The following is a 144,179-nucleotide window of genomic DNA, read 5'->3' on the forward strand; positions in this document are numbered from 1 at the left end:
AGTACTTAGGCCACCTGATGCAAAGAGCCGACTCATTGGAAAAGACCCTGATGCTGGGAAAGACGGAGGGCAAAAGAAGAAGAGGGAGGCAGAGGATGAGATGGTTGGATAGCCTCACTGACTCAGTGGACATCAACTTGGGCAAACTCTGGGAGACCGTGAGGGACAGGGAAGCCTAGTGTGCTGCAGTCCATGGGGTCACAGACAGTCGGACACAACTTAGCAACTGAACAACAATGCGACCTACTGATTCCTCACTTCTAGAAGCAAGTCCATACATTTCAATATATTCAACAAGGAGAACCTTCTATGGCCCTAGTCACACCCGCTAGTGGCAGAGACAGGGCTACTTTCCATATCTCTTGGTTTCAATTCCAGAAAACTCTCACCATCAGTGCAGAAAGCTCACACTTGCCTTCTGATACCTGGAGACCTTGTTGAACATACCAGCAGCTACTCACTCCAGTGAAATTCTCATTAATCAGTCTGGAGTGGACCCTACCAGTCTGTATTTCTTAGCTGGGGGCCCAAGACATTTAAATCCTCAAACAATTTAAGAAACAGGACATTATATCCTACTAAACTCCAAGCAAACTCAATTTTCTTTATTTTTATTCTCTTTCTATCTGTTAAATTAGGGGAAATATTTGAAAGATGTTTTTGATGGATATAATGTTCCCCACCCAAACTATCAATACATTTAAGAATATTAACATTAATTTCAACTAGAACCAGTAAATATTATTTCCTTTACAATTCTCTAAACATTGCAGACTAATCTATTTTCTAAACATAAGTCTATTTGTATTGTGCTGTGTGTCCCTGAAAAAATGAAATAAAGCCCATCTCAATTCATCCAGTTAATGAGAATCAAACACCAAAATAGCATATCGTCACCCCCACTAGATCATATTCTCCTTAAACACAAGGCTTTATCTTTCATATCTGGTCATATCTTAGAGCAGTACTTAAAAAGATGGCTAGGTATGGATGCTGGATGAATGACGGAAGGGAGGGGGGTGGGTGGGTGGACGGATACATAGATTTTTTAAATGAGCAAATATATGAATTAGTGAATTCTGCCCCCTGATAACTACAGGAAATTGTTGCCAGAGTTAGAAACATATTCACAAGGGTTCAGCAAAACTTGCCTGATTTAAATTGTTTAATAAACTAAAAAAGTGAAAAGAAGTTGACATCACTACACAGGAACCTTTTCATTTCTCTCCCACTTCCTCGCTCTCCAAAAGCCCTCCAACTCGTTGACTTATAAGGACTACCCACGTGCGGTAGAAAGATCTGTGCCACCAACACATCACTCACCCCTCTCCACCATCAGGGTGACACATGTGGTCCCCTAAATGTTCCACCTGGAGGTATTTTGAGGGCAGCTAACTAAAAGGGGGCTTCCAGAGCCAATGGAGGAGGCGTGACATGAGGTCACAGAGCCACTGCCTCCCCCTCTCAAGAGAAACCACTCTGCTCTATTTATTTCAGAATCCAGAGGAAGTCGACAAGGGTGGCAACAGCCGAGCACAGCATGTGGTGGAGAGTCTGCAGCTTGCTGGCGTGGTTCCCCTTACAAGGTAAGGACTCAGCTCGTGCTTTTTTTGATGCTCAGTTGACCTAATGTTTGGGCACATCTATCAGTCAGTCCACTGTTCTCATAGAGGACTGACTGCAGAAGCAACTCAGGTAAATCTCTCACTTTCCACGTAAATCTCTCAGATTCCACTACGATTACACATTGGAGGGATGTTACAGGATTAATTGAATCTCATGTTCAATTGTTAAAGGGTCTATAGAAAGGGTCATTGTAGTGTGTGTCTCTGTGGAATCTGTGTTATGGCAAAGTGTAACTAACAAGTGTACTGTCTTTTAAGGGTATACCAGTTGAAAGAGCATCAGTTTGGCATTTTAAAACCTTTTTGTTCTTTGGTCTTACTGTACAGCACAGGGAACGCTGCTCAAACTTATGTGGCAGCCTGGATGGGAGAGGGGTTTGGGGGGAATGGATACATGTATATGCATGGCTGAGTCCCTTTGCTGTCCACGTGAAACTATCACAACATTGCTAATTGGCTATACTCCAATACAAAATAAAAGCTTAAAAAAGCAACAACAACAACAAAAACCCTCCTTGTTTAAGCATGAACCAAATAATTTCTCTGAAACAGTTTCTATACGTTGAAATTAAAATGATAACGATGTTTGATCTACCAAACCCTGTTGTTATAAGGATCAAATTTCAATTGTAAAAGTACTTTGAAAATGGCAAAATGCTGGACAACCCTTAATTAGTTCAGAAATCACGATTCCCGTCAAAACCTTGTGCTTATTTTTTGAGTCACTTTACATTTCCTTATTATTTGCAAATGTGATTTTGGATGCTTAATTCTAATGTTGCACTATGAACATTAAAGAAAGACACATAGTTCTTAGCACAGGTTAAGTCATTCCTACCCCAAAGTGGGAGCAGGATGTATTGTCCCTGAATCTCTGATTGCAACTTGTATCATTTTCTTGCAAAGAAAATCACACATATACAGGGTTGCTTGCTTGCTGGGTGCTTGTTTCCAAATACCGAATCTATAGCTATCTTCCAAGTGAAGCATCTCTCCTTCTAAATCTTCCTTCACCATAGAACTGCATCTGGAGAACGTATCTTTTAAAACTAAATTTCCTTATGGCTACCGAAGGGGAAAGGGAGGGGGATGAATGAATTAGGAGTTTGGGATTAACATATTCACACTACTTTATGTAAAACAGAGTATCAACAAGGACCTACTGTAGAACACAGAGAACTACTCAATATTCTGTAATAACCTATGGGGGAAAGAATTTGATAAATATGTATAACTGAATCATTCTGCTATACACCTGAAACCAACATAACATTGTAAATCAACTATACTCTAATACAAAATAAAAATTAAATTAAAAAAAACCTAGATTTCCTATTTTACATAGTATTCCAATTTCCTACTTTATACACTTCAATATGTGCTCTCTTTTTTGGTCCCTGTACCCTGAGGCACTTAATAAAGATTCAATTTTGGTAATAAATAAGTTTCTTCAATAAGTGGCTTGAAGAAGAGCTAATGCATTCATAAAAAGTACATGTAAATGGCTAAAATTAGAATGCTTTCTATTATTCCAAAATTTAAAGCCTTTAACTGACCTTCACTTTTTCAGTAGTCATTTCCTTTCAAAAACACCTCACAAAAATAATGTTTTAATAAAAACTACAATAATCTTGCCCAAAAGTAAACCTAAGATAAGTCTTTTAGAATATAAATTACTCAAGTACTGTTTATAAAGAAAGGGGAGAAATGTATTTATTGCATCATGCACAGTGCTGTGTACTTTATGTTAATTTCATTTATCCTAGCCAAAAAAAAAAATGAGAGAGGTATTCATATCCCTAATTTATATATGATAAAATTGAGGTTACAAGAAGTTAGAAAACCTGCTAGTAACTAACAATGTAAATATCAGCAAAGCACATAGTAAAAGTACTATCTCAAGAAAGTTTTCAGGGAGAGTGTATGAATTGGATTGTGATAGAAAATATGCTTCTTGATATGGTTCAAAAGTTTGAAAGCCAGTGATTTGCACGATATGGAAGATTCCTTATTGAAAAATCCTCAACTGAAAACTCATCCAAAGGGGGCCATGCAGAGGGCATCTAGGGTCAATGGTATCTGAGAACCAACTGCCCACTGGGTGTGTGCTGTGTGTTCAGTCCCTTCAGTCGTGTCTGACTCTTTACAACCCTGTGGACTGTAGCCCACCAGGCTCCTGTGTCTGTGGGATTCTCCAGGCTAGAATACTGAAGTGGGTTGCCATGCTCTCCTCCAGGGGATCTTCCCAAGCTGGGGATCGAACCTGAGTCTGCCTGTGTCTCCTGCATTGCAGGTGGGTTCTTTACCCCCTGAGCCACCTGGGAAGCCCACTCTAACCTAATCTTACTCATGCCCATCAGGGTCCCAAACAGGATAGGAGCTGACCATGCTGCTTTCTTATCAGCAAAAAGGCAGGAAATCATCAGTTTGGGCAACATAAATTGCCAGCTGTTTTTAGCTAATTGAATTATGGGAAAATCATGACACCTTCTTTTACTGCACAACTTCTATGGGTGCCAAAAACTTATAGACCAAAAAAAAAAAGGACCTATAATCTTGGAATCTACCCTCTTTTCAGGATTCCTACTAGCAGCCCCTGCTGCTGCTGCTGCTGCTAAGTCACGTCAGTCGTGTCCGACTCTGTGCGACCCCATAGACGGCAGTCCACCAGGCTCCTCCATCCCTGGGATTCTCCAGGCAAGAGTACTGGAGTGGGTTGCCATTGCCTTCTCCACTGGCAGCCCATAGGATGGGTCAAACACAGGATCAATGGTGAATTTTTCAAAATTCACCCCATTTTCCTATACTGTGGATGATGAAAACCCACCAATTTGCACCCTTTATTCTGGTTGTTTCATGGAGAGTGGGATGCATGAAGCACTCCAGCTGCAGATGGAGTAAGGTCCTCTCAATACTTCCTTTGACCAGGAAAGAGTCATCCATTTACCGACATGTTGAGACAGATTCTTTAAAGCTATACTGGAAATCATTCAATTTTGACAAAATTTGATTCATTTTCACACATAATCTTCTCTATTGAGTCTATCTAAAGAATAACAATGATGCCTTTTTGTAATGATCTGAATCCAAGCATGTTTTGCCTGCTAACCTCAAAAGAGGAACACAAATAAGGCTCTGATCTGAGACTTAACTCATCGTGTGTCTCTGATTCTAACTTAGCTCCAGGCTTTATTATTTAATGTAAAGTGAGCATCCTATTAATATATTTATTAGTGAATATACATTTACTCATATTTAGCCATTGATTGAAAAAATACTTAAAATCTGAGATTGTGCTCAGCCCTGGGAATACAAAATTTGTATGAGGAGTTTGTAATCTATCTACAAGAGACATACTCGTAACTGAAAAAGTGATGTGTGAAGTGCTGTAAGAGAAGTCTATCTGAAGCCTTCGGGGATCTGGAGGAGAGAGGAGGTCACCAAAGGGGAGAGAGAGGCGAAGGGCCAGTTGAGTTGGGCAGGTTCGACAAAAGTGGTGCAATTTGACTTAAGTCTTGAAGGAGCTAAGAAAGGCATTCGAGGCTGAGAACAACGTGGACAAAGGCAAAGGATCTTCTTGAATCCAAAATTTCTGGAGTTTGCAGGTGGCCATTTACATAGGGCACCTGAAAGGGAGTATCAGCAAATAAAACTGGAGAAGATAGAGGGTCCAAGTACCTGAAGTACTGGCCTGATTCATACAAGCAGTGGGAGCCACAGCAAATATTCTAATGAAGGGATCAATTGAATTTGTATATTTTATATATGTAATTTTTTTTAAGAATCTGAGTTTTAATTTTATTTTTAATTTTTGGCTGAACTGCAAAATCCCATGGCTTGTGGGATGTGGAATCTTAGTTCCCTGACCAGAGATTGAGCTTGGGCCCTTGGTAGTGAGTGTGCAGAGTCCTAACCACTGGACCACCAGGGAATTTCCTTGCATCGTAATGCTGAAGCAGATGCAAATGTTTAAGTGAGAGGAAGCAGAGGCTAGAAGGAGGTTACTGCAATGGTCCAAGAGCAAAACAATGGAGACAGTGATAGTAGTGAAAAAGAAAAAAAGGAATGAATTGATTCAAGAGATGTTTTGGAGAGGGAAGAGGCTGGGGTGCCTCTCAGATACCTGGCCTACAGTGGCTTGTGATGACAGTGATGACTACAAAGAAATGCTGGAATGGAGCAGGTGGTGTGTGTTGCAATTCAATAATTGGGCTACTAAGAAAAAGAATCTTTTCCTTTCTTCAGCCTGCCATGACGACCTATAGTAGGGTGGATACACTGCAACTCCCCAAACCTTGGGAAAAACCAAGGACTCTTAGGAACTGTGCAAATTTTATCTACAGGTGCTCTGGTAGGTGGTTATGACTGCTGCTTGCCCTTCAGCTTCAGAGTCAGTCACGTGTGCTTTGGTGTGAAGCTATTCCACTCCCAGGACAATTGGCTCACGGGATGGGGGGTGGAGATGATGGTGAAGGTCATACGTTCCCTTTCTACATATAAACCAACCACACAGACACAATCTATAGCCTTTGACTTAACTAGTGACCTCATGACACATGGCGGTACATGGATGGATGAACCCAGTCACGGAGATAATGACCAAGCCCAGAAGTCAATAATCCACTCAATAAGCACGACCTACCAGTAGTAAGTGGTGACCTCCTAGGAGAGACACCACAGGGATAGACCAGCATTTGGTAGTCACATCAGGGAACTCTGAAGACTGACAGAGAGAACCAGCAAGTAGGCACAGGGCACTTGCTGTCTATGCTAGAAATGCTAAGGTGAATACGAATATAATATAAACGTTTTTAGAGCCTGTAGGGGAGGAAGTGGTGAGCTAAGAAGATACCCCACACCCAATCCCTCTGACAAAGAAGGTGAAAGTTTGACTCTAAACTTGGGTGAAAAAAAGATTTTAAAGACAAATTCCACTGTAGTTTTCAATAGCAGCAAGAGCATCATGGGGAGCTTTTTTCTTAGAATATGTGGCATCAAAACCTAGGTACCACTGTCCTTCTCTTCTAATCTTTGACATGACTTACACACATTAGCCAATATTTTTAAGTACTGCAGCTGAAGCGGTGTGGTGCAGTGGCTTCTCACTGAGCTAGTCTTCCTTTCTACAATGACTTCCTGTCTCTGAATCAAACATGGAGTCTACATGACAACATTGCAAGACAAAAAGGATTAGGAAGCCAAATGCAAGGCTAGGAGCCAAGAGCAGAGGAAATGACTGGTGTTCTAAGCCTCAGATGCAGTCCTTTCCATCTGGAACTCAGTACCTCTATCTGTGGTCAGCAGCCTGACCCTGACATCGCAACAGCAAGAGCAAACACTCATCTTGGGAGATAGAATTCTTTGCCATATGCTAAAACACCATATTACATTTTCATACAATTTTTAAGACACTGTAAGGATTAAATGACATGATTTAATTCATAAGCATGCATTCCCAAGAAAAAGACAATGATATATACACCCTTTAAATGGGAGACATTTATCCATAAACAGAGTGCACATAAATCTCGCCTCTCCCTTCTCCCCCAGTGTGGGCTTCCTGTCTAAGACAATCATTTTATCAAAGGTAAGAACATTGGCAAAGCCTCTGAGTGTTAACTTCTTGCCTGAAGGATGAAATCAGGGGATGTTGCTTAACACTAGTTTTATCCTATCATATATTTATGTAGTAACTTTCCTCCTCTCTGTCAATATTCTTATGAACAACAGGAGAGCAAAGATAGCTATCCATTGCCTGTATTACAGTGTCATCATGAAAGCTGGCATTAAACCATTACTTTCCAAGCTTACACTGTGATAGTTTCTGTTAAGAAAGAATTGCAGATAAATATAAAGCACAGTCACTGCCCTCTTGCAGCTTCAATCTGTGGGAAGCAAGATCATGCACAAGGGCTAGAGATAAAGCAAGAATCATTAATGGAATGATACAGTACAAGTTGGTCTCGATTCAGATTCTTGGCTCAAGAGTTGCTTACCCTTAGAAGAAATTCCACTGTCATTTCAATGCATCTCTACTAATATTATCCTTATTACCCAATCATGGGTTGATTTTATAGATGAGAATATTTCCAAACGCCCTGCCTAAGCAGAATTCTGGCCTATGCCTCAGTGGTTTTTTTGAAAACAATCTCTTTTTATTGAATCCTTGTTGTTCATTACAGTATTGGCTGATGATATGAGTATTTTTCCATCAGGACTCAAGCTAACTCTTTTCCCATGAAAGTCAATATATGAATACAATAATTTTGGGTGATTATTGCTGGAGGCTAGGTTGAAATTAATGACTTCAAAATGGAACAAACTAAAAAGTCTGTAACAATTAATTCCCAGACCTCTTCAATGTGCTTTTCCTAATACTTGAAATTTATCACAAGGAAATAAAGTCATTTCTTTTTCCTTTTTTTTTAAACAGCTAAGATGATAGTGAAATTCATTGCATTTGCTATTCATATTTTATAACCCCATGGTATTCTTCTGTTCATAGACATGTTTTGTACTTGTCTATGATATTTTTTCATCCTCAGGAAAAAGAATTAAAGTTGAAAAAATAACAAATGGCAATAAATGTGCCAAATCAGCAGCAAAGCCAATTTATTCTTCTATCAATTTCTTTTTTGGGAGGATAACTTTGCAGCTGCTTAGAACTATTGTTTCTCATTCTCTGGGGGTTATGATTTGGGGAAATTACAGACTCTTACATGTGCCCAGGGAAAGTGCTGCCGTGGAATATTAAATCAGAAGAGATCCAAGAACATCCACCCTCTGGTGGAGAAGCTCTCCCACCCCAGGGGCTTACCTACTCCCCAGGAAGAGCAGCTCTGTAATTCACAAGAGCCCCAGAGGATCTAACATTCTTTCTTAGAATCTGAGACCCACCCCCCACCAATGGTACTCGAAGACACGAGTCAGCCTTTTTGTAAACAGAGGCCAGAAAAGCTGAATTTTCTGGGGTCTCACCACTTAGGTAGTCCAACCCAGTTATACAAGCATGGGCTTAGAAGCCCACAGACCTGGGCACCTATGCCGTCTTGAGGACCTCTGTGACCTTGAACCTCTACTCCCTCATCATCAAGTGAGCAAAACCACTCTTCCTTTACAGCAGGGCCACCCAACCTCTGGGATCTAATGCCTGACGATCTGGGGTGGAGCTGATGTAATCATAATAGAGTGCACAATATTGTAATGCACTTGAATCATCCCAAACCATTGCCCCCTCCTCCATGGAAAAATTATCTTCCACAAAACCAGTCCCTGGTGCCAAAAAGGTTGAGAACTGCTGCTTTAGAGCGTTAGTTTGAAAGTTGAGTTCAATATCAGTAACATGGAAGATACAATTTCCAGCATATGGCAAGGCAAGTGCCTCATAGATGCTGTTCAGCTTTCCTTTCATCAAAACCCACCCCTTCATCCATGCTCCTTCAAGGGACATCTTGATTGCTCTAGCACGCTGCTTCCCTCCTCTCCTTGCGGTTTTTGGTGTTGACTTTGGGTTCTGTTTCTCTAAAAGTATGCTGCTGCTGCTGCTGCTAAGTCACTTCAGTTGTGTCCGACTCTGTGTGACCCCATAAATGGCAGCCCACCAGGCTCTGCCGTCCCTGGGATTCTCCAGGCAAGGACACTGGAGTGGGTTGCCATTTCCTTCTCCAAACGTATACAAATGATCAAATGATGAACGAGGTTGCCTCGAGTCTAAGCCCTTGCCTCAATTCAGGTGTAATGTGGCCCATGCCAGTCTGACGGTCCACAATTCTCTTCCTCCACAGAGGCCTTTCGGACCAATCACATGGAAACTGTCCCCATAGAGGAAGGCCAGACACTCACTCTAAACTGTACCGTTTCTCAGGAGACCACCTCTCTGCAGTGGCTGGCCCCCTCGGGCTTCACCATTTTCTTCAATGAACAACCTGGTAAGTGAAGAAGAGAGAAACCACCACCAGACCTCAACCTGACGGATTTTCCAGACAGACAGGCTGGTGGGCCAGAAAGTCAGCATGAGTCACCCCAGTGGTGGGCTTGGCCCCACCTACTGTGACACGTAAATCACACCCAGAAGCCTGTGTTTTACACACAGCTGCTTTTTTTCTGGCAGGAAGTCTGAAATGGAAACCCCACCAGTATGGTTGGTAAAGGGGGCTCAAATGACAAAGCCCGTTTCCACCATCCCACCTCACCCCCAGGTCACTTTTTGACTCTCAGTGACCATGAAACCACTGACAGCACGATGATAGATGGCCGCAGACAGACAGGTGGGGGGCCCGTGGTCCTCGGGCAGCCAACACGTCACCCCTCTTCTACAGCCAGGAGCTCTGTTTTCCACCTGAGCAACCCAGAGTCACACATCAAAGCCCACCCCAAAATGGCTCCCTTTCTCCCAATGGTCTTAACAAAAACTCAGGATCGCTGAGCAATAGGAATTGGTGGCATGTTTTACTCTGAAAAGGACAGTAGCCTTCCTCTCTCACAAACACACATTGAGTCCTAGATGCCTAAGATGGGAGGGAACTCTTTTTTCATTGTATTCAATGTATTAAACATTGTATTGGTTTAACGTGTACCATATAATGTTTTGATATATGTATATATTGGAAAATAATACCACAATAAGTTTAGTTAATATCTGTCACCTCACGTGGTCCCAGCCCTTTTTTTTTTTTTTCCTTGTGAGAAGGGATTTTTTTAACTCTATTTAGTTCATCTCTTTGGGAAGTATTTTATGAAACCCTTCCTTTATAATGAGACTATTTTTTTAAACTCTGGATTTTTTTTTAAGTTTTTTTTTTTTTAATGTGGACCATTTTTAAAGTCTTTATTGAATTTGTTACAATATTGCTTCTGTTTTTATGGTTTGGATTTTTGACCCCAAGGCATATGGGATTTTAGCTCCCTGACCAAGGATCAGATATTGTATCTGCTGCATTGGAGGGCAAAATCTTAACCATTGGACCACCAAGGATGTCCTGATAATGAGACCATTTTATATCTCCATTTAATACTCCTAGTTACCAAATGCTTGGAAAAGTATCCAACACAGCAAATTTCATTCTGCTTTGTAAAAGCAGACCCTCTAGAAAAACTTGATGTGCTTTAGAAAATATGATAAAAATTGATAGGTTCACTGTAAAATAACTAAATATATTATTTTAAGCTGAACCAACTAGATTCCAATAGAATAAGTACATATTAATTGATAAAAGTTCTGAGAGGAAGCCTTTAAGGAGAGAGAATTCTGTTAAATAATGCTTTCTGTTGCTTTGTTTTGGTTAAACTGGGCTTCCCTGGTGGCTCAGCAGTAAAGGATCCATCTGCCATGCAGCAGAGGCAGGTTCAGTCCCTGGGTTGGGAAGATCCCGTGCAGAAAGCTATAGCAACCCGCTCCAGTCTTCTTGCCTGGGAAATTCTACAGACAGAGGAGCCTGGCGGGCTATAGCCCATGCAGTCACAAAGAGTCAGACACAACCGAGCAACTAAACAGCAACAGTAACACTGGGAGAAGATGGACATTCTCAAATGCCCTGATCTAGCATGATGGTTCTCCCTCAAGGGTATTTTTTTTGCCCTCCACGGGATATTTGGCAATGTGATAGTTTTGGGGCACAGCAGATCTGGACTCTAGTGAGAGAGGCCAGTGAAGTGAAAGTGGAGTCGCTCACTCGTGTCCGACTCTGCAGCCCCGTGGACTGTAGCCCACCAGGCTCTTCCGTCCATGGGATTCTCCAGGCAAGAATACTGGAGTGGGTTGCCAGCCAGAGATGCTGCTCAACATGCATAATGCAGAGTGTAGCCCCCCGTACTCTCACCCAAGAGAGAATCATGGACTCAAATGTCAATAGTGCTGAGGCTGAGAACACCTGGATTCCAGCTCAGGTAAGCTCAGTGTCCCAGGACACCATAACCATTATTTCAGATGAGAAACAACCTTCCTTGGTCAGCCAATTGAGGTTTAACTACTTTAGGCTTGTTCACATTATAAATCTTAACATTAGAAAAAAAGAAACAAAGAAAACCACTCATTTCAGGAGCCTCTGATTCGCTAAGGGACCTTTGACTTGAGATGGAAATCCCAGATCAAGACAGAATCAAAAGGAATACCTACTGTTGGCGAGAACTTTCTGGAACTGTGGGAGATTTTATGTTCTTGTGGCTTTTTTGTTTTGTTTTATTGTTGCTTTTGTTTATTTTTGCCATTCCCTAAACATTTGAAAGTACTACATACTCTTTGGGAAATTTCAAATAATAATGAACTTTTCTTCTAAACATATCTTGGTTGTTCATTGTCATATGAAATTGTAAGAACAGTAGATTTTACAGCTTTGTCATCAAATCAATTTGACAACTATTTTTGTTCCAATCTTATTCATATGACTATAAAATTTAAATAGTGATAATTATGGATAGCTTTCCAATAGTTTTTTAAAATTTAATTGCATCACAATGCTGTGTATGACAAGACAGAGAATTGGATTTCTAAGACAAATTACATAATGTAAAAAAAAAAATTATTTAAGATCCTCCTGCCACCTAAACCCTTTGCCAGCCCAGGGTTCATAATTTCCTACCAGTGTAAATAAAACAAACTGCTTATTTCACAGATCTTAGTATTAAAATACTTTATTTCCTAAACTAACTTCGAACTATTGAGAGGTCTCCAGTTGGTAACACTAGAATTTGGAAGGCAGCTCAGTTAAAGATGAGACATCCATTCCCTTAAAGTGTGATAATCAAAAGCTATTCCTATGAAAAATCCATCCACTGAGAGTCTGCATTCATCTGATACTTCTCCTTATAACAGCTCTTGTCCTCTCTTGTACAGCTTTAAAAAGTTCCAAATACCAGCTTCTTCATCACTCCTCCAATCAGCTCTCCATCAGCGTGCTGAATGTAACACAGCATGATGAAGGCGTGTACAAGTGTCTGCACTACGGCAAGTCCGTGAGAACAAAGGAAGTGAAAGTGATCGTGTTAGGTAGGTGCCTGAAAGCCAGTAAACCCAGCCTGGGAGCGATACACTTAGGAACGGGATATATCATTTTTAAACTCAATATTATAATTAAAAAATGTTGCCTGCAGCAAGGCATTTCCTGGCAACTCTGCCATCTTCGTTGAGACAAAACAGAAAGGAGCAATTTGAGTGGCAAGTCCCAGAGTAAATGTGAGTTTGTGAAAATCGTCTTTGGCATCAACTAAATTTTCTCTGCAGGGAACTAAAAGGAAAGAGAATTCATATTGGCTGAACTGTGATTCTGTGCCAGGCACTGTACTGGGCTGCAAGGAATCAAAGATGAATTAGGCACAATCTCTGCCCACAAGGAGTTTGCACAGTTGTTCAGGAAGGCAAAACACATACATACATCTAGCGGAAACTTCTGACAGCATATCCTAAGATCCAATATATTCAGATGTAACTCTGCTGGACAATCGGCTCACACCCTCTGCAAAACAAGTTCCTCTCTTCTTTTGGGGGATGGGGTTGGGAGGCTTGGCTAGGAAGTGACAGCTGGAACTTGCTCAGTTCTGCAGATGGTCTTTTGTGTTCAGTGTTAAGTCTTACTATCTTGACTTTTTTGCTTTTTGTAGCAGAACAGATCAATTTTAAACACTGCCTTTTATTGATCTCTAAATACCATAATTCTACATATCACACGAGGAATTCCGAAGACTCCTCTTATTCATTAGTTGAGTGTGGTACCTGCCATAAAGTAAAGGCACAGTGACAAAGTCTCTGGGAAGGAGTGGCTCCCTAGGGGTTCTGAGAAGCAATGAGACTCAGCTTTGGGGTCACCTTTCCCTCACGTTGCTGGTCACCCGCAACATCACTCTGGATCAGGCCAAGTCTGTGCTCTACTGGGGCTCTCATGAAACCTCTCACAACACCCCATGCCTACCTCTGTCATTGCACCTGCACGTGATCTTTCAGTGAGCAGTTTAGGGGGCTGCTTCTATCACCATGCTGCTCTTTGAGGGGCCTCATCTTTCCCACATTTGTATTCCCAGCATCTGGTACATACTTGGAACTGACTTCATTATGTCTTAATGGCAGATGGATGAGTAAATGGATGCTAAAAGGTCCCATTCTGTACCCCACAGTGTGAGGTAGAACAGAGAAGAAGATATAAGCCTATCTGAAAAAACTTTCCTGCTGCTGCTAAGTCGCTTCAGTTGTGTCCAACTCTGTGCGACCCCATAGACGGCAGCCCATGAGGCTCCCCCATCCCTCGGATTCTCCAGGCAAGAACACTGGAGTGGGTTGCCATTTCCTTCTCCAATGCATGAAAGTGAAAAGTGAAAGTGAAGTCACTCAGTCGTGTCCAACTCTTAGCAACCCCATGGACTGTAGCCTACCAGGCTCCTCTGTCCATGGGATTTTCCAGGCAAACTTTCCTAGACAGAAGTAAAAAGAAATCGGGCTGATGGGCCCTTTAGAGAAATGCCTCTTTGATGGGAGGAGGGGACAGAAGTAACTTATACTGAGGTGAGACCTAGACTTATGAAAGTTTAGAGCTCAAACAGCCAACCCATAAACCAACTCCTTCACGACTCAGACAACGAAACTGATACACCAAGAGGTTGTGGGACTTACCCAAGTTCTTACAAATAGTTGGTGACAGAGATGGGACCAGAATTCCAGCTTCTATTCCTCACCTCGTGTTCTACCACTCAAATACACTCATCTATAAAATTTAAGAATTACTGTTGTAATATAGTCTACTTGGGAATTTCCAGAGACTAATCACACACCGGGTGACAAATATTCTGATGACACCCAGAGTAGCTTTACAAGTACATAAAAGCCCCTTAACTATATTCTGAGAAAGGTCAAATGAAAAATATGCCATTATTTAGACCACCCCCTAAAATGACCCCTACAGATTATTAGGCTCTGTGCTTTGCTGAGATATGTAGACCAGCTAATTAAGCAGAGAAAAATCAATTTTCTTCTAGCAACTCCTGTCACGCCAACCCTGCAAGTTTCAGTTATCAAGACGCACAACGGAGAAGAACACGTCATACTGAAATGCTCCACCGTGAGAAACAAGCCCCCTCCACGGATAACCTGGCTCTTAGGGAATGGCATGGAGCTCTATGGTAAATGAAGAAACCATTCTCTTTTCTCCTTTGTTTTCTTTCCTATTTATATTTTTAAGGAATTTTTAAATGTTCTGGCACCCTCTGGTGGCAGAAAGTGCCAGAAAACCCCATTCAATATTTCATCCATCGTTTTCCAGACAAATTATCCTTATAAACCAATCAATACTATGCCTTATTCTTGAAAGCCTCAACACAAATAACATGGTTACATGCTTTTGTTTAAAACAAGGTAGAAACCTAAAATGGTACATGTATTAAATATTATGTTTTCATAGACTCAGTGGACATGAGTTTGAGCAAACTCCAAGAGATAGTGAAGGACAGGGAAGCCTGGCATGCTGCAGTCCATGGGGTCACAGAGTCAGACACAACTGAGTGACTGAACAATGTCACTGCATACAATTTCATTTTATGAAGGGTGGGAGAGGATAAGATGGTTGGATAGCATCCCTAATTCAATGGACATGAGCAAACTCTGGAAGATAGTGAGAGACAGGGAGGACTGGCATGCTGCAGTCCACAGGGTTGCAAAGAGTCAGACACGACTCAGTGACTCAACAACAACAAAATTTCATAAAAGACATAATATAGCTATTACCTGTACCTCTGAGCATGAACTTTGTATCAGACACAGAATTGAAAATATGTTTAGGACTTCCCTGGTGGTTCAGTGGCTAAGACTCCATGCTCCCAGTGCAGGAGGTCCAGGGTTCAATCCCTAATCAGAGAAGTAAATCCCACACACTGCAACTACATTCTGCATAACTCAACTAAAGATCTCACATACCAGAACCAAGACCTGGCACAGCCAAATAAATAAATACATTTCTAAAAATATACATTTAACATAATACATGCAATGGGAACAGATAAGATCTTGCTTGAACAATGGAGTATCATGTCATACTCCCTATGGCAGATAAAACTATTTTGATAACAACAACAACAACAAAACCCTAAGCTTTGAGCCTTTTAACTGAAGCAGGATAACCAACTGTCATGCTTGGGAACTGATTCCAATTTTTTTACATTTCAACATACATTTCATTCAATTTATGTAACTATAGGTTCAGTCCATTGCCAATTCTAGACCTTTCTTTAATCTGCTTATTCATTCAACCTGAGTACGGTCTTGGGTCTTTGTGTTCCACCACATTAGGCTGTCTTTCTTGTGTAACCATGATAAGCTTTGGATTTTTTTTTTTTCCAGTAGTGCAGGGTTTATAGGAAATTACCCACCCTTGTTCATCTGCTTCTCTTTGGGAATAGGGCCAAGCACATCCCAGGTGGCTGAGGGAAATTAGAGTGAGGTTAGAAGACTAACAGGTTTGCCAAGATGTCAAGAGCATTGGTTTCTCAGAGAACCATGCCACCCAATAGCATTAAACTGTCACGACCTCACACACCACTTTAAATTGCTTCACAGGTGAAACCCACCATGAATATGAAACGGATGGGAAGAAGTGTAATAGCACCAGCACACTGACAGTCCACTCGTATGGCAAAAACTCAACAGCAAGTTGCATTATTCGACACAAAGGCCTGCAAGGAAGAAAACTGGTAGCACCTTTCCGGTTTGAAGATCTGGGTAAGAACCACCAATGGCTGTCTTTGATTATCTTAAATTTACCTTATATCACACTATCAAACAAGATGAAATAGAGTAGGAAACGTCCTTCAGAGTGAGCTCACTGTCAACAAAGCTTTTTTAAATAACAAATTTCTTTCATGATTGAAATTTCTCCAGCTGGGCAACAGAGTTACTGTTCCAGCACAGAAGAATCCCAGTTGTGTAGAAAGCCTAACAGAGTGCCATATCCAAGCAGTGTCATGCTTCTTTTTGATCATGACAGCTGGCATAACTTGACCTAAAATAGTTTCATTGCAGTCATGTTTTTGGAGAGACCATGTGAAGCTTACTACATCCCTGTACTTAATCCCCAAGGGGATAAAACTGACTGAAATAAATCTAAACTTGTCAATATCATTGTATGTTAACAATCATGTACCCACATTAAGTCATGACTATGCTTTAGATTTACTTTGTTATAACTGTTTTAGAGAACATAGTCTACCCATGTTAATACTCTGAACAGGGGCTTCCCTGGTGGCCCATTGGTTAAGAGTTCAGCTTCCGATGCAGGGTGTGCCGGTTCAATCCCTGGTCAGGGAGATAAGATCCCATATGCCTCACAGTCAGGAAATGAAAACATAAAACAAGCAGTATTGTAACAAATTCAATAAAGACTTTAGAAAATGATCCACATTAAAAAAAAAAATCTTTAAAAAATATTTTGAGCAGAACACCAAAAATTAAGAACAATAAAAATGAAAAGAAATCAAACATTAAATGTGAAGAAGAGTTGCCTCCATTTTCAGAATCTCTGTTCCCTGATCTCATCACCAAAGGTTTAAGAATTAACTTAAAAACTATATAAAACGTTTTGAGCCAAGAAGCAGCCTCTGAGAAGTAGCAGGCAGCACACATCTATCATTCATAGGACCCCAACCTTCATTACTTTATAAGGTACTTCTCAGTGTGACACTGGAAAAAGGCATGGCAACCCACTCCAGTGCTCTTGTCTGAAGAACCCCGTGGACAGGGGAGCCTGGCGGGCTAGTCCGTGGGGTCCCAAAGAGTTGGACACGAGTGAGCACTCTCGGTGTGCAGAGAGACTCCTGAAGGATAAGCATTCCCTCACCCTAGTGAAAGAAGAGGCTGCTGGATGACCATGAGTGTGTTGAAAAAGCTCTGTATCGAATGAAATAACTGACGAGGAAAGGTGCTTGTGAACAGGAACCTCACTGTGAGAAAACTGTCCTGCTGCTCCGCGGGGGCTGGCGCTGTGGTTAGCAACTCCCCACTCACTACCCTGTGTTCTCTGCCGGTCACTTTCTCATCAAACCAAAAGTAGGTCTTGAGGAAGCTGGGTTTAGAAGAATCACGGCCCCCAGATTGGGCGGAGCTGTAATGTGACGTAAATATTCTTTCCTCTCTGTCATTCATCCCCTCCCTCACTCTCCACCCCCAGCCATGGAAGGGAGCCTAGGGCTCATGGAGAGGTGGGAGGGTTGCCAAAGAGAAAATGAGGCTATTTTTTTTTTTACCTAAATGGCTCTGAAAGATGTTCAGATTTTAACTAAAAGAACTAACAATATCAGTAAATATATATTTTAATTTTCAGCAATTGTTCAAACAGTCTACCAAAATCACTGCTGAAGGAGAAATCGCAGTTTCTCCTCCTGGATGGCCATAGTTCTATACATACACAGTGTGTGTGTGTGTGTATATATATATATATATATATATATGTATGTATGTATATATATACACATCACAGACTATTGACTATATATGTGACAATTGTATATACACACTATGGCATATACACACAATATATACAATGTGTATAGAATATAGTATATGTATAATATATATATAACCTATTTGGTACATAATTATGTAATTATATGAACTCATATAGTATACATTATTCTAGATCTTAATCATTACCGATAAATTTTATTCTCTGTGTCCCCAGTAGTTGCCACATTATCCTTATCTTGTAATCTGCTTCCAGCTCTTCTATTTGACTTGTCTTCAAGCTTTTCACTGCAGGCAACTTCTCCTCTCTTCAATTTTCTCTGGCCTCTTTGTGGCCACAGAGCTCACTTTAGCCTTAAGATCTGTTTTACTGTTTCTCCAGTGTCTCCCTAGTGGTTCTTCTTTTCTCAGAGCCGTTGGCATGTGATTCAAGCATTTTTATAGTTTTAAATTTTTAGTGTTTGATTAAGAAAATAATTTAAAAGCCACAGAAAAATCCTTTGATTAAATGGAAGACTGAAAAGCACTCACAGATTCCATGAAGATATTACAGATCAGTATCAATATTTGTAAATTAGCAGGCATTGTTTTTATAAGCTCTCTGGTTGCAGGCCTGTTCGTTGACTGATCACACCTATGCTAAGCTGAACCTCTAGATACATTCCTAACCATTGATTTTATAGTCTACAAGAGCATTTAGTAAGCATCTTAATGAACAGTCAGGTTTAGGGCTACACATGTCATACAAATGAAATCATTTATTCTCACCAAAAAACTCCAAGAGGTGAATGTATTAGTATCTCCATTTTACAGGTAAGGGAAAGAGATTAGGGACCTGGTCCAAACTTAATCATTGGCAGGCAAGGATCAGCATTGGAATTCAGCCCACTCTGACACTGACTCCAAAGCCACCTAATAAATAGGCAGGTAGATATGCGATTAAGTAGATAGACAGATTAATAAGTATTAATAGGGAGATACAGATAGAGATGAACAGTCTGCCCACCACTGCCCAATGCACCGCTCCATGGAGGTCCAGCCTGCTACGCTTCTAAGCCAGGCAGTTTAGCAGATGGACAATCAGCGGGATGTAGATTCAAACACCAGCACAAGGGCTGCAGAACACCTAATTCTGCAGTTTCTGCGGAACCTCCACAAGCAGGTAGCAGCCAAGCATATTCTCCAATCTGCTGTACTGAGCACAATGTGGGTAAAATTGCTCTCTGTAGTTGCGGAATTCTGTTTTTCCCCTTTTCTAGTTACTGACCAAGAGACAACGTCAGCTGCCCTGGAGACAAGCTCTCTATCCTCTCAAGACCCTCAGCAGCCCAATAGCACTGGTAAGTATCAAAAATATTCAAACTTAAAAAAAATAATCATGAGTCTCTGGGAAGGTCACTTTTCCCATTCTAAGTTTCAAGAACGTTTTTTCCTTTTAATTTGTAATAAGACCATAGAAGGCTCCTCCCAACTGGCTCCAGCTTTATGGTGACCAGGAGAAGCACCGTATTCAGAGAGTTCAGTTAATGGGAAGGGCTTCAGAGTAACTAACACCTTGTAAGTTCTCTTTCTCTCTCTCACACACACCCATGCATGCATATACAGTTGTGACATCTGAATCCCTCCGTGGTAAAAGGCAAGGTTGAATTCACTTATAGGAGGCTCATTTCTTTGTTCTTCCATCTAGAACAGACCAAACACAAAATAAAGACTTGATAACAGCAAAGTGCAAAACGCAGGATCAGGAGTTTTGCTGTTGTCACTGAATACCAAAATCACCCTTGAAGGCTCATCAGTTACTTGGTTGTCAAGAACTCAGATAGTTTTGTTTTGCTTTTACAATTTTACTTATTTGATTTGGCTGTGCTGGGTCTTAGTTGCTGCACACAGGCTTTCTCTAGTTGCCGTTAGTGGGGGCAACTCTCTAGCAGCAGTGCTCGGGCTTCTCACTGTGGTGGCTTCTCTTGCTGCAGAGCACTGGCTCTGGGGCACTTGAGTTTCAGTAGTTGGGGCATGTGGGCTCAGCAGGTGCAGTTCCCGGGCTCTAGAGCCTGGACTCAGTAGCTGTGGTGCACAGACAGTTGCTCCATGGCATGCGGGATCTTCCTGGATCAGAGATCGAACCCGTGTCCCCTGCACTGACAAGTGGATTCTTAACCACTGAGCCACCAGGGAAGCTCCTGTTTTGTTTCTTCAATTTACCATATGCATTTTATTTTTTTAGTTTCCTTTTCTTTCATTAGTGAGGTTTAAAACACACACACACACAGAAGCAAAAATGTGTATTTTTCAACCTTACTGTACACACCTCCAAAGTATAGAAATGTAACATTCTGAGTTCTAAAATATATTTAAGAACTCAGTGTTTGATGACAGGATTGAACTATAAATGAAGGAGAATTTAGAAAACCTGGATTATAATCCCAGCTTGGTTAGACAGTGAACCACGAGACGATTAACTGGGCAATGATCACATATTTAACTTACCTTTGTATGTTACCTAGCTTGATACCTGCCGATAGCAGGTGCTCACAAAATGCAGTATGCGTGATGGATGAATGAATGTGTGCATGCAACTGTCACGGTGCTTTGAACAAGACCATAAGCTTCATTCAGAAAGCATAAATCCCCACATATCCTCTTTCTATTTCGATAGAGTCTCTCGAAAATTGTGTGGTGGGAGAAGTGCTTTCATATCACTATCACGTCCACAGTTCTGAGTATCAGATCACATTTTTAAAATGTTTATCTTCACTAATACTTAAAAGTAAATGTTTAGGTTCTTTAAGCACTGATAAATATATATGTACCATACATACATATATACTTTTTCTGCAGGGCGATGGAAATTGAAAATATTATGAAGTGGAACAGCCACATCCCTTGGTTAAATAATCCAATATTTTTAAACGTGTTTAGAATCTATTTGTCTTTAAATCGGCTTACACCACTACTGAATAACTCAATTTTCTCCTCTGCTTTTTCATATAGAACAGAAGATTTAAGAAATATGGTTTCTAAAATTCCTTTCAGCTTTCAATTTCTACGATTTTATTACTGTTAATAATACCCATTTTCAATAGAAGGGGTGGTTTCATTCCTCTTAGGGCCCACATGGTGGCGCTAAGCAATGGGCTACAAACCAAGAGTGCAGAGGAGGGGAAAAAAAACAGGGAAAAGAAACAACAAAATCGGAAAAAAGGATCTCTTATTTTTATAATTTCTCTTACCTCACAAAATCATCATAGTACACCCTATTTCTAAGGAGGAAGCAAGCATTGGGCTGAATGGCAACGGAGCCAATTTTCAACATAAAAATCACTGCTTTGTGCATTTCAGGTTGTAGGATTTCTATTCACCAGGCTTAAGGTACCATTCTTCAATATTCAGTCCTGAAGCATCCTAAAAGTGTTTCAACTAATAGACCTGGTTCAGGGAGGAAATATAATGTTTTAAATTTGGGATTCTGAGTTTTGATGTTGGCTCTGCCACTTATCTGCTATAGAACTGAGACAATTAACTTCTTGAAACCTGTTTGCTCAGACCTATAGTGAGAAGAAATATATACCAAATGGTCAGTTTAAGGTCTGGCACAGAGAAAGTGTTCATTAAACATTCACCTTGAAAAAAGAAGGGCTTCCCTCGTGGCTCAGATGGTAAAGAATCTGCCTGCAATGCAGGAGACCCGGGTTCCATCCCTGGGCTGGGAAAATCCCCTGGAGAAGGAAATGGCTATCCATTCCAGCATTCTTACCTGGGAAATCTCATGGACAGAGGAGCCTGGCAGGCTACAGTCCATGGGGTTGCAAAGAATGGGATACAACTGAGTGACTCTTAAAAAAAAAAAAAAAAGTGAAACAGACCATTTGCAACAATTTTTGGAAGAAGTCAGTAGTTCAAAAGTGATATTGTTTTGAATGAGGATCTTTCAGTTTGGTTTCCAAAGGTGCTTTGGGATGAATATGTGCATATATACCACATAGCACATACACTGTCATACGAATATCTCATGTCTCACCTTCATCTTGGTTGCAGTAATGGAAGATTCTAGTACGTCAGAGATTGGCAAGGAAGAGGAAGAACAAACCACTCAAGTCTCTCATTTGGCCACTGGTAAGTGTCCCCAACACTTATTTACTTAGAACTGACACTTGATATTTTAACCTCTTAATCAATACATTCAGTAGACTTTTTCAGTCCTCATTATTTTTTACCTTTTTATTGGTTAATCATTCCCTTATCCCTTGACCTGTTCCTTGACCTAGTCATCTCCCTGGCTTCCCTGACTTACTCTGTCTGGTCCTGTTACTTTGCTCACCACTCCTCCTCATGTCCATTAGCTCACGTCCCCTCCTCCTCTGACTTCTTCTATGTAGATTTGATTCTACTTCTCCATCCCTGGTTATTGCCTTAATCCTTAAAGAGTTTCCCCCTTCCCAAGAGTATTTCTGTTGCCGTCAAACACAAGAGTTACATACCTGCATTTCCAGAACATTCTCCCAAGCAAGAATCCCTGTTTCATTCCATTTCCCACATATCTCTGGCTGAGTTTTCTGCCAGTTCCTCAAACTCAACATGGCTAAAAACTAAACAGCACCTTTTCCCACAAAATCGACTTCCCAAAGCATCACACAGGCCCAAAACACACACATATACGTGTGTGTATATAGACACACACACACGCACACTTATAAAATCAATAGGTTCCCAAAGAGTTTTGAATCTTCTCTTTTGTCCACAAGCACAGCCACCTCCTTGATGCAGGCCCCCATCATGTCCTGCATAAAGTATTGTAACTTCAACTTCTCTTGCTGTGATTTTTCAGCATCCTACTATCAAAACACCCCTTTGCACCCTCTACCCCAGTGATCAGAAAACCGCTATGGCTCACCATTCACAGTGCAGAGCCTGAGCCTTCAGGCCTCCAGAGGTGCTCTCTACCACCTCCCTCTGCAGCCCTGTCTCTGTGAAGTCCTGACCAGAATACATGTTTTTCTCAGATAACTTTCCATCTCATTTTGATGGCCCTGCCCTAACTGCCCCAATGAAAAGAAATCCACATCACCTTCTCCTTACCCCTCCTTCAAGATCAGCATCCTCACCGAACACTTTCTTAACCAGCTCAGGGACGCTGCCAGCCTCGGAACCCCTGAACACATTATTATACATAACATATGTGGGTCTAGAATCTGGCACAGTTATCTTACTGCTGTTTGTTTGTTTTTTTAATTGAAGGATAATTGCTTTACAATATTGTGTTGGTTTCTGCCATACATCAACATGAATCAGCCATATATATACAAAAGTCCCCTCCCTCTTGAACCTCCCTCCCACCTCCCACCACATCCCATACCTCTAGGTTGTCACACAGCCCCAGTTTGAGTTCCCTGAGTCATATTTTACATATGGTAATGTATATGTTTCCACTCTACTCTTTCCATTCGTCCCACCCTCTCCATGCCCCCCTCACTGTGTCCATAGGTCTATTCTCTATGTCTGCATCTCCAGTGCTGCCCTGCAAACAGGATCATCAGTACCATCCTTCTAGATTCCATATATATGCGTGAATGTAAGACATTTGTTTTTCTCTTTCTGACTTGCTTCACTCAGAGTAATAGGCTCTAGGTTTATCCACCTCACTAGCACTGACGCAAATGTGTTCCTTTTTATGGCTGAGTAATATTCCGCTATATATATATGTATCACAATTTCTTTATCCATTCATCTCTCGATGGACATCTAGGTTGCTTCCATGTCCTAGCTATTGGAAATAATGCTGCAGTGAACACAGTGTCTTTTTCTATAATGGTTTTCTCAGGACTGCTGTTTGTTTTTATTAACTTGTTTGTTTATATATAGAGAGAACTACTCCCTAAATCATAGGATTGTGCCTCAGCAGCTCCAAGCACAGTTTTCTCTGAGTAGTTGCACTCCTTGTTGAGATGTTGGTTGAGATGAAGAGGACCATGAATGACATTCTGCAAATGTAGAGCCCCAAAAATAAGAGTACTAGAAAGATCTTTAAGAGCTCACCTGATTTATCTCCAGATGCCTTCATGGAGGACCACATTTAACCTAGCCAAGATTAATGAAATTTCATTTTATTTGCAGAGTTTTTCAAACTCCTTAGTAACTTTTCTTGCTACTTAACTATACTTTGCTAAAAACTCCATTCCTTACAGCTGATTTGGAACTCTCTGACTATACTTCAATATCCTCACATTTTCCTAGAAATGAAAAATAACTAGCCCAATATCTATGTAACTTAAAAATCTTTTTCAAATCATCCCATGAAATTGCTTTGTTTATATTCCTGTTTGCTTATTTTCAGAGAACGAATAACGTGACTCTCTTTACCTTCAGGGTAAAGCTCTCCCTCATCTTTTCCTCTCAGCTATTATCCTTCATTATATTTTGCAAATACTGTATATATTCCTCAGTGATCAAAAAAAACCCCTCTGCCTGTTTAAAGCCCTTGCATTTTCCCTGCAGAAGCAAATCGGCAGTATGGGGGACTGACGAAGAAGAAGAGCGGTGTCCTGCTGCTGACCCTCGTGTCCTTCCTCATTTTCATACTGTTCATCATTGTCCAGCTCTTCATCATGAAACTCCGGAAAGCACATGTGATATGGAAGAAAGGTGAGTGGGCAGAGAGCCTGACGGAGGCTCCAAGGTGCTGAAGCCACTGGCCAGCCCAGAGGGAAATTCTGTCAATTAAAGCTCTTCCATTCAACGCGGTACCATCTGAGCAGTGCACCATTCAATGCTATACCATCTGTCTGAGCAGGATGTGAATTTCCAGGGATTACATCAAAGAATGCATGACCGAGAGAAATTAGAGTAGCTCTAGGAAATGGCATTAAATTGTGGAGGCTTCTATTCACAAAAAGGTACCAAAGAGAGAGCATATTCATCTATTCATTCAATAAGCATTTACTGAACACCCACGTGTGCCAGGCACTCTTCCAGGCACTGAGAACACATCTGCCAACAAGACAGACCAAATCCCTGTCCTCAAGGAGTCCCTATTCTAGGACTGATTGACCAGTCAAGGGTTGAATATAATAGACTGTGTGTGGGCCCATTCTTACTCTATAAGAATGCACTCAGCTTCCGTCAACCATATGTTCATAATTTTTCCTAAGCATTCTGATTTAAAAGTTATCATTGGAAACAAAAACAAAATTATTTAGCTAGCATAGAACATACCTATTAAAATATATAGACTCAACATCAGAGACAGAAGGGACTGTAGAAGTTATCCAGAATAACCATCTGCTCTGTTCGTTCCATAAATGCGTGCCAAGATTAAATCCCTTCTTTAATTCTGAGCGGTTATTTAGACCTGAACTGTTCAATACAGTAGCCATAATACGGCTAGTCAGCACATGAACTGTGGCTAGGCACCCTTGAGAGGTGCTGTAAGGATTTGTATTTGACTTTAATATGCTGGACACATACAGTTTTGAAGACTCAGTTCACACACATACACACACACACAAGAATATGTCTAATAACAATACATTGAATCTACTAGTTAAATAAAAACATATCAATTTCACCTGCTTCCTTTTACTTTTTGAAATGGCAACTAGAAAATTGTAAATTATGCATGTGCCTTGTATGATGGTGCTCTTGAACACTGCTGATTTAGCCATATATGTCTCATACACCTCCAATGACAGAGAACGCATTATGTTCTATGGCAAAATACTATTAACACATCTTTGACTGGCTCTGACCCTTTTACAAGTGTTGCTTCTCATGTGGTACATTTATATGATGGAATATTACTCAGCCATTAAAAACAATGAAATAATGCCATTCGCAGCAACACAGATGGACCTAGAGATTGGGTACTGAGTGAAGTCAGTCAGACAGAGGAGGAGGAGGAGTCAGTGCACATTTTACAGTGAAGGACTTAATATGACATCCCTTATATGTGGAATCTAAAAATAAATAAAAGGAACTTACTTACAAAACAGCAAGAGACTCATAGACTTAGAGAATGAACTCATGATTGCCAGAGGTTAGGATGTGAGGAAGGGATAGTCACGGGGTTTTGGATGGACATGTACATACTGCTATGTTTAAAATGGATCACCAGCAAGGACCCCCTGTCTAGCACAGGGAACTCTGCTCAATGTTATATGGCAGCCTGGATGGGCGGGGAGTTTGGGGGCGAATAGATACATGTATATGTATGGCTGAGTGAGTCCCTTCACTGTTCACTTGAAACTATCACAATATTGTTAATCAGCTATATCCCAATACAAAATAAAAAGTTAAAAAAAATAAGTAATGCTTTTCCTAGTTTAATATCTATCTTTTGAGATATTCAGATGGACTAACATTTTTATCATAAACAGACCTACATATAGGGTCTGGCTTTCCAGTTGTACCCACACAACAGGCAAACGCCACAGTATTGTTTCAAAACCTCCCACTGATACCTCCCCCACCATACTTCTTTAAGCTCTACTAGAATTGTTTCTTCCCAAAAAGACAGTATTGGACTCTAATATGCTGTCATCTGACTTCTGCAACTTTTATACTGCATGCATGGCACAGTGCCTGTAGGAATCACAGTAAAACTAAAAAATAATTTACTGAACTAATGAGTACATGAGGTACGGGGAAGGAAGTGGTAAGTCTACTACCACATAAAAACAGGTATGATCTTACTCAAATGTACATTTCTAAATACAGATGATGTCTGTGGCACCGGAAATCAGTAACAATTTTTTCTTCTTGCAGAAAGTGAGATTTCAGAGTACACTCTAGAAAGTTACAGATCGAGGTCAAATAATGAAGAAACATCATCCCAAGAGAAAAATGGCCAAAGTAAGTCAACTATGGGACCTGAGACATGAAAAATGAGGTTCATTAACTTGTTGCCTTTCATGAGGAGAGGAAAAATCAAAGTTTGATTTTTAGCTCAAGAAAAAGCAAATCACCTAAATCATTTCACAGAACTTAAGGAAATACACCTAAAAAACCCCCAAAAAGTAGCAGTTAAGTTTGCATAGCTGAACATAAGCCCCTTTGAGGAGCCATCCCTGAGTCCTTGCTATCAGGCACAGGTACATCTTGGACTGTATGCCCTTCCTGTGCACCACAGCATCCTATATACAGCTTTACCAATGAAGAACTTCCCACACCAGGCTGTCATTTTTGGTGTGTTAATCTAGCTACCACAATACATCTCCAGCTGGTGAGCAGTTGGGTCTACTCTATGTGTATCCTCAGATCCTAGCATAGGGCTTGCCACATCAGAAGTGGAGAGTCTGGTAAATTTGTATTGAATAAATGAATATAGGGCTTTTGAGGTGGTGCTAGTGGTAAAAACAAACAAAAAAACCTGCCTGCTGATACAGGAGAGATGCAGGTTTAACCCCTGGATGGAGAAGATCCTCTGGACAAAGGCATGGCAACCCACTCCAGTATTCTTGCCTGGGAAATCCCATGGACAGAAAAGCCTGGCAAGCTACAGTCCAAGGGGTTTCAGAGAGTCAGACACGACTGACGCAACTTAGCTCTCATGCAAATGAATATAAGGCTTAACAAATTTAAGCAGAAATATTTCACGTCTTTTGGATTACTTTATTGCAGTTCTTCAAGCAAAATATGAAAAGAACAAATAGTCTAATAGTCTAATAGTCAGTGTGTCAGCGTGTGTGTGCATGTGTGTGTACTCTTGACAAAGATAAAGTAGACAGAAGCTAGGAATATAGCACAGCAAGAATCTTATACCTTCCAACCACTGTTTCTTCCATGCAAATTAATTTATTCCACCTGCCCAAAGTTGCAAGACAATGCAGTGAGCTTTGTCACTAGTTGCTATTGGTTTTCTTGAGGCTTTATAAGAAGCATTTCTTTCATAACACCTCTGGCTTTTTTTTTTGGTTTTGACCTAGCAAGGTGTGAAATGGAAGAAAGACTAGCTGTAGTACTAGGAAGAGGGGCATGAGTGAGCGGGGTACGTGAGACCCAGGGTGGGAGCGGGAAATGTGGGTCGGCTGCCTACAGGCTGTTACGCTGCAACACATGTTTCAATGACGTCAGTATAATGTGTAATCAGGGTTGCTTCCTACACCCATTCCTCCAGGCAAGGGGAACAGAGCCGTGGGTGTAGCTTCGCTGTGCACCTGAAACTATCACAACGTTGAGAATTGGGTATACCCCAATGTAAGGGCTCAGTTGCTCAGTTGTGTCAACTCTTTGTGACCCCATGGACTGTAGCCCACCAGGCTCCGCTGTCCATGGAATTTTCCAGGCAAGAATACTGGAGTGGGTTGCCATTTCCAGGGGATCTTTCCCACCCAGGGATGAAACCCGTGTCTCCTATGTCTCCTGCACTCGCTGGCAGGTTCTTTACCACTATATATCAATACAAGATAAAAACTTCACAAAAAAAGAAGCAACAACAATAGTGGGAGTAGAACTGTAACCTTTAGCAGGAAAAGAAAAGCCTTCAGTTCAGCTGCTGAGCAAGCAGAAGCCCTTTTAATTCACCTTTAAGAAAATTTAAAATGAGCACCTACATAGAAGAAATTAACACATTATAAATCGACTATTAATATATTTCAATAAACTTTTTTTTCTAATAGAATAAGCCTGTGCACTCAGGACTCCCTACCCAGAAAGGTCTGTCCCCCACCCCAATACATATTCCCTGGGGTGGGAGGATTGCCATAGCTGTGGGAGGTTGCACTGTCTCCTGGGATCTGATGCCCCACTTTCATCCTCCTTCCCTCAGCGCCCTCAAATCCAGCATTTCAACTCTATCATTTCTGCTCATTGTCTTCTGGAGACACTTCTAGACTCCATGTACAGAGATGCATGAGCTTTCATTGGGCTGCCCCAAACCTCTTATTCCCATAAGCCCTTTTACTTTCAGTATGAAATCATGTTAAAGGCAATGTATTTTTTTTCCAGCAACACATCCGTTATTTGATAGCAGAGATGCCTATATATCTTATTTCAGGTTTATGAGCATAATGTTTACATAAGAAAACTTTTTGATAATTAGGCTGTAACAGGGCATTCAAGACCATATGTACACAGCAGTGAATTTCAGATCTGAGTTTTTTAACATTAGCATTCAGACCTACAAACACCACAAGGCGATCCGCCTGTTTTAAATAAATGGGTGCAACATTGTTCAAACTAAATGTTTGGGTTTGCCATGTTTTTCTTTCAGCTTCCCGCTCTAGGGGCTGCATAAACTACATCACACAGCTGTACTCGGAGGCAAAATCAAAGACGAAGGAAAAGGCACAACCTTCAAAATTAAAAGGAGAGCTGACTTATATACCAGAAAGCATTGTGTAGGGAGCCTTGCAACAGAAGATAGGATTTCAAGGCAGCCTCATCATCACCTCGGTGGAGCAGCCTGTGGGAAGGCGCTTAATTACCGTCATATGAAAAACGTCCTTTGAGTGCAATGCAAGATGGCGTCCTCCAATAGTAAAGCACCCCGGGACTCAGAGCAATAAGTGAGGACTAACCCATGGACATAAAGCTTTGTAGTTTAAAAGAAATGAACTTATTATTCCTGACACTACTTCAGAGCGGAAGAATTCTACTAAGCTTTGAGATCAGGGTCAATGTGATCAGCTAACATTCTTAGTGTAAAGGAAACAGGAGATTTTAAGATGCTGGGCTGTAGTAGAACTACTTAAAATTTTTTTAAATTGTTTTTAATCTTTCTTTCTGGTTTCCAAATAAAGATCTTTGGGATGAAAAGGACCCAAAGAAGGTCTCTAGTCCTAGAAGCTGACTTTCAAGACGAACTTTAAGCAGCTGTAACCAGTCCATGCCTTGTCAGGGAGAAGTCATGAATGAGTCAGATGAACCTGAAGGTCCCAAAGTTCATGCCCTAAGACCTAAGGGTAGTTCAAGGCAGACCCAAAGATTCCGTGTTCTTAGAATTGTTTTGCTAAATCACAATAGTTGACCTGGTAGACCATGTTTTTACCAGGACACTTCTTTCCAAATACATGTACAAAAGAAAATAATGAGTTGAATTTCCTGATGACTGATCTAATAGATGCTTTTCAAAAATTATTTAATAAAGAGCTGACTATGTATTTGTGTTTCTAGTGGTTGTTCCAAGGTGTACTCCCTCCCTTTGCTTTTACACATGAAAATGTGTGAAAACATTTAGGACATGTCTCATTCTTTGGGTCTGAATAAACTATTTCTAAAATAATACCACCTGCTGTCCCCACCTCTCCCTGCACTGCTCTACCACACATAAAATTTTGAGTTTGTATTTGTTACAGAGGCCAGATCCAGCTGTGATTTTTTTTTCTTGTGATAATTTTTTTAAAAATCACAAAATTACTGAAAGGCATAAGGACAGAATGAAGTGCTTTTCCCTCTAATCCAGGGGTCCCCAACCTCTGGGATCTAAAGCCTGGTGATCTGAGCTGATGTAATAATAACAGAAACAAAGTGCCCGATAAATGTAATGAGCATGAATCATCTCAAAACCATCCCCATCTCCCTGGTCTGTGGAAAGTCTTCCATGAAACCAGTCCCTGGTGCCAAAAAAAGTGGGGGACCACTGCTCTAAACCATTGTAAGTTGATATGATGACTCTTTAGGCTGGAGTAGGATCCTATCTCATTCCTTACATATAACTTAAGGTTGTGTTTCATGTTTCCTCGTTTCTGCTCGTTGGAAAATAGAGCTAAAGAATAACTAAGAAATCTCTATCCTTCTTAGTTTTATCTTTCGGGGATTAAGTCAAAAAGATGCTTATTTTACTTCTTCTCCAATGACTCAAGAAAAACCAAACCAAAATTCTCTGACTGCAAGCCTCTCTCATTAGGTAAAAATAACAGAGAGAAAAATCCTACTCAATCCAACAGAGTGAGCACACACCAAATAGGGAGGCTCCACTCAGGGGAAGAGGACAGTTTGAACTGCTAGTCATTCACAAGGCCACTAATTTAACCCAATAACATAATTTCCTGTTACCTCCCCCAAGTGAAGTCATGGTACTTTGCTATATTTATAATAACGTTTTGATCTAGCTGAAATGCAATTCTATTTTTACAGTGTTGCACCTACTAAGAGAGAAGCCCTTTTCCTTCCTGTAATGCCTTCATGAGCAAATTCGTCATCACTGACCATTACTCTAGACCTGTTCAAATATGATAATTTTTCCCCACCTTTTCTGCTCTACATCTCATTTTCATATAGAAGCAAACCAAAACTAAGGCAACAACAGCTTCTTATATTCTCCCCAAATGCCTGTTTATTTTTTTAAGAAGATATCTTGCCTAACTGTAGAGAGACAGCTTTGTGGAAGCAGATCTTTTGCAATCCCCTGAAAGAATGAGTCACAATTTTTAATTAAGATAGGATACCTCTTTTGAGCCAGGCCCTGATTTGTGAAATAAAAATTGTGTCCCATTAGAAAAATACTAGACTCTGTGACTTTCAGTGTGGTTTGAAGGAGACTAAGCCTCAGAGATCCAGATGAAATTTTCAAATGAAGCTACCCCCTTTACTAGAGGTAAACATCAAATCAATAACTAATATTACACTTTATTATTTTTGGGGGGCCATGCTGCAGCTTGTGGAATCTTAGTTCTGACCAGGTACTGAACCCAGGCCCTCAACATTGAGACTGGACTGCCAGGGAATTCCCTAAATATTATTCTTTAAAATGGGGGTGCGCTCTCTTTCTTTTGCTTTTCCCTAATTCTTTATTCCCAAGTTGTGGTTAGTTTTGGTCACAGAATAACTTCCTGTATCTTAAGCTTCCTCATCTGTAAAATGGGAATAAAAATTCCCACCACACAGGATTAGTGTGAAGACTAAATGAGATAAGAATACTAGTTTCTCCCTGTACTAGTTTAAGACAATGGCACAGAGACCACTAAATCCTGGGTCTACTTACTGAGAACATCCTGATAACTGGATATACAGAATTTTAACTTTAAAGCTAAGAATGCACAATAGGCACTGCTATTGAAGAAAACCACATAGAAAAGCTTTTAATGAACCCTGTCACCTCATCTCATAATAAAATAAGCAGCAATTAGAAGAACAGGTATTAATACTGATGCTGTAAAATAAAAATTTTATATGCGATAAAGGTGGTATCTCAAATGATTTTCAAAAGAAAAGATCAACATTTTACTAACTGGGCAGCCATATAGAAAAAGGCAAAACTTGATAAAGATATCATAAACCAAAAATAAAATCCAAATAGATGGAATATTTAAAAATACAAATGAAACCATAGAAATACCAGAAAAAAATAGTAATTAACCTTTAGACAAATTAGGTCTATAACCTGGGAGTGGGACAAACTTCTCATCATGACTCAAAATTCAAAAATATGAAGGAAGAAGAGTGATAGCTTTGACTATATAAAAATAAATGCCTCGTGGTAATAAATAAATAAATAGCAAGTGAAAGGCTGGGGGGTGGAGAAAGTGGTAAAATCCTTAAAGACCTTCTAAAAATAAGAAAAACAATCAACACCACACCAGAAAAAGAACAAGGAGAAAAGGCAAATTGTTCTTAATATAAAAAAGTATATAACAAGTATAATGTATAAAAAGTATAAAAAAATAAAAAGTATATGACAAGGAAATTCAAATGGTTAATTGCAGGTTGGGGCAAGAAATGCATAACTAGAGCCTAGAACATTCTATACTGGAAAGTAAGAAAGTAATCAGAGACAAATCACTTTTAGAGATTGCTCAGATAAAAACTCTTTAATCTGACATTTAAAATACATTTGCGATAATTTGGAAGGTCACTGTGTAATAAAAACAACCGTAAGTCCATGAAAAGATGCTCAGTATCATTAGTCATTGTTGCAGTTGCTTAGTCACTAAGTCCTTTTGTGATCCCGTGGACTGCAGCCCATCAGGCTGCTCTGTCCATGGAGCTTTTCCCAGCAAGCATACTGGAGTGGGTTGCCATTTCCTTCTGCAAGGAATCTTCCCAACCCCGGGGTCAAACCCATGTCTCCTGCATTGGCAGGCTAATTCTTTACCAGTGAACCTCCAGAGAAGCCCCGCCATTAGTCATTAGGTATATGCAAGTCAAACCTGCAATAAGACAGAACCAATCACAAGGATGGTTATCATAAAAAGAGCCAGACAATAGCAAATATTGGAAAGGACATAGAAAAATGGGAACCCCCAGAGATTACTGACAGGAATATAAGTATTTCAACCACTTTGGAACGCATTCTCGAAGTTTTCCAAAAGTTCAGCAGAGAGTTTCCATATGCTCCCACAGCTCCATTCTGAGGTATATATGGCCACAGTGATAACCAGGCTTACCATGGGAGTCGCTTTGAAATGTGTATGGAGATACCAAATCACTATGTTGTGTACTAGGAACTAACATAGTGTTGTAGGTCAGTTACACTTTAAAAACAAATAAACCCATAGAAAAAGAGACCAGATTTGTGGTTACCAGAGACAGGGAACGGAGGAAGAGGGTAATGGATGAAGGTAATCTAAAGGTACAAACTTTCAGTCATAAGATAAGTAAGCACCATAGCGATGTAATGTACAACTTGATAAATATAACTAACACTGCTGTATGAAAAACTCTAAATCCTAAGAGGTCTCATCACAAGGGGAAAAATATTTTTGTTTCTTTAACTGTGTATGTGAGATGATAGATGTTCACTAAACTTATCATGATAATCATTTCATGGTCCATGTAAGTCAAATCATTAAGCTATACACCTTATATTCATACACTGCTATATGTCAATTATATCTCAATAAAGCTAGAAGGATAAAAACTGCCTAAGAGAATGGGGTGGGGGGGAAGAAAACATAGGTCCACATAAAAACTTGTACATGAAAACTTCTATATCTAAAATGGATAACCAACAAGGACCTACTGTATAGCACAGGGAGCTATACAGACCTACTGTGTAGCTCCCTCCCAGGCTGGATGGGAGGGGCGCTCAGGGCAGAATGAATACATGTATATGTATGGCTGAGTCCCTTTGCTGTTCACCTGAAACTATCACAACATTGTTAACAGGCTACCCCAATACAAAATAAAAAGTTTTAAAAAAAATAACTTGTACATGAACGTTCATAGCAGCATTATTCACAGTAGTGAAAAGGTGGGAACAACCCAATGACTATCAACTGATGAATGGATAAATAAGATAGTATATTTATACAGTGGCAATAAAAAGGAATGAAGTACTGACATGTGCTACAATATGGGTGAACCTTGAAAATATTATGCTATAAAAAAAGCCAAACACACAAACACAAATTCTATGATTCCATTTACATGAAATGTCCAGAAAAGGCAAACCCATAGAAACAGAAAGTAGTTAGTGGTTGGCATTGGCTGACACAAGGGCAGGGAATGAGGAATGGCTGCTTTGGGAGAGATATTCTGGAATTAAATAGTTGTGATGATTGCCCAGCTTGTGAATATACTAAAAACTACTGAACTGCGTGCTTTAAAGGGGTGAGTTGTGCAATGTGTGAATTATATCTCAATAAAGCTGTTATTTTTTAAAAAATCATTTTGTAGAACTTGTTTGGATCCTGATTCAAATTTACCGATTACAGAAAGACACATGGAAGACGGTCTGGAAATTCTGAACACGACTTAGTGTAAAACGATATGAAAGAGCTGTTAATTTTATTTCAGATGTGACAATGCCATTGTGGTAATTTAAAAATTATCTCTTAGATGCATCCTAAGTACTTATGGATAAAACTGTACAGCAGCTTGGATTTAAGAGTTGACTCATTGGAAAAGACTTTGATGCTGGGAGGGATTGGGGGCAGAAGAAGAAGGGGACGACCAAGGATGAGATGGCTGGATGGCATCACTGACTCGATGGACGCGAGTCTGAGTGAACTCTGGGAGTTGGTGATGGACAGGGAGGCCTGGCATGCTGCGATTCATGGGGTCGCGAAGAGTCGGACACGACTGAGTGCCTGAACCGAACTGAACTGTTGGGAGTACAGAACAGTATGCATAGAAGCAAGATCACTCACAGATTGATCTTGAAGCTGAACGAAGGTTACCTATGAGTTCATTATACCTTTCTCTCTACTGTTGTATGTTTTTAAACTGTCATAATAAAAATGCCTTAAAATTATTTTTGGACAAGCAAACCAAGGAAACAAAACAGAGGAAGAAAAGCAATCATCACTTGTTAATCTGTATTCCTAAGAACCATCCTATGGGATCATCTTGTTCCTAAAGCTTTTGATGCCAGCAGGCAGAATTCACCCACACACACACCCTCAGGCTCGCCCAGCTCTAACTAGTTCTCCTAGAACATTGTTAGCATTCTCTGCACATCTGCCTGTTGAATTGCATTGTCTGTATAAACATATATTTATCACAACTTCACTCTTCTAGAATTCTCAAGACGGGTTATTCTAAACAAGCAAATTTTTCTGCATGATTGAGAGGTTATCCCTTGAAATTTAAAACATTTTAATATTTTAGATAAAAATCTTTGTAAAATATATTGCATGACTTTTACATTTCTAGTATTAAACTGGCCTATTCTTTATGGGTTTTGAAAATTAATCATTATGAAAATTAATCATGCTTACTGTAGTACTGGGATTCTCACAGAGGATTTTCAGCTATACAGTGGCTTGCTGCCTACACCAAAGGACCCTCAGGTGGCTTTGGGTCTTTCTGAACATCTCTTATGTCACTCGTGTTCCTTCACTTCCTGGTACTGTCCTTTCTGTCCTCAGAGTGCCATCTCTCCCCATTCCTAATTTATTACTTTGAATTTAACATGTAAGTGAAGGAACAAGACACTTCAACTTGTTAGAATTACAGAGTAACCACACTTTCCAGCTATGTGCTCAGTTGACTCAATGGACATGAATTTGAGCAGACTCTGGACAGGGAAGCCTGGCATGCTGCAGTCTGTGGGGTTGCAAACAGACCCACAAAACAGTCTATTTTAATAATTTTTTGACCTGTTTTTCTCATTCTTCTTTGTTTTTCAGTTCAGCATCAGATTGCCAGCTTAATTCTGAACAGATGATACATGCAAAGGCACTTTGCAAACCCCGGAAATTGCTAATCATACATAAATTATCATCGTTATTTCCATGAAAGTCACTCAGTTGTCTCTGACTCCTTGCGACTCCATGGGCTGTAGCCTGCCAGGCTCCTCTGTCCATAAAATTCTCCAGGCAAGAATACTGGAGTGGGTAGCCATTCCCTTCTCCAGGGGATCTTCTGACCCAGGAATCAAACCGGAATCTCCTGCATTGCTGATGGATTCTTGACCATCTGAGCTACCAGGGAAGCAGGAGATAAAAACGACGCACTCTATGGCTTTATTTGTTCATATGCTTCCACTTTATAATCACTGTTCTGCTTATAAATTCGCTGTCTCTCAGCTTCAAACATACTCATGTACTTGGCTGTCATGCTGGGTTAGACTCTGCAAACCTTTTACCTTGGCCAGTCACTCCTTGTTAGGCTCTGCCAGTAGAGGACAGTAGAGAGACACTACACTTCCCCAGCGTCCTCTACCTCTCAGAATCATCCTGAGGTTTCTTCACGCCCACAGCTCAGCCTGTTTCAGTAGCAGCAGTTGGGGCAAATTTTCCCAGTGCTCCCAAAAGCACTCTTCAAAAGCCTCTTAAAGACACCAGCACTCACCAGCTTGGAATCTTCTCCTTCTCCCAGCTCTGGCCCCTTCCTTCCAGCTTCCAGGTGATCATTACAAATTCTTCCCTGTGTTATCACAGAAATAGGGGCAGTGGTTGATTCCTGTACCTACTGTTTCAAGGACACCTGGATTCCTTTTTGCTACTTCAGGTAATAAATCTTCATGTTAAATTATTTCCATTAAAATTACTGCTGTTGGGCTTCCCTGGTGGCTCAGTGGTAAAGAATCCACGTGCTAGTGCAAGAGATCTGCATGTCTGAGATTATTGCTATTTCTCCCAGCAATCTTGATTCCAGCTTGTGCTTCTTCCAGCCCAGCATTTCTCATGATGTACTCTGCATATAAGTTAAATAAGCAGGGTGACAATATACAGCCTTGACGTACACCTTTTCCTATTTGGAACCAGTCTGTTGTTCCATGTCCAGTTCTAACTGTTGCTTCCTCACCTGCATATAAGTTTCTCAAGAGGCAGGTCAGGTGGTCTGGTATTCCCATCTCTTTCAGAATTTTCCACAGTTTATTGTGATCCACACAGTCAAAGGCTTTGGCATAGTCAATAAAGCAGAAATAGATGTTTTTCTGGAATTCTCTTGCTTTTTCCATGATCCAGCGGATGTTGGCCATTTGATTTCTGGTTCCTCTGCCTTTTCTAAAACCAGCTTGAACATCAGGGAGTTCACAGTTCACGTATTGCTGAAGCCTGGCTTGGAGAATTTTGAGCATTACTTTACTAGCGTGTGAGATGAGTGCAATGGTGCGGTAGTTTGAGCATTCTTTGCCATTGCCTTTCTTTGGGATTGGAATGAAAACTGACCTTTTCCAGTCCTGTGGCCACTGCTGAGTTTTCCAAATTTGCTGGCATATTGAGTGCAGCACTTTTCACAGCATCATCTTTCAGAATTTGAAAGAGCTCAACTGGAATTCCATCACCTCCACTAGCTTTGTTCATAGTGATGCTTCCTAAGGCCCACTTGGCTTCACATTCCAGGATGTCTGGCTCTAGGTGAGTGATCACACCATCGTGATTATCTGGGTCGTGAAGCTCTTTTTTGTACAGTTCTTCTGTGTATTCTTGCCACCTCTTCTTAATATCTTCTGCTTCTGTTAGGTCCATACCATTTCTGTCCTTTATCGAGCCCATCTTTGCATGAAATGTTCCCTTGGTATCTCTAATTTTCTTGAAGAGATCTCTAGTCTTTCCCATTCTGCTGTTTTCCTCTATTTCTTTGCACTGATTGCTGAGGAAGGCTTTCTTATCTCTCCTTGCTATTCTTTGGAACTCTGCATTCAGATGCTTATATCTTTCCTTTTCTCCTTTGCTTTTCACTTTTCTTCTTTTCACAGCTATTTGTAAGGCCTCCTCAGACAGCCACTTTGCTTTTTTGCATTTCTTTTTCTTGGGGATGGTCTTGATCCCTGTCTCCTGTACAATGTCATGAACCTCATTCCATAGTTCATCAGGCATTCTGTCTATCAGATGCAGCCCCTTAAATCTATTTCTCACTTCCACTGTATAATCATAAGGGATTTGATTTAGGTCATACCTGAATGGTCTAGTGGTTTTCCATACTTTCTTCAATTTGAGTCTGAATTTGGTAATAAGGAGTTCATGATCTGAGCCACAGTCAGCTCCCTGGTCTTGTTTTTGCTGACTGTATAGAGCTTCTCCATCTTTGACTGCAAAGAATATAATCAATCTGATTTCAGTGTTGACCATCTGGTGATGTCCATGTGTACAGTCTTCTCTTGTGTTGCTGGAAGTGGGTGTTTGCTATGACCAGTGCGTTCTCTTGGCAAAACTCTATTAGCCTTTGCCCTGCTTCATTCCGTACTCAAAGACTAAATTTGCCTGTTACTCCAGGTGTTTCTTGACTTCCTACTTTTGCATTCCAGTCCCCTATAATGAAAGGGACATCTTTTTTGGGTGTTTGTTAGTTCTAAAAGGTCTTGTAGGTCTTCATAGAACTGTTCAACTTCAGCTTCTTCAGCATTACTGGTTGGGGCATAGGCTTGGATTACCATGATATTGAATGGTTTGCCTTGGAAACGAACAGAGATCATTCTGTCGTTTTGGAGACTACATCCAAGTAGTGCATTTCAGACTCTTTTGTTGACCATGATGGCTGCTCCATTTCTCCTAAGGAGTAGATACAGTAGTAGATATAATGGTCATCTGAGTTACCCATTCCAGTCCATTTTAGTTCGCTGATTCCTAGAATGTCGAAGTTCACTCTTGCCATCTCCTGTTTGACCACTTCCAATTTGCCTTGATTCATGGACCTAACATTCCAGGTCCCTTCACTTCATGGGAAATAGATGGGGAAACAGTGGAAACAATGGCTGACTTTATTTTTTTTGAGCTCCAAAATCACTGCAGATGGTGACTGCAGCTATGAAATTAAAAGACACTTACTCCTTGGAAGGAAATTTATGACCAACCTAGATAGCATATTCAAAAGCAGAGACATTATTTTGCCAACAAAGGTCTGTCTAATCAAGGCTATGGTTTTCCCAGTAGTCATGTATGGATGTGGGAGTTGGACTGTGAAGAAAACTGAGCGCCAAAGAACTGATGCTTTTGAACTGTGGTGTTGGAGAAGACTCTTGAGAGTCCCTTGGACTACAAGGAGATCCAACCAGTCCATCCTAAAGGAGATCAGTCCTGGGTGTTCATTGGAAGGACTGATGCTAAAGCTGAAACTCCAATACTTTGGCCACCTCATGCGAAGAATTGACTCACTGGAAACGACCCTGATGCTGGGAGGTGTTGGGGGCAGGAGTAGAAGGGGACAACAGAGGATGAGATGGCTGAATGGCATTACCAACTCAATGGACATGAGTTTGAGTGAACTCTGGGAGTTGGTGATGGACAGGGAGGCCTGGCATGCTGTGATTCATGGGGTCACAAAGAGTCCGACACAACTGAGCGACTGAACTGAACTGAATGCAAGAGATGCAAGTTTGACCCTTGGGTCAGGAAGATCCCCTGGAGGAGGAAATGGCAACCCACTCCAGTATTCTTGCCTGGCAAATCCCATGGACAGAGGAGCCTGGCGGGCTACAGCTACATAACTTAGCAACTAAATCACCACCAATATCAACTGTATAATATGCTGGACAGGACTATCCTTGTGGTCCAGTGGTTAAGAATGCTACCAGTGCAGGGGACACAGGTTCAATCCCTGGTCTGGGAAGATCCTACATGCTGTGGGGCAACTAAGCCACCACATCAAAACCAAGAGTAGGGCCCACTGACTGCAACTAGAGAAAGCTTGCACACAGCAACAAAGACCCAGCACAACCAAAAATAAGACTAAAAATTTTAAAGGCTGGACAGAATAACATCAATGCTTTCAGCAACCTTGCTTTCATTTCTTCAAGTAACATTGAGGTCCTGTTATATACTCACTCCCTGCTGTCAGAAACATTTTGTTTTTAATCTAACTCTAATATAAAGCAGAATAAAAAGCAGCAAAATTGAGTACTCGAGATATTTTTCAACACTCTGTGTTTGCTATCATTAATGACACCACTAGTATTGAAGAATTTTTGCATCTTTGAAGATAGTTAATCAAATATCTTTGTGGATTTAACACTATTTTAATATGAATACAATCCTCAATCCTTCTTTACTCTTCTTTGAACATTTTTAATAGTGAAACATTCTACATACACATAAATGTACAGCTTAATAAATTGCTATAAAATGAATATCTAGGTAGCTAGCATTAAGTAAGGAAATATAATCTCAAATTGGCAAAATGGTTGTCTGAGGAGACCTTATAAATAGCTGAGAAAAGAAGAGAAGCAAAAGGTAAAGGAGAAAAGGAAAGACATACCCATCTGAATGCAGAGTTCCAAAGAACAGCAAAGAGAGGTAAGAAAACCTTTTTATGTGAACAATGCAAAGAAATAGAGAAACTATACTTAATATTTTGTAATAACCTATAATGGAAAATAATCTAAAAGAGAATACAAATATCTAGATATATGGAGATGTATAAATGTATATAAATATATATATGATATATATATATAACAATCACTTTGCTGTATGCTTGAAAGTAACACAATACTGTAAATCAACTAAACTTCAAAAGAATTCATTAAAAAAGTGCCACTGTGGAGGGGTTCTCTAGTGTCCAGTGGTTAAGAATCCATCTTGCAATGCAAGGGATACAGGTTTGATCCCTGGGCTGGGAAGATCCCACAGGCTGCAGAACAACTAGGCCCGTGTGCCGTAATTACTGAGCCAGTGGCATTCTAGAGCCTGAGAGCCGAGACTTCTGATGCCTGTGTGCCTAGAGCCTGTGCTCCACCAAGAGAAGCCTGCACACCGCCAACAGAGTAGCCCCTACTCGCAGCAACTAGAGAATGCCCGTGTGCAGCAACGAAGACCCACCACAGCCAAAAAATAAATAAACAAATCTATTTTAAATGCTACTGTTAAAAAAAAAAATTTCCAAATCAGTCAGGGGCCTCTTTGTCAGCTCCAACTATATTTATTTCAATAAAATACAAGAAAGTGGGAGGAAGGAAATTACTTTAAGTTTTTGTAATGCAATTTGACCAGCAAATAATAAATCATTGTTGAACTAAAAGTCAAAGGTGACAGAAAATAGATATTTTTAAAAATAATAATAGCATCAACCACAAGCATATGAAACAAAATTAGGATGTAGCTTTTATCTTGTCAACAATACATTCCTAAGTCATAATCAAATCAAACAAATCAAGCAGTGTTGTAGGGTTCAATTATTTTACCATAATAAAGGTTATATTTCCCTTGTCAAAAAATCTAACTCTAATAAAAAGCAGAATAAAAATAGCAAAATTGAGTACTAATGATATTTTCCAATTCTCTGTGTTTCCTATCATTAATGAGGCAACTGGTATTGAAGAACTGAAGAATTCTTGTATCTTTGAAGACAGTTATCCATATCTATTTGTGGTTTTAATGCTGTTATATGAATATAATTCCCAACCCTTCCTTTCTTTACTCTTCTTTGAGGATTTTTTAAATAGTGAAATATTCTACACATACATAAGTGTATAGCTTAATGAATTGTTCTGAAATGAATATCTACATAACCAGCATTAAAAGTCAGAAAATACAATCTCAAAGGCACTCTATCCCCAAGTCCCCACCCTGCCCTGCCCACCAGAACTGACCACAATCCTAAGTTTATGAGATTCACTTTTTTAATATAATTTTCTCCACTAAGTATCCCTGGAGAAGGAAATGGCAATCCACTCCAGTACTCTTGCCTGGAAAATTCCATGAACAGAGGAGCCCGGTGGGCTATAGTCCATGGGGTCGCAATGAGTTGGACACTTTTTTTTTCTTTTTCTTCACCTTCTTTTTCTTTTCCACTAAGTATGCATCCATAACCGTAATGCAGTTCAATTTTGCCTTTTAAAACTATTTATGTGCAAAATCATACAATGTATTGGGTTGTTTAACTCAATGTTGTATTTTAATATGCCTCTGTCTTATTGCATGCAGATGTAGTTCATTAATTTTTGCTACTGTATAGTATGTCAGCATATGAAATCAGTTCAGTCACTCAGTCATGTCCAACTCTTTGTGACCCCATGGACTGCAGCACCCCAGGCCTCCCTGTCCATCATCAACTCCCGGAGTTTACTCAAATTCATGTCCATTGAGTCGGTGATGCCACCCAACCATCTCATCCTCTGTTGTTCCCTTCTCCTCCCGCCTTCAATCTTTCCCAGCATCAGGGTCTTTTCAAATGAGTTAGTTCTTCACATCAGGTGGCCGAAGTATTGGAGTTTCAGCTTCAACATCAGTCCTTCCAATGAATATTCAAGACTGATTTCCTTTAGGATGGACTGCTTGGATCTTCTTGCTGTCCAAGGGACTCTCAAGAATCTTCACCAACACCACAGTTCAAAAGCATCAGTTCTTTGGTGCTCAGCTTTCTTTATAGTTCAACTCTCACATCCTTACATGACTCCAGGAAAAACCACAGTTTTGACTAGACAGACCTTTGTTGGCAAAGTAATGTCTCTGCTTTTTAATATGCTGTCTAGGTTGGTCATAACTTTTCTTCCAAGGAGCAAGTATCTTTTAATTTCATGGCTGCAGTCACCATCTGCAGTGATTTGGGAAATACTACGATTAAATTAACTATTTTATTGTTGATGAATATTTCAGTTATTTCCAGTTTGGGTGCACATAAGCATATGCAGGTGGGAGGTAAACACCTAAAAAGTGAAATCGCTGAATCACAGGGTGTACACATCCAAGCTAATGTGAAGCCATTTTCCAAAGTATCTGCACGAACTCACACTCCCATCTGCAGTATATGAGGCATCTTTGCCCTATCATCCTCCCCAACCCTGGGCGCTGTCTAGTATTTTAATGTTTGCCCACATGGTGAGTGTGGCTGGTATGCACAGTGGCTTTACTTCATCCTCTTCTGATTATTAACCTTTTCCATCCACAACACATAGTTATTGGCCACTGGATTTCTTCTGTGAAATTTCTGTTCAAATCATCTGCCCATTTTTAAATTGGATTCTTTGCTTTCTTAATTTGTAGGAGTTCTTTACATACTCCCTTCCCACTCGGTGGCCTGTCTTCCCTTGCTTTTCAACTTTGGAAAAGCCAGTATGGGCTGCGAGCGGCTTCATTGGCAGCTCCGGGATCCTGGGAGCTGTGCCCTAGACGCGGTCATCACAACCCGTCCCCACCTCTCCACCTGGACGGGCTAGACCCGGCACTGTGTCATGGGGGATGCCGGGATGGACAGCACAGGCCCCGCCCCCTCGCTGAGGCCCCGCCCACAGCCGGGCGGCCAGAGTCGCGCGGGGCTGGCTCTGTTGGCCCCGGTCTCCAGGGCAGCACTGGGAGACGCAGGGCGGGACCGGGAGGCGCCAGCACTGAGGATGCGGGGCCTCCAGGGTCGCGGCAGCCAGGAACGCCCGGCAAGGTGACAGGCGGTTGCCTCCCAAACAGGGTGTGTGGTGCGCCCGAGTAGGGGTTGGGGGTGGGCGGTGGGACCGTGGATGGGGACAGGAAAAAACCTCTCGAGGAAAGTGATCCAGGTGGGGAGAAAAGAGAGCCCACAAGCGGGAGCCCTTGGGACCCAGATGGGAAGAACAGACGGTGGCCGAGGCAAGGACGGAGCCCAGGGGCCGATGGTCGGGATCTGGAAAGACTGGCGCCCAGACTCCCAGAACAGCCCCAATCTGCGCTGATCAGGCCGGTCCGGAGCATCAGACCCACCGGATCACCCATCACTTCCTGGGCCTTAAAGCGCTGCCGGCTGCCGTGGAGGGAGGAAATAACGCCTTTGGGCAGCTTAGGACTTGTTCCAAAACAGGGTAACTTTTCCTCTGCACTCGTCTTGGTGGATGAACCCTTAAAGCAGGGCTACATTTCACCTACAGAAGGAAGTGTGTTCCTCCCAGTACTAATGTAATGGGCTGGGCCCAAGGATCTTGATGGCACCCCTTGGGAACGAGGGGTTTCTTGGTGCCACTGGTTTATCCCTGTCTGTCTTGTTTACTTAGGAGATGTGTCAGCCGGTCTTTGTCTGAAATTTCAGTGAAAAACTTTGTCCAGTAGGGAGCCACATTCACTGCATTTAGAAGTCCCACTTTCTAGTTTATTTCAGCCATCAGCTTTTCCTTTTTTAATCCCATGCTTTTATAAAATCACACCTCCACAGATGACCCAACTTGGATGGTATCTGGCTTTGCTCTCTTCATCAGCTCCCAAACATCAACAACAAAAATTGTATCTTTTCCTATGAACATTTTTAACTGATTAACTCCAAGAAACCCTAGTCTATTTAAGAAATGAAGAGAAATTGAAGGGACTGAATTATTTCATGAAGGAGCAGTTCCAAATTGAAATACAATAATTATTTCAAGCTTTTTTAAGATCCCAAGTACAGTGACTTGAACTCTTAAACATGTATTATTACAAACTGCTTTGGTTAAAATGTGTTAGTATTTGAGGGATTTGCTGCTTTCTAAAAATATCCTAAAAGCAAAGGTTGATCCATTTCTCAAAATTAAAATAATATGGTAAAATGAAATATATATTTTTAAAATAAGGCAATTAATATAAACAGTTTGACAAATAATATGTAAGTCTACCAAGAGGGGGGAACTTTAAGTTAAAAAGAAAACCATAGATATTTAAACATCATATGTATTTCAATATGAATGTTACCTTTGGTCTCTTTTGTTTGTTAAGGTGCTTTCCTCCAAGGAGTTGAGGATGTTCCATAGAAACATTAGCAACAAGGTCAACTAGGACTAAAAAGAAGGTCATGTTATTTAATTAAAGAAAGGATTTGCCAAAAGAATAGGAGTAGACCATTAAAAGAAATTTTACAGTAATCTCTGATCAGAAAGGTTGTTTCTGTTATCTGACCTACAGGGGGAAAAAATGGCATAAAGGCAGTGAGATAGAAGACAGAGCAAACAGAAATGCCAGCTAGAGATGAAAGGAAGCACAATCCAAAAACATCATTTCCTTTCAATCGTATCTGAACTCAAAGCACCCTTTCCGTAAACCATCTCATGGGTCTTTATGACAGCCCTTTGAGACAGGGAGGGCTCACTTGGAATCATGCTCTTAAGCGAGTTAGAAGGGACCCCAGCTGTATTCAGGCCAATCTTCCACCCAGGCAACACTCCCCAGGACAGCATCCCTTTCAGGTCCACGTGGATACCCAGCCTCTGCTATGAATCACTGAATGGCAGACCACAAGGCCATCAAATCTTCTGTTGAACAGTTTTGATCACTTTCATGGGGTTTTTATTAACACTGAGCTGAAGTTGATCTCCATGTTACATCCACTTAAATTACATATTCCTACCTGGTAGCAACCTGGATATCAAAAAGTCTTTCACATGAAAAGTCAGCCAGTATAGGTCTAGGAACAAACTAGCTTCATCATCTTTTCAGTTCCAACTGTGGAAACCATACTGTCTCCCCCTCCTTTATTTTCCAAAAGGCAGACCGTGAACCTGCTTTACTCTGTCCATAAATACTACTGAACACGGCATATATATATCAGTGCCCCGGGTATTGGAAATAAGGCATTGAAGTACTATCCATAATAACCCATTTGGTTTTGTCCAATCTTTTCTGTAACAGGCTCTTGGAAGCTAGAAAAAGGATTCCAGTCATTTGATTTCCTCAATAAAGCTGCATTTGATTATTCAGACTGTTTATGAGCTCTGCAGCAGAAGTGTTCCTGTAAATGGAAAAACACAATAGTGTTTCCAATAGACCTTTCTCATACTTACAAAAGGGTGCATACAAAAGCCTGTAGATAATATAATGAGGTTCTCTTACTTAAGTTTTTGATTAATATTAGAATTAGAGATTTTAATTATCACAGAATAACATAAATATAACTTTTTTAGGCAAATGCTTTTGTGAACCACAACTTTAAATATCCCGCCAGCTGCTGCCATCCAGAGAGAATCCCTGTTCATTTTTGTATTTTTCTCGAGATGAGTCATAGTAAATTCATTCCCAAGCTGTCTATTCAATCTCCTACACACCACACCAACTTAAAGGTCCAGTCCACAGAGCCATCTTTTAAGAAAGAAGACTTACATTTGATTTCAAAAGACTCTTTGGAATCTGACTCAGAAAGCCCCACTCAAAAGATCAAGTCCTGGTCTAACCTTGAAGACCAAATTCAGGACAACGACATGGAGCCTGACAGCCTAGAGGAGGAGAGCTTGAGTGAGATGGAAGAGGAAGCAAGCAGAAAAGCAGCTCAGAGGACCTACAAGGAAAACCTCCACACCCAAGACGCTGGTGCAATTAACAGGTAAGGAATCGGCTTGTGTAAGAAACAGTGGGTTCTGAGATGCACTGTTACATAATTATTGGTACTGTCCCAAGTGAAATTAAGGACGGGCTCTTGTTTGGGGATTTTTTTTTTATAGTGGATATAATTGATTTACAATGTTGTATTACTTTCAGGTATGCAAAGTGATTCAGTTATAGGTATACATATATCTAATTCTTTTTTCATTCTTTTCCCATTCTTTTTTCAGTATTACCAAATATTGAGTAGAACTCCCTGTACTATACAGTAGATCCCTGTTGATTATCTGTTTTATTTATAGTAGTGTGTACATGTTAATTGCAAACTCTTCGTTTATCCCTCCCCCTCAACAACCTTTCCCCTTTGGCAACCAGAAGTTCATTTTCTAAGTCTATGAGTCTGTTTCTGAACAGGCTCTTGTAACGAGCTCCTTTGTAATGTGTGTGAGACAGATCTCCAAGCAGTTAAGGACAGCTTGGAGCCAAGATTTTTGATGAGAATAGTTATTAATGATAAGGACATTTGTATTTCTTATGCTCCTTACTTCCTGTCCATATTCCAAGTGTCCATATTCCAAGGTGCTATGACTTCACCTTGGAGAAATCCCAGAAAGCCTAATCTAGAAAAGTGCCATGACTTTGGACTCAGGTGTTCTTGAGTTAGTCGAGGCAATGGTGTTTAGTGTATAATTTGAAATAAGTCCCTTTTAGTCTTTTGCAGCTCATTTTTTCTCTCTTGTGAAATGAGCTAGCCTGCTTCTCTCACAAGACTGCCATCACGTCAGTGAAATACATTGCTGGGGGGAACTTGAGACCTCTACCTGAGCCAGGAGAGGTCTACCTTCCTGGGCTTATATAATCACAGAGATTTGATTTCTATAACCATCAGTATTTAGGGTGTATTCATTTTATGCTAGAAGCTACCAAAACATCTAAGAAGATATAAATGAGTTAAATATTATTCAGTTTTAATGAAAATATAAATGACACACTAGAGTATTGAAGTTCAAAGCCACTGATTAGAAAGGGATCTTGGGATGGTGGTAAGTTACAAAGCATCTGAAGCAGACCAAGTGGTTTCAGATTCTGCCACTGACTAGTTGTGTGACCTTGGCTAAGCCCAGTTAAACTCTGTGCCTCAGCTCCTCATCAGCAAAAATGGGATAATAATAGTAGTTATCTCACAGTTTATTGTGAGGCTAAAATCAGTGTGTGTGTGTGTGTATGTTTCAGATACATATATATATATGTATGTATGTATATATATATGTGTGTGTATATATATATATATATATATATAAAGTACTTCAAACAGTGACTCTTAATAAGTTATGTATGTGTTAGATTTTTTTAAAAAAACACTATTCTACCATGGGTTTGTTTTTTTTTTTTTTTTTTCATAAAACCAAAGCTGAAGGGTTGAGGAGGAGCAATGATACAAAGTCAGAAATAGGGCTTAATTTTGTTAGCCAAGTAATAAGGGTGTATGGGAATTGTAGGAAATAATGCCTTACCTTATTCTCTTAAGTTTAAGGAAACAATTTTTACAAATGTGCAGTATAAACTGTGTTTATTTTTTTGAATTGGAATATAGCTGCGTTACCATGTTGTATTAGTTTCTGCTGTACAACAAAGTGAATCAGCTATGTATACATATATCCCCTCTCTCCTGGATCTTCTTTGTGTTAGATGATTTTTAACTTAGGGCTAAAATAAATTGAGGAAAGTTTATTGGAAGGCTTATAACTTGGGCAGGCCGGGTTTTGGAAACTAGGCAAGATTTGGGGAAAAAAGAACAGAATTAACATGAGTGTATGTGGCCCATTGAGCCCCATTTGATGACAGAGGGTGTTTTTTGAATGTAGGGAAATTAGAGGAGGAGCCTGCTTACAAGGGCCTTTGTGGATACCACCAACCCATGCCACGGATGTGACACCAAACACAGAACTCAAATGATGTTTCCCAAGAGTACACTCCTGGCGCAGGCTTTCATGGGAGCCAGAATGAGAGCCTAGCCCTACATCTTTTCCCCCTTTCTTCGTTCCTTCTTTCTTTCACTGAAGATACCAAGTTGAATCGAGCCCATCTGCTTCTTAGGGGCTGTCAGAGTAGAGTAAGTCCCCTATATACGAACCTTCAAGTCATGAACTTTCAAAGATATGAACATATTATAAACCCTAACAGTACAGTGCCATAAAGGCAATTTTGTTAGTTGGGTACCGAGGGTAGCTTTGTTAGACTTACAAATAAATTGGACTTAACTAACTGATCTTAACTTATCTTAACTGATTTAACCATCTTGCAATGGAACTCATTCGTATATAGGAGACTTACTGACAAGTGATAAATGCTATAATGAGGTGCAGCCACAGAGTTAGGGGGTGAAAGAGGCTAGGAAGGCTTTAACCAGCTCGCCACCCCTGACTGAATGGGGTTGGGTATACCCAGAGGAGAAAATGCAGGTTCTTGGGGAGGACAATAAGATGAAGCATTATTCAAGGAAGACTATTCTGCAAGCTGGTGCATTATGAATTAGACGGTAAAAACACAGCAAAGAGACCACCAGATGGTAGTAATTATAATGACAACAGTAATAGTAACGTCATCTCTTTTGAAAGGCCATTGTAACTTCACTCAATTCTTCATTGCAATCCCACAAGAAAGTGCTGCTATTCCCATTGTACAGGTCAGGAAAATGAAGCTGACAGAGATGAAGTCACCTAACATCAGAGTGCTTTGTTACTGATGTTGAGGGTTTCTTTTTTTTTTTTTTTTAAATATTCATTTATTTACTTTAGCCATGCCGTGCAGCCTGCAGAATCTTAGTTCCCCAACCGGGGATTGAACTTGGGCCACAGCAGTGAAAGAGCCAAGTCCTAACCACTGGACCACTAGGGAATTCCCTGAGGTTTTAAGTTAAGAAAACATTCTAACCCACAGAAAAGTACAGAGAAAAATACCCTCTCACCCTTATTGTCATATTTGTTTCAGATATATTTCTTAAAACATAAAATGTTGCAGATAGTTTCCTCGTTCCTCTTCTCACACCCCCCTTCCTCCTCAGAGATAACCAACACATACTTTTATTCTGGCCTTGCCGCGCAGCCTGTGGGATCTCAGTTTCCTGATCAGGGACAAGACCCTCATGGCGGAAGCATAGAGTCTTAACCACTGGACCACCAGGGAAGTTCCAACCAATACATACTCTTACAGGAGTGTATTTCCCTCATAGCAATTTTTAATTCATTTCCTTCACAGCTAATGAGTGGAGACATATGTATATCAAGAATTGCTAGGACTTGGTGACAGTTTAGAACTGGGGTTGGAAAGAACAAGAGAAGGCAAAGATTACTTTAAGGTTCTGACAACAAAAGCATTGACAGAATACTTGTCCTGAGCCCAATTCCTGTGCCAGACACTTGACATATATCATCTTATTTAATCCTTTTGGCAGCCCCAACAGGTGGACACTATCATGATCCCATCTTAGAGACTGCAAATGAGGCTTACAGAAGCTGGTTATTTATTTTACCAGGGGCGTGGCAGAGCAGCAAACTCCTGTAGTCTGACTCTATGCTTTAAACCATGTTTTTATTGTAGCACTAATCTAAGAGAGACATAGTCTCCTAGGTAATAAATGGTAGTTTTATTTATAGAAACAGGGCATCGGAAAGGATAGGTATTCTTGTCTGTACTTTTACGAGGAAGAAACCAAGGCAAGGATCCATTATGTGACCTCATTTCCCCAATGTTGAGTTTTTCCTCTTTGAACAGTGCTCAGAGACCTGACATTAACCTTGCTTTTTACCCAAGGACAATGTAAATACTATTCAATGTATTTTTTAAATTTATTTCTTTATTGAAGGATAATTGCCTTATAGAATTTTGTTTTCTGTCAAACCTCAACATGAATCAGCCACAGGTATACATATATCCTCTCCCTTTTGAACCTCCCTCCCGTTTCCCTCCCCATCCCACCCCTCTAGGTGGATACAGAGCCCCTGTTTGAGTTTCCTGAGTCATACAGCAAACTCCCATTGGCTATCTATTTTACATATGCTGATGTTACTCTTTCCATACATCTCACCCTCTCCTCCTCTCTCCTCATGTCCATAAGTCTATTCTCTTATCTGTTTCTCCACTGCTGCCCTATAAATTCCTCAGTACCATTTTTCTAGATTATGTATATATGCATTAGAATACAACATTTATCTTTCTCTTTCTGACTCACTTCACTCTGTATAGTAGGTTCTAGGTTCATCCACCTTATCAGAACTGACTCAAATGCATTCCTTTTTATGGCTGAGTAATATTCCATTGTGTATTTGTACCACAACTGCTTTATCCATTCATCCGTCGATGGACATCTAGGTTGCTTCCAGGTTGCTTCCATGTTCTAGCTGTAGTAAATGGTGCTGCAGTGAACAATGGGATACATGTGTCTGTTTCAATTTTGGTTTCCTCAGGGTATATGCCTAGGGGTGGGATTGCTGGGTTATGGGGTGGCTTTATTTCTAGTTTTTTAAGGAATCTCCATACCATCTTCCATAGTGGCTGTATCAATTTACATTGCCACCAACAGTGCAAGAGCGTTCCCTTTTCTCCACACCCTCTCCAGCATTTATTGTTTGTAGACTTTTTGATGACGGCCATTCTGACCAGTGTGAGGTGGTATCTCACTGTAGTTTTGATTTGCATTTCTCTAATAATGAGCGATGTGGAGCATCTTTTCATGTGTTTGTTAGCCATCTGTATGTCTTCTTTGGAGAAATGTCTGTTTAGGTCTTTTCCCCCACTTTTTGATTGGGTTGTTTGTTTTTCTGGCATTGAGTTGTATGAGCTGCTTGTATATTTTGGAAATTAATCCTTTGTCAGTTGTTTCATTTGCTATTATTTTCTCCCATTCTGAGGGTTGTCTTTTTCACCTTGCTTACAGTTCTCTTTGCTGTGCAAAAGCTTTTAAGTTTAATCAGATCCCACTTGTTTACTTTTGTTTTTATTTCCATTACTCTAGGAGGTGGGTCATAGAGGATCTTGCTTAGATTTATGTCATCAAATGTTCTGCCTATGTTTTCTTCTAAGAGTTTTATAGTTTCTGGTCTTACATTCAGGTCTTTAATCCATTTTGAGTTTATCTTTGTGTATGGTATTAGGAACTGTTCTAATTTCATTCTTTTACATGTAGCTGTCCAGTTTTCCCAGAACCATTTATTGAAGAGGCTGTCTTTGCCCCATTGTATATTCTTGCCTCCTTTGTCAAAAATAAGGTACCCACAGGTAGATGGGTTTATTTCTGGGTTTTCTATCTTGTTCCATTGGTCTATATTTCTGTTTTTGCACCAGAACCATACTGTCTTGATGACTGCAGCTTTGTAGTATAATCTGAAGTCAGGAAGGTTGATTCCTCCAGCTCAATGCTTCTTTCTCAAGACTGCTTTGGCTATTTGGGGTCTTTTGTGTTTCCATTAGAACTGGACGTGGAACAACAGACTGGTTTCATATAGGAAAAGGAGTACATCAAGGCTGTATATTGTCACCCTGCTTATTTAACTTATATGCAGAGTACATCATGAAAAATGCTGGACTGGAAGAAACACAAGCTGGAATCAAGATTGCCAGGAGAAATATCAATAACCTGATATGCAGATGACACCACTCTTATGGCAGAAAGTGAAGGGGAACTATAAAGCCTCTTGATGAAAGTGAAAGGGCAGAGTGGAAAAGTTGGCTTAAAGCTCAACATTCAGAAAACGAATTTCATGACATCCAATCCCATCACTTCATGGGAAATAGATGGGGAAACAGTGGAAACAGTGTCAGATTTTATTTTGGGGGGGCTCCAAAATTACTGCAGATGGCGACTGCAGCCATGAAAGTAAAAGACGCTTACTCCTTGGAAGAAAAGTTATGACTAACCTAGATAGCATATTTAAAAGCAGAGACATTACTTTGCCGACTAAGATCCATCTAGTCAAGGCTATAGTTTTTCCTGTGGTCATATATGGATGTGAGAGTTGGACTGTGAAGAAGGCTGAGCACTGAAGAATTGATGCTTTTGAACTGTGGTGTTGGAGAAGACTCTTGAGAGTCCCTTGGACTGCAAGGAGATCCAACCAGTCCATTCCGAAGGAGATCAGCTCTGGGATTTCTTTGGAAGGAATGATGCTAAAGCTGAAACTCCAGTACTTTGGCCACCTCATGCAAAGAGTTGACTCATTAGAAAAGACTCTGATGCTGGGAGGGATTGGGGGCAGGAGGAGAAGGGGACGACAGAGGATGAGATGGCTGGATGGCATCACTGACTCGATGGACATGAGTCTGAGTGAACTCCAGGAGTTGGTGATGGACAGGGAGGCTTGGCGTGCTGCGATTCACGGGGTCGCAAAGAGTCGGACACGACTGAGTGACTGAACTAAACTGAACTGAAGGTTGCTCCAATGGTTTGTGCGAGCTTCGTATAGGGTGAGATTTGTGCTGAGTTTTTGTTTGTTTGTTTGTTTTTCCTCTGATGGGCAAGGCTGAGTGAGGTTAATCCTGTCTGCTGATGACTGGGTTTGTATTTTTGTTTTGTTTGTTGTTTAGATGAGGCATCCTGCAGAGGGTGCTACTGGTGGTTGGGTGATGCTGGGTCTTGTATTCAAGCGGTTTCCTTTGTGTGAGTTCTCACTATTTGATACTCCCTAGGGTTAGTTCTCTGGTAGTCTAGGGTCTTGGAGTCAGTATTCCCACTGGCTCAGAGCTTGATCTTCTGTGTCACAAAGTAATTTAGTGGAAGAGATGAAATGGGCACCCAGCTCTCAATTTTCAATCCAGGGATCATTTTCACTACACAGGATCCCCTTAGAAGAGCCATTGGTTCTCTATCTTTTTCAGAGCACTGGAGGAAGAGACAGTCAACACTCAGGAGTAAGAAGAAAAGTAACAATTTCACAAATCCATAGCAGCCGGAAGAATTTGACACTTTAGACTTCAAGGGAGCCCCAAAAACATCAATGTATTTTTAAATAAAGAATACTACAAAGTCAAAAGCATGGTTAGGGCATTGGTCTTCTGATTCACAGATCCTAAAACGATGGTATTTTCCTTAGACTGATTTGTCTTGGAAACATTAATGAAAGACTATAATCCCCAGGATTAGAGTGGGTTATGGCCCTAGTAATTGTTTGGCTGTGCAATGCTTCATACATTGATTGGAGAACTAGTTCTCCACTACAAAGGAAAACACAACCAAAGCATTTAGTCAAGTAGTGCCTCAAAAATATCATCCAGGGACTTCCCTTATGGTCCAGTGGCTAAGATTTTGCACTCCAATGCAGGGGGCCCAGGTTCAATCCCTGATCAGGGATTGATCACAACTGAAAGATCCTGCAACTAAGGCCCCAGCATAGCCAAATAAAAAAGATTTTAAAGCCTTAAAAAATATATCATCCAGCTGAGGATTTCCTTACTGGCCCCTTTCTCTGTTCATCTTGGAAACTTTTCCTCAGTGTATCATTGCTTGGATCTGAGTAGTTTTGAGTCAAGAAACAGACAAATTGATCACAGGCTCTCAATATGAAATTCAAGAGTGCTTTCATTTCTGTCAGGTAGCTGGCATTCTGGGAACTGTAGTTCAAAATAAGCAGTCAAAGGCTTGCCTTAAAACCAAGCAAAATCTCTTTCTTCTTGCTTTTGTGGGCAACCATTTTAAAAGCTGCCTGCCAAGTCACTTGAGCTCTACTCTTGTGTTTTGATGTTACTAGAACCTTCTCAAAGCATTACTCCCTTGTACCTCAGCAAAGTCAAGCCTCAGCTCAATGTATATGGATTAGAAAAACCTTTTACTTAATAGAAATTGGAGCAGCATTGACTGCAGTGAATGAATCAAGAGTGGAAAGAGGATATTCACGTGATAATCCTTAAACCCCACTCCAGAACTAGCCTTATGACACTCGGCACTCAGGGAAAAGGAGATCAATGTAATTCCTAGAGCATTAGAAATAACCTCTTCAGCCCTGCGGCCCTCTGAAACCTCATAGGTTAAAAAAAAATCAGAAAGCAGCAATACAGTAACTGGTATATGTGTTTGATAAGATTTTATTTACAAAAATACCTCAATATAATTAGCTACTATTTGGAGGGCCATTTGCTTGATATATACTATCTCATTTATCACAAGAGGCTCTTAGACAAATTTTGCAGATGGGGAACCAAGGCTCTGAAAGTTTTGTTAGGTGTATGTAGCTACTAAGTGGCCGAGCCAGAAACTGAACTGAATGAACTGTCTTCTAACTCCAAAGTCTGTGTCTCCAATTGTATGTATCTGGATAGGTGATCAAGGACTGATCTAGTCAAGAACTCAGTTTTGCTCTCTATCAGAAATTAAAGCTGTAACAGCTTCAATATGGACCAAACTGAGGCCAGATTAAATATGCATGTAAAATGATAAATTTTAGTTAAGTAATACAAATCTGTACCAGATCCTGTATCCTCAGAACACAATAAACATTAATGGTGTTTTACTTTTGGGCAGGAGGATCATTTGTTGTTGTTCACTCAGTCGTGTCCAACTCTTTGGACCCCACAGACTGCAGCACACCAGGCTTCCCTGTCCTTCGCTACCTCCCAGAGCTTGCTCAGATTCACATCCATCGAGGATCCACATGAACAGAATCACAGTAGCCTGTATTCCCCAGCAACTCTCCTGGAAAACAGAATGTTTTCCTTCAGTGAAGGCTCTCTCATCACCTGGGATGCAGAGCCCTCACCAAATATCTCCCATTCCGTCTAACAGACCACCTTGTGCCAGAAATTACTGGGTGGAAGACCGGTGCGGGAAGGCATTCTTAGTTAACCTGAATATTCAGAATTGACTGAAAGTAAGAAAAGGACTCAGGAATAATCATCTGCATTTTTGTGGTAGTATATAATTTTTCCTCTCAAAAGCTTTCACATATATATATAAAATATGTAGTATTTATATATAAATATGTAGTGTGTGTGTGTGTATATATATATATATATATATATATATATATAGTTGACCCTTGAACAAAATGAATTTGAACTAAATGGGTTCACTCACATGAGGATTTTTTGTTAATAAATAGTACTACAGTAGTATAAAACCCACAGTTGGTTGAATTACTGGATGTGGTACCATGGATACAGAGGGTGGGTCCTGCCACTTGAGCATCCACAGAATTTGGTATTCTCGGCATGTCCTGGAACCAATCCCTCACACATACCAGGGATGACTGTATGTTGTCTCCAATTAACAATACAAGAATCAAGTGAAGTACTGAATGGTGATTTCTAGGACTTAAATATTAGAATGGGATAAGCAAAACCAAAAGTAGGTAGAGAGACTTAGTAAAAACCCAAACTCAGAATTTTAACATCCCCCTCCAATTTCGCACGTAAGATATATTTGAGCTGATGAGAGATTACTTCCTCTCATAAGTGTCATAGAGATTTATTGTTCTCCCTCTGGTTGGGAGAGTAAAGAAACTTGAGGCTAGGTGTAATATTCTAGTTTTATCAAGAACATTCTGAGAGCTTCCAGGCATCAACTTTCATTCCTGTTGGTTTCTAGCAACATTCATCCGTGTTAATTTCTGTTGTCTTGGTGAGATTTTTCCATTTCCGGTCATTGGCTGGCCAACCTCTTCCAATGCATTCTCCTCTATACCCAAGGGCTTCCCAGGTGGCTCAGCGGTAAAGAGTCTGCCTGCCCGTGCAGGAGACGCAAGGGACACGGGTTTGCTCGCTGAGTGGGGAAGACCCTCCTGAAGGAAGAATTGGCAACCCACTCCAGTATTGTTGCCTGGGAAATCCCATGCACAGAGGAGCCTGGCAGGCTACAGTCCATAATGTCACAGAGAGTCAGACATGACTGAGCATGCGTGCACATATACCCACTCCTATGGGGTTCACACAGTGTTTGGCGATAGCTACCCGCATGTTGGTTATTTATTTCTGATCACATGGGTATCCTCATATCAAAGAAGAGACCTACTGTCATAGGTATTGGTCACTGCTGTCTTATGTTCAGTCGCTCACTAACTCTGCAGCTGTGAGACCCTGACGCACTCCTCAGAGCAGGCATTGTGCCATCATGACAGACGAGCAGTCAGAGGAGGAAGTGAAATGTGTGCGTGGGCATGAATTGTGTCTATCAGAGGCACAGGCGCCGCCAGAAATGCTAATGCTACCGTGACTCCTGGGGTTTTATTGCCCTCGGAAACGACCATGAGTTCCTTTCCAGCTTATTTCCAAGTGGGGATACATTACTGTGTTAAAATAAGTAAATAAACAGTGAGTTCGAAGCCTCACAATGTGTTATTGAAATTTATATAACCTACAGTCCCGCTAGTTTATCAAGAGGAAGACTGTAACCAAGTAACTGAGCAGATAAGTTTAATTGACAACCTTCACTGTATTCATCTATTTCTACTCCCTGACAAATTTGGAAATGTGGAAATCTTTGTTCACTATAATTTTTAATGGATTGAATTTAAAAATTTTCCCCAACCCTTATATACATTGGTGAGTTTCCCATGATAGGCCCAATTCAGTTTTTAAAATGGTGGATTCTTAGAGCTGTTTGGTCTTTTAAAGATCAGCCTATCCCTTACTGTATTAATAAAAGGTGGAACCTGAGGCCTAGAGTAGATAAGAAACTTACCCAAGTTCACATAACTGCTCAGTGGCAAAATCTGGACTAGGGCTCAGGTGTCAAGGCCTCTCCAGTGCTCTTCCCATGACATCACAGCTACCTTGCAATTCCAATGCCATTAGTATCTGGCAATTAAAATACAAGAGAGGACTTCCCTGGTGGTCCAGTGGTTAATATCTTGCCTTCCAAAGCAAGGGATGCAGGTTCCATCTCTGGTCAGGGAGCTAAGATCCTACATGCCTCTTGGCAAAAAAAAAAAAATATATATATATATATATGTATAAAAAACAGAAACAATATTGTAACAAATTCAATCTAGACTTTAAAAATGGTATGTGTGTGCTCAGTTGTATGACTCTCTACAATCCCATGGACTGTACCACACCAGGCTCCTCTGTCCGTGGAATTTTCCACGCAAGAATACTGGAGTGGATTTTCTTAAAAATGGTCCACATCAAAAAAAAAAAAAAAATCTTAAAAAAGTACAAGAAACTAGCACCTGGAAGTGCCATCAGTCTAGGTTTCTGCCTTTTAGCCACTGTTTCTGGAGAATGAAAAGAACTCCCGAGCTTTCCACAGAAAATGTCTGGCAGGAGCATTGTAAACTCTCACTGAAGGAGGGGAATTCTGTTTCTAAATATGTTCTGTGTCATACAGCATTTCCCTTGTGAGGATGCAGCCTTTGTTTCACGTAATATAATCTTAATGGAAATGAGGTACTGGAATTTCACATTGCAATTACTAGCATGCCCTCTTAAGATAATTTAACTCAGAGATTGTCCATGAATCAACACTGGTACTATAAGAACCTAGTGCAAATATTTGGTTATTTTGCAGCCAAAAGCTGTTGTCTAAAAAGGGAGACTTTGGTTGGAATTATCCAAACTGTATGACTGCAGTCAACAAAATTCACCAGATAACATAACAATCCAACCCCTTCACTTGTGGATAGTCTTTGGCCTTTGGTTCATTAAACTACTTTTCTTCTATTAAAATGTTTAATTTTTTTTAGCAGAATAAATACCTGCATTAGATGAAATTTTCCGGGTTGTAAATAGCCTTCCCAAAGGATTTCAATATACTTGTGGAACCTTTTTGTTTCGTACTTGCAAAAGTGATTTTTTTGATCCTTTGGATTTATTTCATTTTATTTACTTAAAAGCTGTTGATAAAAAGATTAAGATGAGCACAGAATTCAGAAATCCTTGGAAGCAATTGTCAGTTTTATTGCTCCTTAAAGAAGCATTAAAAACTGTACACTTAAACAGAAATTGAATTTGCTGTTCATATCCATAAAAGATTTAATGGCATATAAATTGGGAATAATTGTTCTGTTTAAAAGGATTAAATTAAACCTAAATCAATAATAACATGTGCAGTTTCAATTTAACTGCCTACTTAAAATAAAGTGGCAAAGAAATAACTGCTAAATGATTAATAGCAATGCTTTTATTCACCTCCTTGACAGGCAAAATGGCCAGTTATTGAATATTTTATTATGAGTGCAAAGGATGTTAATTGTACTAGAAACATGCTCTAATTTTAGTAATTTTTTGATTGAATACTAAACTGAACACGAAGCTCTTCGTCAAATGGAGATTTGATTTTATTTGGACTGAAGTTGTCACAGTCAGTGCTCAAATGTGGTCCATTAGAGACAGCAAATAGGATGGCATATGCCTAGGAGACCACCCTCCCCTTCCTCTCTGCATCCATCTCTAACCTGGGCATCTGAAGGGCAGACCTGGCATCTGTTGTCTGAATGGCAGCAAAAGCATTGTGTACTCATTGTCTAACCTCCCTATCCAATGGGGAGAAAACACCAATGAAGGAGCACTTCACACTCATTTTGTTCCAGTGTGTTGACCTGGACCACACAACACAATGGAGCATCTCAGCACACAAGCCCAGAACAATGGGCTTCTTTAGTATCATGTTCTATTTCAACCATTAGATTTGTTTCCGTGAAGTATTACAGCTTTTCACGCTCCTGAGTTTGCAAAACATAACCTCCCATTTGTCCCTACATATGGTTTCCATCAAAAGGAAGAGAAAGGGGCATGTTTTAAGATAGTCATTGTAGGTGTATGCAGTACAGTGTAATTAAAGCTCTTAGAAGAGCCACATTTTCTGATTCTAATCTTGTAAATACACATTATTAGAGTGTCTCTTCAAACGATTGGTTCAAAAATATCTTTCACAGCCCGAGCAACCCAGTATGTCTGATTTGTTTCAAAACCTTCTGAATTTTCCAGGTTTCACTCAAAACACCCGTCTTTTCCAGGGTGTGTGATGCTGCTTCTGTGGGCAGTGTCTGATGGCGATTTGTTGAGGCTAGAAATTATATCTCCTTCTGAAAGTCTAAAATAATTGAATTCTCCCAGTTTTATCTTCCTCATCATCTCTCAGCAGTGCCTAAAATTTCTCATCGTGTGGAAACACAGACATTTCTTAATCCCATTTTCCTAAATCACAGTTCATGATGCCTAGTTCTTCAGAAAAAAAATTTTTTTAAGAGTGTCTTCATTCTTTCAGGCCACTAAGGTACCACTTAGTGCATCACGAGACAACACTGTGTCCTGGAAATCACTTAGGCCTTAGGGAGAAAAGCATCCCTTGAGATCCAATCAGCAGGAAGCACAAGACACACCAGTGTTGTGTCACGTGACAGAACGCAACGCACAACAACAGACGCCAGTGACGCAGCCTGTGGGCACGCGCTTTCATAGCAGACCCTTCCTGGGACCTTCCTTACTCTGTGCCAAGAACATAGTTCTAGGGACTCCCCCAGTGGTCCAGTGATGAAGAATCTGCCTTGCAATGCAGGGATGCAGGTTTGATCCCTAGTCAAGGAACTAAGATCCCACATGCACGGGGCAACTAAGCCCTCAAGCCACAGCTAGAGAGAAGCCTGCGTGCCACAACGAAGATCCCGTGTGCCACAACTATGACCCAACACAACCAAATAGATATTTTTTAAAAAGCAAACACAGATAATAAGAAAATTATATCTTAAAAAAGAACATAGTTCTCAGCATATATATGTATACAAACCTGCTTAATACTCTCAACGACTATGAAGTAGGTACTATTATCTTTTTTTAGGTAGGTACTATTCGCATCCTCATTTTATTGATGAGGAAACTGAAGCACAGAGAACTACAATAACTTGCCCACACTCCCACACTAACTGGCAGCACGAGGAATTCAGTGCCGGCAATCTGATCCTCACTCTCCAAACCTCAGTTTCTTCATCTATTAAATGGGCATAATAGTGACACCTCCCCATAGGGTTGCTCTGAGGTTAACAAAGGAGATTCATTATAAGCAGTCCCTAGATCAGCACGGCATAATATGTTCTATCTTCCCAAAGCCAGCACTCTACAACCCAGCCTAGGAAAGCGGTGGGCCAGTGGGCCCCAATAGGATGCGTCACTTTAAAAGAATTCGTCTTTTATTTTTGAGTCTTCATTGCTGCGCGGGCTTCTCTCTGGTTGTGGATAGCAGGGACTACACTCTAGCTGCGGTGCTTATGCTTCTCTTTGCAGTGGCTTCTCTGGTTGTGGAGCACAAGCTCTAGGCTCACGTCCCTCAGTGGTTGCAGCTCGTGGGCTCAGTAGTTGCTGCTCCCAGGCTCTAGAGCACAGGCTCAATAGTTGCGGTGCACAGGCTTAGTTGCTCCACAGCATGTGGGATCTTCCTGGGCTAGAGACTGAACCCATATCTCCTGCATTGGCAGGCTGATTCTTTACCACTGAGCTACCACGGAGGCCCAGATGTATCACTTTTAAGGTTGCCAAGCCCTGCTTTAAACAGTGCAAAGAAGGCTACTTGTTCTAAAACTTTCCCCCCAAAACCCTATATAAGCCGTAGATAACCATAGATAAGCCCTTTGAACACCACGTCACTGTGCCTATCCAAATATATCTGTCTTACTTTGTTCTCTAGTTGAGTGATTTTGCTAAATTAAATCCAAACTTTCAAGTTAATGGAGTTAAGCCATACCCTTCACGGAATTTACAAAGCCCTACAAAATTTCACCTCGGCTTAACCCTGAGCTTCACTCCTCAACTGTCCCCACTCCTACCCTCCACTTTATCTTGCAAAATTTGTCCTTTGAAAGCCCCATGTTCTCTCGCCCCTCTGTTCCTTTTTACAAGTTGCTTCCTCAACCTGGCTTAGACTCTCTGCCCTTCTTAGCCTTCGGTATCAGCTAAGCCATCAGTGCCTTCAGAAAGCTTCCCTTTCTCCCAGGTGGGGACTGGGTGTCCCTCTCGAGTCCTGACTGACCCTGTTCTCCTGCTCGGTGCACTCATGACTCCAGTTGTAAATCGCTCATCTCCTGGTCTGTATCCCCAGCTGAGCTCACCACCATCTCCCCCTAACTTGTGTGGGGATGTGCAGTCGTGTCTGACTCTTTGTAAACCCATGGACTGTAGACCACCAGGCTCCTCTGTCCATGGAATTTTCCAGGCAAGAATACTAGAGTGACTTGCCATTTCCTATTCCAGGGGACCTACCCCACCCAGGGATCGAACATCTCCTGCGTTGACAGGCGTGTTCTTGACCACTAGCACCACCTCCCCCTAACTTAGTACGTGCTCAATAAACATCTATAGAATCACTGAACAAGCAAACGCATGAGGAAAGTTAAATTCTGTCGAACCAAGTGAATGAATGAATGAGGAGAGTTAAACTCACGTTTTCCTTTGAATATATCATAGATATGGGAAAATGGCACATTTCTTCATTTAAAAAAATACTTTCTATCTTTATTTACTTGAATCTTTTCATCTTTTCTTCCCCATCTAAACAACCATTGCTGAACCTTATACTTGATGCAGCACAAAATAAGCACTAAAGTCATTCACTGGTTTGGTCCAAAGAAAACAGCTTTTCTGCCTGTTTAAATACTAATTTACTACTGTTGGGTTTTTTAAAAAATATAAATATCTAATGCTCAGTTATTGATTCAAGCATCACATTTTACCTCTTCTGTCCATAGCACAGGGCAGAGGTTAGGGAAAGGAAAGCCAGCCCTCAGTCCCTGCTGCCCAGGACCTGACCTAGGTGAGGAGATACAGTTGCCATGGTGAACAGTGAACTGAGCACAAATACAGCACATGAATTTAGCTACATTGTCTCATCTGGATTTTATGCAATCTTGAGAAATAAACAGAACAAATATAACTGATCCCTAACTTAATGATGAGAGAAACTGGCTCAGAGATGACATAGTCTACCAACTGAGGTACAGATAGGTAGTGATGGACCCAGGACTTGAGCCCAGGTCTGTCTACTCCCAAATCCAGATTATGCCCTGCTGGACCAACCCCTGCTCCTGGGACAGTAGGGGCATCGCACAGAGAGACCTCCTCAAAGCCCCAGAGGCAGGTTGCCCTGTGGAGTTTCAGGAGTGACGAGTCACACGGTTTGATGTCAGTTTCCTGACAATCAGGCGCTTTGCTGGAGGAGAATATCATTTTTCTTCCCTCAGTGGATAAAGGAAGAGCAGTCCGTCCCAATAAGTTTTCCATCTTAACATGTGAACTACGGATTCAGAGTGACAAGGGGAACTCCCCGGCAGTCCAGTGGGTTAGGACTCGGGACTTACACCATTGTGCCCAGGTTCAGTCCTGGATCGGGGAACTGACATCCCGTCCAGCAAGCCTTGCATCATGGTTTAAAAAAAAAAAAAAAAAGGACACTAAAAATTCAAAGTGACAATTTAGCAAGATATGGAAGTTGGGGCTTTCTGCTCCAGTTTCTGCTTTACATCAAATCAAAGAAATCTAGGTTCACATTAAGAAGACTAAATTAGCATTAGGGGCACCATTAGTTTGTTTACCCAGCATAAAATTATGTCCTCTGTAAACGGGAATATCAAATAGCATAAAAAGCCCAGATGATTTACATTTTCTTTTTGATTAGAGGATTGCATCTACTGTACTCAAGGAAAATCTCTCCCATTTAGCTTTTGAAGATCAAAGAGGCCATTAAATATGCCCATATTACCAGCATTTTTTTCCCTTTTTTTGATTAAGACTAGGAGGTGCTTTACAAATTGAGATCGTCATAGGGAAAAAGGGAGGACTTGATTTGGGGTCATATGTACTGATTATGGACCCATTCATATGGACCAGGCAGGACCCTATGCTTAACCTTTTATTCATATAGGGCTTTTCTACACCTTAAAACACATGCTGACCTGTCTACTGAGTTTTGTGTACACAGACCTGACCCAGAGAATATGAGCTGAGAGCTTTCAGAGGCATTGTCTGATCCCAAATGTGAGGGATCTTCCTGTAGCATATTTGAAAAAAAAAAGACAAAATGAAGTGATGAATAAAAATCACTGATACAGGAGGATGAACCTGTGTAGGTGTTCAGTTGGCATAAATCCTGCTTTTCTCCCACAAAAGATGCAGACTGAGTCATTGTCCAGGCAACGGTCGAATTTCCCTTCCTTGATAAACAGCTAAATGTGTATATCACCAGCTAAGTGTGAAATCCATTTTATCCTCAGCAGCTTACTACTTATACAACTTATGGTGTGTCTAAGTAATAGCATCCCTCGCACCAAGATGATTTCACTGGTTTAACGTTACAGGCATTGGTTTTCCAGCATTTAGAAATGAACCATCCCCCTTTTTTATTCCATATTTCAATGAACTTAGATAATGACGACTTTTTGCCCTTATGTGTAGTGTGTAGGCCTAGTCTGAGCCTGAGATGTGTCTTTCCCATGTTATATAGTAAAAAGGAAAATTGTAAGAGAAAGATGGAGATTGATGTCGAGTAAGATGGTCAGCTGAAGAGAATGAGTAATCTGTTTGGATGAAGGACTTGACATTTCTTTTCTGCTCTGGGCAGCCAACAACCCACCGAAGACAAATACTCACACCTCCGATACGATCCAAACTGGAAGAGTAAGAAAGAGGAGGGGAAGTTGTTGCCTGTGGAAGCGTTGCCGGAGTCCATGGATAGCTCTACAGAAAATCTGACTCTGAACCCACTCTACCCTTCCAAGGAGCCTTCGATGGACCTCTCAGGGAGGAAAAGTGAACAGACGCGCCCACGGAGCACAGCCTCCTTACTCGGGAGTGAATTCGTAAGCCCAAACTACGAGCTCAGCACCCACCGCACTGAGCCGTTTTCCGTGCTGAGTGACAGTGACCCTGAGGAGAAGTCCAGCAACCTCTCTCAGTACTTGAAGAGTTCAAGTTCACGCAGAGGGGCATTCCTGCCAGGATCACGCAGCCCTCGGCGAAGGAAGTCCAAACAGTATTTTGTGGAAAAGAACAAGCTGACTTTGGGATTACCCACTCCAAGAATGGACTCTTATCTTCAACTTCACAATAAAAAAAGGGGGGAAGGTCGCCTAGAACAGGTATGTAGCGACTTCTTAAAAATCTCTTCCGGGCACTAGACTGGAATTTGCCTCTGTTTGAAATAGCTGGGTATCACTTCCTTTGAGGTGGCAATGTCATTGTAAGCACCTGGCTGAGTAAAACAAACACCCTGTACCTTGCCCCTCTTTGAAGAATTGGGGGGATTATTCCACAAATTCTTAAAAGCAAAATAGAAGTCATTAATGGCTTACAATGCTGTAATTCAATTATTAGACCCAAAATGTTTCCATCCAAGGAACCATAGGTTTTTTTTTGTTTTTTTTTTTAACTATAAACTCCATTAGATAAATTACAGAGCTGAGCGTTTGAGCCTCGGTGTTGGCTGCCTTTGTTCCCACAAAAGCACTGGTCTTCAATCCTATTAAATCCCTCTAGTACATTGGAGGTGACATGACACACTCATATCAGTAACAGCAACTGACAGAAGTGATTCTCAGCTCAGATTCTGTGAGCCTGGTGGGTTGCTGTCCATAGGGTCGCACAGAGTCAAGACACAACTGAAGCGACTTCAGTTCAGTCGCTCAGTCGTGTCCGACTCTTTGCGACCCCATGAACCACAGCACACCAGGCCTCCCTGTCCATCACCAACTCCTGGAGTCCACCCAAACCCATGTCCATTGAGTCAGTGATGCCATCCAGGCATCTCATCCTCTGTCGCCCCCTTCTCCTCCTGCCCTCAATCTTTCCCAGCATCAGGGTCTTTTCAAATGAGTCCGCTCTTTGCATGAGGTGGCCAAAGTATTGGAGTTTCAGCTTCAGCATCAGTCCTTCCAGTGAACACCCAGGACTGAAGCGACTTAGCAGCAGCGTGTGTGTGTGTGTGTGTGTGCGTGTGTGCGTGTGCGTGTGTGTGTGTGTGTGTGCGCGTGTTATGATAATAAACTTTAGTCTCTCTGTCTATAAAATTGGAATAATAGTATGTCCCCTCCCTTTCTCATCTGATCATTTTGAGGGTTTATTCTACCCCAGATGATGTATTCAAGACCTGTTGGAGCCAGTAAACTTAGCTCTATTTCATGGACGCACATAAAGCTCACATCAACCCACATCCTAGGGGATATGTTTGTGGACATGGAGAATAGAATGGCTGGATCAGCGCATCCACCACCCTTATTGGAGAAACAGCTTGAAATTCATCAACCAACAATGTGGGATCATTTTCAAACATGAAGGAGAGGTTGTTATATTAAATAGGGATGCCCTTGGGGTTTTCTAGGTGGTGCTAGTGGTAAAGAATCTGCCTGCCAATGCAGGAGACTCAGGTTCGATCCCTGGGTGAGGAAAATCCCATGGAGTAGTAAATGGCAACCCACTCCAGTATCCTTGCCTGGAAAATTCCATAGAGAAGCCTGGAGGAGCCTGGAGGTCCATGGGGCCAACGGGAGTCAGACATGACTCAGCCACTAAGCGTGTGCACACACACATATGCATACACACAGGGGTGCTTTTAGACCTATTGAAATTCAAACTGGTATTATTTAGGGTACTTTGACCTGTTCTAACCTGCGAGTATTTTCTGAAGGAACAAGAGAAAGTGAACATTTGTGATTTTTTTTCTTAACTGAGGAAACTCTGTCTATGGTCCTAAAAGATTATGTCATATCCTTGCTTTTATGTATTTTTAGTTGATTATCAAAACAAATACTTAGCTGACTTCAAACAGAATTTTCAACATTTTTTTACTCAGTTCTAGTTGTGAATGTACTTTTTCATGAAACTTATATGACATTTTAAATTTTGCTTGGTCACTCATTTTATTTATTTTTTTATGTTATTTTTATTTTTACTTTATTTTACTTTACAATACTGTATTGGTTTTGCCATACATTGACATGAATCCACCACGGGTGTACATGAGTTCCCAACCCTGAACCCCCCTCCCACCTCCCACCCCATATCATCTCTCTGGATCATCCCCGTGCACCAGCCCCAAGCATCCTGTATCCTGTATCGAACATAGACTGGTGATTTGTTTCTTACCTGATAGTATACATGTTTCAGTGCCATTCTCCCAAATCATCCCACCCTCTCCCTCTCCCACAGAGTCCAAAAGTCCATTCTATACATCTGTGTCTCTTTTGCTGTCTCGCATACAGGGTTAACATTACCATCTTTCTAAATTCCATATATATGCGTTAGTATACTGTATTGGTGTTTTTCTTTCTGGCTTACTTCACTCTGTATAATCGGCTCCAGTTTCATCCATCTCATTAGAACTGATTCAAATGTATTCTTTTTAATGGCTGAGTAATACTCCATTGTGTATATGTACCACAGCTTTCTTATCCATTCATCTGCTGATGTGGTCACTCATTTTAAAATACAAATAAATTCTGTGAAAGCTGTTTATGGTCAATAATTTCTCCTAGACTAAGGCAATATTTTTCCTTTATTTTTAAATGTATTCTCAAAAGAGAAGAGGCAGATAGTGAGGCAAAAAAGAATTAGTTATATCTCCAACAATAAAACTGAAAAAAGGTTTATTATAAGCTCCTTAACTGATTTCTTAATTGCTAATTTTTCTTAATAGTTATACCTTAATTTACAAACAATATCAGGGTATGTTGATTGTCACTGATTCCATAGCATAATTTTCTTTCATTACGCGCAGGAGGAAACTTTAAAGCAGTTCAGGTTTGCCCAATCTTTAAGCTCTCGAATTATTCTGTGAAATGGCCATGGATCTTTTTCTCCACTTTCTCCAGATCCAAATGTCTAAAGGCTGATTGCTAATTGTATTCAAAATTGTTTCTGCACCATTTTCCAACATACATTTCCTTCATTTTACTCCAATTCCTTAAAAAAAAAAAAAAGATGCAAACTAGTTTGACCTAATAGTGATATAAAGTAATAGGTGTAACTTGTTTTTTGAAATATAGTCAGTAGCATAGAATGATGTGTTCAAGTCACTATTTATATATGATGTGCAGGTCTTTCTGCCAGTACAGATTATATATTCCCTGATGGGCAGGAACTATGCTTTGTAATTTTTTTTTAAGATTTTTTTTCTTTTTTTTTTGGATGTAGATCATTTTTAAAGTCTTCACTGAATTTATTATAGTACCGTTTTTTTTATGCTTTGGTTTTTTGGCCACAAGGCATGTGGTTCTTAGCTCACCAACCAGGGATCAAACCTGCACCTGCAGCATTGGAAGGTAAAGTCTTAACCACTGGACCAACAGAGAAGTCCCTGTACTTATCTTTAAATCTACTAGCCTAACATACTATCAGGGTTCAGTACATATATGGGAAACAAAAAATGTCCATCTTCTGTCACCTCCAAACTTTATTCTCTTGCTGTGATTTGAAGTTTATGTGGGATAAATGGTATTTCTAGAACAGTGGTTTGAAATCCTGGCTGGATTCAATTGTGGGGGGTGGGAGCAGTGGAGAGAATGTGATCCTCACTACCCAGACCAGTTTACATCTCTGGATGAGATCCTGAGCATCAGTATTTTTTAAAAAGACCCTCAGTGGTTCTAACATGAAGCCAGGTTTGAGAAGCATTGTTCCACACTAGAGCAGTGGTTCTCATCCTTGGCTTCACATTGCAATCACCTGGAAAATGACATGTGTCTTGGTTCCTGAGCCTGCAGCAACTGAAATTCTAATTTCACTTTTCTAATTTCACAATTCTAGTTCTAAATTCTAATGCTTCACTTTGGAAGCACTGTGGAGCTTCCAAAGTTTGCCAGGTGATCCTAGTATCTCAGCAAGACTGAGAGTCGATGATCTAGAGCAGTGATTCACAAATGTTAGGTGTATCACAATCATCCAGTTGTTGTTCAGTTGCTCAACTATGTCCAGCTATTTGTGACCCCAGGGACTGCAGCATGCCAGGCTTCCCTGTCTTTCACTATTTCCCAGAGTTTGCTCAAACTCATGTCCACTGAGTTGGTGGTACCACCCAAACATCTCATCCTCTGTTGTCCCCTTGTCCTCTTCTTGTCCTTCCTTTCCTCCTCTAGAATCCTCTAGAGAGCTTGTTAAAGCAGCTTGCGGGACCTAACCCAGGGATTTCTGACCCATTAGGGGTAGGTTGGGGCCCAAGGGTTTGGATTTTTCTACATCATTGCCGAGTCCACCATTCTGCTACCAAGCCCACACTTTAAGAACCACTGATCTTCTTTCCTTCAAACCTCAAGGTATTTATGAACCCCCATAGGGCATGTTTAAATATAGATTTTGATCCAGTAGGTCTAGAGTGAGATTCAAGAGTCTGCATTCCCATCAAACTCCCACGTGATGCCAAGGGTGCTGGTCCCTGGATGACACAGAAAGAACATAAAGGGTTTTCCAGAAACCTACAGTAACAATTGTGTAAGTCCCTACTCATTGGCCCTTGATGTTTGCAATGGCTGAGGATTTGAGGTAAGAAGTTGGGGTGGCAGGTTTGGAGGCTGTTTTAGATTAAGCAGCATCTGTTTGGAAGGTTTGCTTTTTGGAAATCTGTTTTTCCCTATTCATTTCTTTGAAAGAGATGATAAACATCTTACAACTAGAGATAGTGAAAGGATAAATGAACTCTGTTGTTTAGTGAATGAATAAATGTCAATTACCACTACACAGTCAAGAAAACCCATCATTTTGTTGCAAATCTCTATGCCCAGTGAATCAGACAGGGTCTTAAGCAGTGTATTGTTATTTGGGAAGATTTGAAATTAAGTCTAAGAAGTTCATAACACAACATCCCAGTAAAAATGTCAACCCATTAAAAAAAAAAAAAGGTTGAAAAGGTAATTATTAAGTTCACATAAGAAACAGGCAAGAATAATAATAACACAAGCTCTGGAAATTAAGAGTCATGAAAGATACGGCAAAAGCCATCACAATATTGTAAAGTAATTATACAATTAAAATAAACAAATTTTTTTAAAAAGAGTCGTGAAAGAATGTAGCCCCACTAGATAACAGAGTATACTTAAACCCTCAATAATTAAACAATAAAGTTTTGTTTAATGCATCTACAGACACATAGAACAGAAAGTCTAGAATTAGGACCAAATTAGTGTGAGAATATATGATCTGACATAATTATTTGATAAAGGCAAGACCTCAAATCTGTGACGAAATGATGAGTTCTCCAAGAAGACAACTGGATAGACATTTGGGAAGAAATTAAGTTGTATACATACCCCATATCATATAACAAGATAAATCCCAAGTGGGTCAAATATTTAATTTTTAGAAATTAAACCCCTGTATACATATGGCTGATTTATACTGTAGTACAGCAGAAACTAACACAACATTGTAAAGAAAGTATACTCTAAAAAAAAATTAAACCATAAAATACTAGAGGGAAAACAAGAAAATTCTCATATCACTTTGAAATTATTCAAAATCCAGAATCTGCAAAACATAGATTAATTTGACTACACTTCCCCCTTGAGCAACATGGGTTTGATCGCACAGGTCCACTTACTTGTGGTTTTTTAAAAATAAATAAACACTACAGTACTACACAATGTTTAGTTGGTTGAATTCAGAGCTACAGAACTGAAGATATGGAGGGCTGACTGTAAAGTTATACATGGATTTTCAACTGTATGGAGGGTCAGTGCCCCTAACCCTCACTTTGTACAAGGGTAAACTGTATATAAATATCAAAAGCTTCTGCAAGAAAGAAAAGCATAAGAAAATCAAGATATAAAGAACTAGAAAAATATGTCTAATTCATATTTCAAAGTAATAGCTCTAATATGTAAAAAGCTCCTAGAAGTCAATAAGAAAGAGACCAATAGACAGTATCTTTTGTGAATATAAAAATTCACAAAATATAGGAATATATAGTTCACAGAAAAATTAATACATGTAGCTATTAAACATATGAAAACATATCCAACTTTGATCATTTAGGAGAAATGCAAATTAATACTATATTGGGATTCCATTTTTCATCTATAATTAAACCAATAAAATTCCCAATTTTTTATTAACCTCTGGGCAAAAAAAAGTACAATCAAGCTGGTGAGAGAATAAATTGAACTAACTAGTATGGAGGACAAGTCGCTAATATCCACTTAAAATACAAATACTACACACACTCCTGAGAAAGCGAAGCATAATGGCCAAGAATATAGGCTTTCAAGCCAGGTTGGTTAACACTGCCACCTGCTAGCTGTCTGACCTTGGGCAGGCTGTGCAGCCTCTCTATGCCTTAGTTTTCCTCATCTTTACAATGGAAATGATAATAGTACCTTCTTTCCTCAAAGGATTATTAAAAAGATTAAGTGAATTAATATATGGAGAGTGCTTAACTTGATGCCTGGCTTATAGTGAATGATATATAAGTGTTCATAATTATTATTTTTTAAATTTGACCCAACATCTTCCTCTCCCAGGACTGTATCCTTGTTATGTGTGTGCAGGTTTGAAATAACCCTGTACAAAGTCATTCATTTCATCCTTATTTCTAATAGCAAAAGATTAGAAGGTACCCAGATGCCTATTATTTGGGAAATCTGTAATAAATTATGGTACGTCCATATACCAGATCATCCTCTAGCTTTAAAAAAAAAAAAAAAAAGATGTTCCCCATGAACCATTATGGACAGCTTCTCAGGATTTATTATTACGAAGACAGAAGTTAAAGTTGTAGAAAAGTGTATATAGTGCAAAAAAAGTGGGAGGAATAAAAATATACATATTTTCTTGATATGCTTTTAAAATAGTGAGAAAGAATACATAGGTGGTTAATTGTAGAGGATGGGGAAGAAGTAGAGTGGGAGCACAATTCTTCACTTCATGCCTTTACATATGTCTTACTTTTGAACCATGCTTATGTGGTTGGAATATCTAGTGTTTTGTGGGAACCCTGGTAACTTTATACTCCCTGATTGCTCAGGGTCACCTAAATTGCACTTCTGCTTGAAAATAATGGCTCAGAGTAGAACCACTGATTTTTTAAAGTTGATTTCTCCATGATCTTTTCACCATTTTTCATAGATCTGTTTATCTTACATTAAAATGCACTGGAAAAATCACCTTTAGAATGCATTATGAGATCTCAGTCACATGATGTGCAAGGCAAGGAATTGATATAAAAACCAACACACACTAGAGGGCACCTAAGTATCACAGTCAGCCAATACTTAGCTAGTGAATAGTCAGTGCTTGCTTTTATTCAAGACTTGTTTAGTAGCCAGAGATATTTGTGTGAAACTCACTAGAATTAAGTCAATTTATGATCTACCATTAAAGGAAATTGTCTCTTGAAAAGTGAGCTACCTTTCTATCTTGACTCTAAAGTGTGACTTTGAAGACTGATGAAGGTGAAATTTATTATGGGCTCAGAAAACAGCAGGAAGTGCTTTATACATGTTATTCTGTCTTTCCCTTATAATTTCTTGAAGAAATTACAGATACTTTGCAGCGTGCATATAGAAAGGTTATTCCATTACCTATGGCCTTCAAAACAATATAAGGTCCTTACATAGAATCCACTACCCGTTCTGAGCATCAGCACATCTTTGAGGCTGTTGCTGAGGCAGCAGGTCACTCATCGAAACGCATCTTTATTGAGCACCAGCTGTATGCTAAGTAGTCTCCTCAGTGCTAGTGATATCACAGGAAATAAGAGATGTAGAGGCCAGTCTTCAGGAAACTTACATCCAATCACCTGATGAGAAACATCTAACAAAATAATTTTGGATAGGGATCAATACCTCAAAGGATATTGAGTCAACTTTCTTTAATAAAGGTATAACTGGGATGTTTAACGAGGTTCTTAGGGAAGCTTTCACTTTCTGAGAAGATATGATTTGAGACGTGAAGGGGTAAGAAAGAGAAGACTATGTAAGCCCTGGGCAAAGAGCTTTGGTTGGTCCCAGCCTTGGAAGGGGCTATACAATATAGTGGGAGAGGAGATGAACCCAAAGCAGAACACTGGTTTGGGAGTCAGACTATCACAGGTTAGATGCTGGCTCTTCAATGTACTAGGTCGTACCATTAACTAGATATTTGAGCAAGTGACTCTTTAAACCTTAGCTTCTTCATCTGTTATAGGGGGTTCATTTCTGCCTTGGAGGGCTATTGGAAGAAGTTATACAAAGCTCCTGACACGTGGCAGACACTCAGTGTAGGGAAGCTGTTATTAAACGGGTCATTCCTTAAGTCACGAGAAAGGAATCCACCCTGAAAACAGGTCCCCCCAAACGGCTGTTTTTTTCAGGCTACAGTGTCTGAAAATGAAAAGCATATGACTTCAGGTAGAGTAAGAACAAAATGTTACCAAAAGAATAACATCTGTAGACCCTAGCTTCCCAAGTGGCGCTAGTGGTAAAAGAACCCACCTGCCAATGCAGAGACCAGTGAGGGTTCTATCCCTGGATCAGGAAGATCTCCTGGAGAAGGAAAAGGCAACCCACTCCAGTACTCTTACCTGGAGAATCAGGTCAGAGAAGCCTGGCAAGCAACAGTCCACAGAATCACACAGAGTCAGACACGACCGAATGGACTTAGCACGCACACAAGACTCTCACAGCCCATTCTATGATGTGACTCCGAAAAGACTGTCCACTAACCAGCTTGTCTCCTGAAGGTCCCCTCATCAATCAAACACTGCCCCAGGGATTACAGGACCCTATAGTCTTGTACTCATTGGCAATATTTCTTTAAGAAGTTGCATTTGGCCTCAGTTAATGTTTCAAACATTTATACTTGGTGACAAGGAACTTAGTGAAGATTTGACACTTTGGTCTTGAAGTGCAATTTCGTATCACAGCTCTTTGCAAATCTAACTTCTCCACTGCAGTCACAAGTGTTCTTGGATACAAATCTGATCATATCAACCAGCTGCTTAATGAGGGTCCCTGTTAATTTCAAGATAAGAGCCAAACCCTCAGAGTGGTACTCGAGGCCCCCTGTGACCTGGCCCCTTCTGCCAGTTTAGCCTCGTCCTTTGTCACTCCTCCTGCATCCTATGCTCCAGCCGTACTCTGGGAACTCACAGCTCCCTGAACCCAGCCTTTCCCCTGACCCTCTGTCCAGGCTGATAAATTACCCTTTCCTGTCCTGTTTCCTTGGGAAAATCTCACCCTCCATTTTGAGATTCAGCCCAAAGCCCTCTGCCTTTAAGACACTCTGAGTTCCTCACTCATCCTTGAACACCCACCATAAAACCCATGACACCACGCTGCACTATTTAATGTTTGTATCTGTATGTCTTTACGTGACTCTGAGCTCCTGAAGGCAAGGACTGGCTCATCTCTGAACTCCTAGAGCGTGGCATACAGTAAGCACTTTCTACATCTTTTATGAAGGAATGTAATTTTTAAATACTTGAGGGGAGGTGGTTCAGGTTTTTATCACTCTCAAGTGAAAAAAAATTTCAGAACTGAGGAGTTCATGCTCCTGATTTAAATAATAGAATTTGGCATTGAAAGACCAGATTTGAGCCCCATGATTAGTAGAGCCAGTTATTACCTTTGGTAAATTAAGTCTTGAATGTTTACCTTCTTCTACAGATCCAGTTATTTAGATGGCCAAAAAATATGTTATATGTGAATGCTCTGCATAATCATATAGCCTTGTATAAATATTACATTTATTACTGAAGGTTTGATCTGAATTTAGTCTCCTATTGGATATGATTAATATCTAAGTGATATAATGCGCTTCTTTTCTGTGGTTTTGAATATCATGGTTTAAGAAACCTTTCGTTGTCTATAAAATTAAACTTATTTTATTTAAACTATGATCATCTTTTTCTAATTATATTTGGTCAGAAACACAGAATGCTTTTTTATAGAATTCTTCCAGTTTGCTGGTGTTTTTGAGTCCCACGTCTCATACTGACAAAAAATATTCTTCTATAGAGTAGGTACTTTGTGTCTGTTCATTGATAGATTTTTTTTAAATTTTGCCCTATGCAACCACAACAAGAGCACTTACTTATAACAGCATAATTTAAATTGAACTTTATGGCTTTTCAATACAAAACGTTTCCTAAGGCATCTTTCTTGTATGCGCTAGTCAGCACTTATTTGTCTGATCTATAGAGCGACACTTCATTAATTCAGCATTACTGAAGAGGGACCCATGAAGAGACAACTTTCCTCATATGAAGAGACAACTTTCCTCATAACTGAAGCATGCTCCTTTCAAAAACCAGAACTTTAACAGAATGAATCATGTCTAAGGATAACTTTTAAAAAACATGTCTGGACTATTTGCAGGAATAGAGATGCAGACATAGAAAACAGACATGTGGACACAGAAGGGGCAGGAGGCGGGTGGGAAGAACTGAGAAAGCAGAGCTGACATGTATACACTACCATGTGTTAAACGGCCAGCTCGTGGGGAGCTGGTGCATAGCACGGGGGCTCATCGAAGTACTCTGATGACCCAGAGGAGTGGAATGGGGTGGGAGGTTCAAGAGAGAGGAGATATGTGTACACATATAGCTGACTCGCTTTGCTATACAACAGAAATTGAAACAATAGTGTGAAGCAGTTGTCCTCCAATTAAAAAAACATAATGATAATGTGCCTGGAGAATGTGATAATTCTGTGCTCTCTTACCCAGGCCACAGTGCCCTGTTCTGCAGTAAAGTCAAGAGCCATGGTGATGGGCACAATCCTTTGCCTCTTTACCAGATGCCACGTTTCTGTGGTCATTTTTGTCGCTATCAGAGTACATGCTCTTTAGGAGCTTCTGGCCAAGCAGGAAGCAGACATGTAAACAGGACCAAGCGGTAACTGCTGTCCTAGAGACATATGTGGCCCCAAAAGAACCCAGAAAAAAAAATGCCCAGGTCTGTCTGGGGAAGTCAGAGGGGGCTTCATGGAAGAGGCAGTCATTGAACTGAGTCTTTAGGGAGAAGTAGAAGGTAACACGGAGAAGGCAATGGCACCCCACTCCAGTGCTCTTGCCTGGAAAGTCCCATGGACGAATGAGCCTGGTAGGCTGCAATCCATGGGGTCACTAAGAGTCAGACACAACTGAGCGACTTCACTTTCACTTTTCACTTTCATGCATTGGAGAAGGAAATGGCAACCCACTCCAGTGTTCTTGCCTGGAGAATCCCAGGGACAGGGTAGCCCGGTGGGCTGCCATCTATGGGGTCGCACAGAGTTGGACATGACTGATGCTACTTAGCAGCAGCAGAAGGTAACAGGTGGAGGCAGGCAGCAAAGAGACCTCAGGCAAAGGGAGCACATGGGGTGCTAAGAGGGTGCGAGAGGACACTGCTAAGTGGAGACCTGCGAGTATAGGAGGAACCACTATGGTCCTGGTCAGGAACTGGCAGTCAGTCAATCAAGTCAAGTGGTTAAAGCAGTATGACAAACGATGTTAAATATCTTACTTTCACTCTAAGTATATAAATATACATTAACTCACGAATTTTTTTTTCTACTAAGGGGACTGGCCTTCCTGTCAGTGCATATTCTATGGACTGGAGTTTTGCTACATCTTTCCCACATCAGTTTGAAAGATCTATGGTTTCCACTTCTGATTTCTTGAAAGCAAAGTATTAATAAAAACTTAGCAAGTGCTGAGAAACAATCTAAGAACATACCTTTCTAGATTTTTGTGACTGTGTCCCCTAGTCTCTTACACACACAGACACAGACCTCACCCAGTTGTGATATTGCCATTTGCTTGACTGGGTCATTCTAAATTATTCAACTCAGTTTTTGTGAAAACAACTCTCTGTTCATACTCAGATTTCTCCAAATTATCTGATCTTTAAATAAAATTCATAATTTTAACAACATATACAATAGGAATAAACAAGTAAAAGATTCTTGGTAAACACATAACTCAACTAGTAGAAACAGACATATCAAGGCATAATATGAGTGTTTGCCTATGGGCTTAAGTTAGGCTATCTTAAGAAAGGACTGGAGAGTGTTACTTAATCAAGTGAGTTAGTGGAGGAGGAGGACTAGATCGTATTGTGGATGACTGGACTGTGAGGATGGAGGTCCATATTTAGGCTAGAGAAATGGGCATGGGCCTTTCACGTAGGCCCTTATGTGTCATTTTAAAGGAAGAACTCTAAGAATATGGTCCCTGACCAGCAGCATCAGGACCATTAGAACTGCAAACTGGGAACTCATTAGAAATGCAGACTCTCAGGCCCCAGCCCAGATGTCCCAAACTGGAAACACCGGGGTGAGGCCTTTACATCTGTGTCTTTGTTTTGGTTTAGGGGCTGTTTTGGGTGCGCTGTGAGGTCCGTGGGATCTTAGTTCCCTGATCAGGGATCGAACCTGTACCCTGGCAGTGAAAGTACTGGGTTGTAACCACTGGAACACCAGGGAATTCCCTACATCTGTGTTTTTTTTTTTTAAGGTTTATTTATTTGGCTGCATCAGGTCTTTCTTGTGGCAGGCTGGCTTAGATGCTCTGTATCATGTGGGGTCTTAGTTCCCTGACAAGGGATCAAACCCAAGTCCTCCTCTTTGCAAAGAAGATTCCTAACCACTGCACCACCTGGGAAGTCCCTACATCTGTGTTTTAACAAGCCCTCCAAGTGATTCTGACATGTGCTCAAGTTTTAGAACTACTGTGCTGAAGAGTCAGGCCTCTCCTTTATGCGACATGGAATCACCGAAGGGTTTTAGTCACGGAGCAGTTTGAATCCTGTGACCGTCGAGGTCACACTTACATATCCTTAGCTGCGTTATAGGGAGTTCAGGTTGCTCATCAACCCTCGCTTATGTTTCATGCCACATTCCTAAAAATCTCTTTCACCTTCTTGAAAATGGTTCTTGGCTTTATTCATTTGCATACAATTATTAAGAGCTTCTTATGTGCCAGGCTTTGTCCCAAGTGCTTGGAATATATCAGTGAACAAAACTGACAAAAATAAGGGCCAACTTCCTATTAGGAGGAGGCAGACAATAGACAAAATAGATAATCAGTGTATTAGCAGGTGATGTAAGTGGTGAGGAGAGAAAGGAAGCAGAGCAGGGACAGGGAATGCTGGGGGTGGGGGTTACCGTTGTAGACAGGTCATGAAGGTAGGAGAGAAGAGCTTTCTTGGGAGAGGAAACAGCAAATGCAAAGGGTTGAAGAGAGGAAGGGCTAAGGGGCCTGGAGCCGAGCCAGCAAGGGAAAGAACAGACATGTGATCCTAGCTTCTACCTTGTATCGTGACAGTCCGCCACCTGGCTTTAATTGAAAACCACAAATCAAGGCAGAGAAACAATAGATTAGATGTGTTCTGATGTAAATGGAGCAACCAGTGAGCAATGTAGATCAATCTTCTCACTTAGTAACGTTTACTGAGCACGTATGTGCCAGGCACATCCAAAGTCACCACCCAGCTCATGGGAGTAGTGCCCCTGCAGCCCTACAGCCCAGCACAGAGCCCCTCCTTTTCCTGCCCTAGTGGGACTTAACATCCAGAGGCGAGACAAACATAATGACCAGGGTGAAACTCGTCACACACAGAAAAGGACAGAACACTAAGGCGGTGAGCTCAGGCACATCTGTTATAACCTCCTAGAGGTATCAGGGAAGGCTTCCTGGAGTAAGTTGTATTTTGGCCAAGAGTAGACCAGTGAATGGGATTGGTCAGAGTAGGTAAGGTGAAGAGTTTCCATGCAAAGAATGGCGTGTGCATGGACCCAAAGCATGTGGCCCAACAACAGACCTGAAAACATACAGTCTAACGAGAGCAGGAGGAAGAGGCAGAAAACAAAGAGGAAGTAAAGAGCCTCTGATGAGGGTGAAAGAGGAGAATGAAAACGCTAGCTTAAAACTCAGCATTCAAAAAACGAAGATCATGGTTCCATCACTTCATGGCAAATAGAAGGGGGAAAAGTGGAAGCAGTGACAAATTTTATCTTCTTGGGCTCCAAAATCACTGCAGATGGTGACTGCAGCCATGAAATTAAAAGATGATTGCTCCTTGGAAAGAAAGCTATGACAAACATAGACAGCATGTTAATAAGCAGGGATATCACTTTGCTGACAAAAGTCTGTATAGTTAAAGCTATGGTTTTTCCAGTAGTCATGTATGGATGTGAGAGGTGGACCATAAAGAAGGCCGAGCACTGAAGAATTGATGCTTTTGAACTGTAGTGCTGGAGAAGACTCCTGAGTGTCCCTTGGACAACAAGGAGATCAAACCAGTCAATCCTAAAGGAAATCAATCCTTAATATTCATTGGAAGGACTGATCCTGAAACTGAAGCTCCAATACTCTGGCCACCTGATGCAAAGACCTGACTCATTGGAAAAGATCCTGATGCTGGGAAAGATTGAGGGCAGGAGGAGAAGAGGACGACCGAGGATGAGATGGTTGGATAGCATCACCGACTCGATGGACGTGAGTTTGAGCAAACCCTGGGAGATAGTGAAGGACAGGGAAGCCTGGTGTGCTGCAGTCCATGGGGTCACAGAGTCGGACACAACTTAGTGACTAAACAACAACAGTGAGAGCAGGGAGGAGAGGCTGAGTGTAGAGGATGTGGGACCTTATAAACCTTTTAAAGTTTAAGGGCAAAAGAAGTACACTGAAGGGTCTTTAAGTAGGTGACTGGCATAATTCATATAGGGTTGTAAAAAGCTCAAGAGTCTTATACAGAAATTGAACGTGAAAATAATATGTTCAGAGAACTCAGTGTCATCAGTTTCTGAGTAGATGCATGCTAAATACATTATGAAGTGATCTATAGCAGCAGTCCCCAACCTTTTTGGCACCAGGGATTGGTTTCGTGGAAGACAATTTTTCCAGAGACCGAGGGTGGTGGATGATTCCAGGATGATTCAAGCATTACATTTATTGTGCACTTTATGTCTATTATTATTACATCAGCTCCACCACAGATCCCGGAGGTTGGGGACTCCCTGTTCTATAGGATAGAGAAAGTGGCCAGCGGCAGAGCCAAAACATTTCAGGTGTTTTGTCTCTAAATAGCTGAATAATTATTACAAATGCACAGATAATTCAAACTTCAAACAACTGTACTAAATACCCTTGTCGGATCCCAACAGCCTGACGTCCCTGCCTCTTCTGCCAGCCACAGAAAAAGATATGTAATACAGGCAGCGGCAGTGCTGACCTTAGCAGGTCCAAACCGACACAGAGCAATATGGATTAGAAACAGGACAAGTTAACCCTGCACATCACTCATCAGCCAAGTTCACAAAGAGACGCACACTGAGTCCACTGATCATGCTCCTAAGCGAGGATTCAGTAACAGATGTGCTGGAATGATGATAAGCAAACAGCAACTTTGGAAAAATAGGACCCTCTGGCCCATTTTAATCTGGATATATGCTTGTCACATATCATAAATACCATCAAGGAATGAGAATAACAGGGAACCTAATAAATTCACACGAGACTCCCCCACAACAACTAAACACGAGGTTATTAATAGAATATAACGGAAAGGGGAAAAAAGGACCCAAACCTGCAGCGACTGCAGGACCTCACAGTGATACTGTATTTAAACATGTTTCAATGTGTGTCTGTGGGTACACGCGGATCCACATAGGGCTCTTGGTAAAGCATCAACTTGTTTTGTGGTGCCGATTCCCTAAGAACCTGATGAGTTTCTTTGAGACAGAAGTAGCCAGCCCAATCTAGCTCAGCTGTACTCAATCTGAGTTGCTCTCCTACATACAAACCCTCACTTCAAAGCCAGGAACATAATGTACAATTTTTTAATGGCTCTAGACCCAGGCACTCAGGCGCTCTGCTCTGCGCCTTACCTCAGTGTAAACACCTAATCAAGATTGCCCGAGCTTCAACAATAGCAGCCAAATGCAATTCGAGAACCACAGGCCTTTGAAGTCCTCCCAGCAAAGGCCGGTTTTCTAGTCCGGGATAATGACATGGCATGATTGCTGTCTTTGTTGTATCTTTTCAGTAGAGAAGCAATTATAGGTCCCAATTTAACAGAATAGACATTACACAGCTTATGATGCTCAAAATGCAATTTCATTTGATCATTTTCTCGATTTGATTGGTATTAATAGAATGGCTCACCAAGGGGAAAAAAAAGAAATAGCTAGCAGAGGTTGTGTCCCATTCCACTTTCAAAGAGATAATGTAGAAGTATGCTTTATCCACCCGGAGACTCACTGGGGGGATTCACACACTGAGTTCTACCAAAACAGCCTGTGGATGGAAATACTGTACATCTTACATTCTCTGGGGAAGGCAGTGTAGGACAATGCCTTTATATTTTTTCATCTATAAACTTTTTATCAGAGCTCCATTAAGGGACCCCATGGTTGTTTATCAAATAATATCACCAGGGAAAAACCAAATTAATGAAGTCCCCTTTACAAAAGCTAGGGCATCAAATCTCCTCGTGGCAGATCTAGGAATAAACCCAGCTTCTCCCAGGCTCCAGCTTGTCCAAGACATTGCGTGTTTGAAATTGAAAACAGGATTATTTCCTCGCCTGCTTAGGCAGCCTATTTAGATTTTTCCCCCACCCTGTCCTGACTGTCATTTCTCCTCCAGGACAGAGTTGATCTCTCTTTCAAATGAGTTGTGTTTCTGTTTCACATCACGGAAGTAAGGGATTGAAGCCTTTCAGAAAACAATGACAAAAGTTGCAAAATCTTAACACTTTTACTGTCATCCCGGGTTTCTGCAAACAGTGAAGGGCTGAGAGATGCAAACACAAGAAAGGGGCTCCTGACCTTGGGCTCTATTATAGCATTATAACTCCAAACTTCCCATCTCAGCACAAGTTCAACTGTTGCATGATATCATGAAGTTTTCCACTTGCAGAGTAGGTAATTACTCAAAACCTATTGATTACTTCCATTTGTAATAAAAAAAAACAAACAAAGAACTCCATGATCCAACAGTACATTGTGTTCCTGTATTAGCAGTGAGAATTCAAACATGAAAAAAGTTTTACTTTCATTTTTTTCCCTTTTTACAGATCAACGTTTTAAACACTGAAACTTTCACACTATTTGAGTTGGGCAGTTGTGATCAGGAGGCATTCAGATAGAGGGCTGCACCCCAAACAAACAAACAAAAAACAAATTGTCTTCCTTGTGCCAGAGAAGCTACCTTGAATAAGGAGTAAGGTTATCATCACTGTCAAATGCTTTCTTGTTCAGTCGCTCAGTCATGTCTGACTCTGTGACCCCATGGACTGCAGCACACCAGGCTCCCCTGTCCTTCACCATCTCCCAGTGTTTGCTCAAACTCGTCCATTGAGTCAATGATGCCTGCTTACTAGTTAGTATTTAACAAGTATTTTTGCCTTTCTGCACTGAATACTAGTCTGCATGCGTAAGTATGAAGTAAAAATCAGCCGTATGGGGAGAATTTAAATGCAACCTTGCAGATCGTAAACCGCAATGCACTTTCTGAAAGACGGGTTGACTTATTCTGTGTTGTTTCAAAGGGCAGAGGGATAGAAATTACAAACATATCACTGCTCTTATAAGGAACAGCCTAGTAGAATTTGGGCTTCCCTCGTGGCTCAGACAGTAAAGAATCTGCTTGCAATTTGGGAGACCCAGGTTCGACCCCTGGATTGAGACGATCCCCTGGAGAAGGAAATGGCTTCCCACTCCAGTATTCTTACCTGGGGAATTCCATGGACAGGGGAGCCTGGCGGCCTGCAGTCCATGGGGTGGCAAAGGGCCAGACACAACTGAGCGACTAACACTCATTCATAGCAGTTAGGTTTCTCAAAGATGGAAAAGAATGTTCATCATTAATGAAACAGAGATTCAGAGATCTAACACTTTATTACTCCAGCGGGTGGTTGGAAGGACTGGATCTCCCACAGCAAGGGACTATTCACAAGCCACCTTACTCTATCCATCTATACGAATACTGACAAGCAGATTCTCCCTCCTGGAGAAGGGGCATGTGATTAGGCAGTGAGGGGAGGAAGGTCAACCAGGGATGCATGGAAACACCAGAGGGTGTGCTGGATTATCTTCAGAATCTCTGCCACCTTTAAGATTGCGGAACTTTAAGTCTGTTCTCTGAAATGCTACCCGGTGGCTAGAATTCCATATAGCGCAAAGACAACCTAATCTCTCGACTTAAAACAGGTAGCTAGAGGCTTTCCCTGGTGGCTCAGTGGTAAGGAATCTGCCTGCAATTCAAGAGCCACAGGAGACCTGGGTTCAATCCCTGGGTCGGGAACCCACTCCAGTGTTTTTTTTTTTTTTTTCTTTTTATGGTTTTCCTTTTTATTTAATCAAAGACAGTGGATAAATACAAATACAGCTCAATTACTTCAGATCATTCTTCATATTGTATACACACAGGCCAATGAACATAATCTTAAAAGAAACCTGCAGTCAGCAATGAAATGCGTACAGCTTTTCTTTCCCTTGCTCAAAAAAATTTAAAAACACACAAACTTAATTGCATCCCTGGTGGCTCAGATGGTAAAGCATCTGTCTGCAATGCGGGAGACCTGGGTTCAATCCCTGGGTTGGGAAGATCCCCTAGAAAAGGAAATGGCAACCCACTCCAGTATTCCTGCCTGGAAAATTCCATGGATGGAGGAGCCTGGTAGGCTACAGTCCATGGGATCTCAAAGAGTCAGACACAACTGAGCAACTTCACTAAAACTGTATCAAGACATGCTCTCCTATGACAAATGATCCAGACATAAATAGTAGGTGCAAAGAAACTATATGCTAACATATGTATAACCTTTGTCAGTGAAAATCAGAAGCAGCCATAATGGTTAATATATATTCAGTTACTGATAATTAGCTGTGCCCTAAATGGCATTATCAAGACAGAAATTGTGCTGCAGAGAAAAGCTATACACAATGAGAAAATAAACTGCAAGATTAAAGCATGTATGTTTCATACTGGGAAAAATCACAGCCCTCCAAAATTTCTCCACGTTTCTTATAAAAGCCCTCTGCACTCAACTAAAATTAAAATCATCTTAAAAGGATAATACTCACAGAGTGTACTTAAGTCGTTTCAGCCACAGAAACTGCATTGGAAATAAATGTTCAAAGTAATTTTCAAAACAAAAACAAAAATCTATTCTTTGATGACATTCATGATTAAAGGTCTATGTAAGATACATTGCTCTACGTTCCCAAGGACTAAGGGAAAAAAACCTCATCAGTTTTTAGTTTGCAGATAACCAAAGGATTTTGTATTTCAGCAGTTCAAATCTTCTGGATCTTTTCACCAACAACTACTGGATTTTCTTTTCTGATTTTCTCAGCAGCCATCAGTCTTGTAATTTTAAGAGCAGTTGTGTACATCTGAGTAACGGTGTACACCACAGTAAACATTTCCACGCTGGCATTCAAACCCAGTAAGTCCCACTTTCTTCCTGCACATGAAACAGAGATTCTCTTTCTGTTTTGGCTTTTCAAGAGACTTGGTTTTGCTCTTCAGACGGCTGCTATGCCGTTTCTGATACTGAAGTTTACAGGTCTCTTTCCAGTATTGCTTTGTCCATAGATGTACTGTCCACTTGGGGAAGACACTACAGAGTCTGATAAAAGTGACTGATGTGATACAGGGCTCGGTTACATAGACAAAGATGTAGAGTCCAGCACTGACTGAGCTTCTGGGACACTGCCATCTGTGCTCTGGGCTGGTAAAGACTCAGACAGACTAGTGACAGAAGGTACAGGGGGCTTATTGTACCATCACTATTCTGAACTACTATTTGAAGATGTTCTTTATTGCACACTGAACACAAGCCATTTGTACCAGGGTTTCCATAAAATCTGCAGCCAGCAGAACAAAGCACAGGCACTTGGCTGTGATTAGTTTCTTAAGCCACGTTCCCCTGTTGTGCACCTGGTGACGGCTCGCTCTGCCTGACACGCTGCCCACGGCCACCGATAGCCACCGATGAATGGGGACAGGTGAGGCCGCCGAACCCTGCTCGCTCCAGGCCCACTGCCACTGGCCCCTCCCCACTCCAGTGCTCTTGCCTGGAGAATTCCATGGACAGAGGAGCCTAGTGGGCTACAGCCCATAGGGTGGCAGAAGAGCAGGACATGACTTGGCGACTAAACAACAACAAAATTTGACTCCAAAACACCAATTCTCACATCATCCCTGCAAGAGAAAACATTGTTTATTCCTGTTTTCCTTGGGAATAATCCGGGTACCCAAGGGTACCTGAGATGAATGATTGAAATGAAACCATAGGTAAAACGTAACTCTGCAGGACCTCTTTCAGGAGTACAGACTAAAATGAATCCAGTTAACATGCTGTCTGTGTTTTACCCCTGTAGATCTCCTACCCCGGCAGAGTAACTGACAAGACGTCTATTCAGAATGCCAGAGAGACTGGAAATGTCGCTATAGACCCTGAAGACAAATGGCATCAAAGAGCCCAACAGCTAAAGGTCACTTGCTAGATTGAATTTTAAGTGTGTTTCAAGAGTTACTGCTGGATCTAAGTGATGGTCTGTGGCTGACATCTTATCACTTAAGGGTTTATTCTTATGCCTGAGAATAGTTACCCACCTTCTGATGGGTAAGACAACTTCTGCCCAGATGGGCCATTACTTGCTCAGCCAGCCAACCTCCCCACTTTCCCAAAGTTCTCTTTCCTAGGGGAAAATCATTACATCACTCTACAGATATTCAGAGGGGAATGGCCTGGAAACAATACAGGCAGGTCCAAAACACTGTCTGATCCTATACTGTTCCCAAGTCTGTTTCCTGGGGACTTCTCTGGCGGTCTAGTGATTAAGACTCCATGCTTCCATTGCAGGGGCCTGGGTTTGATCCCTCGTCAGGAAATAAGGTCCCACATGCCACACAGCATGGCAAGATTAAAAAAAAAAAAAAAGGTCTATTTCCTTTTGGAGTTATCAGTCGCATAGTATCCCTACGTGATGGGGGGGCACAGTCCTTAAAAATGGATGGGAAACCCCAGAGCCTCAGTAAACCCTCACTGGCATAACATGAAAGCCTGCTGCTGCTGCTAAGTCACTTTAGTCGTGTCCGACTCTGTGCAACCCCATAGACAGCAGCCCACCAGGCTCCCCCGTCCTTGGGATTCTCCAGGCTATTACCTAGTAATTTAGCATGATGACATCCCTTTCAGGGCCATGGATTTACTACTTTGAAATCACAATGTTGTTTCAGGGAAGATTTTCGTGAAACTGTCCTCACTGACTGTTTTTCTAGAAGAATCCAGAAAAGGTCTAGCAGCTGATTTCTTCTTGAACCAGTATATAGCGTTATGTGTAGTAGTGATTCTTGGACTTCCCTGGTAGCTCAGACAGTAAAGAAGCCACCTACAATGCAGGAGGCCCCAGTTCGATCCCTGGGTTGGGAAGATCCCCTGGAGAAGGGAATGGCAACCCACTCTAGTATTCTTGCCTGGGATACCTGATGGACAGAGGAGCCTGGCAGGCTACAGTCCACAGGGTTGCAAAGAGTCAGACATGACTAAGCAACAAACACTTTCAGAAGGAGAAGCCTTTTGAAATCACCCAGCCTACAGAGCCTGTTAACATCATTAGTTAGAACTATGTTCAATGGAAAAGCAATAATAAGAATAAAGCTCATTCCAGGGACTTCCCTGGTGATACAGTGGTTAAGACTCTGTGCTTTCAATGCAGGGGACATGGGTTTAATCCCTGGTCAGGGAACTATGATCCCACATGTTAGGTAATGCAGGGGTGGCGGGGCGGGCGGGGGAGGGGGGGGGTGAAGAACAAGAAAAAAGCTCATTCCAGTTTCAGAAACGTTAGAGAAGAGGGACAGCTCAAATCATTTATCTTTTTTTTTCCCACCACAGTGGCCTCCAGGCTACTTTCAGAGTTGCAGAAAAAGAAATGAACTACAAGGGCCATCCCAGCTGCAAAATGCTATGAATCTAAGATCCTTTATCTCTAGTTAACTTAAATTACTATGGGAAATACACCTGAAGCATGTAAGATTCTCACAACCTCTAGTTTTCACACTTGTCACTGTGAGAAATTGTAGGCATCTCAGCCAATGATAAAAGAATCAAGGTAAAATTGGGATGCTTGATGCATGGCATGACCCTAGGCAGAGACAAGAAAAAACTTTGTAAAGAAAAAAATCAGAAGAAAGCTGTTTCATCTGAGTGTCCTAGACTCACCTGGTTCTAACCCACTCCTGAGTGAAGACGGTAAGCAAAACAGCTAAAGATTGTTGGACCTAGAAAGATGGCTACACAGAGCAGCCAAGGAATGTTTCCCTTTATTCAGAAAGGATTTCCTAGCTGCCCTCTGCACCCAGCACACTGACTGGATACTCAATGTGCAAACCTCCAGGCTGCCTTCCTTATTTTTTACCCTTTGGCTCCACAGCGTATGGGATCTTAGTACCCCAACCAGGGACTGAACCCATGCCCCATGAACTGAAACTGCAGTGTCTTAACCACTGGACTGCCAGGAAGGTCCCCAGGATGCCTTTCTTTCTTCTCTTCAATTACCCAGCTCCATTGCCTTTGCCCTGGTTCCCCTCCTCCTCCTGCCTCTCCCACCGCATCCTGTCATGCGTGTGGTCAGGACCACTCCTCCAGGGCTTACCCTGTTTGACCTTTGTCCCATTAGCTGCTGTGTTTCTTTTGTACCAGCTACTAAGTTCCTTGATAATTCCCATAATTTTGTATGAATTTTTCTCTCCACTTCCTAAGACATTGCTTTGCCCAAAGCTGATGCTCAGTATTTAATGGTGTACTCAATCACTCAGTCATGTATCACTCTTTGCCAGCCTGTGGACTGTAGCCCACCAGGCTCCCCTGTCCATGGCATTTTCCAGGCAAGAATACCAGAGTGGGTTGCCATTTCCTTCTCCAGGGAATCTTGCTGACCCAGTGATCAAACCCACGTTGCTTCAGTCTCCTGCATTGGCAGGTGGATTTCTTACCATTGCGCCACCCAGGAAGCCCCGTGATGGATTAGAAAACCATTTATAGGTCATTCAGTGAATCTTAAGTGAAAATGGGCCTCATTTGAAATCTTATTCTTAAAAGGTGACTTTCAAAGAATCTATACATCCTTTAGTAAACATACTCTAACCATGAGTAACTCTTACTAACATAGAAATACCTCTATGTGAAATCAAAATAATTCAGACAATAAATAATTATTGAATACCTACTATGTTCCAACCACCAGTTTTTAGGTGTCTGGCCCCAAAGACATGGACTTTTTAAAACTCTTCAGAAAAAAAATAGAAATAAAACTTAACAAAAGACCCTTTTAAAAATGGTTCCTACCCTTAAGGAGCTCAAAACAGTTATGTAGTCATCAGAATGCAGTGATATGAAAGTCGGCATAAAATGCAGTGTAACTAAAAGAGCACCTAATTCTGCCCTAAAAAGATGGGAAAAGCCTCTTGAAAAGGCATGGCATCTAAGCTGACCCTGGAAGGATGAGTCAAAACATGCCAAGCAGGCACATGAGAGCAGAGGGATGAAAGTGGGGGGAGTCTAGTCTGCCCTGAGAGTTTTGCTGGAGTTCAGTGACTAAAGGGGAAAGTATGAGGAGGGGACAGAGGTTGGGCAGGCTAGCTGAGGGCCAGGAAAGGCTCTCTATGTCAATTAAAAGATTTTTGGCAACTAAACACTTGTGCCGCAACTACTGAGCCTGTCCTCCTGAGCCCGGGAGCTGCAGCTACTGAAGCCTGAACTTCTGGAGCCTGTGCTTCTCAGCAAGAGAAGCTACCACAATGAGAAGCCTGCATACCTGTGCCACGAAAAGGGAGGAATGTATCCAGCTCATAGATGCAAGTCTCAAATGATTCAGACCAACTAAGTGATGATGGGACCAGCAATAACAGTTTAAATGACAGAATGTATATTTGTGTGTCTGTCTACATATGGAGAGTGAGTGATCTACAGAGAGAGAGAATGATGAAACGTGGCAAAATGTTAAAAAGTGAATCAGTGAGGATATCTGGGAGTTCTCTGTGCTATTCTTGCCATTTTTTTCTGAAAGTTTGAAATAATAGTGTAAGTGTGAAAAAACAGAAAGTTAAAGAAAGTGGTACTATAGGATTTAGCAACTAAGAGGTGGTTGGTGGCCTAAGCAGAGCAGTTTCACTGGGGCAGTGAGAGTAAGGGTTCACCTGCAGAGTACAGGGGTCAGGATGAGAGCGGGGAAGATGAAGACCAACCTGCATTTTAAGATGCTTGGCGATGGATTACAAGATGAGATGTTTGGGGATTTTTTGTTTGTTTTTTAATTTTTACTGGAGTAGTTGCTTTTTTATATATATAGTATAGACAACTTTGCCGACGAAGGTCCGTATAGTCAAAGCTCTGGCTTTTCCAATAGTCATGTACAGATGTGAGACTTGGACCATAAAGAAAGCTTAGTGCCGAAGAATTGATTCTTTTGAATTGTGGTGCTGGAGAAGACTCTTGAGAGTCCCTTGGACTGCAAGATCAAACCAGTCAATCCTAAAAGAATCAACCCTGAATATTCATTGGTAGGACTGATGCTGAAGCTCCAGTACTCTGGCCCCCTGTTACGAAGAGCTGACTCATTGGAAAAGACACTGATGCTGGGAAAGATTGAAGGCAAAAGGAGAAGAGGGCAGCAGAGAATGAAATATCACCAACTCAATGGACATGAGTCTGAGCAAACTCCGGGAGATAGTGAAGGACAGGAAGCTTGGCATGCTACAGTCCATGGGGTCACAGAGTTGGGCTTGACTTATGACTGACCAACAACAATAGTTACTATACAATGTTGTGTTAGTTTCTACTGTACAGCAAAGTGAATCAGCTATTGTATACATATATCCCCTTTTGGGGGGGATTTCCTTCTCATTTAGGTCACCCTAGAGCATTCAGTAGAGCTCCCTGTACTATATAATAGGTTCTCAAAAAGAATCATCTGTTTTCTAGATAGTAGTATATGTGTCAGTCCCAATTTATCTCACCACCCCTACTGAAGAGATGAAGTTTAACCAGAGAATGAGGTTAAGTAAAGAATTCTTTTTTTTCTTTAATAGAAGAGCTTTAAACATTTACTTTTCCTCTATTTCTTTGCATTGATCGCTGAAGAAGGCTTTCTTATCTCTTCTTGCTATTCTCTGGAACTCCGCATTCAGATGCTTATATCTTTCCTTTTCTCCTTTGCTTTTCACTTCTCTTCTTTTCACAGCTATTTGTAAGTCCTCCCCAGACAGCCATTTTGCTTTTTTGCATTTCTTTTCCATGGGGATGGTCTTGATCCCTGTCTCCTGTACAATGTCACGAACCTCATTCCATAGTTCATCAGGCACTCTATCTATCAGATCTAGGCCCTTAAATCTATTTCTCACTTATACTGTATAATCATAAGGGATTTGATTTAGGTCATACCTGAATGGTCTAGCAGTTTTCCCTACTTTCTTCAATTTGAGTCTGAATTTGGCAATAAGGAGTTCATGATCTGAACCACAGTCAGCTCCTGGTCTTGTTTTTGTTGACTGTACAGAGCTTCTCCATCTTTGGCTGCAAAGAATATAATCAATCTGATTTCGGTGTTGACCACCTGGTGATGTCCATGTGTAGAGTCTTCTCCTGTGTTGTTGGAAGAAGGTGTTTGCTATGACCAGTGCGTTTTCTTGGCAAAACTCTATTAGTCTTTGCCCTGCTTCATTCCGCATTCCAAGGCCAAAGTTGCCTGTTACTCCAGGTGTTTCTTGACTTCCTACTTTTGCATTCCAGTCCCCTATAATGAAAAGGACATCTTTTTTGGGTGTTAGTTCTAAAAGGTCTTGTAGGTCTTCATAAAATCGTTCCAACTTTAGCTTCTTCAGCATTACTGGTTGGGGCATAGACTTGGATAACTGTGATATTGAATGGTTTGCCTTGGAGACGAACAGAGATCATTCTGTCATTTTTGAGATTGCATCCAAGTACTGCATTTCGGACTCTTTTGTTGATCATGATGGCTACTCCATTTCTTCTGAGGGATTCCTGCCCGCAGTAGTAGATATAATGGTCATCTGAGTTAAATTCACCCATTCCAGTCCATTTTAGTTCGCTGATTCCTAGAATGTCGACATTCACTCTTGCCATCTCTTATTTGACCACTTCCAATTTGCCTTGATTCATGGACCTGACATTCCAGGTTCCTATGCAATATTGCTCTTTACAAAATCGGACCTTGCTTCTATCACCAGTCACATCCACAGCTGTGTATTGTTTTTGCTTTGGCTCCATCCCTTCATTCTTTCTGGAGTTATTTCTCCACTGATCTCCAGTAGCATACCGGGCACCTACTGACCTGGGGAGTTCCTCTTTCAGTATCCTATCATTTTGCCTTTTCATACTGTTCATGGGGTTCTCAAGGCAAGAATACTGAAGTGCTTTGCCATTCCCTTCTCCAGTGGACCATATTCTGTCAGACCTCTCCACCATGACCCGCCCGTCTTGGGTTTCATGCAAAGATGGGCTCGATAAAGGACGAAATGGTATGGACCTAACAGAAGCAGAAGGTATTAAGAAGAGGTGGCAAGAATACACAGAAGAACTGTACAAAAAAGATCTTCATGACCCAGATAATCATGATGGTGTGATCACTCATCTAGAGCCAGACATCCTGGAATGTGAAGTCAAGTGGGCCTTAGAAAGCATCACTACAAACAAAGCTAGTGGAGGTGATGGAATTCCAGTTGAGCTCTTTCAAATTCTGAAAGATGATGCTGTGAAAAGTGCTGCACTCAATATGCCAGCAAGTTTTTGGAAAACTCAGCAGTGGCCACAGGACTGGAAAAGGTCAGTTTTCATTCCAATCCCAAAGAAAGGCAATGCCAAAGAATGCTCAAACTACCGCACATTTGCACTCATCTCACATGCTAGTAAAGTAATGCTCAAAATTCTCCAAGCCAGGCTTCAGCAATACGTGAACCGTGAACTCCCTGATGTTCAAGCTGGTTTTAGAAAAGGCAGAGGAACCAGAGAGCAAATTGCCAACATCCGCTGGATCATGGAAAAAGCAAGAGAGTTCCAGAAAAACATCTATTTCTGCTTTATTGACTATGCCAAAACCTTTGACTGTGTGGATCACAATAAACTGTGGAAAATTCTGAAAGAGATGGGAATACCAGACCACCTGACCTGCCTCTTGAGAAATCTGTATGCAGATCAGGAAGCAACAGTTAGAACTGGGCATGGAAACAGACTGGTTCCAAATAGGAAAAGGTGTACGTCAAGGCTGTATATTGTCACCCTGCTTATTTAACTTCTATGCAGAGTACATCATGAGAAAGACTGGACTGGAAGAAACACAAGCTGGAATCAAGATTGCCAGGAGAAATATCAATAACCTCAGATACGCAGATGACAACACCCTTATGGCAGAAACTGAAGAGGAACTAAAAAGCCTCTTGATGAAAGTGAAAGAGGAGAGCAAAAAAGTTGGCTTAAAGCTCAACATTCAGAAAACGAAGATCATGGCATCTGGTCCCATCCCTTCATGGGAAATAGATGGGGAAACAGTGGAAACAGTGTCAGACTTTATTTTGGGGGGTTCCAAAATCACTGCAGATGGCGACTGCAGCCATGAAATTAAAAGACGCTTACTCCTTGGAAGAAAAGTTATGACCAACCTAGATAGTATATTCAAAAGCAGAGACATTACTTTGGAGGCTAAGGTCCGTCTAGTCAAGGCTATGGTTTTTCCTGTGGTCATGTATGGATGTGAGAGTTGGACTGTGAAGAAGGCAGAGTGCCAAAGAATTGATGCTTTTGAACTGTGGTGTTGGAGAAGACTCTTGAGAGTCCCTTGGACTGCAAGGAGATCCAACCAGTCCATTCTGAAGGAGATCAGCCCTGGGATTTCTTTGGAAGGAATGATGCTAAAGCTGAAACTCCAGTACTTTGGCCACCTCATGCAAAGAGTTGACTCATTGGAAAAGACTCTGATGCTGGGAGGTATTGGGGGCAGGAAGAGAAGGGGACGACAGAGGATGAGATGGCTGGATGGCATCACGGACTTGATGGACGTGAGTCTGAGTGAAATCCAGGAGTTGGTGATGGACAGGGAGGCCTGGCGTGCTGCGATTCATGGGCTCGCAAAGAGTCGGACACGACTGAGCAACTGAACTGAACTGAAACATTTACTTGCTTGCTTCCATGGTGGCTTTACCAGGTCTTTACCAGATGGTAAAGAATATGCCCACAATTCAGGAGACCTGGGTTTGATTCCTGGGTCAGGTAGATCCCCTGAAGAAGGGAATGGCTACTGACTCCAGTATTCTTGCCTGGAGAATTCCATAGACAGAGGAGCCTGGCAGGCTATTGTCTGTGGGGTTCAAAAGAGCTGGACGCGACTGAATGACTAACACTTTCACATGCCAGAAAGGATAAGAAACTAGAGATATAGGACCAGAAAAAGAAAGGTGGTATGCTGGAAACAAGGTCCCTAAGGCCATTTAAGACTGTGTATTTTCACTTTAAAAATACCAAGAACTGATGGTCATTCTCATTATTTTCTGTGTAAGGCCTTACCCATGCTTGGCATCTTTATCTCGAGTAATCCATCATCCTTTACCTGTCCATGAGGTCCTATCATCCTGAATTGTTTTGTGGTCTCCTGTGAATCTTTTCCAGATCCCATTTCTATTGTGTACTCAGAAGTGTACAGAATACTTAGCTAAGAGTCGGAGCCCCGGGGGCCAGTGTAAGAGGGGACACTTTCACCTGCCGAAGATCCTTCCCAGGAGAGAAGCACGTGGTCAAAAGGAAAAGATGAACGTTCCCCGGTTAAAGAAGTCTTCAAAAGGATGAAATAGGATGTTTTCCTTCTTCTCTCTAAAATAAAATAACTCTTGCCTCTCTAGATAAGAAATGATAGTGTGAAAGATATGTAGCATCTTTGACTTATTAATGTCAAAGTTCTCGCAATCCCATCCTAAGTTATCTTTCCACCTTTCCAAAGAGCTATTCATTGGGTTTTGCCTCCAGTGCTTTCAACAGAACTATGATGCATTTATTCATCCAGACACAAATAATTAGAGCCAGTTAATGTCTTCCCTAAATTTTATTCATATTGTTGGATGGAATGTATAACCCAGATTCAAAGAATGTGTGTTCTGTTGTTAAGAAAGAGCACAATTGGAGAACAGATGTAGAGAATAGACCTGTGGCCACAGTGGGGGAAGGAGAGGGTGGAACAAATTGAGAAAGTAGCACTGACATTTACAGACTACCCTGTGTAAAATAGATAGCTAGTGGGAAGCCACTACAGAGCACAGGGAGCCCAGCCTGGTGCTCTGTGATGACCGAGAGGGGCAGGATGAGGGGTGGGTGGGACGGGGGCGACATACATATGTATAGTTATGATTGATTTGCAATGTTGTACAGCAGACACCAACACGACATTGTAAAGCAATTATCCTCCAATTAAAAATAAAATAATAAAAAAGACAACACAAACTTCAGAGCTAATCTTGGAGTCCAGGCACAACCCTCAGGACTCTAGAGTTGATCAGGGTGGTTGAGAATAAGAATGGCTTTTGTTTTAAAGCAGATGAACATTTTGCTTTTGCTGAGATCAAAGCGTGCATTCTCCCCTCTGCTTATGTCATGTAAACAGGAAAGTCATGAAAGAGACAGTCAGCTGCTGCCCTTCTCAGGGTTGGGGGCAAACTTCCCTTGGATGGGACAATACGGAGGAGCATTAAAAACTGAGTACACATCTTACTAAGAAACTACCATCCTAGCATTAGGCATCAGGAGACTCTGGTGCTAATGCTCCAGCCACAGGACTCTGCTCTGTGTGTGCTGGAAAACCTACTGCCATTAAGCAGTTATTCTGAGTGCATGTAGTCTGGACTGATTGTAAGTGTTGATGACAAAAGAATCCCAGGGAGAGGGGGATGCAATAGAGGATTTCAGTGCTGATGGAGATTAAATAGCCTGAGAATGGCTTTGTATATTAACTTCAGGGAACTCAGGTCTTGCCCTAAAGAGTGACACCTGATGCCTCAATTGTAGGTAATACATCTTTAGTAAACCTCAGATTTCAAGTAGGCTGCTCGGAAGGTGAGACAAATCACATCCAGCCCATAAATGTCCTTCTTTCCGGAGATTGAAATGCCATCCCTGGGCACTCACATTTACGTGAATAGCAGATTTAACACTTGAGACAATTGAAGTTTCTCACAAAATGAGGAGTCCTTGGCCTTGTTGATAAAGCACCCTGTGAAGAGCACTATTGTCGTCTGAATTGTCAGCAGAAAAGGTATAACATGATTAAGACCAAGTGGTAAGCCAAGACTTCAGGTCTGATACTTATTGGTGGAATGACTTCAGGTCATTTCTCATTGGTGGAAATGAGAGAGAAATCTGGACCAAGTACAGCCAGATGGTAGCAGAAAAAGAACTCCTGGTCACTTATTTTTCCAGCAGTTAAAAAGCTGAACAAACATGGATGGACCTAGAGATTAGCACACTAAGTGAAGTCAGGCAGGAAGACAGATACCATCTGATACCACTCACATGTGGAATTTAAAATATGTCACAAATGAACTTATCTATGAAACAGAAACAGACTCACAAACATAGAATAGACTTGTAGTTGCCAAGAGGGAAGGGGAGTGGAGGAGGAATGGCTTGGGAATTTGGGATTAGCAGATGCAAACTATTATATATAGGATGGACTACATATAGGTGTTACACTATATAGTACAGGTAACTATATTCTTGTGATAAACCAAAATGGAAAAGGATATTTAAAAAATGTATATATGTATATGAGTCATTTTGCTGTACAGCAGAAATTGACACAACATTAAAAGTCAACAAAAAAGGCTAAACAAATACTGAAAAGAATAACATCAGCATCAGTAAATATCTATGCTGCTGCTGCTAAGTTGCTTCAGTTGTGTCTGACTCTGTGCGACCCCATAGACGGCAGCCCACCAGGACGGGATTCTCCAGGCAGGAACACTGGAGTGGGTTGCCATTTCCTTCTCCAATGCATGAAAGTGAAAAGTGAAAGTGAAGTCACTCAGTCATGTCCGACTCTTAGCGACCTCATGGACTGTAGCCTACCAGGCTCCTCCATCCATGGGATTTTCCAGGCAAGAGTGCTGGAGTGGGGTGCCATCGCCTTCTCCGAGTAAATATCTATAGATCATAGCAAAAGTGGATCTTTTTTGACCTTCAGAACAGTGACGACAGCCATAAAAAGGCCACTGTGTTTCATGAACACACCTGTAAGGTATGTTCATAACTTTCTTCTGGATGCATTACAAGCAAGGATGTTCTTAGGCTGTGTACTGGCAAAGCCTTCTTGCCCACATTTTGTCCATGCAGCTCAGTATACTGCATGGAAGGAAGGACCCTTTCAATTGAAATACAGAGAAGGAAGTTTTTCTTTTTTGGATACTGCAGGTAAAAACTTTAAGGAGCTAATCAGAACCTGGCCAATCTTCCAGAAAGTTCAAAATCTAAGGAGAACTTACTCTAAATTTCAAATTATAAGTCATTCTTATATGAAAATCTGATATAAGAAGTAATATTGTATATTACTATTTTAAATTTAATAATCTCAACCTTTTTATAATGAGATATCATGAGAAATAGAATGGCATGAAATGATATTATACAAGAGTAGTATTATATACAGTAGTAGTATATTATACAGGAGTCTTGGCAATTATATCAAAAAAGTGAAATATCCCTAAAACAAACAATTTGAGCAAAAACATGATTTATTCATTTCAAGGTTTTTTTTTTCTTGAATGATATGTGTAACTTGCGCTTTTTCAATTAACCTTGCATAGATACAGGCCACAGAGGCTTTTTATATGTGTGTTCAGATAGGAAGAAATATGTTGCAGTTACACAGCACATGGAGGCATATGGTCCTCTGACTGTTTTCAGTAAGCATATAATCATTCTTTCCAAAGGCCTCTTAACTCAGCTAGTTTTTCACAAAGTAATGAGTGCTTTATTCCTTGGGAAATATGTCTAAATGGCTTAGTGCAATATAGTTACATAGTGTATCTATTATACCAGGAGTACATTGTGTTGTTACAAGACTTTGGAAAGCATAAAGACTGCTCTGAAATTGAAATATTTCCCCCAGATGTTTGATTGCCTAAGTACAGGCTATATTAAGGAACAGAAGCAAAACAACCCTTGTGGTTTCACAGATGTCCCATCACCATGCAGACTCTTTTATAATCCTCTGAATAAAATCTAATTTGTTTCATCTGCTGAAGAGGTCATTTCTGGCCTCTGACCTATATGACTAAGATCTGATAATGTGAATTGTATTTCATACTAAACTTGTATTTAGTAGGTAAAGCAAATCGTTGATGTTCTTTCTGGTTAAGATTTTTAATATTTATCTTAGTTAAGACAAATGTGCGTATTTTGATGCTGATTTGCACTTCCTCTGCAGCTCTTTAGGGAAAAAGCTGCTTTCTCCCCCTATGTGGTAATACTTCATTTTACAACATTTTAAGTCAACTACTTGCCCTTAATATAATGCCCCTTCTAAGCTATTTTTTCTAGAAAATTCATAATCAGAAATTGCCAAGAGGAAGCACTCAGCTAATCACCCTCTCGTTGCTTGAAATGAGGAAAGCCCCCTGTGTTCTTTATCTCCTTTCAATCCCATGATCACCTTCCTAGAAGTCTCAAAACTCCCAGTTTGAGAAACACTAAAATTTTTGTCTTTTAACTTTAAATTCAGTCTTTCAACTTTACATTAACAAAAAATATCTTTTTAGGATTACCAGGAACACTGGTCTCAATATGAACATGAAAAGTCAAGCAATGGGCCCAGAGATCAATCCTCGGAAACAACCAATGGCCAGCAACCTTCCAGAAGACCAGCCAAGCACAAGATTCGAAAACAGCATAAACACCAGCATGGCCCGAAGTCTTTGGTGACTGAAGGGCTGGTTGTCAGTCAAGGAAACCAGAATAACACTCCCAGACATCAGCAAAACCCAAATAAGCCTATTGATACTGAAGTAACACAGGACACAGTTATGATTATGAATGCCACAAACGATGATTTACAATACTCAAGTGTACTGAGAAGCCAGGATCCCAAAGTAACCTCCAATCAATTTGCTCCACCACACCAGGTTTCTGACAAAGTATTATATAAAAATCCTGCCGGATATTACCCAGTGATGAACACTAATAGAGAAAGAGGACACAACGACCAAGAAGAGAAAAGGTTTTCCTACCAGCAGCTACACACCGACACTCAATCTGATATGCACTTGAACTACCTTCATGAACTTACCAAGAAACACGCATCCCGTAGCCAGAAAGGCTCTCAGTCCGTTTCTAACATAAACATGCAAGCATCAACCGAAAAGAAGAAGCAACCCAAATTGGATTATACAGAAACAAAGTATAAGAACTTAGAAATATTATGGTAAGAATTCCCTGTTCTCAGGTGGTTTTCTGGAGAAATGAGAGGCTAGAAGAGGGAGGATGGGATGCTGGACAGAGGGGTGGGTTCATGACAGTGCTCAGGCAAGAGGAGAAATTCACCTAACGGTGTCCTTGGCTCTGGCTTTCTACCTAAAATAGTCCACTTTTCATGTATTTCTTTTCTTCTTCCCTGTCTCTAGCTTTTCCACTGTAGTTAAACCAGAGACTAGTGGGGAGAAGGACAGAGGGAACCTATCAATATAGTTTAAAAAAAAAAGATACAGTATATCTTGAGAACTGCAAGTAATATTTGGAGGAAACAAATTATCTCCAACCCTGTAGTGGTCAATCTTAAGAAAATAATCCAAAATGCAGAAAAAATTATGTATGTGCAAAAATATCACCATTTACAGAAATGACAATAATTGAATAAAGAAATGTTTAAGTAAATTATAATATTAAATATGGAATTACTTAAATGGGCTTCCTTGGTAGCTCAGACTGTAAAGATTTCACCTTCATTATTCTCTGGGGAAGGGAATAGCTATCCACTCCAGTACTCTTGCCTGGAGAATCCCATGCACAGAGGAGCCTCGCATGGGGTTGCAAAGAGTCAGACACGACTTGATGACTGAAAAACAACACACCCTTTAAAATTATGCTTCTATAGGGAGAAAATGTTGTTATTGTTGTTTAGCTGCTAAGTCATGTCTGACTCTTGGCGACCCCCATGGACTGTAGCCCGCCAGGCTCCTCTGTTCATGGGATTCCCCAGGCAAGAATACTGGAGTGGGCAGCCATTTCCTCCTCCAGGGGATCTTCCCCACTCAGGGATCAAACCCTTTATCTCCTGCATTGCCAGGTGGATTCTTTACCACTGAGTCACCTGGGAAGTCCTTATAGAGAGAAAATAGTGAGGTACAAAATTTTACCTAAAAGAGTATGAGCTTCACCTACGTGTTAAAACGTACACAGAAGATGGAAAATGCACCAAAACATCAGTAATGTTTACCTCTGGCAAAAAAGTTTGGGATTATTTTTAATTTCTTCTTTATATATTCTGAGCTGTCCAAATTCCCTACAATGTATATGTATTACTTCTGTAATTAGAAAAATGAAGTTATTTTTAAAATCAAGGGGGATTTCTTGATGTCATTCAATCAAATGTATTTATTACACGCCTGATACAACTGAATATAGGACTAAACTGTTACAGAAGATACAAAAGTAGTATGATGCATAGGAACCCTCAAGGAGCTTATTTTCAAAGTAGAGACACAATTTTAACACGTATGAATTAATCAGAAGACATTTCAGTGCTCCACTTGGAGGTGTGGAATGTACATTTAACAAGATTTAGAATTCACTTCCTAGAAGAGATAGTGATAGATAGATAGTAGGCATTGTTGTCTTTTTTTTTTTTTCCTGACTTTAGAGGGAGTGCTTCTAACATTTTGCCATTAAAAATATTTAATTTTTTTTTAATATTTAATTTTTAGTACTTAGGGAGATATAGAGGAAACGTACTCCTATTTCTATTTTTTGTTTGCAAAGATCTATCATAAATAGATGCTTAATGTTATCAAATACTTTTTCTGCATCAATTGAAAATTTTTCTCCTTTAATTCTTTAATGTGGCTAAATGTATTAACAGATTTTCTAACATTCCACCAACCTTTTACTCCTAGGACAATCCCTACTTGTCATACTATTTTAATAAACTGCTTGATTTGATTTGTTAATGTTATTTATGATTTAACATTCACATGTAGGAAGTGAGACTGGCTTAAAATTCTCCAATCTGTCACTGGCCTTGTCTGGATGTGTTATCAATTATACCAAGATTATACCAGCCTTAGAATAATTCCCTCATTTCACATCCTCTGGTATACACAATTGGAACTGTTACTTGAAAGTTACATAGAATTTTTCAGTAAATCTATTTAGTTCACATGTGTTTTTTTGTTTGGCCTTTCTTTTGTTGTTGTTTGTGGGCAGATTTTTTTTTTTTTTTTTTGCTTTTGAATTTATTTATTTATTTTTAATTTTTACTTTACAATTCTGTATTGGTTTTGGCATAGATTGACATGAATCCACCACAGGTGTACATGCGTTTTAAACTTTAGACTACTTACATTTTTTGTGATACTCAAATCTTAAGTTTATTTCCACTATCTTAATTTGTCCTAACCACCCTTTTTCTAATATCTTTTTAAAAAAATTTACCTGTTGAACTGATAGAACTTTGTTACCTTTCCCCTCTACTGATTTGGAAATGCATATTTTCTTTCTATTCTCTTTTTTTAAACTTACATACTTAACTAGACTAGTGTTAAATTAGTATTTCTGTTATCCTGCAGACACATTCAAAATCATTGGATTGTTCTAATCCAGTCACCCCTTGTGTCATACATATTCTTTTCATTCAGCATCTTATATCTCCTAATTGCTATTTTATTATTGCTGGATAGAGTCCATGCTGTTTTAGATTTAACTGATTGTTTATTAATGTCTTTGCTTTCCATCTTTCTTCCATTTCACTCTTCCTTCCTCAAGTAGATCCTTTAGAAGTTCTTTCAGCAAGTACATTTCACTGGTAAACTTACCTGAAATTCGTTTACTTTATTCTCTTAAATTACTGTTTAACTTGGTAAAGAATTAAACTCTTTGAAAACACTGCTTTTCTATTTCCTGGCTTCTGTATTTCTTTGAAAAGACTTTTATCAATGTAATTATCATTCTTTTTGTCTTTTATTCTCTTGTTGGTTTTGAGGTCTCTCCTTTGTTTTTTTGTGTTTTCAAGCTTCACCATGACGTATTTAGTTTGCATTTTATAATCTTGCTTGTGACTTTTCTGGCTTCCTAAATCTGAAGGTTCATCTTTTTCATAAATTCTGGAAAATCATCACACATTTTCCCTTTGAATACTATGTCTCCCAAATTTGCTCTATTTTCCCTTCAGCAACACACAATAGATATATATTTGATCCTCTTATTCTAGACTCCATGTCTTTTTAACTGTTTCTTATTTCCCATCTCATATCTCTCTGTGCTTCTTTCTGAGAAATTTCCTGTTTATGAGTCTCTGACTGTGTCCAATATGGTGTTTAATGTGTCCACTGAGTTCTAAATTTCAGTGATGGTGCTTTTCATGTCTAGAATTTCTGTATGGTTCTGATTAAAACCTTCCTGTTCCTTTTTCAGAATATATTTCTCAGAGTTTTTCTTTCTTACTTCATGTCTTTAATCATTATACACACTTCCGTACAAATGCTTTCTAATATTCAGTTATCCTAGATTCTTAGAAATCTACTGCTGTTTTGTGTGTGAGTGTGCACGTGTGTCTGGACTCTTATTTGGTAGGTTATTTCCTCACATGTTCTAAAATTTTGGATTGTTAACTTATGTGTAGCCACCTCATCTGTAGACACCTAGGCAGGTTTGGGTGGGGATGTATCTTTCCAGAGAACTTTTATTTCATACTCTTTTCCACTGTAATTTATTACAGGATACTGAATATAGTTACCTATGATATACAATGTTGTTTATACATTCTGTATACAATAGTTTGGGCCTTCCCTAGTGGCTTAGGTGGTAAAGAATCTGCCTGGAATACAGGAGACCAGGGTTCAATCCCTGTGTTGGGAAGATCCCCTGGAGAAGGAAATGGCAACCCTCTCCAGCATTCTTGCTAGAGAATGCTATGGACAGAGGAGCCTGGCAGGCTACAGTTCATGGGGTTGCAGAGAGTCAGACATGACTGAGTACAACTTACATGTATAGTTTGCATCTGCTAGTCCCCAGCTCCCAATCCAAGCCTCCCCCGACCCCTTGGCAACCACAAGTCTGTTCTCTATGTCTGTGAGTCTGTTCCTGTTTCATAGATAAGTGCATTTGTGTCATATTTTAGATTCCACATATTAAGTGATATGGTATTTGTCTATCTCTTTCTGACTTACTTCATTTAGTACGATAGTCTCCAGGTCCATCCATGTAGCTGCAAATGACATTATTCCATTCTTTTCTATGGCTGAATAATATTCCATTGTGTATATGTACCACATCGTCTTTATCCGTTCATCTGTTGATGGGCATTTACGTTGTTTCCATGTCTTGGCTACTGTAAATACTGCTTCTATAAACATAGGGATGCATAGTATCTTTTCAAATTATACTTTTGTCTGGAGATATGCCCAGGAGCGGGATTGCTGTGTCATATGGCAACTTTATATTGAGTTTTTTGAGCAATCTCTGTATTGTTCTCCATAGTGGCTGTACCAATGTACTTTCCCACCAACAATGTAGGAGGCTTCCCTTTTCTCCATACCATCTCCAGCATTTCTTATTTGTAGATTTTTTAATGATGGCCTTTCTGACTGATGTAAGGTAGTTGCTCATTGTCATTTTGATTTGCATGTTTCCAGATAACTTTTGTATCTGCTTCTGCCACCTACAGAGGTATCCTTCCTCCAGTATCATTTTTATGTTAATTTTTTGGTATTGGAGTTCCATGATTATGTAGGTAAGGTAAATTTGAATCCCAAATATTGCCCCAAATTCCCAGGGAATTTTTTTTTTTTTTCTAGTTCAGAGCCTAGACAAAGACAGTGTCGCTCTGTTGTTTCTCAAGGCTGGTGAATGAGTTTTTTACTAATCTGCCTTTTTATTGAGGCTGTATCTCTTCAGGGCTTCCCTGGTGGCTCAGATAGTAAAGAATCTGCCTGCAATGCAGGAGATTCTGGGTTCGATCCCTTGGTTGGAAAGATCCCCTGGAGAATGGGATCTTCAAGGGTGAGAGCCTTAGTGTAGGTATCTCACTTCTGATTCCCTGCCCCACACAAGGCCAAGGTCTGACATATCTAATACCAGTGTTAAATGGTAAAATGCAAGCACTTAGGTTCAAAATTCCCTCAAAAAAACCTATAGCTTCAGCTCATCCAAAATCTGCTTTAGTTTTAGTTCCTGTGTAGTTTGTGGTCTCTGAAGATTCCCCATCTCTCTTACAAATTCATTTATATAATCAAAAGGATATTTGTTTAATTTAATCCACCATATTCAGGTATTTTGTGGTGGAAAGGCCTTTGGTTTTTCAGAATGGTGTTTTTTCTATTCTGAATGCAGTAAATGAAAGTTCTAAGTAAGAGCTAGAATATCCTAAAGGAAAAAATCAGATATGATGGATAATAATATGATTATGAAAAGATTAAAGGACATTAATTTGATTGTCACGCATGTTAAGTCACTTCAGTCAAGTCCAACTCTTTGCAACCCCGTGGACTGTAGCCCACCAGGCTCCTCTGTCCATGGGGTTCTCCAAGCAAGAATACTGGAGTGGGGTGCCATTTCCTCCTCCAGGGGATCTTCCCAATCCAAGGATGGAACCTGCGTCTCTTGTGTCTCCTGCATCGGCGGTGGGTTCTTTGGGAGTGGTAGATACAGTAAATCAATGGTTCATGAAGACTTTTATGCTAAGTCTTATGTATCTACATTTTAACAGATTTGTGCTTTTTTTGTTTTTCCTTTAAGGAAATTTCATTCTTCCTCTGAGGAACAACCTGCTAAGGCTTCTCCAGATTCCCGGCTCTCCCAGATAATGGAGCAGCATCAGCAAGCCCTGCTGCAGCTGACAGAGGTGCAGCCCCAAGAAGGGGCCTCACCCGGCCTCACCCTTCCACCCATACTCTCAAGGGTGGAGAGTGAATCCCAACTCAGTTCAGAGAAAAGCCAAAGAAACCAAGTGAAAATCAGCCGCAGCAATTCCGAAAGCTATCTGTTTCAACTGGAAAAGGGGAAAAAGCATAGGAAAAGAAGCAGCATTAAGGTAATAACAGCATCTTACTTAACCTTCCATTTTGATAATATTCATGATGCTTGATTTTCATTCCCTTTATCATAGGCCTGGAATAGGGATGCTCCTCTTCCTCCTCTTTCTCTTCTTCCTGCCCCCGACCCCTAAGAACTCTTCCTTGACTCTCATCTCAACCTCAGCTCCTGCAGTAAAACACCCAGGACAGCCAATGACTGCAGTTTTCTTCTGAAATGTTTGCTTTACTGAGTTCTGTGTTTACTATAACTTGATACTATACTATAAGATTCACCATGGGGTGGGGGGTGGGGTGGGAGGGAGGTTCGAGAGGGAGGGGACATATGTATACCTATGGCAGAAACTAATATAACACTGTAAAGCAATTATCCTCCAATGAAAATATTTTTAAAACAACAACAAAAAGATTCACCATCATTAGCACCTTTGTGCACTGAAGTCTTTCCCATCAGGTCTGCTTTGCTAAATAAAGGAAATGGGGGTGGGAGGCAAAAAAGGAAGGTTTCCAGGAAGAAATGAAGGAGTCTTTTTATGTCCTTTGTGTTTCTCCACTGTTCCAAACAATAAAAACTCCTCAGGAGAGACCACTCGTTTCCAGTGTCAGATAGTAAGGGGAAAGCAGGAAAATGCTTTAAGGGGCAACAGGTAAAGACTTGGTTGGAAGCAATAGGCCTGTAGTGGATGGGCCCTCCCAGGAACAGACTCTGAAATGGAGATTTGTGAGCTGGAGCCCTCCTCCTCCAGAACCACACCTGGGAGGGAGGGAGCAGGCAGGGCGGGGCGAGGGAGAGGCAGCCGCTTTGAGGCTCAAAGCGGACGCTTCAGCCAAGCCCCCGAGGGTTCTGAAGTTGGTATGGCCCTTCAGAGGCAAGGCACCAGCTGTTCCCTGACACGGATCAGCCACTGGCTGTTGCCTGTCTGTGGGGAAGGGTAGTAACTTTGGGCACGGCTACTTTGGGCTGCTGCTGCTGCTAAGTCGCTTCAGTCGTGGCCGACTCTGTGCGACCCCACAGATGGCAACCCACCAGGCTCCCCCGTCCCTGGGGTTCTCCAGGCAAGAACACTGGAGTGGATTGCCATTTCCTTCTCCAATGCATGAAAGTGAAAAGTGAAAGTGAAGTCGCTCAGTCGTGTCCGCCTCTTAGCGAACCCATGGACCGCAACCTACCAGGCTCCTCTGTCCATGGGATTTTCCAGGCAAGAGTACTGGAGTGGGGTGCCATTGCTACTACTTTGTTAATTTGGTAGTAACTTTGGGCTACTCCATCTGGGTGAGAGCAGTTCTCAGGGAGGGACTCGACTGTGAGCCATGGAAGACGACACTCAGCAGCTAGGGGCACAAGAGTCTGGGTCCAGGGGAGCGCCCACTCTCAGGCAGATTTAGGGAGCCATCCTCGGTTCAACTCAACACGTATGTGTTGAATTCCTTCCAGGACCCGGTGTCAGGTGCTGGGGGATGTATAGTGAACGAGTGGCAGGAGTGGACAATTACCCGGAACTGGGAAAGGCACGCAGACCCGTGGCTTCAGTATCATATTGAAATATGAGAGGCAGGGTGGACACAGAGGAGCACCGAGGGGGCACACATCCCCACCTGGGGGTCAAGCAGAGTTTCAGGGGTGATCGTGAGGTGTCTGAGAGGACGTTCACGAAATAACAGAAGAAAGACTAAAAGCGTTTCAGGCAGAGGGACCAGCGTGAGCAAACGTTCTGAAGCACGCGAGAACACAAAGCATGCTGGGAACTGAAGCAATTCAAGGCTACTGTCACTCAAACTGGGGCTTCCCTGGTGGCTCAGACGGTAAAGAAGTGGGCATGGCAACTCATTCCAGAATTGTTGCCTGGAGAATCCCATGGACAGAGGAGCCTGGCCGGCTACAGTCCATGGGGTTGCAAAGAGTCGGACACAACTGAGCGACTAAGCACAGCACAGTCATTCAAACTGGGAGGCTTGAGTGTTGAGAGATGACAGTGAAGAAATAGGTCAGGGAGTTGAGGGGGTTGGGTAGGTCTACCAGTATCTTGCTTGTCATTGGTGGAAGGAGGGCTCTAATCTCTAGGCTGGAGGGTAGGGGTGTCGGTTGGCGGGAGGCACTGAAGAATCTTAACCACAATTAGCTTAGTCTTTTTATTTTATTTTATGGGATTAACATTGACCTTTATTTTCTGTTCGTAACTGTTCATATTTTGTGATTTTTTTTTTTTTTTTTTGGAACTGAGCATGCATTACTTTTATAACCAGAAGGTTAATAAAACAACTGAAAAGAAGAGATGAGACAAAAAGGGCTAGGGTGAAAAATTGGGGTATAGTCACAAGACATCAAAAGATACAAATGAAAAGTTTCATGTCAAAGACATTCAAATAAGGTGACAGTTTTAATTAGAATGGTTTGCATCCTTAGCACTTCTTGAGTTCAGAGGGAAGAAATACTTTTCAATGAAAATAAAGGTCTCCGTAAAGAACCAGGCTTTCATTTATTCTTTCCTATTGTTTATGTTTTTCTGTCCTCCATTTATTATTAACCAGTTATATTTCCCGAGTAACTATTCTATTACTAGTCCTGCTTCAGATACTTTATCAGATTCAATATCAGGAACAGGGATAATATGCTTTACAGTTAAATATGAAGAATTTTAGTCATGGGTGGTTAATTGAGGGCTTTATTTCTCTTCTGTTTTATTGTGCTTTTGATCATGTTATTGCTCATTAGTCTGTTTTCTGATGTGTGGATAAGTGAAAAATACAGACACAAAATTAACTGTCAGTTCAGTCACATACTGATCAAATGAGGGTCTTGCAAAGAAATTACAGTAAGTCCCCTGACACGTTAGCTGCTCATTTTTGGCCAGAATGCGTATGTGTTCATTGGATGATTTATGGATTAACAGATAGCTAGTGGTTTAAATGGCTCTTTCTCCTTAGTCAGCAGTTTACATGGAAACACTAAAGCATGTGATGACAGAACTAAAGGTGGTTTTCTGGTTAGCAGTCATCAGGTTTAGAACCTTATTCTTAGCCTCTGTAGTAGAGAGCTAGATCCTACTAACATTCCTTTTTATTGTGTGTGTTTTTTTTAATTGGAGGCTAATTACTTTCCAATATCGTGGTGGTTTTTACCATACATTCACATGAATCAGCCATGGGTGTACATGTGTTCCCCATCCTGAACCCCACTCCCACCTCCCTCCCCATCCTATCGCTCAGGGTCATCCCAGTGCACCAGCCCTGAGCACCCTGTCTCATGCATCAAACCTGGACTGGTGATCTGTTTCACATATGATAATATACATGTTTCAATGCTATTCTCTCAAATCATCCCACCCTCGCCTTCTCCCACAGAGTCCAGAAGTCTGTTTTTTACATCTGTGTCTCTTTTGCTGTCTCACATACAGGATCATCGTTACCATCTTTCTAAATGCCATATATATGCATTAATATACTGTATTGGTGTTTTTCTTTCTGACCTACTTCACTCTGTATAATAGGCTCCAGTTTCATCCACCTCATTAGAACTGATTCAAATGCATTCATGTTAATCGCTGAGTAATATTCCATTATGTACATGTACCACAGCTTTCTTATCCATTCATCTGCCAGTGAATATCTAGGTTGCTTCCCTGTCCTGGCTATTATAAACAGTGCTGTGATGAACATTGGGGTACACGTGTCTTCCATTACTCTGGGAGGAGGGTCATAGAGGATCCTGCTATGATTTATGTCTGAAAGTGTTTTGCCTATGTTTTCCTCTAGGAGTTTTATAGTTTCTGGTCTTATGTTTAGATCTTTAATCCATTTTGAGTTTATTTTTTGTATGGTGTTAGAAAGTGTTCTAGTTTCATTCTTTTACAAGTGGTTGACCAGTTTTCCCAGCACCACTTGTTAAAGAGATTGTCTTTTCTCCATTGTATATTCTTGCCTCCTTTGTCAAAGATAAGGGGTCTACAGGTGTGTGGATTTATCTCTGGGCTTTCTATTTTGTTCCATTGATCTATGTTTCTGTCTTTGTGCCAGTACTATGCTGTCTTGATGATTATAGCTTTGTAGTATAGCCTAAAGTCACACAGGTTGATTCCTCCAGTTCCATTCTTCTTTCTCAAGATTGCTTTGGCTATTCAAGGTTTTTTGTATTTCCATACAAATTGTGAAATTAGTTGTTCTAGTTCTCTGAAAAATACTGTTGGTAGCTTGATAGGGATTGCATTGAATCTACAGATTGCTTTGGGTCATATACTTATTTTCATGATATTGATTCTTCCAAGCCATGAACATGGTATATTTCTCCATCTATTTGTGTCCTCTTTGATTTCTTTCATTAGTATTTTAATAGTTTTCTATATATATAGGTCTTTTGTTTCTTTAGGTAGCTTTATTCCTAAGTATTTTATTCTTTTCATTGCAATGGTGAATGGAATTGTTTCCTTAATTTCTCTTTCTGTTTTCTCATTGTTAGTGTATAGGAATGCAAGGGATTTCTGTGTATTAATTTTATATCCTGCAACTTTACTATATTCAGCTTAGCCTTTTTAGAAAGACTGTTCTGGCTATGTCATACAGAGCAGATAGATGCAGAGCACACCAGGAATAGGGGGTCGTGAGCTAAAAGCTCATGTAGGAGCCTCAGAAAAAAAGGAAAGTGTGGCCTTAAAGAGAACAAAGGAAAGTGGACTAGAATGACAGTTCTATATTACAGAGAAGGAAAGGAGGACCGAGGACCTCAGAGGTTGATGGACATGAAACACCTCAGCCCACTGCCACAGCCCCTACCCAAGAGCCCACACAGCCCAGGTCTTCAACTCGCTCACAACCCGGGGTCCTTACCACCACTCGTTCCCATACCGCCACCCAAGGGCTCCTTGAGCTCCTTGTCTGACCTTCCCTCACATCCTCTGTCCTAATTCTTGCCCAGGCCATAGAGACCACTACCAGTTGTTTGGAGCTGGGATAATCCCCAGTTTTACAGCATTAAGAAGAAATGTGTTCCTGGGATCATAAGTAACTTATTTTTCCACCAAAACATCATTATATGCTTAGGTTACATTACAGTTAGTTTCTGAGGTACAATTAGTACTGTTTTCAAGTACTACATAAACAGAATAGAGTTTGTACACTGGACTAGGAAGCCAGACACCATGTGTATTATTAATTCTATGGGGAAATGTATTCAGAGCTTAGGAACCAGCACATTCTCAAGATGAGGATGTCCTGTCCCTCTAGAACTTATGAGTTATCAGGGCCTAAGAAAGAGTTCAAACACACCACTTTGGATGAGAACCTTCTGGGTTAGGGTTCCTACCAACTGTGGATTATTTTAGCTCAATTTCTAGTGAGCAGGAATCAGTAGAAGTTGCACACTTGGCCATTTCTAAATTTCCATCACCTAATCTCTGCATAACTTGGCAAGATATTAATTCACCTGAGCCCCTAGTACCCCATTTGAGCAATTAGAGTTGTTCTTTTGGTAGATTTCATTTGACAGTTAAATGAAATACCATATTAAAACCTTAGATTGTTGTTGTTGTTTTAGTTCCTAAGTCGTGTTCGACTCTTTGCAACCCCATAGACTGTAGCCTGCCAGGCTCCTCTGTCCATGGGATTCTCCAGGCAAGAATACTGGAGTAGGTTGCCATTTCCTCCTCCAGGGGATCTTCCTGACCCAGGGATCAAACCCCTGTCTCCTGCATCTCCTACACTTGCAGATGGATTCTTTACCACTGAGCCACCAAGGAAACCCCAAAACCTTAGCTTAGTACCTAGTGAAGAATAGATGCAACTAGATGTTCATTTCCCTTCCCTTCCTTCTCCTCCTGTAGTCTGAATTTGCATTTTACCTGGAGGGTAGAGGATAGGCCCAGGTGATGGTGGGTATCACCAGACATCTAAGATCTGGAAGAGAGGGAAGAGGAAGAAAGAGAACTTCCACTTACTGCTTCCCAAGCTCTCTTTAAACTTGGGAAATCCCTCCCCTCCTGCTCTCTCTCGGGGATGTTACAATCCACTCATACCCATTTTCTCCATCCAAGACCTTCAGCCTACATCCAACAAAGACAAAGAAGCACTCTTTTGTCCGGGAAGCCATTCCAAAAGCTACAATGATTGAGAACCAAGCTATTTGTATAGGACAGCAGGTAGCCGGGGCCCCAGACACAGGGACTCATTACCCAGATCAGGCCCATTTCCCAGTCAAAGAAAATCTCCTGGTCTCCAAGGGAATTGACTTGAATCACAGTAAAAATCTGAGGATTTGTCAAGATAATAGGCCTGAGCACTGTTCCTCTTCTCCTGGCAGTTGTATTGTGACTGATTTATGAATACTCAGCATTGTCCATGCCACTGAATCCAGACGTCAGGCAGTGAGAGATTAACCCAGAGCAAGGGATGACAAACAGTATAAAAATATCCACTGCGACCTGCACAGAATAACTGCTTAAGGAGTTCTCTGACAGCTGTGCAGAGCTGAGCCACAGTAATTAACTCGTGTGTTTGTTGTCACAGACAATCTGGGTATTGCTGCTCGACTGCTTCTAAGAAGAGGTTTATTTGGATTAAGTTTAGTAACTGCAGAGCAAATTTCCTTCCCTTGCTGTTCCCCAGTATTGGAGACATTGTTTTCTATCCCATCACTAAGTAACTCTCTCAGCCTTACACATCTGAGGAATGTTCTGGGGAAGAGTCCTGCAGTGTCCCCCCACATCGGGGCATGACCTCTCAGAGTTGACACAAGTCCTCCCGGGACAGTTGCTGTCATGTTCAGTTCAGGCAGCTTTTGCCCCAGGTTTACAGTAAAAGTCCGTCTTCTAGCTTGAGAAGCATGATGGGCGGATGGCATAACCCTTCCACCAGGAAATCCTACGCTGGACTCTGCCAAAGTCATGGCCCATGGACAACGGTGCTGAGGGGCAGGCCTGGCCTGGTCAGTCACCAACTAGAGCCAGAGGTGGCTAATGTCAGCCCATGGGCATCTCACACAGAGACTAGCAGTGAACCCCACTGGAGATTTGCTGAAAACGTGCTTTTATTTTCCTCACGTTTGGAGACCTAATGAGACTATTATTGTTGGTATAATTTAAAAAAATTTGAGGGCATCACGCTGTCGTGACCTTTTGGTCTTGTAACAGCCAAAGCGAGGTAAATCAAAGTAAATTCTAGGGATTATTTGCCTATGACAGCCTTTTGAAGAGACAGAAAGTAGATTAGTGGTTGCCTAGGGCTGGAGGGAGAGAGGGGAGGGGAGTGATTGCTGATGGGTATGGGGTCTCTTTTTAGGATAATGAAAATGTTTTAAAATTGGATTGTGGTGACTCTTGCACAGCTTGATAGCTACACTAACAACTACTGACTTGTACAACTTCAAATGGGTGAATGTGGTGGTGTGTGAATTTTATCTCAATAAAGCTGTTAAAAAGATTTTTGATGGAAAGGGATCAAACAAAATTACAGCACTGAGAACCAATCAAGATTACTTGAGGCTAACAAGTGAATCCAGGATTTCTCATTGCCGGTCACCCAGAACAAACTCTGTCAGGAGCCCTGGCGCTCCCTTGAGAAACGTCCCTTCTTTTCGCTGGCAGCAGCTCAGCCTGTCAAGGGGTCAGCAGCGTTCGGAGATGACCCTTTCCATCCACACTCTCTTTCACGTCAATCTGCAGTACTGGACCCTCGGTTCTGTCTTCCTGTGACCGTCATGACATCCAATCCAGGTGATAGTAAGAACTTGGACGGGGCAGCAATAAGCAATTACTCATGCTTCACAATCTGTCTTTGTGAGTCGGTGGGATGATTAAGGCTAAGCTGCTTCAGACTAAGGCTGTGATTTCTGGGCACTAATCATTTCTTTGTCTCAGTTTTGGACAAATTGGATTTGTGACTTGGACATGAGTGGGTTCCCTCCTTTTTCATCTTTGGTTTACTTTGGCAAATAGATAGTAACTTAGTGATTATGCTGAAAACAATGGCACAGGTGACATAGGCCAGGTAAAGAACAAATTCGCAGTTGCCAAGAATAGGATATCTGAGCTCATTCTCCTATTAAAAATCATCAGAGGTTTTAAAATGTGATAATACTCAGAGTCATCAAGATCTGCACAAAAGGAGCATTCTTCTGCCTCCTTAACGGAAGTGTTCATGAATGGCCCTGAATACGCTCATGATTCTGTTTCAATAATCTCACTTCTCTTCAGAGAAGCGAAGAAATAATTGAGAAGTGAGAAGAGAAGAAATAATGAGTGGCCCACAAACAGTGCTCACCCCTGTGTGCATATGTATGTGTGTGTCAGTCACTCAGTTGTGTCTGACTCTGTGACTGCATGGACTGTAGCCCACTAGGCTCCTCTGTCCAAGGGATTCTCCAGGCAAGAGCATTGAAGTGGGTTGCCATTTCCTTCTCCAGGGTATCTTCCCAACCCAGGGGTTGAACCCACGTTTCCTGTATTGCAGGTGGACTCTTACGGCCTGAGCCACCAGGGAGGTCCCCTCAGTTTTCAGATATTATAAAAATTCCGATTTTGGGGAGGAAACTGAGACACACTGACCCCCCCACCCCAGGCCTCTATTTGCCAGTCCAAAGTCTAGCGTACACCCTCCTACTCTCCATCCCCAGCAGAATGAGCTGCACACAGCCTTCCTTTTGGCGGGGAGAGGGTCTCAGGAGCCCATCTGGTGGCCTGTGTTGGGGGAGGCTGGCCAGGGTCAAGGGCTGTGGGTGGTGGGGAGCAGGAGGAGGGGTGTGGTTGGAGGAGCAGCTGCTATGTGTGTGCATGGGGGGCAGTCAGTGCTGAATAGGGGACCCCAGCTGGGGTTCCATAATGATCTATACAGTCCATGGAATTCTCCAGGCCAGAATACTGGAGTGTGTAGGCTTTCCCTCCTCTAGGGGATCTTCCCAACCCACGGATCAAACCCAGGTCTCCCACATCGCAGGCAGATTTTTTACTAGCTGAGTCACAAGGGAGGCCTGTGCTCATCCCTAGGACATCTTAAATATTCAACATTTGGAGAAAGCACTAAATAATTCAACTACAAAGAGACAATAGCATGTTATACAGAGAAAATATTCAGTGGCAGGGAAATACAGTGTCATGCTAACCTCAGTGAAAAATAACAAAATAATTTGTAGCATAGGGACAATTTTAGTAAAGTAGGAGCAGACACATCTAAAGGGCAGGAAGCAGCTGTCGTGGTTTACCTGGGTGATGACTCCATTCTCTTAAAGGAGATTTATGATTTTTAAGTGGCTTCAATGAACACTGTTTCTTCTATATACTTAATGTTATTAATGTTCTAGTCATTTTAGTCCAAAGCCTTCTTTGACCCTGATGCTGGGAAAGATCGAGGGCAGGAGGAGAAGGGGGCAACAGAGGATGAGATGGTTGGATGGCATCATAGATTCAGTAAACATGAGTTTGAGTAAACTCTGGGAGACACTGAAGGACAGGGAAGCCTGGTGTGCTGCCGTCCATGGGGTCACAAAAAGTTGGACACAACTGAGCAACTGAACAACAACAAAGCCTTCTTTAAGAAAGGATCTTCTTTGATCTTTTAGGATTAGATGCACTGAAAGAGTTTTGACTATAAATGTCATTATATAATATAGTGTCATATTAACATTCTAATAAAGCAAATACGATTTACAGAACTTTCATCCTTGCAGCGTAGAACTGTTGCCCAAATGGCACATGACTTTGGCCCTTTGAAGCCCCGAGATGTACTATAAAAATTCTGTAGGACCATAGAAATATTGCCTTCAGCTACAAGTCACAGAATTGCTATTTACAACAACTTGAAAAATTCTTGAGTTCATTCTTCTTACATATAGTTAATTCACAAGTAGGTAGTTGCACAGGTGGTTCCAGAGCTCAAAACATCAGAACCAGTATTTATGATTCTCTTGTTCTTTTTTCCCTTTCCTGGCCTCAAGACTGCTGTTAGCTCCAGAAACTACATCCACATTCAAGACAAGATCAAGGGAAAGGGGAGGGGCTGTCGCAGTCTGAATACAAGTTTTCCAAGATGCACCCTCTAGCTCCCATCTCAAAGGCCAGAGCTCAGTGCTGGGATCTGGAAAAAGAGAATTTGGCTCTAAGCCTGGGAAATAGCAATGGAGAAGCTAAGTCATCTGACCTCCAGGTAGTCAGTTAATAGTCCCTGTGAGTAGTAACAGTTGATCCATGTGTATATGTAAATTCACTGTTAAGATTTGAGAATTATATGCAGTAATTATATGATGAAATGTTCCATTTTTAAAGTCTCTTGACTATCTCTGCCAAATTCTCTCTTAGGAAAGAACACATTAGATATAGTGTATATACCCACTCCAGTATTCTTGGGCTTCCCTTGTGGTAAATGTGGGAGACCTCGGTTCAATCCCTGGGTTGGAAAGATCCCCTGGAGAAGGGAAAGGCTACCCACTCCAGTATTCTGGTCTGGAGAATTCCATGGACTGTATAATCCATGGGGTCACAGAGTCAAACTTGACTGAGCTACTTTTACTTTCCCTTTTCAATAATTAACAGAACTTTCAACATTTAGAAAAATGCCTTATCATTAGCATTAAATAGGTGGTACCATGTACAGTTCAGAACTGCCACCTCCACAGTATGGCTGTTTATTCTAAGCACCAATTTCGATGTGCCCCAAGACCATTACTGTCACCCAAACCATCTCTTTGGCATCGTCCTTCCTACCCTTCCCAGGCGGCACTAGTGGTAAAGAACCTGACAGCCAGTGCAGGAGATGTTAGGAGACGGGGGCTCAATCCCTGGCTTAGGACGATCCCCTGGAGGAGGGCATGGCAACCCACTCCAGTATTCTTGCCTGGAGAGTCCCAAGGACAGAGGAGTCTGAGGGGCTACAGTCCATACAGTTGCAAAGAGTTGGACATGACTGAAGTGACTTAGCATGCATGCACCCTTCCCAAAGAAGAGAGCCAAAGGAGCTCACAAATTAAAGGACATGGTTACCTCAAGGGCATCTGCTGCAAATAACAAGTCAGATTTCCTGTCAAAAGCAGGAATTTGGGGAAAATCTCAATCTGTCCTACAATCAGGAGCACCTTAGTATTTTTCCTGCCTGCTACTGTGCTCACGTGTCATAATTTAATAATAATTAAATGGCCTTGTTTTGTATCATCCCTTTAAATATGCAATAGTGATAATAGTTATCATATAAAATTACCTGTGAAGTGAAGTGAAAGTTGCTCAGTCGTGTCTGACTCTTTGCAATCCCATGGACTATACAGTCCATGGAATTCTCTACGCCAGAATACTGGAATGGGTAGTCTTTCCCTCCTCCTGGAATCTTCCCACCCAGGGATTGAACCCAGGTCTCTTGCATTGTAGGCGGACTGTTTAACAGCTGAGACACAATGGAATCAAAATTACCTGTACCCTTCAACATATCAAAATTACCTGTACCCTTCAACATAACTGAATACAATGAATTTCTCAGTGGGTCTTCCTTAGACTCTTAAGCTTTACATGTTTCCGTTCTTTTGAATCTTAACATCAGACAGGGCACTCTGCCTTCGAAGCAGTGTGCCTATCCAAGTCATTTATTGATAGACAGCCTCTTCCAGGGAGATCATTTGGTTCAGTGAATGGTACAAAACTAGACATACTTATCATAGTAGCAGCAGAGTAGGAATGTGTCTGTCATGTTAAAAATATTAATAACAAATCTACCATATGACCCAGCAACCCCACTACCTATCACGTACCCTGAGGAAACCATAATTGAAAAAGACACATGTACCCCAGGGTTCAAAGCAGCACTGTTTACAATAGCCAGGACACAGAAGCAACCTAAATGACCATTGACAGATGAATAGATAAAGATGATGTGGTACATATACACAATGGAATATTATTCAGCCATAAAAAAAGAATGAATTTGAGCCAGTTCTAGTGAGGTGGATGAACCTAGAGCCTATTATACAGAGTGAAGCCAGAAGGAGAAAAACAAATATAGTATATTAACACATATATATGGAATCTAGAAAAATTATGTTATGAACCTATGTTCAGGGAAGGAATGGAGACACAGATGGAGAGAATGGATATGTGGACACAGTGGGGGAGGGAGAGAGTGGCATCAACATATATATGCTATCAGGTATAAGAAGGATAGCTGGTGAGAAGCTGCTGTGTAGCACAGGAAGCCCAGTCTGGTGCTCTGTGATGACCTGGAGGGATGGGATTAGAGGAGAGGAGGAAGGCTAGAGAAGAAAGGAATGTATGTATAATTAGGGTTGATTCGCATTGTTGTATGGCAGAAACCAACACAACGTTGTAAAAATGTTTTTAAATATTTAAACTAAAAAAATAGGAAAAAAAACGTTTTTTTTTAAAAGTTAGTAACAAAGCAGCACTTTACTCACTTGAAATTTTTTTATTTATAGTTTTCAGAATTTCAGTGTTTTTTATTGCCGAAGTAGAAAAGTCCACACATGTCAGCCCACCAGCTACAAATTACCAAGGACACTGTTGTCAATGACGACCATTAAAATGGAAGAACTGTCAGGACACACCCACTCCCCCGAGGTCCACGCAGGCCACCAGTCTTCATTTCGCTTCTCCCCTTTCTCACGTGGCTATGACAACTTGGAAGGGGTGGGGGGGGGGCATACAAGTCTCTTAAAAAAACTCTCTCTTTGATTGTATTTTCAAGAGCTCCAAGCTGAAAGATTATCAGAACAGAGACGTGAAACTTGGAGGCCTCGGACCTGACCTTGAGTCCATCAGAGACAAAGTGAGTGGGAGGTACCTACAGCATTTCCAGGCTCAGATCTGTCCTTTGTCTTCCAGCAGAACTGTATAGAGAGACCCCCGGAAGCAAGTTCTAATTCAATCATCTCCCTCTGAATACAGACTCCTCTGAAATAGCACTGGTATTAATAATAAGCCCCGGGCACTCCTCCTACCATGAAATACAATTACTCAGCCAATGTTGTTTTATGTATCCACCTTTTAAGTCAGTTTTAAGGGCCCAAACAGAAAAGTGGGGCACATGCCCATGAAAAGAGATGTGTGTGTTATGTGGTTGTTGGGCTTTCCCAATAGAGTTATCTTTATAATACTCAAGAGTGGCTACAGAGAAGACACTCAGGGTAAGAGTTTCCCAACCCATGAAAAGTGCATCCACTTTACTCTCTTTCCTCTAGTGAAAGGAGATCTTCATTTAATGTGTTTTAACTGCAGTTGCACTCAAGGCATAAAAAGAGAGTAGAGTTCAAAGTTGGACGCAAGAATGAAAATAAATTGGGTAAACGCAACAAAGCAGAGGCTGAATGTGATTTAGCCCCTGTTAAAGGAACACTGGGTGTATTAGTCCCCCCCTTGAGAGAGAATGATTTCTAGGAGAAACATTAATTTAACCATTTCACTGCTGTCACACGTGGTAATCCCATTTCCCCTGTGCTAATGATACTGTATGCCCAGCTCACTAAAATTAGTGTCACTTGAAAGAGAGAACAGAACGATCTAGCAGGACCTGTGAGTCAGTCTTCCTGCGCTTCTCTGAACAGATGCAGAAATTAATACAGCAAAAGGAATATGCTAAACAAGTGAAGGAATACAACATGAAGGCACTATCCATCCCCTCAAAGCCACAAACAGCAGTTACTGAAAATAAATCTGCTGTCCCACGACAAAAGGTAAGAAACTCTCACCAAGGCAGTTCTCTGTTCAATTAGAATTAAAAGGAAATCAGTGTGACCTCATGACTTAAATTCCCCACATCTTTTGAACACAGAGGATGTTTTAGCTACTAGCATTCCTGCAGCACCCCGTCATTCACAGATATTGATGTAAAAGTGATATACCCACATATGCTGCTGGAAGGTTAGAGTTTGTTTTTCCCCTGAGGGTCACTATTATTTTTAGTCCTCCATGTGTTCTCCTCCTAGCATTTCAAGTTTGTCACACAAGAATTGAATGCTTAGGTGGTTTTCTTTCTAAAAGAAACTAGTAATCCTGATTAACCATCAATTTCCTTCTCTACCACTAAATAAGTTTTAAGAAATTAGCATCTTCTTGCCATCTCTGGGTGCCAGCGTCGGAGGAAATTTCTTCACTGTTTCAAGTTCACTCCCTACATTTTTCCTAAGGGATGGTACAATAGGTATCGGTTCCTCTACCTAAGAAAATACTTTGGCCACTTGATGCAAAGAGTTGACTCACTGGAAAAGACCTTGATGCTGGGAAAGATTGAGGGCAGGAGAAGGAGGATGAGATGGTTGGATGGCAGCACTGATGCAATGGACATGAGTTTGAGCAAACTCTGGGAGATAGTGAAGGACAGGGAAGCCTGGAGTGCTGCAGTCCACGGGGTCGCAAAGAGTCAGACATGACTGAGCGACTGAACAACAACCCAAGAAAAATGATTTCATAAAATACAGAATGTTCTCCCTCTCAGAAGTCATCCAACTCTAAGTTGTGATGTGAATGAAATACGTTCTATGGGGACATGGAGCTTTGCAGTACAAGTCGCTGCCTCAGTCCCAGCAAGGACGTGGGACCCTTTGCATGAGGAACAAGTGACCCTTTGGTGCTTTTAGGTATTTGTACTTCGTGTTCTCTTTCACAGACTCTCATGTTTTCTATCTATTGCCTTTCTTTCTCAGACCTTGAAGACCTCAGTCCTCTTGATTGAGTTTCCATGGTGCCATTTTTTCTTTTTTCTCTAAACCATTATTTTTTCATGAAAAATTCAAGGCAGCAAGTCTATAATTAGAAATTCCAACAGAAGTCACCTACACACAGAGAGAAGTCTGGAGTTTTTCTGTTTTGGGAATTTTCTCTCTTCTAGAACTTATATATGTTGTATCTATCCCCATTTCAGCTCTCAGGAAACTCTTACTAAAATGTAAAACTAGGGAGGGGAGATAAATTAAGAGTTTGGGATTCACATATACACACTTCTACATATAAAATAGATAAACAACAAGGAGCTACTGTATAGCACAGGGAACGATATTCAGTATCTTGTAATAACCCATAATGGGGAAGAAGCTGAAAAAGTGTGTGTATGTGTGTGTGTGTGTGTGTGTGTATATATATATATATATATGTATATAAAACAGAATCACTTTGCTATATACCTGAAACTAAAATAACATTGTAAATTAACTATACTTCAATTTTTTAATTTTAAAAAAGTATTAAAACATATAAAGGCAGATTTAGAAATCATATTTAGTGATCTCATTTTTATTGTAATGCCTTTCAGAACTGACAGCCCTGAATAAAAGACTGCCTTTTTTCAGTATCCAAGTTTCTATAGGTATACCAAAAAAAAAAAAAAGAAAAAATGATTTTCAACCTCTAAAGAATATTTGCTAGAGGTCTAAGAGCCAGAAAAAAGAATAGTTGGTATAATAATGGAGGCTCAATTTTATCTCAACTACAGTGATGTCTTTGGTCTCAAGCTATAACAAGTCCTCTTTGGATGGAAAGGTCTGTTAATATCTCCTTAATAGAGGTTTGGTTTTAATAAGACTGCCAGAAGCTAAATAGATCAAACACATAAGAAATCTATTTTCAAGCACTTTAATAAAGCTCAGTTTTATAAAGAAAACATCCAAAGGCACAACTGTATGTATCAGTCTTCAACTATTTTTTTCCACAGCATATCATTACTTGGTTAATTTTATTTAAACTGTGTGTTATATTGCATTATTTGTATTTTCCATTTGGTCTCCATTTCCACCTATGTCTTAGTATATTACCTGTAGCAACAGTCTCCATTTATATTATCAATAAACCTTTTCTAAGACTAGATTTAAGGAATCCAGGGCTCCCTTCCCATCTCAAATAAACTTTTATATGCTTTTAGGCTTTGGAATACGCTAAGACCATCCCCAAACCCAAACCTTCAAATCTGAGTGATCAAGCCTCAAAAGAAAAGAAAACTCCAACCCACGCTGGAAAAGAAGACACCTTACCTGAAATCTCACTGCTGGAAGTGCTACAGAACAGACACGAAAGGGAAAAACAGGCTGTGGCTGCTTTTAAAGTCCTTCACATTGTATAGACAGCATATGTGTTGGAGACCAGAGACACTTGGGGAATGGACATGGAGGAGAGAAACTCCAACTTTAACTGCTCCACATTAAGTGATGACCTCGCGTCATCATCTAACTGCAGCCCATGTTTGCTTTGTATAGGATTTAAAATATGGAGCCCTAATTACAATATGGTGCCATATTTTACTTTCCAGGAAGAAAAACTATTTTAATTATTTATTTTCAAAATCAGTTAAAACTGGGGCTGAATAAGAACTAGGGAATAAAACCTTCTAGTTTTCTATCAGCTCTTCTAATTTCTAAGATGATGGCTACCCTTTCTCAGCATAATGAAACTCTTGAAGTTACCCAGAAATAAATTTATCTACTTGCGTTTATTTCTTGTTTTTCTGATAAGAAAAAAAAAAAGTATGAACTTCGGTTTCAATTGAAAAGAACTCGAATGGGACTAAACACAGGTAAATTTTGAGATGTCGTTTCCAAAATATTTCTAACATCTCTCAATATTTTAAAGGATAAAATCTTTTAAATGAAAGTGCTTCAGATGTGCTCACTCAAGCAAAACCAATCTCAGTGCTGTTCTAACAGAGCATCAAGACATTAATCAGAAATCTACCAAGGCCAGGAACACTCAAGTTAGGCAACTCTGACACTCTTTCTCAAAGCTACTTACTCGAGGCTATAAATGTGCTGACCATCTTGCCATCACAAATATCTTAAAATATCCTCAGGTGTGTGCTTTCACACAAAAACACTGGGTAAGACAAAAACATCCCACTGTGTACTACTGAATGTCAATATTAATAAATATTTTTTTACTTTTAAAAAATCTTTTGAAACTCAATACACACTGTAAAATTCCCAGGTCTTAATTTACCGGAGGATTTCATTTTTCTGACTTGCTTGTACTAGGTGGGCATTGCATTCTTAGATGGCTATATCCAGAAATGGACACATTTAACAATAGTACACTATGGTGTTAATCACTCAGTCATGTCCGTCTCTACAACTCCATGGGCTGTAGCCAAACTCCTCTGTCCATGGAATTCTCCAGGCAAATCTGTTTCTCTCTACCGGTGGCATAAGGACTAGCTTTGGAGATTTATTCCTATGTTGTATACATCTACACATACCACAACATGGTAGAAAGACTGCCTGTACAAAATTTAATTTCCTACTGGAAACAGAATTGAAGGTATGGAACGATAACAAGTATCTGAAGATAAACCGTAAGTTGGAGCACCCTGGTTCAGCAGTATTGGGGAAATCACAGCATATATGAGGAGTTAGTTCAGGAAAATCGTATCCCAAGCTGCTCCTAAAACGTATTTATAAAAGAAGCAGACCCTTCAGATTACATGTTCAAAGATTTTTCTAAAAACATAAACTGCTACTGCTGCTAAGTCGCTTCAGTCGTGTCCAACTCTGTGTGACCCCATAGACGGCAGCCCACCAGGCTCCCCGTCCCTGGGATTCTCCAGGCAAGAACACTGGAGTGGGTTGCCATTTCCTTCTCCAATGCATGAAAGTGAAAAGTGAAAGTGAAGTCAGTCTCTCAGTCATGCCCGACTCTTAGCGACCCATGGACTGCAGCCTACCAGGCTCCTCCGCCCATGGGATTTTCCAGGCAAGAGTGCTGGAGTGGGCTGCCACTGCCTTCTCTGAAGTATGACCCGAGTACAATTAAAATTCTTTGTACACAGGGGCTTCCCTGGTGGCTCAGTGGTAAAGAATCTGCCTGCCAATGCAGGAGAAACGATTTCAGGAAGATCTCACATACCCTGGAGTAATTAAGCCTACACAAATAAGCAACAACTATTGAGCCTGTGCTCTAGAGCCTGTGTGCCCCAACTACTGAAGCTTGCGTGTCTAAAGCCTATGCTCCCCAAGAAGAGAAGCCACTGCAATGAGAAGCTCACACACCACAACTAGAGAGTAGCCCCCACTCTCTGCAACTAGACAAAAGCCTGCACAGCAACAAAAAACCCAGCACAGCCACAAATAGCTTTTTAAAAATGGGATGCTTGCTTTTTTTAAAAGTTCTTTGTACCCAAATACTGAAAGTGACAGGTAGTATCTAAAACGACTTTAGCTAAAAAAAAAAAAAAAGAACATATTTGCTGAAAGTTTGGGGGTTGAAATCAAAGAATAGCTCAAAGTAGGTTTCATCTGACCTCAAGTCATCCCACAACCATAAGATCCAGCAGAATGTCTCTAATGTCTAAGCCGAATGTCATGACACAAGGACAGGACAGAGATTCTGCAAGAACAGTGAATGACAAACACTTGTTGACTCCTCCTTTCGAGAAAATTGTACTAATAACGCTGATCTTCTATAGACCCAAGTGGATCAGTAATCAATTTTTATAGTATTTCTGTTTCAGATATTTAGGAAATAAAAAGAACCTGGCTATCAGAGGGCACAAAACTATAAATCTGAGTGATAAAATGATGGAGGGCCTGGATTTGACCAGATGTTAGATAAGCCATTGAAAGACATAGTGCCTAATCTCTATGCTGCTGCTGTGAGCTGGTATAAATAAAGGACCTTTAAATCATGTATATTCTCTTATTATAGCTCCTTTTGTGACGTTTTTCCATCTTGATTTTCCAACAAGAGCATCCTCCTAGAGGGAGCTTTTGGACAAGTAGCTGAATTTAATGACAGCTGTCTTCATGATATTGTTCTGTATAGTAAGGAGTCTCCTGGGAGTTATCTAGAAACCAACTCAAGAAAAGACAATATTGAGGAATAAAATAAAAGGTAAGCGTAGCAAAAGCACCGAAGTCTAATGGTTCCAATCGGGGCCTTATTATTGGTTAATGAATCATTGTCAAAACATCGCAGCAAACATGAGCATGCACAGCCTGCTCTATAGTGAGAAAGTGACTCTTCATCCCAACAGTTATTAGCTGGGAGTTGTTTGCAAATACATCCAGTAATTAGAACAACACTGGAGCTAATTGAGAACTTTGAGTTGATAGCAAATAGTCTATAATATCAGACAGGATAAATTCAGGGGGGATTCTTTTTTAATTACTGATTGAAAAATTGCATAAAAAATGAATTGAATTTGGGTGACAGTCTGCACATATCAGGACAAGTTTAACTAATTCTCTCCAAGATGTGCTTCCAAACATATATTGCCATTAGATTAGAAGTTGCACTTGAAAACATAAAGTTCTTAAGGAAAAATTAAGGTTGCTTTCCTAAACATGCCTTTTTAAAGATTATCTTTTCCTATCAAGAATAAACCTTGAATGTGAGAGATAGTGAAGGATAGGGAGCCTGGCGTGCTGCAGTCCATGGGTCACAAGGAGTCGGGCACCAACTTAATGATTGAACAACAATAATACACATTTCACCTAACTCTCAAGTATTCTACAGGACGACTATAGGACTTCTCCCTAATGCTAACTACATTTTCATAACTTCTATTCCTAATGGGTAAAAACAGAAAGACAAAAAGATACATGAGTGTTCCATTTGCTTAGCTGTTTTCCTAGTGAAACAGGATTTAAAACAATAGCACGAAGTGATCTTTTTTCATTGCAGATTTTGTTTATCCAATGTCTCATTCCCATTCTATATTCTTGATTATAAGAAATTTTTTACATTGTCAGACAAAATTTCCATACTATAAAGGCAAAAAAAGGAGAAATATGTATTCTAATAAAATTTTTACTTAGATATTCCTTCCACTTTTTAAAGCGTATGCAAGTAGGATCTCAGAGTAGCTAAAAATCTGATTTTCAGAACTGTCCCCTCAACCCACAGCCTCCAGACTCAGTACAGTGTTTCTACTCCCCCTCTCACTTCATTAAGCAAAACCACACATCTTTCTCACAAAGGTACTGAGAAACACAAAATGTCTCCATTTCCTAGGCAAACATCCATTTAATGGAAAGCAAAAGGGTTTTGATAGCAGATTTTTCTTTCCTTCATCAATTTATTCATTCTTTCATTTGTTCATTTTATTTCCCCGTCTGTCTTAAAGATTCCCATTCTTCATGTTTTGCTACTTGATTTTGATTTAGTGGAATAGCTGGAAAGTTGAGGCTTTCCCAAAAGGTTATGAAAATATCACACTGTGAGATGCAATAAGATGCAAAGTGCACAGATTTTTCAGCTCTCTCCACCACGCAATATAGGGCCTCTTTGGGTAAAATGAAGAGAAGAAAAAAGAATTTGGTGGCAAGGTTTATCTCCCCTGCTGCCTCTCCACTGCCTTTTCATTGTACCCTTGCAAACCCGAGCCATGTAAGTAATTAATTTTCAATAAGCTGAATAAATGGTCTTCCACTATTAAACAACTCTAACAGGTTGAGAGGATTACAATGATGTGAATATCTCAGGCAAATATATTTAGTGATGCCCTGGAAATATCTGATAAGATGTCAGAAATTTTCTTTAATGAGCTCAGAGAGACCCGACCGGATATGGAGGCTGCCAGACTGGCTTTTCAGAGCACCTCTTGTCGCTGGAGTCCCAAGCGTTTGCAAGAGATGCTTAAACAGTTGGTATCCTAAGGGCACAAATTTGACAGTGGGAGAAATAACCTTCAGAAATTTAAAATCCACCAAATATACCAGTTATCCTTTGAGAAGCTGTTTATACAGGAGAAGGAAGAAGAAAATGAATGTCCAGTGAGTAAAATCCCTGTAGATATCTACACGAAATAATTTGGGCTCCAAATGGACTCTTTCCTCTGTGGCAAATTTGCCTTCTAAATTAATCCTTACACCTTCTTTTTTGCCATCCAGACAATGATCGAAACCACTCTCATGAAACCTGATTGGCCTTACCCTGGATCCCCAACCCGTCACCTGGCGGCAATGTCTTTTCCCATTTCTCGGGCTTCCACACAATGGTGACACTTTGAAGCAGTACCAAGGATGCTGTCTCTACTTAAAATTGATAATCTAGCATACAAACCTCAAGCACCCATTTTTAATGAAACCTTTAGATGAATATCAAAGAACTATTTGCCATGTCTAATGTTTTAATTAGATTATATTCTCAATTTAACCCATTAAACCTCCTTTGATGATCCCCATATTTAGTGTTTAGCCTCAGATGCACGAGGTAATGAATACTGGACCTTTTGATTTAATGAGAATTTCGGCTCTTCCAGCCTGCGCCTCTTTGTATACCTTTTATTTTGCCAGCTATAGAATTCAGTTAATTGAAGGGGTCTCTTACCATCACACATTAAGGAGTATAAATTAGCATGTCCATTCTGATTGGAAAATGCAAGCAGACAGTTTTGCTTTGATCTGAGGACTGAGCTGAAGAAGGCAGCAGCCCTCTGAAAACGAGCTGATGGCCTTGTTATCAGGGCAAAATGTAGATGCGTCCGTGTGTCACAAAACACTTAATGTCTTAATTGATCACCTTCCAATTCTCCCTGTCCTGTTGGCATCATTCTCTTTATGAGCCTGCACGCGCATGTGTGCATGCATGTATTTATGTGTCTCTGGCTCTGTTTTGCTGTCTCCATTTATCTTTTCTGTTTCTCTGTTCAAAGATCAGGGACCCAGGTTTCAAATTAATCTGAGACCAAGAAAAATGAAATAAATCCTTTCACCTTGAAATTTCTAAGAATATCCTGTAAAACTATTCAGGACCTTTCACAGACAAAGATTCTTAAGCACTAACAAACTTCCAGTACTTTCAGATGGGTAGATCCCAAGCCACTGGTACTACATTACTGAATATGAGGTAAGAGGGGCTATTCTGTGCTTTGGCAACGAAGTCAACCTTTTAGTCTGTTGTAATGATAATGCAACTCCTGAATTTAACAAATTCAGTTACATAAAAGAAACATCAAGATAAAAGATCAGTGCCTCCATTGTAAAAGCCAGAATAAACAAACATTAAATTCAAATTATGACAAATCTGGATAAATACAGTAGATTGAACACACACACACGTGCCAATGTGCATATCTGTTTCACTCCTTTGGCAAGCTCCCACTAAAATCACAGTAACAGCTTTTTGTTTTTTAATGGCATAAACATATAAGAACAGGGAGAACAGGAAGAGGGATACCAGTAGCAACTTTTCTAAAACTAAAAAGGGGATGAATAGATTGTAAAATAATAATAGTAATTAAAAGCCTCAAAAAATAAGAAATCGTAACCAAGCAATGGGGAAATCCAAGAATCAATCTGATTTACACTACAGCATGCCTCCAAATGCTCAGGAACTGATGGGGTCAATTACCACTGGAATTAGGGGGGAAAGGGGGTGGGGTGAAATGAAGGGCGACTGACCCTCCACCACCCCAGTAAAAGGCTGCTGGACCCTCTGCAGAGGGTAGGACAGTGTCTCAGGAGTGAGAAATGACTGGCTGTTAGGAGGTACCATCCCAACAGGGTCAACAAGTGAGCACAGGTGTTCTAAATACACAGACCTCTGCTCCTCCTCTGCCACTAGGCTCCCAGAAAGTTAGGCCTTCATCCTACAAGCAGACTTGGAAATTCTTCTCTGGGAATCTGACCAGCCCAGAAGAAAAGAGCTAAAGATTCTGACCTCAGAGGTTCTCCAAGTGAAGGAGTCAACCGTGTTATCCTACAGGAGAACTCACAGCCAGCAGGTCTCACTGGGTATTCAGAGCTTCCTATCAGCTTTCTGTTTCTTCTACTTAAATATGAGCAGACAATCAAGGTTTTCCAAATATATGAGAATATTATATGGCATACCACTAAAAAGGAGAGGAAAATTAAAGAGATCTTGAGAGTTAGAAAAATGATAGCTGAAATTAAAAATTCAAAAGTTATAAAGTAAAACTGAAGAATTTTTTTCAGAAAGCAGAGCAAAAAAGGCAAAAATATAAAAAAGTAGGAGAGAAAGGAATAAGTTTAGAGGATAAATCTGGAAGGTTGAAAAAAATCAAAATAATAGGAGTTCCATAAAGCACAAATATAGAAAAAAAAGGAAGAGAAATCATCAAAAAATTAATTCAAGAAATTTTCCCATAATTGAAAAAAAAAATGAGTTTTCATATTGAAAAGGCCTATTGAGCATCTGAAAAAGTGTGTGAAAACAGACATCCAACACAGGCATATCACTGTAAAATTTCAGCACACTGGCTCCAAAGAGAGGACCCTACAAATTTCCCAAGAGGAAAACTAATGAATAAATAAAATAGGATATATTGGGAATCAAAATGGCATTAGACTTCACAGCAGCACCTGGAAACTAAAACACGACTGAATGATGCCTTCACAACTATTCAAACGTCTTCAAAATGATTTCCAATTGAGAATTCTATACTTACCCAAAATACTAAGAAACTAGAATAAAGATGTTTTTACACAAGAATGATCTCAAAACATTGACCTCTCACATACCAACCAGGAAGCTAGAGGACCCTGTGCTCCACCAAAATAAGAGAGTAAACCAAGAATGAGGAAGAAAGAGAAAACAAGAGTGAAATGAAAGGCAACCACGGGATGAAGGGGAAGAAAGATGCATTGACACAGAATCCAGAATGGACAGGCTAGAGGCTGTGGGAGAGACTGGTTCAGGAGAATGAAACGTGAAGAATGCATGCACAGGGACTTCCCTGCCCGTCCAGTGTCTGGGACTCTACGCTTCCACTGCAGGGGTGCAGGCTTGATCCCTGTACTGGAATCACAGGCAATTCTTTCTCTCTTAAGAGGGTTCCTGAGAATTTGAATTCTAACTTCCCTCCTTACATAGCATCATGTCTGTCACTAAGGAAGATAACAGAGACCTGGGACTGAAGGGGGCTGGGCTAGGTAAGGGGGAGGAAAAGGAGCATTCTGGATAACGCATCCCCAGTGACACTTTCTATTTCATCCAGGCTGTCTGATCCTCTCAGTCCACAATGAGGTCAATGATAGAAATTAAGATGAAGTTATAAAAAAAACAATTCCTTGGAAAAAGACATAATATCCCCTTTTTAATGATGGTGATGGCACACAAAACTAATACTGACCTTTTGGTCAGTATTGCTACAGCCGATGTCCTCTGAAGTTTAGTACCAAAGACCAAACTGATAGCTTCACTGTATGTTGTAGCTCAGTCGCCAAGTGGTGTCCAACTCTTCAAGACTCCATAGATTACAGCATGCCAGGCCTCCCTGTCTTCAGATGTATGTTATAATTCATCATCTTTCTCTAGCACGTTTCTTCCAAGATACCACAGTATGTATTTTTATATCTGTTATCTCACATCCCCTCCCATTCTCAACTGATTTACAGGGTACTCTCCCCATTTTTCAGATACCTAGTAAGAAAAATTTTTAGCAAAGTAATAACTTACAGATGCCAAGTAATCATTAGCAAAAGAATGATTAGAATTGAAGTCTCTAAGCCATCTAGCTAGTGGCCAAATCAGATCTGGTTCCACAATAATACAAAGAGTAATAAGAGAAGACTGGAACCGCTGAGAAAGATTGAAGGCAAAAGTAGAAGGGAGTAGCAGAGGATGAGATGGTTAGACAGTGTCACTGACTCAATGGGCATAAATCTGAGCAAACCCTGGGAGACAGTGGAGGGCAGAGGAGCCTGAAGTGCTGCAGTCCATGGAGTCGGACACAACTTGGCAACTGAGCAACAACAAAAATGAAATCACAGAGGGAAGGTTATTCAGTGTACACACCGGGAATTCTGAGAGAAGGAGAAATCTGTCTTTGGGAGGCAGGATTAAAACTAGAAAATACAACAGAGAGAATCTGAAGAGAAAACATGAAAGCCATTTCAAATTTTTATCTCCTAAGTATTTACTGGGATGCTCTCTGACCTCTGCATGTATTAATTCTATAATTTACCAAATTAATAGCCTGTATGACATGAGGCAAGTCAGCCTCTCTCGGTTGCTTTGTCTGTAATTAAAGGAGATTTAGGCCAAAGTTTTTAGAAAACTATGGGGATTTGAAGCAGCTTAGTGTTCTTGCCTGGAGAATCCCAGGGACGGGGAGCCTAGTGGGCTGCTGTCTATGGGGTCACACAGAGTGGGACACGACTGAAGGGACTTAGCAGCAGCAGCAGACATATCTAGCTCATCCTACTGGACACACAAACATCTTCTAAAACATCCCATCCAGCAAATTGTTATTCAACTGTGGCCTGGATAAAAAACAGGGCTAAGGGACTCAGTACCTCCTAGGAATGTCAATTTAAGTTTCAGACTGCTCTTAATTAGGTTTACCATAAATTGATCTAAGAATCTGCTAGATAATTTCCAGCTATTTTTTTAAAATTTTACATCTAAAATTACTATGCAAAATCCTTTCCTCCACATAATAGAATGATAATAACCCCACTGCCACTTTTATCACAATATGAATTAGTGGTAAGGTATAATTAAAATTGACTTCTAGTCTTAACCCCACCACTGTCTATTTGACATTGGCCCGTAATTTGTTATAGCTGGATTTTAATGTCTTCCTTTATAAAATGAAGGACTTAGATTTTGTCAAATGTCTCTTGTAATACTGACAATTCCTTCCTAATTATATTTTTGTCTTTAACTCAGAGGAACATCACTTAGTTTTCACTTACTTTTTAGAGTGAGGTTCTGGGACTTCTTTAATGAATAAATGAATATCCTTTTCTTCTTTTTCTTGTTTTTGTTAACTCTTCTATTATGAACTAAAATCTTATTCTTAGTAAGATGACAAATAATTTTAAATGTTTTGCCTGCCAGCTTCTGATCACACTTTTCTAGTGAAATGTATTTAGTGTTTTGTGGATTAAGCCTGTTCTACTGATGGACAACACAATACCTGTCTTATAGAAGTTACTCAAATATTGTCCCAAGATCTACTTCCCTGGAATCACCCATTGGCTCTGGTTCTGCCCTCTCCAGCAGACCAGACTAGACATGCCCTCCTGATACTTAATCCCTCTGTAACCACTGAAACACAACTAACACTGCCTCTCCCAACCCTCCCCAAAGCTTTGCTTTTCCAAGCTAAAAAGTTCACACTTCTTGGTTTCCTATATCTTTTACTATCTAGGTTCCTATATTCATTCCTGGATGAATTTTAGTTTGTTAATATCCTCTTTAAAATGTGATGCCAAGAACATAACATAAATATATTTCATTATTTTTGCACACACACTGAGCCCAATTCAAGACCAGGAAGTTATTGATTCAATTAAATATGTTTATTGCACGTTTCTCTTAGCACCGGAAAGCATTCTGCTTGCTCTGTGCCTTCATACCTCTTTATCTCTAGTTATCAAATCCATCGATAAAAGCCAGTCCTCCGTCTTTTGAAGTGGTGTCATGGATTTCAATTAATCACTTCTTAGTGCCACTATCAGCTAATACTAGGCTAAGTGACGTATTGTCAATTTCTTGCTTTCTTATGTCATGTGAGTAGAAATATTAGTGAGTCCCTCTCTGAGAAGCTATGAAATGCTGTCCATCAGAAACAACATTGAGAACAAACACCGAACAAATTATTTAGTACATTTAGAATTACAAGTAGGATGACTTGTCCACCAGGGCTATTTTAAGATGGTTTTGACCCTTCAGAACCAGATCTGTGTATATTTCTCTTTAATACATCATAATGAGTGTGGTTTTGTCAGATCTTCACCACCAAGTGAAACTGAGTTGAAGCAAAAGCCTGGGTAATTCAGACAAGATATCTTTTCAGCCTATCGAGGCTTTGATCAGTATTGAAGGCCAAAAACAAAAAGTGCTATCATGTTACATTAAATTGAAACTAAATTGTATCTATCCTCTACCATCATCACTAACTCGCTGTGTATAAAAAAGGGGGGAAAAAAGAAAGAAAAAGGAAAGAAAATCTAGGAGAACTTTGCTATTGAATTGTTTGCACCAATTTCAGGGAATACTGTCTGATGTGGAAATGGTGCCACAGGTTCTGCTGGTGCTGCAGGTCTGAGCTCTTCCCTTCCCAACTAACCCACCCATTGAGGGAAAGCCACAGAGGGAGACCAGGATGAGGCTGAGTGAGCATCTTCTTGTGTGGATGGTCATGAATAAAAGACACAGCTACTTCCTAGCTCCAGGATTCATTCTGCCTCCAGTCAAGCAATGTTGTGCCTATGCTAACAATGTTTCCTACTTATCTGTCTTTTCAAGGCAAAAAAGTCTTTAAAATGTAGCTAATCTGTTACTCTTAGACCCAAAATAAGCCCTGCCATCTTCTTGTGAAGACAAGAGAAGAAAGAAAGACATGCTTGGTGCTTTGGGGTTTGTGTTAACCATCTAATTTTTTTTTAATTTCCCCCTAAACACAGTATTTCTACTCACTTCAAAGATTCTCCCCCAAAATCCCTCTTAGCAGTTGCTCCTCCTGGGATTAGAAGAATTTGAGATTTATTTTCCCTTGTGTAATAGTATCTACTTTCTTTTCCCGGTTACCAAAAACATTCTTATTCACAAATTGCTTTCTTTCTATAACCAAGTTTTCCTTAAAGCATTTGTCAAAAACTTGCTTAACATGGTACCGTCGTTATCTGAACACGGAGAGAGAGAGAGGAGGAATCTGAACCTAGACTTGCATTTGTAGCACATCTACAAGATCTAAATAAATGACAGGGGTGTCCTTACAAAGTGTTAGAAGCAAAATGCCAACCAATGCATCATTATCAGAAGAAAAAGTGTCTGGGGCAAAAGAAGTGATCAAGGAGTCAGAAGACATTTTCTGTCCTGCTTTGGCTCCTAGCTAGTCCTGATTTCATGGGTAAATGCTTCAACCTTACCAAGCCTCATATTTATGAATGGAAAAACAATCCCTTCTTGCCAAGACTCACTGATTGTTAACTGATAAAGAGCATTTGGAAAATCCAGATAGTATATACAATGCTTGTGTTTTTAAAGCAATAGCTTTGCTCCTAAATAATATACTGGATAAAGGTGTCACTCTGACACTTATCTCTGCTTAAGTTAATATTTCCCCAAACAAGCTTACTTAAAAAAAAAGAAGTCTGCTGCTACATTCATAGAATCATAGAACTTAGACCCAGAAGGATCTGTAGGGTTCATCCTCTTACTAGAGAAATAAGGAGCCAAAAATTGTAATTAAATGGAACCCAAGGTCATACAGCTGTAATTCATGTAATTAACGTTAGTCATTAGGACCCAAGAGTCAGGACTGGACATAGTCTCTTTTCCAGGTTTCCTGGGCTCTTTTACCTAAATACACAACCAGAACGAAAGGAAAGGTCGGAAACTGAGGTCGCCCCTGGCACGGGTGCTATATCTGATAAGTGTACTGGGTACGTAGTGTCGTCACACAATTCGTTTAGCACAATTTCAAACTCCTACTATCAAGAGACCGCTGTCCTTTCAGCATTTGAGAGTCAAAAATACCATCTGCAGATACCTTTTTCACGTAGGTGGAACCCGAGACTATTAAACGATTTAAAACAGAAAGATCGGCGTCGGGGAGATGGGAATCTGTTAAGTAAAAGTTATTGGCCCTGCTCAGTCCTGCCGAGGACAGGAAATTGCCCAGGGCTGAGCGGAGGGGGCGTGCGCGCAGGAGGTCGCGGTAACAAACGATTCCCGGAAACTCGTGTTCGGTCCCAGTTTTGCCCGGCGAGCCCTTTATTATCTACAGAGTGCAAACCCGGGAAAAGAATAGACCTCCCAGGGGAAGGAAAGGGGGGCGATGGGCAGGGCCAACCCGATTCCTGCCCCCACCTCAAAAGTCCCCAAACAAGAGAGAGGCACGCCTGGTTAGGGGATGCGCATTCTCCTTTAGGCTGCATCTTGCTAAGATTCCCTAAAATGCAATGAGAACGAGCATTTCCATATAGAACCCGAGAGACACTCAGTTTTAAAATATCAATACCCGGCGGGGTGTGGAAGAGTTGTAGGGCAGGCGCGCAACAAGATCAGGAGCGGGAATTGCTCGATGGGTTTTCTCCGCCCGTTTCTCGCCTCCCAGTACGGGGCCGGGGTCCCCAGAGTGAAGACCGCGGGGGCCTGGGGGACCACAAGCTCAAAAAGGGTTCTGGGTGCAGAACCAAGAGATCTTGAGGAGAACCTTGGAGAGAGAGGAGGGAAGCGCCGCCCTGAAAAGAGGAGGGAGTCGGGGGAGAGTGGGAGGGTGGCGGCGAGCAGCGCGCGAGTCTGTCGCGGAGTGGATGTGAGCGGAACACCCGGTCCCTTACCTGCAGCCCATCGGTCTGCCCAAGGAAGGGCAAAGGGTCCGGTGGAGAGGCCGCAGAGCCTGGACAACGAGCGGGGAAAGGTGGCTGAGGGCGAGGGCCGAGGGGTCCGCAGTCGCGGCAGGGAAGAGGTTCCCGCACCAAATTAGGGCGCCGAGAGCCCAGGCTCCCGTGGGCGCTGCCGAAGGCACGGGACGCGCGGACGAGCGAAGCAGGCGCACTCTCGCCCCGGCGGCCCGGGCTCTGGCGGGCGGGTGGGCGGGGGAAGGGGGCGGGAGGCCGGGCGCACCGGCCCGCACGGGTTGGAGGGTTAACAGGTGTGCAGCGTTTGTGTTCCCGAAGCCGATCTCCCAGGCCCGCCCCGCCGCGTCCTCCCGGCCTCTCCAGCCCCGCGACTCAGAGCACGTGCGGCCCTGAGCCCAGCTCCCCCTCGTCCCCAATGTCCACCTCGTCCTCCGGCTCCGTCAGCACAAAGGAGCCGGCAGGCAGGCCCAGCCGAGCCTCGGCGGGAGCGGCCTCGGGGCCGCGGGGGCTGCCCTCGGGGCTCTCGGGCCCATCAGGCGCTTTGGGTTCGTCTTGACTTTTCCTCAGCTGCTTTTTATGCTTCATCCGGCGATTCTGGAACCACGTTTTCACCTGATTCCGGGGAGAAAGAAAGAAAAGCACGTCATTCCTTCAGACTCAGCGAAGATAAAAGCGATTGCTGGGGTTTAAGAAAATAGACCTCAACCCACTGACGAATTATCCAGAAGCTGTTGACTGTCCCGCCCTTGGGTTAGGTCACACCTGCACAGCTCACAAGTTGTCGTCTTAGCTTGAATGGGAACCAGATATCCTAGGGCTCTCAGAAGTAATAGCCCCAAAATAACAATGAGGCTCAATATGGTGTGCTTAGTACATACTAACACCGCTATTAATTAGAACCTCTAACAGTAAGTGCTGCATGTGTGAGCTTCCTTTCCGTTCCACTCACTTTCTCTGACTGTGACATCTAAATACCTGGTCCAGCAAGACTCCTGGACAGGAAGAGCAGAGAAGCAGACTCGCTGCTTCTCATCAGAGAGAAAGTCACTGAGGCCTGACAGGCCTGCGCTTTCACAGCAAGCTGGGTTTCAGAAAATAGAGAGGGAGTGGAGCCAGGCGTTTTGGGGTTGCAGGTGAAAAGCGTCTGGAAGAAAATGAAAACAATTCTCCCACTCAGGACAGGGGACTAGGAAGAAGGCTCATATTTGTGCATGTGTGTGAATGTGTTAGGGAGAGGGTGGGTATGAAGACTTACGGCTGTGAGAAACATTAAGGGGGGGGAACCCTTATGTGGACTTCTCTCGGGTCAAGAATCCTCTTTATTTCTTACTAATTTGCCTCTGACCCGGGCTACTGCCCTGATGGCAAAGGAGTGGGGGAAAGCGCAGAAATGGTAGTCCTCAAACAGGACGTGATCATCGGAATCCATTCGAGGGGGTTTCCCTCCGTGTCCGGAACCCGCTCGAGAGATTTTGCTTCAATGACTCAGACAAGCAATTGGAAGTGTCGGTAGTCTTCCTACGGGTCTTTGGAGAAGTCTAGAATCAAGGGGGAACTCTGCGGCCCGCCCAGAGACGTTAGGGAGAGGAGCGAGCGGAAAAGGGGCCTCCCCCTCCTCCGGCCCACCTGCGTCTCCGACAGGCTGAGGGCCGTGGCCAGCTCCACCCGCTCCGGCGTGGACAGGTAGCGCTGGATCTCGAATCTCTTCTCCAGGCCCGAGAGCTGCGAGTCCGAGAAAACTGTGCGAGCTTTGCGGCGGCGGCAGTGCTTCCCCGGCAGCTCCGGGTGCTGGGGGTGCGGGAACAGCGCGGGGACCGGCACCCCTGCGGAGAGAAAAGCGGTCAAGTGGGCAGAGAGCGCCCCTCGCCCCACTCCCACCCTAGTTCCCCGGCAGCCCCTCCGCCTCGCGCCCCCACTGGTCCCGCCCCTTGCCCCCAAAGCTTCTCCTAGGAATCGCAGGGCAGGGGGGAACAAATTGCAAGAATAGTGCTTGGAGATCTTTATAAGAAAGGCCATTTATAAATACAAACAGTAAACAGTAAGTAAAACGGAAAAGAAAATCATCAAATAGATCCGGAGGCTTTGAAAATGTCCTCTTGGAGAAAAACTTCTCGCCGCGCCTACCAAAATATTCTTGCAAACGTCGAGTGGTCCAGCAGCGATTCCTCCCCACCCGCCCCCACCCGATCCTTCCAGTCTTCTCTGGACACTCAGTGACAATCAGTGATGTCCTGGGGCTGATGGAAGCAGTGAATGTGATCCTGCTTCACAACCTTACTTAAAAAGCACCTTTCTCTTCACTGAGCCGCCCTGGTTCTCCCCGCCTGCAACCAAAGGGAATAGACCAACAGTCAGATGCAAGTGAAGCTCCTGAGCGAAAACAGATGGGTAATTTCCGTCTCGCTCGTTTCTTGTCAGTTTCGGGGAAGCGCTGAGGACCCCGCTCTCTGATCTGGTTCTCATTCTTTTTCTCGTTCTTTCCCTCCAACCCCACGCAGAAGGATTGAAGCGCCTTGCCTCGGGAGACTTCTCGAGTCTTTCCTGACCCTCGCAGGCTTTACCGTGTCTGAGACGCGCCAAGCGGACCAGCCGCCACAGACATCAATATCGACTGACTCCAGAGAGAAAAGGCAGAAACAGAAAACAGGTAATTCCTGTATCTCGGGCTTTGTCCACTATTTGCTATTTGTGGGGAACATGGGTGCAGCGCTAAAGAGCTGTCTCTGGCCCCTGGTGAAGCCAAAACGAAAAAGCGAGCTCGGACACAAGTTTTATAATTGCCCCTCCAACCCAGTGCCCCTAAGTCTGGGTTTTACCGCTTCACAAACGCTTTAACTTTTGTCGTGGATTCCAGCGCCCACATTTCACAGACTGTCTCCTGTCTTTCCAGACCCCACCCCGACCGGGATTGTTTTTCCCGCTACGCTCTGCATCTGGACTCACGGAATCACTCTATTCGGGCTGTAATGAAGAGGCCGGAAAAGAAAGTGTGAATGTGGCCTTTCAGAGAGAGGCAGAAAAAAAACTGGGTATTTCCCCCACATATCCCTGTCCCAGCCAGACTTTGCTGGTCTCTGCTCTTTGCCATGCCTCGGAAATCAAATTACTTTGGCTGGGGTTCCAGAGATGCCAGCAACTGGGGCTGGGGAGGGCAGCTCAGCCCAAGACTGTGAATTAAATGATGGATTTTGGAAGTGAAGAGGGTTAATGAACAGCCTCCTCTCTCTCTCTTTTTTCTTACCTTTTCTCCCTTATTCAGGCCAGTCCAAACCTTCAGTCCTTACAATATCCCAAACCTTCCTTTACTTCTAAACCCCTGAAGTATCTGCAAATGCTCAGCACCTGGAAGGAGAGAGCTGGCCCCACTGGAGCTTTTTGAGCTTCTGGGCTGAAAAGCTGAGTTCCGGTCCATGGGGTGGGATAGTCAGGGGTCCCCCTCAGAGTGAAAGAGATAGCGATGGGAACAGAGATGGACCAAAGTGACCAAGACCAAGAAAAAGGAAACTGAACACTGCGCATCAAGAGTATCACCCAAACCTACAGCCGCTTCTTGGCTAGGCATGTGTCCTTCATTATAAAAAGTACAGAGTTACCACCCTGCGTTGGCATGCCTCAAGGGAGCTCCCTGTGTTCTCAGCTATATCCCCAACATTCTTCCCCTGTCACTTAGAGAAGGAGGCCACCAAGCCAGGCCCAGGCAGCTCTGGCCTTTCCTCCGCTCCACCACAGGCTCAGAGTCTGCTTGAAGACCTGTTCTTGCTCCCCATTCCTTGAGACCCCTGTTACTTACCCGAGGTGGTGAGGAAATAAGGGTGGTGGTGGTCTCCCTTATGTAGTGGGTGATGGGGGTGAGGAGCCAGGAGAGTGGGTGTGGGCATGAGTGGGTAGCCATAGTCTAGCAGAGGCACCCGGGAGGCCAGAGTGCTGGTGAAATGGTCAGGGGCCACCTCCCTCAGCGGCTTGGGCTTGTGTAGCAGGATATCCTCGATGAAGAAGGACGTGGGCCTCTGAGATGACGCCGGGTGTAGAGGGGAGGTGAAGTTGAGATTCATCTTGAACCGAGCGCCTGCCACAGGACGAGGGCCGGGGACGAAGTGTAGGAAGCAGGCGGCGTCTCACCACGCCTGGTCGAGAGCCAACCACCCTCGAGCTCGGATCCCTGATGCTCTCTTCTCGGCCTTGGGCTACCCCCGGAGCTGGAGAGGCGAGAAGATAAGCTCCTGGGTAGATTGGGTCTACGTGTAGGAGAATTGGCAGCTTGGAGAGGGGAGCCGGGAGAGCCAATGGCAAGGCTGCCAGAGGCAGAGGGGAGGGTGCGGTGGGCGCGGGGCGGAGAGGGGCGGGGCGGGGAGCTGTCCGCGGTGCTGAATGCGACCGGCCAGGCCCGGGAAGAGTGGAGCAGAGAGAACTGGATTCTTGCTCTTACCAGGTTTCTGGACCTCAATTTCTGCCTGGCCACTGCAGGAGCTGCATAGCTCCCAGTCGTCTTTTAAAGAAAGCGAAAGAGAAAAAGTCTCTACCGTCGGACAAACTCCTCTTTAGAGAGCAGAGGGCATTTAAAGGGCCCTGAAGCAACAGAATAAAAGCACGTACTTCAGCATTGGGGTCTGGGCTTTAAAACTTTAGAGCAATGATAGCAGAAGGGGAAGAGAAGAAGTGAGGAGAGAGCCTATATCTGCTTACCCAACTTAAATTGATGGGTAAGGGATGACTAGTTTGTGGAGGTAAATAAATGATCATAACATTATTTACCCCAGTTTTAGAGGGTGTTGTGAGGAAAGTTATATCTACATTAGTCAAGTAATCTGATCTGTATAAATATGTCCAGAACTACCTCTTAATGCCAGCCTCCTCCTCCTCTCAAATTTCCTCTCCTCATTCCACTCACATGACTTGCTACTTCTACAATACCATCACTTGTCAACCAACCCTAGCCTGCAAAATAATTGTACTGTGTTTTTGTCTCCCATTCCCTTTTGCAACCTTTCTTTTCATTTTCCTCCCTCCCAATCTTTTGGTGTTTTTTGTTTTTGTTTTTTTTTTTCTGTTTGTCTTTTTCTAAACTGTCACATTTATTTCCCCGGAGTCAATTTGCTAAGATTAAGGTGATCATCTACAACACAGCAGGGGTAATTTCAGCTCACATCTCCGAAAATTGCTCTAATTATTGATGTTAAACTCAGGGAAATTAAAAGAAGCCACTTCTCTTCCATCTCTCCATTTTTAAGCTCTAATTTGTTGAAATCTAGTCATCATCACAATTCCAATCACTACTGCTAATAGTAAAAGTGTTTTAATAGAGACTGAGTCCACACAACCCATGCTATTAGATAATTAGAGGAGGTGTTAGAAAGCCAAGTGCTAATCCTTGGGCGCACGGGTAGGATTTCCATCTGATCTAGCAGGTAGAACAAATTAATTACCAGAATCAATTAGGCCCCAAACTACAGCGCTCCAAGAAGTGGGAGCGTCGTATTCCATACGGATGAACTGGTAAACGGTAAATAGATGAGCAGAGTGAGAGGAAGGAGAACGAAGGGGGAAATAACTTTAAAATAAGATCTTGGAAAGTAAGCCTCTAAATGAAGTCAGAACTCATGTCCTGGAGCCTGAAATATGATCTTTTTAAAGTTTATAATGGTAAGAACTGAAGACCCCAAAGCAGGTGGTCTCAGAGAGGGAATACAGCATGCTTCCGGGAGTCAGGGCTTGGTCTTAGCTCTGGTCCAGGGGAAGACAAATTCGTGAAGAGGTGGTGGGGGTGACAGTCCACACTTGACCCACATCTGCCAGCTCCCAGTGAGAGCTGAGGCATCTTGTCTCCTGAGACTCCAGAGGCTGAGTGGCCATTGAGGGAATGGTGCATATACAAACAGCAGTAGCCCCTGTAAAGAGCCTTTGGGTCAGCACACCTACACTGCATCCCTACACAGAGCAGACTCACATCCACCCTTGAGGGTGGGATTTCAGCTTCACTTGGGGGTGGGGACTAACTTCAGCCTCAGAAACGACAAGATTTCTGAAAGTCCCTTGGAAGTAGGGGCAGTAAAACACTGTTGGATAGCAGTTACCTCGGAGCCACGGTACTGCAAACCCTGTCTCAGAATTCAACCTTACACCTCTCCTTGGATGTTCGCAGGATCCAAGGAGGGAAGGGAGAGGGTGAGGTAAGCAGCCTGCTCAGTCCTTGAAAGAAAGTGAAAGTGAAGTCACTCAGTCGTGTCTGACTCTTTGAGACCCCATGGACTGTAGCTTACCAGGCTCCTCTGTCCATGGGATTTTCCAGGCAATAATACTGGAGTGGATTGCCATTTCCTTCTCCAGGGGATCTTCCCAACCCAGGCATTGAACCCAGGTCTCCCTCATTGTAGACAGACGCTTTACCATCTGAGTCACCAGGGAAGTCCTTACTGCCTCTTTACTTCATATACTTTTATTTCATACTCCCTGTTCTCTCCAAGCTAAGGCTATCTCCCCAGGCCCTGCCCACGCTCCCCCCTCTCTACTGCTCACAACAGACCCGCCTGCCCAAGAGCCCAACCCCACGGAGAAGTGCTTGAAGGCCTTTTCCCCAGGAGTCCAGCCCTCCCTCCTCTGCCTCCTTGGAACCTGGGAAGTGACAGACGGAGGGAGGAAACTGGACAGCTCTAAGAAAGGGCAGGACCTCCAAGACTGCCGGAGTTTTCCTTGCCTTTCCCCTTTCGGCAGTGCTGGGAAGTAAAGTTTTGTGGCTGAGAGAGTGGACCCACTGTCCACACTAACACAGGCCCCTGGAGGCTCAGAGGTGGAAATTGGGGATCAGAAGTGGAGGCCGAAAGAGAGATTCCTCTGTTGCCACCCCTTTCCATTAAGGATACACTTTTCTCCCAGGGTGCTCAGGTAATCTCAGCTGGGACCCCACTAGGGGCTATGGGGCCTGAGTTCAGTATGAACACAGGCTGTCTTGGCAAGGCTTGTCCCACAAAATTTCCTTTTTCCTCTTAGATAAAGTTATTACAACCCAGACTCTTAGGAAATCAGGAGGTGAAGAAAGCTATCAAGTTTCTCTGTGATGCTGGGGCTCTGGTCTGGCCCATCCTACTTCCCAGGTTGGGTGAAGGAGGCCCCCAAGGTGCCTAGCCCCTTCTTAAGATTCAATTTTGGGGTGAGGCTCAGGGTGGGTTTCCCAGATGACTCAATAGTAAAGAATCCACCTGCCAATGCAAGAGACACAGATTCAACCCCTAGGTGGGGAAGATCCCCTGGAGAAGGGAATGGCCACCCACTCCAGCATTCTTACCTGGAGAATTCCATGGACAAAGGAGCCTGACAGGCTACAGTCCATGCGGTTGTGAAAGAATCGGATAGAGCTGAATGACTGAGGCTGCCTGCATGATGAAGTCTCAGGTCGGAAGGAAGAGGCATTCCAGAGTCAACAGGCTTCCCTCTCCTCTCATCTCCCACCAGTCTACCTAAGGAGAAAAGTAGTCATATAGTTACATAGCTAGCAAGTTTGCCCTTAAAAGCAGAGATATTTCATTGCCTTCATTATCTCCAAAGTCCAGACCAGCATCATCTAATTGAAGTATAATGCAAACCACATAAGTAATTTAAAATTTTCTATCAGTCACATTTGAAAAGTAGAAAGAGACAGGTAAAATAGTAATGTATTTCATTTAACCCCAATATATAAAAAATATTATTATTCAACATGTAATCAATATGGGTATCATTGAGTTTTCTTGCATTCCTTTCTTTATACTAAATCTTCAAAATCCAGTGTGTATTTATACTTAGTGCACATCTCTGTTCACAGTTCAGACTAGCCACATTTCAAGTGCTCACTAAACACATATGGCTAGTGGTTACCTACTGAACAGTGCACACTTAGTTAATTGCCATAATTCCTTTTGCCCTTTTCCAAAGTAGGTATTCACAAACAGAAAATGGAAAGAAGTTGTTGAAGCCAGCCTCCAACATTCTCAATGCTTGCCTTTCATCCATCTATGATATTCTATTATTGTGAGCATTTATTGAGCATCTACTGTCTGAGAGGGTACACACTACCCATCTTTGCAAGCTTTCCCCAAGCCTTAGGAGATTAAAGAAATGCACTCACATTACATTTATTTTTTTTTTCTCGTTTGACCAAAATTGATCTACCCAGAGTCAGCAGGCTGTAATTGTATGCCAGGCTGACACATACATTCAGATCCTATTTACTACCTGAGCAAAAAACTAAAGATCAAAAAATCCCCACCCCACCCCCCTCAACCCACAAGACCTGATCAAGCTCCTGTTTATGGCTTCAGCTGAAGAATTATTAATCTAAAGAGAGAGAATGCATATTTCTCAGGGAGCTAATAATTAAAAAGTCCTTCTCTCTTTCATGTCAGCCTCATCTAAAACTGTCATCTGAACCAAGACTTGGTTTCCTGAAAAGATAACCCTACTGATGATCAAAGGAAGAGACTGGTTCCATTAGTCAAGATGCCTATACCGTGGCCTTCAAAATAGAAAGAAACGTATTTTAGAAGGATGTGAGTAACACACTTTACTCATAACATTTTGTATTATATTGCTTGTTGTCTGTTTCAACTTACCTTCTGAGTACTTTATTTTAAGCACTACCAAAGTGGATGACATGCCAAGAAAAAGAACAAGAGTCACCAAATGCTTCCTGCAAATGTATCTTCAAATAATGCTTTTACACTGAAAATTAGGATGTGAACTCTTATGAGAACACACTCAAGGATAGGGTATTTAAATCATAGTATTCCTAACCTAAGGAGAAATAACTCTATCCAGTTTGCTCATTGAGGATAAGATCTGAAGAGTTAAAAACTTCCATTTCTCTCTTGAAGTTTTCTGTGCTGATTTTGGCCTCTCAATTCAAAACAAGCTTCACAAAGTGACAGGAAAAAAAAGAGACCTGACGTTAAAGGTTTGAAATGTGAGAAATTACACATCATTTCTTAATCCTCTAAGAAGTATATAGTAGAATAAGAATGAGGTTTGAATAAGTTTCTTATTAGTATTCCACCATTTCCTCACCAAAACCCCAAAAGACATCAAGACCCCAAAACTAAATATATTACCAGAGGGGAAAAAACCTAATAAGCTTACAAAATGCCTTTTAAGTATTCTTTTCTTCCATTCTAAACCATTTAAATTCTATGTCAGATTTAAAATTTAGCACCTACTAGCACAATGTACTTTAAACAATACAAAATTAGTATGCATAGTTTCAAAAATAATGAGTTGCTACCATAATACTTACTATGTGATTTTCTAATATCAGAGATTATAAGATCCTTTCAAACTCTATCATTGAGTACAGAAATTTGTAAACATTTTCCAAAAGGACTATGTTCATAGAACTAAATATTGGGTATGTTTTGTTAAAATGCTGGATTGTTTATATTTTGAGAATATTGTTCATGAAGCAAACTGATTTTTATTCTTTAAACTCTCATTAACAATGCAATCAAGTTAGGTGGACCAAAAACATTGGAGGTACAAATGTTGTCACTGTAAGAGAATAACATTGGGTTTGTCTTCCAATAACCAACACAGAACATAATCTTAAAAGAAAACAGAAGGAAAAGTATTGGGGAAGTTTTTTAAAACTTAAGACAGGAAAAATCATTCTGTGTATAACATAAAAACTTGGAAGTCATAGAATAAAACTGATAAAAACTAATTTTTAGAAATTCTGCATGACAAAAATTATCATAAGCAAAGGAAAAAGACAAGAAACTGGGATAAAGTATTTGCAATTTGTATCCCAGACACAAGGACAACTTCTTATATATAAAAAGCTCCTACAAATCAATTTTTAAAAATCAAAAGTACAATTTAAGGGCTTTCCCTGGTGGCCCAGTGGTAAGAACTCCACCTTCCCAATGCTGGAGGCCCCGGTTTTGATCCCTGGTCGGGGAACTGGATCCTCCATGCTAGAATGAGGAGTTCACATGCTCCAACCAAACCCCAGGCGTGCTACAACTAAGACCCAGCGCAACCAATTTATTGTTTATAAATAAATAAATAAAAATAAATATTGTTTTCAAAAGAGTACAATTTAAAAATGGGCATAGGATAGAAAGAGTTCACCTAAAAGAAAATATAAATAAATGGCTGTCAATCATTTTAAAAGAGGCTAATAATGATAACTACTAAAAATAAGACCAATAAGTGAGCCATTAATCTGTATAAAAAAATTTAAAAATCTAATTACTCATTCTGTCGGCAAGGCTGTGCAGGAAAGAAACACTCTCATATATTGATTCAAAGAATGCAAATTTGTACAATCTCTATGGAGAACAATTTGGTAATATATGTCAAAATTACAAATGCACATTGAAATTTATCCAACAGATATGATTTGCACAGCATGGCTAAATTATACAAACCCAGAACAAAAGGAACTCCAGGAGGTATTAGCATTAGTTGCCTTTAGGAACTGAGGTGCCAGGGACTTCATGGGAAGTAGGTTTCTCCATAAATGCCCTTTTGTATTTTTTCTGTAAGAATCATATGAATGTAATATTTATTCAAAAATAATTTTACGATTAAAATATAAAAGGAAAAAAGTTATTACACTTCAACCCCAAATGTTCCGATCAAAATTCATTCTATTATTTTTATTATGATTTTAGCTTTTTTCTGTAAGTTACTGGACCCAGATTAGTACACTGTTGTGTTTAACTGATATTTGCCTATAAGAGACATTAAACTTTAATTCCTTAGTAAAAGTTCTTCAAATCTTTATTGTCATATAAAATATGTGATTTCAAAAAGTTGATCACACACTTCACTTTCATCCAGAAATTAAGAATAATATGGATTTAGTCACTTCAAGTCTTTGAAGAATGCTTTTTAACTATTTCAATGATGACATTATGGATAATGAGGTGAATTTCTTACATTTATATTATTTATCATACTCATTTGAGTATCACAACTCTTCCTTTTTACATACTAAGAAATGGAAGATCACTTAGGTAGAGCCGCTCAGCTTTGTACACCAGGACTTGAACTCAGGTTTATCTGACCCCAGTGTCCATACTCTCTTCATTCCAACCACATTACTATAGACAAGCAAAACAATAATAGATGCTGCCTGTTTCTCACCTGGAATGGAACTTGAAACAGCTGCCCTTGATTTAAGAGGACAATCTCCCCAATTTTCCTCCTTGGAGGATTATAAATCCTCCAATTTATAACTTTATAAAATTTATAAAATTCATATCACGATGTAATAACCAGAACTTAAAATAACAAAAAGGTTGTTTATGAATACACAC

At 41.3% G+C, this 144,179-nt stretch overlaps 3 protein-coding genes and 1 pseudogene across 3 annotated transcripts; 2 read left to right on the forward strand and 2 right to left on the reverse strand.

Moving 5' to 3' along the window:
* Positions 1-1,501: 1,501 nt before the first annotated feature.
* On the forward strand, positions 1,502-30,158 carry CRTAM (cytotoxic and regulatory T cell molecule). Its single transcript, XM_040258236.1, has 10 exons — positions 1,502-1,586; positions 9,410-9,553; positions 12,457-12,609; positions 14,586-14,729; positions 16,159-16,320; positions 19,317-19,397; positions 22,093-22,170; positions 24,550-24,696; positions 26,815-26,901; positions 29,261-30,158. The coding sequence occupies exons 1-10, from the start codon at positions 1,541-1,543 to the stop codon at positions 29,389-29,391; spliced, it is 1,173 nt and encodes a 390-aa protein (XP_040114170.1). The 5' UTR covers positions 1,502-1,540; the 3' UTR covers positions 29,392-30,158.
* A 13,459-nt stretch (positions 30,159-43,617) lies between these two features.
* On the forward strand, positions 43,618-120,277 carry JHY (junctional cadherin complex regulator). Its single transcript, XM_040258237.1, has 9 exons — positions 43,618-43,689; positions 46,145-46,560; positions 64,090-64,606; positions 84,806-84,919; positions 97,242-97,903; positions 103,429-103,723; positions 116,388-116,468; positions 117,244-117,372; positions 119,553-120,277. The coding sequence occupies exons 2-9, from the start codon at positions 46,235-46,237 to the stop codon at positions 119,748-119,750; spliced, it is 2,322 nt and encodes a 773-aa protein (XP_040114171.1). The 5' UTR covers positions 43,618-43,689; positions 46,145-46,234; the 3' UTR covers positions 119,751-120,277.
* Positions 83,717-84,781, reverse strand: LOC120876054 (annotated as a pseudogene).
* Positions 120,278-133,266: 12,989 nt separating the features above from the next.
* Positions 133,267-136,946, reverse strand: BSX (brain specific homeobox). The gene is made up of 3 exons (XM_040258238.1): positions 136,685-136,946; positions 134,521-134,717; positions 133,267-133,506 (listed from the first exon to the last, which is right to left on the reverse strand). The coding sequence occupies exons 1-3, from the start codon at positions 136,944-136,946 to the stop codon at positions 133,267-133,269; spliced, it is 699 nt and encodes a 232-aa protein (XP_040114172.1).
* Between the last annotated feature and the right edge of the window lie 7,233 nt (positions 136,947-144,179).

The sequence above is a fragment of the Oryx dammah genome, unplaced genomic scaffold (genome assembly GCF_014754425.2).
Source record: "Oryx dammah isolate SB20612 unplaced genomic scaffold, SCBI_Odam_1.1 HiC_scaffold_17, whole genome shotgun sequence".
Classification (NCBI taxonomy): Eukaryota; Metazoa; Chordata; class Mammalia; order Artiodactyla; family Bovidae; genus Oryx; species Oryx dammah.

Excerpts from the sequence above, each read along its gene's own strand:
- CRTAM (XM_040258236.1), top strand. The coding sequence starts at position 1,541 with ATGTGGTGGAGAGTCTGCAGCTTGCTGGCGTGGTTCCCCTTACAAG. Across the intron at positions 12,610-14,585 it reads AGTGAAAGTGATCGTGTTAG|CAACTCCTGTCACGCCAACC; the intron begins GTAGGTGCCTGA and ends ATTTTCTTCTAG. Across the intron at positions 26,902-29,260 it reads CCAAGAGAAAAATGGCCAAA|CTTCCCGCTCTAGGGGCTGC; the intron begins GTAAGTCAACTA and ends TTTTTCTTTCAG.
- JHY (XM_040258237.1), top strand. The coding sequence starts at position 46,235 with ATGAGTCATAGTAAATTCATTCCCAAGCTGTCTATTCAATCTCCTACA. Across the intron at positions 116,469-117,243 it reads TTGAGTCCATCAGAGACAAA|ATGCAGAAATTAATACAGCA; the intron begins GTGAGTGGGAGG and ends TTCTCTGAACAG. Across the intron at positions 117,373-119,552 it reads CTGCTGTCCCACGACAAAAG|GCTTTGGAATACGCTAAGAC; the intron begins GTAAGAAACTCT and ends ATATGCTTTTAG.
- BSX (XM_040258238.1), bottom strand. The coding sequence starts at position 136,946 with ATGAATCTCAACTTCACCTCCCCTCTACACCCGGCGTCATCTCAGAGG. Across the intron at positions 134,718-136,684 it reads TTATTTCCTCACCACCTCGG|GGGTGCCGGTCCCCGCGCTG; the intron begins GTAAGTAACAGG and ends TTCTCTCCGCAG. Across the intron at positions 133,507-134,520 it reads TCAGCCTGTCGGAGACGCAG|GTGAAAACGTGGTTCCAGAA; the intron begins GTGGGCCGGAGG and ends CCCCGGAATCAG.